The 141,559-nt window shown below is 43.4% G+C and overlaps 9 protein-coding genes and 2 non-coding genes across 17 annotated transcripts in view; 4 read left to right on the top strand and 7 right to left on the bottom strand.

Moving 5' to 3' along the window:
• The window catches only part of LOC106602793 (uncharacterized), a 4,094-nt gene extending 1,760 nt beyond the window's left edge, over positions 1-2,334 (top strand). The window contains exons 7-19 of the mRNA XM_014195649.3: positions 1-46; positions 134-163; positions 354-374; positions 461-487; positions 633-659; positions 763-789; positions 916-945; positions 1,074-1,103; positions 1,229-1,264; positions 1,403-1,438; positions 1,616-1,633; positions 1,729-1,782; positions 1,870-2,334. The exon at positions 1-46 is cut by the window's left edge and continues 62 nt beyond it. Coding sequence (XP_014051124.1) covers positions 1-46; positions 134-163; positions 354-374; positions 461-487; positions 633-659; positions 763-789; positions 916-945; positions 1,074-1,103; positions 1,229-1,264; positions 1,403-1,438; positions 1,616-1,633; positions 1,729-1,767 — 367 coding nt within the window. The 3' untranslated portion in view covers positions 1,768-1,782; positions 1,870-2,334. The remainder of the gene's footprint in view (positions 47-133; positions 164-353; positions 375-460; positions 488-632; positions 660-762; positions 790-915; positions 946-1,073; positions 1,104-1,228; positions 1,265-1,402; positions 1,439-1,615; positions 1,634-1,728; positions 1,783-1,869) is intronic.
• Positions 2,335-2,377: 43 nt separating this feature from the next.
• Positions 2,378-5,389, bottom strand: LOC106602794 (uncharacterized). Of its 2 annotated transcripts, none has more exons than XM_014195650.1 (11): positions 5,298-5,389; positions 5,086-5,151; positions 4,949-4,993; positions 4,732-4,791; positions 4,180-4,413; positions 3,840-3,902; positions 3,383-3,520; positions 3,051-3,080; positions 2,843-2,926; positions 2,622-2,686; positions 2,378-2,486 (listed from the first exon to the last, which is right to left on the bottom strand). In XM_014195650.1, the coding sequence occupies exons 2-10, from the start codon at positions 5,143-5,145 to the stop codon at positions 2,651-2,653; spliced, it is 750 nt and encodes a 249-aa protein (XP_014051125.1). In that variant the 5' UTR covers positions 5,146-5,151; positions 5,298-5,389; the 3' UTR covers positions 2,378-2,486; positions 2,622-2,650. The 2 variants fall into 2 exon arrangements, with proteins under 2 accessions (XP_014051125.1, XP_014051126.1); XM_014195651.1 differs by having other exon boundaries at positions 3,840-3,854.
• Positions 5,390-8,327: 2,938 nt separating this feature from the next.
• Positions 8,328-10,448, bottom strand: scpp9 (secretory calcium-binding phosphoprotein 9). Its single transcript, XM_082973794.1, has 7 exons — positions 10,293-10,448; positions 9,885-10,031; positions 9,566-9,628; positions 9,147-9,236; positions 8,964-9,014; positions 8,771-8,858; positions 8,328-8,672 (listed from the first exon to the last, which is right to left on the bottom strand). The coding sequence occupies exons 1-6, from the start codon at positions 10,446-10,448 to the stop codon at positions 8,814-8,816; spliced, it is 552 nt and encodes a 183-aa protein (XP_082829920.1). The 3' UTR covers positions 8,328-8,672; positions 8,771-8,813.
• Positions 10,449-17,417: 6,969 nt separating this feature from the next.
• On the bottom strand, positions 17,418-25,581 carry LOC106602741 (uncharacterized). 2 transcript variants are annotated; one of them, XM_014195570.3, is made up of 9 exons: positions 25,533-25,581; positions 25,316-25,369; positions 24,998-25,033; positions 24,630-24,737; positions 23,397-23,576; positions 23,207-23,278; positions 22,807-22,881; positions 22,301-22,354; positions 17,418-17,932 (listed from the first exon to the last, which is right to left on the bottom strand). In XM_014195570.3, exons 2-9 carry the CDS (start codon positions 25,358-25,360, stop codon positions 17,873-17,875), a joined length of 630 nt encoding a protein of 209 aa, XP_014051045.3. In that variant the 5' UTR covers positions 25,361-25,369; positions 25,533-25,581; the 3' UTR covers positions 17,418-17,872. The 2 variants fall into 2 exon arrangements, with proteins under 2 accessions (XP_014051045.3, XP_014051046.3); XM_014195571.3 differs by having other exon boundaries at positions 25,316-25,366; positions 25,533-25,579.
• Positions 25,582-26,178: 597 nt separating this feature from the next.
• LOC106602739 (uncharacterized) lies at positions 26,179-45,939 on the bottom strand. 3 transcript variants are annotated; one of them, XM_014195567.3, is made up of 11 exons: positions 45,742-45,939; positions 32,535-32,590; positions 32,360-32,425; positions 30,947-32,137; positions 30,537-30,648; positions 29,869-29,990; positions 29,153-29,273; positions 28,800-28,936; positions 28,287-28,435; positions 27,436-27,584; positions 26,179-27,210 (listed from the first exon to the last, which is right to left on the bottom strand). In XM_014195567.3, exons 2-11 carry the CDS (start codon positions 32,586-32,588, stop codon positions 27,182-27,184), a joined length of 2,130 nt encoding a protein of 709 aa, XP_014051042.1. In that variant the 5' UTR covers positions 32,589-32,590; positions 45,742-45,939; the 3' UTR covers positions 26,179-27,181. The 3 variants fall into 3 exon arrangements, with proteins under 3 accessions (XP_014051042.1, XP_014051041.1, XP_014051043.1); XM_014195566.3 differs by having other exon boundaries at positions 45,678-45,757; XM_014195568.3 differs by lacking the exon at positions 45,742-45,939 and adding an exon at positions 45,595-45,733.
• Positions 45,940-64,615: 18,676 nt separating this feature from the next.
• glha2 (pituitary alpha-2 glycoprotein hormone subunit precursor) lies at positions 64,616-65,854 on the bottom strand. The gene is made up of 4 exons (NM_001123574.1): positions 65,823-65,854; positions 65,579-65,691; positions 65,161-65,336; positions 64,616-64,957 (listed from the first exon to the last, which is right to left on the bottom strand). The coding sequence occupies exons 2-4, from the start codon at positions 65,667-65,669 to the stop codon at positions 64,880-64,882; spliced, it is 345 nt and encodes a 114-aa protein (NP_001117046.1). The 5' UTR covers positions 65,670-65,691; positions 65,823-65,854; the 3' UTR covers positions 64,616-64,879.
• Positions 65,855-70,175: 4,321 nt separating this feature from the next.
• On the top strand, positions 70,176-76,224 carry scpp1 (secretory calcium-binding phosphoprotein 1). The gene is made up of 6 exons (XM_014195569.3): positions 70,176-70,271; positions 70,508-70,537; positions 70,832-70,873; positions 72,115-72,165; positions 72,305-72,370; positions 74,732-76,224. Exons 1-6 carry the CDS (start codon positions 70,176-70,178, stop codon positions 75,350-75,352), a joined length of 906 nt encoding a protein of 301 aa, XP_014051044.2. The 3' UTR covers positions 75,353-76,224.
• On the bottom strand, positions 71,501-71,553 carry LOC123742639 (U7 small nuclear RNA). The gene has a single exon (XR_006769789.1). It is a non-coding gene; the product is annotated as a U7 small nuclear RNA (small nuclear RNA).
• Positions 76,225-78,344: 2,120 nt separating the features above from the next.
• Positions 78,345-78,418, top strand: trnai-aau (transfer RNA isoleucine (anticodon AAU)). The gene has a single exon. It is a non-coding gene; the product is annotated as a tRNA-Ile (tRNA).
• Positions 78,419-78,818: 400 nt separating this feature from the next.
• On the top strand, positions 78,819-87,419 carry LOC100306806 (TNFAIP3-interacting protein 2). 2 transcript variants are annotated; one of them, XM_014195503.3, is made up of 6 exons: positions 78,819-79,649; positions 80,322-80,627; positions 82,318-82,407; positions 82,838-83,179; positions 83,489-83,611; positions 85,311-87,419. In XM_014195503.3, the coding sequence occupies exons 1-6, from the start codon at positions 79,308-79,310 to the stop codon at positions 85,443-85,445; spliced, it is 1,338 nt and encodes a 445-aa protein (XP_014050978.1). In that variant the 5' UTR covers positions 78,819-79,307; the 3' UTR covers positions 85,446-87,419. The 2 variants fall into 2 exon arrangements, with proteins under 2 accessions (XP_014050978.1, NP_001158817.1); NM_001165345.1 differs by having other exon boundaries at positions 79,124-79,649; positions 83,358-83,611.
• A 7,565-nt stretch (positions 87,420-94,984) lies between these two features.
• Positions 94,985-132,404, bottom strand: LOC106602709 (protein FAM193A). 2 transcript variants are annotated; one of them, XM_082974355.1, is made up of 23 exons: positions 131,988-132,404; positions 129,854-129,928; positions 129,211-129,465; positions 127,378-127,562; positions 123,827-123,994; positions 123,022-123,253; positions 120,212-120,336; positions 112,861-113,008; positions 112,555-112,629; positions 112,269-112,343; positions 112,040-112,152; positions 111,383-111,637; positions 110,438-110,591; positions 109,832-109,975; positions 109,278-109,556; positions 105,810-106,026; positions 104,352-104,678; positions 103,222-103,528; positions 98,602-98,788; positions 97,973-98,224; positions 96,750-97,635; positions 96,503-96,584; positions 94,985-96,018 (listed from the first exon to the last, which is right to left on the bottom strand). In XM_082974355.1, exons 1-23 carry the CDS (start codon positions 132,213-132,215, stop codon positions 95,925-95,927), a joined length of 4,863 nt encoding a protein of 1,620 aa, XP_082830481.1. In that variant the 5' UTR covers positions 132,216-132,404; the 3' UTR covers positions 94,985-95,924. The 2 variants fall into 2 exon arrangements, with proteins under 2 accessions (XP_082830481.1, XP_082830482.1); XM_082974356.1 differs by having other exon boundaries at positions 104,397-104,678.
• Between the last annotated feature and the right edge of the window lie 9,155 nt (positions 132,405-141,559).

The following is a 141,559-nucleotide window of genomic DNA, read 5'->3' as shown; positions in this document are numbered from 1 at the left end:
TGATGACACCTTCTTTGGAGGAAGACCGTTGCAACCTGAGATGGTGGTAGGTTGTTAAAAGATCCTGGTTATGTCATAACCCAGCATTTAACCTAGACAAAATGAACTTATGTCTATTTATTTTATGTTTTAGGGCAACAGAGAATTCATCGCCATCTTTCAGGTACAGTACCTTGGTCATTGGTAATTAATGTATGTCGTGAAGAACATCGCTTTGTGAATACAGACATGGATAATGAGATATGTATAATGTATTATTAAATATGACGTTAATGAGTTATTCCTTGTTTATTCATTTAGAAATTCTTGAGAAATTAGAAGAAGAAAAAAATTATGTTATGGTTCTTTTACAGGCTGACAATGTGACTTTACAGGTAAGATTATGTTTTTACTATCAAAAACTGAATGGATTTACATGCTGAAACTCATATTGAAACAAAATGCTTTTTTTCTTTCCCAGAATGCTAGTGGTCTGCCCCTGAAAGAGGTAAATAATGAATTTGCCTGAATGATCTAAGATTAAATCAGGCTATTGAATTGTTATCATATATTATACATGTGTTAATTGTCACAGTGTCATACAGTGTATGTCTTCTAAGCTGTTCATGTGGCAAACATGTTTCCCCTTGTAGGGTGAGAACATTTTCCTGCTGCCAAAGGTAAGGAATTCACACAAACAATGATTTATTTTAGTATTATGATGGCTAGAGTACTGCATGATGGAATTGTGTAAAACAAATACTGTATTTTCTTTACTATCAGGGAGGAAGAAGAACACCCCCACCAAGGGTATGGACTAGCCTCTCATTCCATGTTAGCTTAATTCTATGACTCTGAAGTATTGTAGGCAACATAGCAGGAAGTATGCCATTGTGCTGTATATAACAGATAAGTAAACTGTAATATGTTTTACAGCATGGACATAAAAGACCTCAAGAATTAGGGGTATGAAGAGATATTCCATTTTAAATCATATTCTAGTACATATTGGTGTGAATTTTGGTGTGAAGTGTGAATTTCTTGAAAGAACTTGAAAAGCAGTTGATATTTTTCTGTGTCCCTGGTTTTGATAGTTTGGATACCCATACTCATCTGGTTTTCAGGTAAGTGTCCTAATGAACCTTTAAACTATTTTGTTATATATTTACAATGCTGAATAAATAGAAAACAAGTTGATTTGAAGATTTGAGAAATAGCAAAACATTTTGTTTTTTTGTCTCAATTCCAGCCTTACCTGAAGCTCATCTACAACCCCTCAGCTACAGTATGTATACATTTATGATTTAACATCAACAAAATACCACAATGTTAACTGCAAATATGTTATGTGAGATTTTATCTTTTTTCTTAAGAAATATACTTTACACATGTTTTAAATGTTTATACGTTCTTTTCCCTGCAGAATAAAATCTCATTTGAATATGGGATAACAACACTTGTAAGTATTGACTGTTTACTAAACATGCTTCTTATTGAGATTTTAATATTCCCTTTCAGCTTTAGTGTCATCATGAATGAATATTGTCAAATGTAACAATATTGTTTATTTTTCAATCAAATGTCACTCACAATACCATCTAAAACATTATTTGAACCCTTCAACCTTTACCCCAAGCTCCCATCGTTCATGAAGGTAAGAAATTACTAATGACATTGTTGTATCTGTATTACCAAAAATAAAATAATGTATTTCCTTCTTAAACCATGATATGATTGATCTATCTGCAGGCTGAGGAGACAAAGACTTGGGAAGAGGAAGGAAAATAATATGGTGGATACAAGGTGTGTTAAGCACTTTGCCTAGGCGTTTCTTTGCAATGCATCATCTCTTTCTTTATCTGTTTCTGACTTCTTCTTCCCTGTTTACAGGGAGAAGAAGCCCAAGCCTTGCATCTGGATTGGAATCGTTGATTGGATTGAGATTACGTTTTTGACATATTTTCATATCTATCTGGAGTACATTCAACTTTACAGCTGAACTATGGATTTTTAGTTGCTAAATGTTTTCCTAAATACTAATACATTTCTTAACTCATGAAACCAAACAATCTTTAGTTTTAGCCTAACAATATATGATTTTACTCATGGGTGTGGGGAGGAGGGCCTCTTTCTGTCCAGTAAGGTAATTTCTGGACAATATTTCGGTCCATTTAGGGGACCCCTTTTGGCTCAAAGAGCACCCCCAGTGGCAAGATATGTGTAGCCTCTTTAGAACCTATTTATATACAGTACATGGCAGGTGTTGGTGGAGGTTACTTCTGTGATATAATTTGACACTTTCTCAAACAATTGCTCTATAACATTCATTAAAACTTCCAGCATGCAAACTAAGAACTCTTGTTTTTGTGTGCATACAAAGTACAATTGACAACTGTGATTTTGCTTGATAATGGATTTATTTGACAATAGAAAATGTATCATATTGTAACTGAAAACATATTTTAAATTAATATAGGAGTAGGAATGTGAGATTGATGTACCGATCCCTGAAAATGAAACAAAAAAAAACACTTCAATGGAAGTACAGTATAATACTGATATGAATACATTTCAGGTGTTCAGTTGAGGATATTTTTCCTTCCCATAATAAAAACCTGGAAATGGCCCTAATGTTACCCTACCTCAATTTCCTTTGACCCCACATGCAATTCTATGGCTCAAACAGGAAAGAGAAGTTGGGACGACCCTGTAAAATGTTTTTTTTCAGGATGACATTATCACAAGTACAACATATGTTTCGTATCACATATTAACATCTATATATACAATGTATACATACTATAATATATTATATATTATATTAGTATTGTTATAGTGATAGTATAAGAAGTAGAGGTCATACCTCATCTACGCCAGGGTCAACTGTGTCTCCACGGTGATCTGGTGGAGGGTTGGCAGCCTCTGTCTGGAATCCTTTAGGCCATGTCTGTCAACAACACAAAAATACAGTTAGATATCATACAGCTCAGTCTACATCAGCAGCCCTCACATAGAGGACACATTAATGTTATCCATATATGATTCAGACAGAGTAGTAAGAGCTTACTTACCTTTCCTGGTGACTGAGGTTGGGCAGCCTGCTGCAATTTTGAAAGGGTAAATAATAATTATTAAGACACTCCGTCTGGACTGTTGAATTTTCTAATTCTAAAATGATTGTTAGTTTAAAATGAAACTAAAATCATGAAATTATGACATACTATCGGTTCATTATCTCTAATTTCCTTTCTGTTGACAATATTTCACTGCACTTTAAACTGCCGCATTCAACTTTTTTATTCTCCTGGAGCCGTGTCTCACACTCTGCAAAAGTCACTCGTCTAGTATAACAGGCCTGTATGAGGGGAAGGGAGAGCACACCCATGTAATGACCACTCCTCACCTGTAGTGGGAGCTGTGGTTTCTGAGGGGTCTTCTCCAAGTTCTGCTGGTTCAGCCCGTTGTTCTGGTTAGGCTGGGGGTAGTTCTGGTTAGGCTGGGGGTAGTTGGGGTAACCGTAAGACATGTAGTAGGGGTAGCCCTAGGGAAGATACACTTGTGTAAGTTAAGAGTCTTAAAGGATCAAAAAGTGTGATGATGAGATGTTTTGCATCATGTTACGCAAAACACAAAAAAAATGCATGAAATGAAATGTATGAAATGTATGTATTCACTACTGTAAGTTGCTCTGGATGAGAACGTCTGCTAAATGACTAAAATGTAATTAAGAAAATGCAGCACAAAAATGGGGGGTAAAGTGATCCATTAGTCTGAATATAGAGTGTATATCATCTCTTACAGTGAATACAAGATGCACCTTGAGGAACAAATCACATTGAAAGAGGGAAACTCCACTGTACCTGCATTCTTGGTTGCTGGGGAAATGAAAATGATGGGTAGTATTGAGGAAATTGGGGAACCCCCTTCAGGATAATAGAAAATAAATACAACTTCACCAAATACTGGAAAGACTTTGCCAATTAGTAGTGGATTACCTGACACATGGTATTTCATTGACTTACATTGAATTTGTATAAAAACATAGACAAACTGACTTCAGGAAAAAAATATGTGTATTCATTAGTAGATGCTGGGAAGCCTTTTGTCATTGGTATCCATCGAAAACATTGGTATTTCAATGAATTTGTGTGAAAACATACATAGACCAACTGACTGATCTGAAATGGTACAGTAGCCTACCTGTGCAGGGTTGTGTGGTTGCTGGGGGTTATTTGGGTTGTTGGGGTCCTGGGGGGCCCCAGGCTGCTCCTGTTGGGCATTGGCGTACAGCATGGGGGGCAGCTGGTTCCCCTGTGTAGGGAACATCATCTGGGGGCCGAAAGGGCCTCCCACCTGGGGGTTAAAGTTCACCATCTGGGGGAGACCAAGTTCAGGCTGCTGCTGGATCACGTACTGGGGCATGAATGGAGACGCCTGAACAAACAAGGTTGGGTAAAAGATCTGTCTCTGACCTAAGATCATTTCAAAGCTTTGCTGACCAAAGTTGTTCAAGTTGTGATGAGCAACTGAATGAACAATTCGGTTAATGTGCCAATGCTGAAAATAGGTGTAGTTAAAGGTAAAGTGGGAATGGAAGCTGCTCCTGAAATACATTACTGGAGACCATTTTAACTATTATGCTGTCTGCAAATGTTGCTAATGATATCAATCTTCTTTACTACAGTATGTCTATAGCATTATCATGGCTAATGATTTCTATCTCGATTGAGTCAGATTGGATTGGTTCAGTACCTGCATTTGTGTTTGCCCAAAGCCTACACCTGTCAGGGTCAGTCCATTCAACCGCAAGATCTGTAAAGGATGGGTGCGCTGTCAGAAAATGTTTCTAACAACCGTTACTCCACATTGCATTGTATTTTACTACACATCAATTTGAAAGGAAAAATCACGAACAACAAATGCAATGTCAAGAGTTGCAGACAAAAACATATGGGGTAATTCAATGTACCTCATTGCTGTTACTTGCGAGGATTCCAATTTGCTGTTGGTATATCTTTAAAAAAACAAAAAAAACAGTTTGCTATGATTCATTTTGAAGTGTAGCGCTATAAATGAAGGAATATTCAAGTAACTTGTGAAACTCACAGGAAGTGAAAGGCTAGCACCAAAAAGGCAGACCAAAACAGTTATAGTCTGCAGCTTCATGATATCCTACAATGAAGACAGAACAAATGTAGTTTATATCTGACATCTCAATATCATCTTGTTACCATCTTGAGCATATTGTATGTGATACATACTTATTTTTAACTATTTTTGATTATACAAAAGCAAGTGAAAGCCCATGACAGTATTACCTTATCAGAGAATGTCTGCTTCAGCCTATCTTCTTTTTTTCCTGTGTGTTCTTTATATCTCTGTCCAGCCTACTGTGTCTCTCCTACTTTTAAACTATCTCTATCTTCCCATTTGAGCTGTCATGTCCCAGACACACACAGACTATGGTCAATATGACGCACAGGCTCTTTGAGATGACATCACTCTCAGACTCAGACAGTTACGGCGCAGATATATGCAGCTGTATCATTATGGACTGACCATAAGTCAAAATGAATCTCATGGCTGGACATTATCTATCGTGTCATACACCAATTCTAATGTTATTGTCTAATATGTTGACTCTACAGTATATGACACAAACTAGGTGGATGAAAGGGGGATAACAGTCAACCCCTGTCCCATTATTTCAATGGGTATTCTGCCCCTACAGTATGTTCACAATATATAGAACATCTCCTATTATACATCACTTTCCCTATATTGGCCAAAAGAACCTGGAACTCAATGCCCCTGATGACCATGAGTCTGTGTTATTTTTAAACCTTTCATAGAGACCTGTGATTATAATATGCATCACTACAAGAGAGTTTGCTGCAGGTGGTTAAGAGTTTTCAGACAGATGATCAGTCTATGGACTGGTGTGGGGTTGGCATGTGTAAATGTAAGTCTTTTGATTGACATTATCAGTGTTGATTAGGTCCTATAAATAAGGTATTCTAGGCAGGTAGCTGTAAGGTCACTGGTTCAAATCCCAGTGGTTACTGAACTGGCAACAGGAGGGCTGCTGGTTTAGATCCTAACCGCCATCATTTGGTTAGGATAAAACCATTTGTAAAAAAAAAGTAAGAAACATTTTCATACTCTTATGATATTATATTACATAATTATATTCTGAAAGAGATTGAGGAAGAATGAGAAATCCAATCTACAGTAGATACCTTTCCCCAGTTCTTCATCGGGTCAGGTTCCACGAGGGGCGCAAAAGGTGGCTTTGGGCCCTCAGTTGAAACGTGTGCCCCCTCAGTTTTAGTCCTATCTCCCTATATAAAAATAGCAAAAAAGTTTAAATGACTGAGAGACAGGTTGGTGCAAAATCTGTATCTCCGCTGTGCTGTGTCAGCAGAATGGACAGAGAGCACAGGATGTGTGTAGGGGGGCTACGGAAAGCCCCTGGGGTGGTTAGGTATGACTCCTTTGGGTTTCCATAAAAAGTAGGGGGGAAAACACTTCTCATCTGTGGTAGGCTAATTGAATAATGTGGTACACCTCTACCTGTAATATTTGATTTTGATTTATAAGGATGGGGTCAAGTCTACCGTTGAAGCTGCTTCACTCAACTCTGCCTCACGCCCCACCACTACAGAGTTTAGTTAGCTTCTTAGCTAGCAGTAAAAAGCATTATTGTTATTAGCCTTAGCCTATTTAGCTTGCTCGAACCAGCTAATCTGCCACTGCCACGATGGATATCAGAAATTGGCTTTGCCAAAGTACCCAAAACAAAGATAAAAGGAGTGAGATGAGCAGCAGCTGCAGCATCAAACCACCGAGGTCACCACCAAGCCCAGCAGCGATGATGCTGCGGAGCTCCAGCTAGCTTCGTGTGAAGAGCCTACCCACCATTCCACAAACGCCAGGATATTGACTCCACAGTCCCCTCTACCTCCGACTGTTCCTGATGATCTTGGAACAGAGGAGCCAGCCCAGGTTAATCTAGAATACTACCCTAGCCGCAGGCTTTCTGTCCAAAAAACATTAATTTAATGGCATCTGGTTCATAGGAAGAGTGTCTGGAATACTGGGTTACTGCAGAATTCAATATAATTCCAATGCAAGAACCCAAATGATGCTCCTGGGTATAGTTACATATCGGTATGTTTCATAATATAAAAATACATACATTCTATTATGGTTTTCTTGGTAGCCTATTGGTTTTTGTGCTTGTAAATGGAACTGTGTGTATTGGAAACGTGTTTATGGTAGGCTGGCATTCCTTAATTGATTACGTGGGTTGAATTTAATCCACAGAATTGTATTGTGCAATATCACAACGTGTTGCTGTACTCATGAGCGGCATGATTTTCCATGTCTGAATCAGGCCTATATGCCATTTTGTTTGGCAAGACAGCTCTGCATGGCTGCTTCTCACAGTAGTAGGTTGTAGTCTATATTTTGGTTATTTGGATCTCCATTCACCTTTTGTTTACTGCGTTTGTTTACTGTTAATGTAACTAGCCAAAAAATAGATTTTGTCATGCCTTTATCCATCTGATATTTTGTTTTCTAGGCCTACTTGGTACCACTGTTTTGTTCTATTCGCATTCATTTGTTCGCATTCGCAGCTGTGTTGGTATTCTAAGCCAAACTGCTATTAACTATTTTTGTTAGCATGCATGAATAACTAGACTAGTTCGTTTAGCATTTAGTTTGCATTATTCTGGTAAGACAGATATGTCATTGCTTTAGTGAGTAGGGTGCAGTCCATTGTACTGATACAGTGCAGCGGAGATAGGCTACAGATTTCTCGCCAACCTGTCACTTCAAAAGCACTCAATCAATGGTCTCGGAGTCTTTGCATTTGAACTTTATGTTTATTGTGGTATTGCGTGATATATAAGCAGAATTAAAAGCAGAATTCAATATAATTCCAATGCAAGAATACCCCAAAATGTTGCTTCCGAACCGATTTCAACTGCCCCCTTAGTCACTTTTTCATGGCGTTGGGTCTGTTCATCCTTTAGCCCTGCAGTCACTTGTAGCCTGTCTATGTGCTCGTCACCAACAGTGTCTTTACTTTCTCAGGTCATCACAAATTGTTAACCTTGTCCTGGACTGAAATGCATGCTCAATGGAGATTCTCCATTAAAAGTGCTTCTTATGGACTAAACTTAATCTGAGTCCGGTAAACTGGGCTCATAATATTTTAGATACTCAAATTAATTTAATTCTGCCCCTAGATGGCGAAATCGGGGCAATATGCCATACATTTCCTTGACAAATGTAGAAGGGACAAAAGTCAACCCCCATTTCAAACCAAACAAACAAACAACTTTTATGAAGGCTAATAGTCATGTTTATTGAAATTTCAAGAAGAAACATATAAGAAATGTCAAATAAGATCTGCATGTATACAATGTTAGAAGACATTATATGTGTACATTTTAGTAATTTAGCAAACGCTCTTGTCCAGAGCAATTAACAGGAGCAATTAGGGTTAAATGCCTTGCTCAAGGGCACATCAACCAATTTTTCACGTAGTTGGCTCAGGGATTCAAACCAGCAACCTTTCGGTTAATGGCCCAAAGCTCTTAACCGCTAGCGTATCTGATATGATTAACTTAAAGTGCTGTGGACGACTTGGTGAAATTCCCGTGTCCATGTTCTACAGCAGACACCTGTAAATAAAGGACCCAAGATACATTTTGCTTCTTCTTTTTTTCAATAATGGGATATTGTACAGTACCACAAATAGCATTTGTATTTTGACGTATACCTTGTTCCTCTCAAATTTGTCAACTCTAAACTTGAATAGTGTCTTAACAAGTAGTTGGGTACGGAGTTGTGGTTGTCTCAGTTGAAATCTGAATGAGAAAGGGAAAGAAAAGGGAAAGGGGGATACCTAGTCAGTTGTCCAACTGAATGTATTCAACTGGAATGTATCAGATTAAATGTGCATTATTCTGTACCTGAATGTCCAAATCAGGTTTCACGGTGTGATCCCTCCTCATCAGAAAGCGCTTAAAGATGAAAATTGTATGAACATATGCACATTAACTAGATTCCTTTCCTTACACAGAGTCAATTACAGATTGAAATACACTATTGACCAGGAGGCACATGTACTGTACAGTCAGTGACCATTACTGTACCTTGAATCTTCTCACGAGCTCTGCTTGTGGAGGACCCTGCTGTGGCTGCTGCTGTTGCATCATGGGAATCCCACCTGCACCTTGGACTCCCTATACATTTATTATAAATTGTAAATGATGGAGTGGTCTAAATGTATTCATGATTTGTGCGTGCCTATATTTTCCTGGTATGTAATACACTCTCGCCCTCTGGTGATCATGTCCCGTTCACGTCATGTTGGAAACTCGGGACCTCCAAGTTAAAATTAACATAAGTTATCTGCTTAGAGATTCATATTGGTTCATTCAGATACCTCCCCAATAGGAAACTCGCATTCCGACTCTTCCGCCTAGGTTAGCAAGTTGGAAATGTCAGCGTTTCCGAGTTTCCAACATTAAGTGAATTCAGAATATGTTTGAGTACATAGAGTTGTCTATACCATGACTTGCTGTTGTGGAGGATTCATTCCTGCCATTTGAGGGACGCCCATGTAGTAAGGCAGCTGTTCATGGGAGAACTAACATTTTAATTACTGCAAAGCATTTCCAAATTGTTTCTTCTCTTACAATACTATAATAACACCAAATGAAAAAGCAGAATGTGTAATATAAATGTCCTGTTTTTCAAAGTTGTACCCCAGGACAAAAAATGTGTACAATGTATTTCCTATTTTTAGAACGAATAAAATATTAAAAGAACAGAAAAGGACATATGTAGCAGAATAAGAAGTATGAACGAGTATTTATTTCGAGTCATACCCCATTAGCTGGTGGGGCAGGATACTGGTACTGCCCAGGGAAGTTAGGGAACAGTTGAGGCTGCTGCATCCCGACATTGGTGAAACCATAGGGACCATTGGGAACAGCTTGGGGTTGCATGACATACGTGGGGACACCTGGAACCATCTGTACGAGTGAGGAGAGAAAGTCGTGCCAAATTATTCAGCACTTAGATAAATATATAGTTTTCCCTCCCACATCATCTCTCCCTAATAAACAATTGACTGCCTGTTGCATAAATGGTTATTTATAAAATGATTTATAAAAAGGTGTATAAGTAGTTTAAAAACAGTGTTTTGTTTGTTTATCCACCTGTTGTGAACAGTTACTGTATAATACATTTCTTGAAATAGAATGAAACTGCAAACAGGGATATTGATGACTGACCTGGGCAAACTGAGGCTGCCCAATCAACCCAGTGCCACCAGTGAGGACGCCAGGGTTCAGGCCCCCCACCACCAGTCCAGGGTTAACCCCAGACACAATTCCACCATTTAGACCTGCCAGCAGTCTCAGCTTCTGAGAAATGACAAAGATAGACATGATATGACCTTGAAATCTATCAACAGCTTCTCCTGAAGTGTCCACTCGTTCAATACTTCCCACAAACCTAAAAGCATTGGATTGGTGAAGGATAAATATGTTTTTAGTGTCCAGTATCCTACCTTGCTAGCATTGACCTAAAGAGATCATTGAGAAAAAAAATGGAAACTTGTCATTACTGGCTGAGTCATTTTGAATGCAAACATTTGATTTTGTACATTGTTGTGTGATGATCATGTGATATACTCACATTGAAGATGGTGGCCATGAAGGCTACAAAAAGAGGAAGCTTCATTTTGCAATCTGGAATATTGACAGACAGACCACAAACGGGATTAGTGTTGCTAAACTACTGGGGCTACTGTACTAGATACATTATCTAGATTATTTGCTGCTAACCAAATGATTAAATCATTTATAATGTTTGAATATGAAGGCAAAAATACAGACCTTAAAGTGGTGAAAATTGTTTTGCTTCAGGTGCTGTCCTCCAAGCAGTATTCTCAGTTGCCTTCTGACATTTGAACATAGCCTTTTATTGATGTTAGATCTTCTATAGCAACCAATTAGAACAGAGCCCAGAAGTAAGAAATCTTCATGTTGGTCACCTAATGCCCATAATAACAGGAGTTACCCAATTAAAATAAAGCCGATGGCATTGTGTGGTTTTAATCTTCAATGACTCCAATACCTGGTCCCCAAAATAAGACCATTGACCATTGTTCCAAATATTACTAAGTGACCACTAGTGACCGCAGTAGGACCATGAAAGGTCGCAAACAGATTAAGCAACCAGGTTGTAATCATGGAGGCCCGTGAGCTAAGTAAAGAATTAAATCCATATGGGTAAAGAATCTAAGAACGTAAATCAACATAATATGATTGTAGATTGCTTCTGAATACATGTAACTATTTTTACTATCACAATTGTTGTGGTTTTAACAAATGTACTCCTTAAGCAGGGTAAATGCATACTTATTGCTTCCTAAAGAGATTGTGAACAGACTTGTGCCACTGCTAAACCTTAAACTGCCTATTTTCTTTCACATGCTGTAACAGCCCTACAAGTACGCACACGTTCACAGGACCCATGCTTAGCTATGACACTTCTCCATTGAGGTTGGATGGGAATGGTGTCATGCAGCTCTTAGGTTGTATGGGATTGGTGTACCCGACTACAGTATTACAGGTAAATACCACCTAGGTGAGTCTGCGGCTGTATTGTGATAATATTATGTCATGTTGTTTGTGAAGTCTGAGACTAAATGTCCCCGCTTTGTTTTTTTAATGATATGTTACAACTAATGACTGATCCTTTTTGGTTATACACACACACTGAAAAACAGTTAGACTATTGTCCAAAAATGTAAGGAAATATTGTGTAATAAGTTTGTTTGTGTAAAATATTTCCCACACTATGGTTCAACCCATAGTCAACGTGACCATTGTGGCTTGTGTTTGTCTTGAACCTCTTACTGAAAATGTGACACATCTTAGTGACATATTTGTGGGTTCATGAATGAATGGTCAGGAAAAGTTCATAACGCAGCATGTGAACTTCACTGTCGTAGGAAAGCATGTGCAGCTTGTTCATTCCATAGAGTAATAGTCTGTAGAATCAGTGATATTTTTTTTACATTTTGCCCAAGGAGAGTTTTTATAGATATGCACTATTTAAGTGCCACAAAACTGTTCGAATCAGAGCACTCAAAACATACTGTGTGGAAATGCTTAGGAAGCAAGAGGGTCAAATTGACTGGTCACTTGTGCTGGATAGTGTAAGGGTAGACAGTTCCTGGGAAGCCTTTGAATAAATACTGCTCAAAAAAATAAAGGGAACACTTAAACAACACAATGTAACTCCAAGTCAATCACACTTCTGTGAAATCAAACTGTCCACTTAGGAAGCAACACTGATTGACAATACATTTCACATGCTGTTGTGCAAATGGAATAGACAACAGGTGGAAATTATAGGCAATAAGCAAGACACCCCCAATAAAGGAGTGGTTCTGCAGGTGGTGACCACAGACCACTTCTCAGTTCCTATGCTTCCTGGCTGATGTTTTGGTCACTTTTGAATGCTGGCGGTGCTTTCACTCTAGTGGTAGCACGAGACGGAGTCTACAACCCACACAAGTGGCTCAGGTAGTGCAGCTCATCCAGGATGGCACATCAATGCGAGCTGTGGCATGAAGGTTTGCTGTGTCTGTCAGCGTAGTGTCCAAAGCATGGAGGCGCTACCAGGAGACAGGCCAGTACATCAGGAGACGTGGAGGAGGCCGTAGGAGGGCAACAACCCAGCAGCAGGACCGCTACCTCCGCCTTTGTGCAAGGAGGAGCAGGAGGAGCACTGCCAGAGCCCTGCAAAATGACCTCCAGCAGGCCACAAATGTGCATGTGTGTGCTCAAACGGTCAGAAACAGACTCCATGAGGGTGGTATGAGGGCCCGACGTCCACAGGTGGGGGTTGTGCTTACAGCCCAACACCGTGCAGGACGTTTGGCATTTGCCAGAGAACACCAAGATTGGCAAATTCGCCACTGGCGCCCTGTGCTCTTCACAGATGAAAGCAGGTTCACACTGACCACGTGACAGACGTGACAGAGTCTGGAGACGCCGTGGAGAACATTCTGCTGCCTGCAACATCCTCCAGCATGACCGGTTTGGTGGTGAGTCAGTCATGGTGTGGGTTGGCATTTCTTTGGGGGGCCGCACAGCCCTCCATGTGCTCGCCAGAGGTAGCCTGACTGCCATTAGGTACCGAGATGAGATCCTCAGATCCCTTGTGAGACCATATGCTGGTGCGGTTGGCCCTGGGTTCCTCCTAATGCAAGACAATGCTAGACCTCATGTGGCTGGAGTGTGTCAGCAGTTCCTGCAAGAGGAAGGCATTGATGCTATGGACTGGCCTGCCCGTTCCCCAGACCTGAATCCAATTGATCACATCTGGGACATCATGTCTCGCTCCATCCACCAACGCCACGTTGCACCACAGACTGTCCAGGAGTTGGCGGATGCTTTAGTCCAGGTCTGGGAGGAGATCCCTCAGGAGACCATCCGCCACCTCATCAGGAGCATGCCCAGGCGTTGTAGGGAGGTCATACAGGCACGTGGAGGCCACACACACTACTGAGCCTCATTTTGACTTGTTTTAAGGACATTACATCAAAGTTGGATCAGCCTGTAGTGTGATTTTCCACTTTACTTTTGAGTGTGACTCCAAATCCAGACCTCCATGGGTTGATAAATTGGATTTCCATTGATTATTTTTGTGTGATTTTGTTGTCAGCACATTCAACTATGTAAAGAAAAAAGTATTTAATAAGATTATTTCTTTCATTCAGATCTAGGATGTGTTGTTTAAGTTTTCCCTTTATTTTTTTGAGCAGTGTAGATTCCTTGATGTGGTGAATGTGATGGCTCCCACTAGACAGGTCAGAGTAAAGCAGAGATCGAGCCCTTGGTTTAATCATACGATTCTGGAACCTATTCAAGCAAGGTATAAGGCCTTTAAGAAATGTAAGAACTCTCAAGAGAAATTAGATTTTCTCCTATATAAGCATCTCATACTTTTGTTCACATTTTGTCATGAGGCTGAGAGAAAATGCTACATTTGTAAAGCTAATTTCCTGCAATTCTACACATTTGGCTATCATATGCTATCTGGGGTGCCCCGACCTCCAGGAAGGCCCCCTGGAGGGTAATCTGTCTCTGTGAATTGAACAGACAAATAACCATACTATGTTCATCTTGAAAAGCATTATAACAAGTATGGAAAATAAGTATGAAATCAAAAACCAGCTTGTTAAAATGAAAGAGAGAGGTGTGATGCAGGGCATAGGCATGGGTGGGCCAGGCTCCCCAGTGGATGGGTCTGGGTCGACCCAGGCCCACCCAATCAGATTGTGCAAAAAATGTATAGTGTATGCTCTTCTTGTCAGTGTTCCAAACGAGACATTATTTGTCTTTTTACCTAAGCACAGTGCTTGACTTCGGCAGGAGCTCACCGGAACTGAGTATCGCCACCTCAAATTTTCTTCCACTTGAGTTCCTGCTCCTCCTATAGAATATTATCTAAAAAGTATTAGGAATTTCATTTAATTGGAAATATATTTTTTTGCCCTGTGCTTCTCCACCCATGCACTATAGTTAGGCCCCTATATAGGCTATTGATAATTTAACTGATCTCACAAAATACATTGTAGGCGCACTGGATTTCCCGAGCCCAGCAGAGAATTGCACTCGGCTTGCATTTTATAAAGTGATCTCGACTAAGAAAAGGTTGGTGACCACTATTTTAGTCTATGTAGGCTATGACCTATTATTATGTGTATTAGGCTATAATTTAAGTGTCCTTTGATGGTGCTAAATATGCAGCATGCAACCTAATTCAAACCTGATCTACTTTGATTGGCCTCCGTGCCAGTAATGTAACAAGCGTCGTCAAGAATGGACCAAGGCGCAGCAGGTATGTGGATACTCATGTTTTTTAATTAAAAAAAAGGAGTAAAGTATCCACTGGACAAAAACAATAAAGACGACAGCAACAGTCTTGCAGGCACATACAACGCAGTGCAAGGACAACTACCCACAACCCTAAAGAAAAACACACACTCCTATATAGGACTCCCAATCAAAGGCAACTCAACACACTTGCCTTCAATTGGGAGTCCAATCACCCACACAAGATTTAACAAACACAAACCCCCTGCCACATCCTGACCAAGACTAACACAGTTACGCCCTCTGCTGGTCAGGACGTTACAAGTAATTAACATTTACATTAGAAAAGCCTGGCCTTGTTGGACCCCCCTTCGGGCCAATGACGTGTCTTTTGAAAGTCAACAGTCTAATAAATACATTTCATTTATGCTATCGGAATTGTTTGTTTTTGTTTATGAAGGTCATACGTAACATTAGAATACAAAATCAAATAGATTTGAAAGAAAACAATATCATTTTCATTAGTTTATGTAATTGGAAGGCTATATGTCGAAAGAAATACCACTAAAACACCAGAATTCAAGTGTTAAAATCACCATCACAAAGATAATTTATTATAAATTTGTTAAGGGCAGGTCTTAAAGGAATTAATGTATTAATAAAAAAAATGCATTTCAAAGAACAGAATGGCATATTTTGAGTTGAAATATGTTAATGTGCTTTATGTCCTCATAAAACTGCTTATAACACAAATTCTGCTTGTGATATTAAGATACTAACAGTGATAGTATGTTAGATTAACTTATTTAGGAAAAGTCAAGGGCTTAAATATTGGCAGAGTAATTAAAAAAGTTAATTTGCTTTGAGTCAATATGACGCTCTCGGCTCTCCTAGTGTTGAATGGTTACATTTGTGGCCTCCTAGCCTGGCCTACTATCTCCTGGTCGCTGAGGCTAGCCTAGCCTAGCATACTATCTCCTGGTCGCTGAGGCTAGCCTAACCTAGCCTGGCCTACTATCTCCTGGTCGCTGAGGCTAGCCTAACCTAGCCTGGCCTACTATCTCCTGGTCGCTGAGGCTAGCCTAGCATACTATCTCCTGGTCACTGAGCATAGCCTAACCTATCCTAGCCTACTATCTCCTGGTCGCTGAGGCTAGCCTAGCCTAGCATACTATCTCCTGGTCACTGAGCATAGCCTAACCTATCCTAGCCTACTATCTCCTGTTCGCTGAGGCTAGCCTAGTCTAGCCTACTATCTCCTGGTCACTGAGCATAGCCTAACCTATCCTAGCCTACTATCTCCTGGTCGCTGAGGCTAGCCTAGCCTAGCATACTATCTCCTGGTCACTGAGCATAGCCTAACCTATCCTAGCCTACTATCTCCTGGTCGCTGAGGCTAGCCTAGCCTAGCATACTATCTCCTGGTCACCGAGCATAGCCTAATCTAGCCTGGCCTACTATCTCCTGGTCGCTGAGGCTGGCCTAGCCTAGCATACTATCTCCTGGTCACTGAGCATAGCCTAACCTATCCTAGCCTACTATCTCCTGATCGCTGAGGCTAGCCTAGCATACTATCTCCTGGTCACTGAGCATAGCCTAATCTATCCTAGCCTACTATCTCCTGGTCGCTGAGGCTAGCCTAGTCTAGCATACTATCTCCTGGTCACTGAGCATAGCCTAACCTAGCCTGGCCTACTATCTCCTGGTCGCTGAGCCTAGTCTAGCCAAGCTTAGCCTTATATCTCCTGGTCGCTAAGCCAGTGAGAGGTTGCCAAGCCTATTGTGATTATTACTGTTGTGTCAGGGCATTATGTTCTAGTCTCATAGAGTATTAATTATAAGCCTATGGTTTGTTATGTGTAGGTCTATGTGAGTCGTATGTTAAATACAACCGTCATGGATTTACGTAAGCCTACAAGACTATTTGGTCTGTAATACAAAATCACATGTTGGATGGTTTATTGTGTGTGCTTTTATGATAATTGAACCAACATTTTTGCTGGCCCTGCAATCAACAGATTTCTGCCTACGCCACTGGTGTGATCACATGATATTTCAATAATGACACTCTTGATGTGATATACGTGTTCCAAAAAAGGGATAAATACTTGTATCAGAATTTTTAGAAACTCACATTCAGTTCTTGGTTGCAAGGGTCCACCTGACATTTTAATACCCTTCTCGATATAACTGAGTCATTGTCTGATCTATACAATACATTTCTATCTATCTGAATGTATATTGCCAGGCAGGTGTTGTATGGGCTGTTGTGTTGTGTTGGCATTTAGTGAGAATTTATGGGGCTTAAATAACAGTGGTGTTTCATTCAGTTATCTATGAGTCTTGGGGAATTTCCTATCCAACACCAAATTAACAATACCTATCTAGATCTCTCCCATATTCCCAAGAAAGCAGTTGTTGTTTCTGATCAATGGTCAATTATGTGTGTAATTATCAATCACAATAGTTTAATAAAGAATGAATGGCAATTAGGTTGCAGGACATGGAGAGATAAAACTTGCAAAGATTGCTATCCATTTAATAATTTATTCAAAGACATCAGCTGTGATAACATAATTCCCAGTACATCGGGAACGCCGTTACAAAACATGGAAATGGACACACAGTCGAGATACAGTCAGACCAATGCCTGTTAATCTAGTTTTAGCTTTGGTCAAAGGAGACTGGAATTCCACTTTTCTTTCATAATGTTTATTCAGAGATAGATTTTGAAGTAAGAGTGGGAGACAAACAAGAGGGCAACACAACAAGTTGTAGTGGTGCACCCGGGAATTGAACCCCCGCCACTAGAGATCATTTGTCATCTGGAATTGGCAATTTGACGAGATTCTGGTATTACAGTTTATATAGTTCATTTTCGGTTGCAAAATTCTGGTAACTCCCACACTTTCCAGAAGTCCCAGAAATGTGCAACCCTAGTTAGAATGCTGTCCAGGTTTCAGAGGCTCAGCCTCACTTCAGCATTCACTGGTGTCAGAGCCAGAGGATTCTTCCACCTCCCCAGCAATCACCTTGGTCTGATGGGCAAAATGGAAACATGATCGAAGCATTATTAGCTACTTTGTACATTTGTTATTGGTATCACAAGTGTTATATTAACAAAACATGTATTGTTACAACCTGAGTTTATTAGTGACGTATAGGATTTAAATGCATGTTTCATGAGAATGCATGTTTCATGAAGTACACATTGGGCAAGTAAGCCTTGTCTAAGCCGGAATGGCCCATAGGGGCAAGAGACTACACTATGTCCTGATTCTGTAGCATGAGGCAATTTGATTTATAAGACTCTAGTCTTTTGCATGTACAAACGCTATTTGTTGCAAGGCCTTACCCCCAATACATTTACTTATTGCTGAGTGCCAAGAAGAGAGGCATCAGGTCCAATTTTTAGAGTCTTTGGTCAAATCAAATCAAATCTAATTTTATTGGTTTCTGGTTAGCAGATGTTGATGTGAGTGTAGCGAAATGCTTGTGCTTCTAGTTCCGACAGTGCAGTAATATCTAACAAGTAATCTAACAATTCCCCAACAACTACCTAATACACACAAATCTAAAGGAGTGAATGAGAATATGTACATATAAGTATAAGGATGAGCGATTGCCGAGCAGCATCAGCAAGTTTCAGTAGATGGTATAAAATACAGTATATACATGTGATATGAGTAATGTAAGATATGTAAACATTATTAAAGTGGCATTATTTAAAGTTGCAAAGTTTAAAGCGACTAGTGATCTATTTATTAAAGTGTCCAGTGATTGGGTCTCAATGTAGGCAGCAGCCTCTCTGAGTTAGTGATTGCTGTTTAGCAGTCTGATGGCCTTTAGATAGAAGCTGTTTTTCAATCTCTTGGTCCCAGCTTTGATGCACCTGTACTGACCTCGCCTTCTGAATGATAGCTGTGTGAACCGGCAGTGGCTCGGGGGGTTATAGTCCTTGATGATCTTTTTGGCCTTCCTGTGACATCGGATGCTGTAGGTGTCATGGAGGGCAGGTAGTTTGACCCCGGTGATGCGTTGTGCAGACCGCACCACTCTCTGGACAGCCTTGTGGTTGAGGTTGCAGGTGCAGTTGCCATACCAGGCTGTGATACAGCCCGACAGGATGCTCTCGATTGTGCATTTGTAAAGGTTTGTCAGGGTTTTGGGTGACAAGCCAAATTTCTTCAGCCTCCTGAGGTTGAAGAGGTGCTGTTGCACCTTCTTCACCACGCTGTCTCTGTGGGTGGACTATTTCAGTTTGTCTGTGATGTGTACGCCCAGGAACTTAAAACTTTCCACCTTCTGCACTGCTGTCACTTTGATGTGGATAGGGGGGTGCTCCCTCTAATGTTTCCTGAAGTCCACGATCATCTCCTTTGTTTTGTTGACGTTGAGTGAGAGGTTGTTTTCCTGACACCACACTCCGAGTGCCCTTACCTCCTCCCTCCTCCCTCCCTCGTTGTTGTTGGTGATCAGGCCCACTACTGTTGTGTCGTTTGCAAACTTGATGATTGAGTTGGAGGCGTGCACGGCCACACAGTCATGGGTGAACAGGGAGTACAGGAGAGGGCTGAGCACACACCCTTGTGGTGCCCCAAGCGTTGAGTGTCAGCAAAGCGGAGATGTTGTTTCCTACCTTCACCACCTGGTGGCGGCCTGTCGGAAAGTGCAGGACCCAGTTGCACAGAGTGAGGTTGAGACCCAGTGCCTCCAATTTGATGATGAGCTTGGAGGTATTCTTTTTGTCCAGATGGGATAGGGCAGTGTGCAGTGTGATGGCGATTGCGTAATCTGTGGACCTGTTGACGTGGTATGCAAACTGAAGTGGGTCTAGGGTGGCCGGTAAGGTGGCGGTGATATGATCCTTGACTAGCCTCTCAAAGCACTTCATGATGGCAGAAGTAAGTGCTACTGGGCGATAGTAATTTAGTTCAGTTATCTTTGCCTTCTTGGGTACAGGAACAATGGTAGCCATCTTGAAGCATGTGGGGACAACAGACTGGGATAGGGAGCGATTGAATATGTCCGTAAGCACACCAGCCAGCAGGTCTGTGCATGTTCTGAGGACACAGCTAGGGATGCTGTCTGGGCCAGCAGCCTTTTGAGGGTTAACAAGTTTAAATGTTTTACTCACGTCAGCCACGGAGAAGGAGAGAGGGGCGGACGCAGTCTTTTCTAGTGAGCCGCGACGGTGGCACTGTATTATCCTCAAAGCGGGCAAAGAATGTGTTTAGTTTGTCTGGAACTGTGACGTCAGTGACCGTGATGTGATTGTTTTTGTTTTTGTAGTCCATAATTTCCTGTAGACCCTGCCACATACGCCTCATGTCTGAGCCATTGAATTGTGACTCCACCTTGTCCCTGTACCGGTTTTTCGCTTGTTTGATTGCCTTACGGAGGGAAAACTACACTATTTAAATTCAGCCAAATTTCCAGACCTCTTTCCATGGTTAAATGCGGTGGATCGCGCTTTCAGTTTTGCGCGAATGCCGCCATCCACAGTTTCTGGTTAGGGTAGGTTTTAATAGTCACAGTGGGTACAACATCTCCAATGCACTTCTTAATAAACGCACTCACTAAGTCAGCGTATAGGTCAATGTTGTTCTCTGAGGCTGACCGGAACATATTCCAGTCCGCGTGATTAAAACTACCTTGAAGCGTGGCTTCCGAATGGTCAGACCAGCGTTGAATGGTTCTCGTCACTGGCACATCCTGTTTGAGTTTCTGCCTATAAGAGAGAATGAGCAAGATGGCGTCATGGTCGGATTTGCTGAAGGGAGGGCGGGGGAGGGCTTTGTATGTATCGCGGAAGTTAGAGTAGCAGTGAACGAGAGTATTAGCCCTGCAAGTCATACAATCAATATGCTGATAGAATTTAGGTAGCCTTGTTCTCAAATCTGATTTATCCCCAAGTACAATAAATGCAGATATATGATTTCCAGCTTACATAGAGTCCAGTGAAGTTCCTTGCGGGCCGTCTTGTTGTTTGCTTGAGGGGCAATGTACACAGCTGTGACTATAGGTAAAATGGCCGGCATTTGATTGTAAGGAATTCTAGGTCGGGTGAGCAGAAGGACTTGAGTTCCTGTATGTTGTTATGATTACACCATGAGTCGTTAATCATAAATCATACACCCCCGCCCTTCCTCTTCCCAGAGAGGTGTTTATCTCTGTCGGCGCAATGCATGGAGAAGCCCGGTGGCTGAACCGATTCAGACAATATATCCCGAGAGAGCCATGTTTTTGTGACACAGAGAATGTTACAATCCCTGATGTCTCTCTGGAAGGCAACCCTTGCTCGAATTTCGTATACCTTGTTGTCAAGAGAGGCTGGACATTGGCGAGTGGTATACTTGTGAATGGTGAGAGATGTGCACGTCTACGGAGCCTGACCAGAAGGCCGCTCCATCTGCCCCTTCTGCGGCGCCGTTGTTTTGGGTCGACTACTTGGATCAGATCCATTGTCCTGGGCGGTGGTCCAAACAGAGGATCCGCTTCGGGAAAGTCGTATTCCTGGTCGTAGTGTTGGTAAATTGACGTTATATCCAATATTTCTTCCCGGCTGTATGTAATAAGACCCAGATTTCCTGGGGTAACAATGTAAGAAATAATACATAAAAAAAAAAAAAAATACTGCATAGTTTCCTAAGAATGCGAAGCAAGGTGACCATCTCAATTGGCGCTATTTTATGTATGGTATGACTTGACCGGGGGTTGAACCCCCACCCTTCCAATCTCAGATTAGACACTAACCAAAGACAGTACAGTATAAAGACAGACAGATACTGCTTCTCCAATAGAAATGTCCGATCACACTTGTAGGCAATGTCATGGCGACATTGGCTAGCTAAACTCATGCTCAGAGACACGTAATCGGGTCTAACAGCCTTCTCGTGTCGAACTATGCATGTGCATGCTGTCAAATCAAAGTCACTCCTTCGATATAAAGTTGTTTTTGACGAAAATGAAAATGTGTCTATTTGTCACTTCCGCAAGGTTGGAGTAATAACATGTTCAATTACTTAAGAAATTGGCTCGAATCTATGTTGTCATTTACATTTCGAGAACTTTTTAAATAAATTGACTTCTCTCTCATTGACTTCTCAAACCCCGGCCTGGTCTGCTTGGTCTGTTTCGCAAGCGTTCCCGGATGTCTCTCGATGTTGCGCCTCTGGGTTTAGAAACTCTGTGCTCTAACTACAAGGCCACTGAGTTGTCTCATGTTTCATGAGAATGTGATTAAAATGTGAATAATGGATAAAGGTTCATTTGAGAGCTGCCTTGATAATATGGAAATGAGTCATCTTTATTTGAGGGCAATTCTTTCAAATACATGATGAGGGTTATAAGGGCAATCACACTGTCAGAAATGAAGTGAAGAGGAGGAATAACTGAGAATATACCAGTGGAGTATCTGTTCTTGTTGATGTGGGCATTCCATGAAAAGGGACTGAATGCTGTGAAGGGGATTTAAAATGAGAGAGAAGGTGAAACTCTTACAAAGGTATATCAAGATGCATAATACGTTGCTTTGTGACTCTGATGTAATCTGTGCAATCTACAGTTGCGAGCACTAAAATGGTGCCAAAGTACATGTTTTTGTGACAAACTACTACTATACTTATGCCAAACTATACTATTGGGTACTAGAGTAGTGGTTCGTGCCAAAACCAGAACCTGGATCTAAGCGTGCTCCTGTGCACAGGGTTTTATATTTCATTTTTGCTAGAAAATTTTAGTGTCGTGTTGCACACGCTTGCATTGTGGCAATTGTTCTACTAATACCACAGAACGACCTAATTTCATTCACCGGATACTTCCGCCATCTGCGCTTTGCACAGTCAGCCTGGGGAACTTTTTAGTGCCCGCAACTTTATGTCTAATGAGTAGAGATGGCCCATCATGTTACCTTGACTCTAGCTTTTCTTGCCTTCCCTCCAGCCGCTGGCTGCTGAAGGTTGTTTCCTCCACCCACAGGAATAAGCTGACAGGAGAGGATGAAAAAGCCAGAATCACCATCATGGGTCATTGACATCAAAGTGTGAGCACCGTTAAATGGGATGTATTTGGTGCATTGAGATATCTACAAAACGTAAACATACAAGACATACTACTGATACAAAAGTAATTACATTTTTCCATTTTAGTCATTTAGCAGACGCCCTTATCCAGAGCAACTTACAGTAGTGAATGCATACATTTCATTTCATACATTATTTTTCTATGCTGGCCCCCCATGGGAATCAAACCCACAACCCTGGTGTTGCAAACACCATGCTCTACCAACTGAGCTACAGGGAAGGATATACCTGCATCAGCATTGGGGCCTGGGGGCCTCCGATGCCATTTGCCTGTGGCAGAACTGCAAATAATGGTACAACCTGTAAAGATATGTTTAAACAGTCACACTGTACCACTGATTATTTTCAATAGATTCTCCTGATATCTCTAGGCTTCTGATAAGTGTTAGAGAAGCAAAGTTGGACAAAAGAGACAAACCCTATTGGCTAGTTGAGGAAGCTGTCCTTGTTGTAGTGGCACTCCATTGGCTGCTCCCGCCTGTCCTACAGGAAGTGCCCCACCCTGCTGAAGTGCACCAATGGGGACCAGCTGGGGCATGGCGGCCTGACCAAGTGCACCCGGTTGTTGAATAAGTAATGATCCACCAACTGGTATCACCTGTTTTGCCAATAAGAATAGTTTGGACCAGGAGAAACTGTTTACATTAGAAATATGACATGTTAGAAAAGTAGCCCATAGTACAAATGTTCTGGTTCAAAAGTTACTTTTTAAAATGCCTGTACTGCAGCACCGGTGCATCGTCTATATGACTCTCAAATAAAAATCAAATATTTATTAGTTACATGCGCCAAATACAACAGATGTAGACCTTACAGTGAAATGTTTACTTACAAGCCCCTAACCAACAATGCAATTTCAAATATATAAGAATAAGAAATAAAAGTAACAAATAATTAAAGAGCAGCGGTAAAATAACAATAGCGAGACTATATACAGGGGGGGTACTGGTACAGAGTCAGTGATGGGGCACTGGTTAGTTGAGGTAATATGTACATGAAGGTAGAGTTTTTAAAGTGACTATGCATAGATGATAACAACAGAGAGTAGCAGCGGTGTAAAAGAGGGGGGGTAATGCAAAATGCAAATAGTCTGGGTAGCCATTTGATTAGGTGTTCAGGAGACTTATGGCTTGGGGGTAGAAGCTGTTTAAAAGCCTCTTGGACCTAGACTTGGCGCTCCAGTACCGCTTGCCCTGCGGTAGCAGAGAGAAAAGTCTATGACTAGGGTGGCTGGAGTCTGTGACAATTTTTAGGGCCTTCCTCTGACACCGCCTGGTATAGATGTCCTGGATGGCAGGAAGCTTGGCCCCAGTGATGTACTGGGCCATTAGCACTACCCACTACCCGCCTTGCGGTCGGAGGCCAAGCAGTTGTCATACCAGGCAGTGATGTAACCAGTCAGGATGCTCTCAATGGTGCAGCTGTAGAACCTTTTGAGGATCTGAGGACCCATGCCAAATATTTCCTGAGGGGGAATAGCTTTGGTCATGCCCTCTTCATGACTGTCTTGGTGTGCTTGGACCATGTTAGTTTACTCTCTAGTAAGTTTGCTTGCAGTCTTCTAACAAAAACCTATGTAATGAAATTTATAGCTGATATTTCTGTGTTGCAGCGCAGGGACACTTTTGAACCACCCACACTGTATACGTACCTGTGCCAGAAAGGGTTGCCCATTTAAGACAAGCCCATTCATAACCCCTGGTTTTACAGCGTTACCGACCATGCCTCCATTCACAACTCCTCCATTGCCACCACCAGTCTGGGAAGAGTAATGCACATTATCCTATTACTTTGCCCATAATGCCTTAACTTCTCTCACTGAGTCATACTGTCCACACTTTTTCTTTATGCTGTATATGTATTGAGACATTGCTATGTATTATATTGTATGTATGTGTGTATAACATTATGGTAAAAGTGACTCTCAGCGATTGTAAAGAAGCTCAGAAAGTAAATGTATGTTAAGACGATTTTATCAACAATATCTTATTGTTAAGATGTTTAAGAAACACACAATACCTCACCACTACCTGAAGACTGTCCTCCAGCTTCCACCTACAAATGAAACCAGGAAAGCACAGTGGACGCTATTAGACCTGGGTTTCAAATTCTTGAAAAAATTATTTAAAATACTTTGTGCCTGTTTGAGCTTGCCTAGCTAAATTAAATTAGAAAAGTCCCAAAACTGGAAACCCTGAATCTGAAAGGGCTAAGTCTGGCACTACTAGCAAACTCAAGCAAACGCTCAAAGTATTTGAAAGGATTTCCAAGTATTTGAACCCAGGTCTGGACGCTGTAGTAGCTACAGTGTTGAATAAATATTTAAATATGTCTTACCAGGAGAACCATTGTCTGAAAGATGATCCACAGCATACAAAACATGTTGCTCTGCTTTACCATACAAAAAAGAAAGTCAGAAAAGCATCTCATATAACCGATAGGAGCAATAACCCAGTGTCATGAAGGTTCAATAAATACAAAATAAGTGCATGAAATTGGATTAAATTGCATGAAGGCTGTTCCATGAAAATGGTTAAGTTGTCATCTGTCATACCTCTGTGAAGGACGGCAGTTTTTCAGCTCACAAAGACACTTCTGAAGATGACACGTTGTTTCTAGTTTCACTCTTATAAAGAGCCCCTTCCTCCATGTCTACTGGTAACAGTCCAATCAGAATACAGCTCTAAATGTTGATCTCAACATGCACAGTCATCCTCATCATCTTGACAGACCACACAATTGTGGCTTGTTGACCCAAAGAGGGCTTTATTCAAAATCACCTGCATTGCAAACCCAAACCATGAATCTGAACCATATTATCATATTACGATTATGTCCTTATTATAAGCCTTTGTTGGATGAGTCAACTGTTTGCCTGTGGTGGCTGTGTAAAATAGATGCCTGTCATTATTTTCATGCAAACTAGAAAAGACAAAACGTCAACACTGACGTGAAAGTGACATCACCAACCACAACTTATTACAGTTAATTCCCAATTATGTCATTGCACAGTACAAATGATCATATAAGAATATAAAGAAGGATTGAGTGTATTTCAGTGTAACCTAAATAATAAATACTGGAGTGGTTTCTCTTCGTTATACCAATTTTGTTATCGTGCATGAAATATTTCCCCCTGGGGATCAATAAATGTACCTTCAATCTAATTGTGCATAAAGTAAAACAATCAAACGGGAATGTGCTGAGATCCGATGAGGTCAAAATTACTTTTATTAGAAAGGTTAGTGAAGTAGCTATATCAGGCAAGACATAAAAAACTGTTGCAGCATTCAACTCTTAGTAATTCTGTCAACATCACATGTTCTACTCCATTACTGCCATTTCAATTTCTCCTTTTAACAGCTCAATTTATTTTGACAGTCAATTACAAATGGTTTTCATACAAAAAAAGTATTGTTATGCTCCCACTTAAATGTTTAAAATTAATACTGTAATATTTTGGTCAAAAAGTAAATTGATCGATCTCACCTGCATAGAAGTCCATTTCTTTTTTCTTGTCTGTCATCTACAAAAAAGCACTCGTAAACCTTCCCCCTCTTGGAATGTGTTCATAACACTGATATCATTGTTAATTGCTAAAAAAAATAATCTCATCACTTACTCTACTAATACCACTATCAGCTATACAGTATCTGCATACAGTATCACAGAACATCCACATATTTATAAATCCAAATTTGTTTTATATTAGTCTGATGTAAAGACAACATGAACTATCCTCCTCTTTCATCTATGACATAAGACATGGAAGGACAGTGGTCCATTCTCACTTTGACTTTTTAGTCAATTGTACTTTGCAGTAGAAATGAACTGGTCAAATCAGGGTCCTCTCAGAAAACCCACCCCCAAAATCCTGTGCTTTGAATTAGGTCATCCTCTGATTGGTTTAAGGTGATCCCATCACTGACAACTTAGTTTTGAATAATGCTTCTCATTACAGACATACAGACACAGTTTCAATAAGGATAAATGCCAGACTGATACTTGAAGTTGAATATAATGGTGAACACAGCAATTAGGCTGGTTCCACCAGGCTAACTTTACAGAGCATCCCAAAAACATAGAGTTTAAATCAAGACAAGTCTCTCTTCTGCCAATTAAGGTATGTGGTTCTGCCATTATTGAAGGTGATCTTGTTAAATTATTATTAAAGCTGGTTGCTTGATGAGGTACTGATTGGACTCAGAAGAGCAGGTTGACATCCATGTCCTCTGCAGAGGGGTAAAATGGAAAATCACAGAGTTTACAATGCAGGGTCATACTATCAAACATGTGTGAAAGCACATGACCATGGTCCTTCTGTAAGCTACAGTAACGCAGCATTCATTCATTCACATCTAACTACTACAACTATCACAACATTGGCAATATCATGTCAAGCCTCATTCTTTGGTCATTGAATTGCTTTCACTTTGTATAAGACTGCACACTCTTACCATCCTTGATGCCGAAGCAGTGGGCCCACTCCCTGAAGGACACCTGTTTGTCTTTGTCTGCATCACACTCCTGGAAGAAGCGGGAGGTACAATGCTCCATGGGGACCAATGGGACCCTCAGGGGGGCCAGCTCAGAGTGGGACAGGAACCTGGATAGGAACACCAGTGTCATTTTCATAAGCCTATGCAATGGAAAACGTTTTGAAACATTTTGGAACAGAAAACTAAAATAAGCGTCTCCCGTTCTTCAAGTAGAGCTTCCCTGTTTCACTCCGTTTTATTCCATTGGGGGTTGAGTATGGGGAGTCTGACCCAAAACTAGAAACGGTTCACACACAGTCTGAACTAGATTTACCCAAATGGACTAATTCCAGTAATATCCCAGCTGTGCTTCCACTTTTGTTTCCCACTCTATGGGCCTTTAAGGTAAACTCAAATGTGAAAGGTTCAGTGAAACTGATTCTTAATCACATATTAGATTCAGACCCACCATGTATCTGATTCACAAGTAATCTGAATCAGATTCACCAACATTACAATGAGAGCCATAATCAGAATGTCTTGTGAAGATGAACAAGTGAAGCTATTCACTCTTGAATCATATCAAAGACATATAACAACACTTCTTCAATATTATTTATGACTGTATCACTACTTGCTGATTTGACTGCAGGTATGACATCATCCATGATGTCTTACTGGCCTACTGCACTAGGCGTGTAACTTTTTACAGAAGCTCATTAGCATTTCAATGAAAGCTTGACGTAACCAAGAGCAGGTTCTTTTTTATGATTATGACAACAACAACAACAACAACAACAAAAAAGAATCTTTCTCCTAGAGTACTGTACCTGTCAGAAGGGTGCTGGTCCATCTGAGCGAACTGCCAGTGCACGGGATAGATGTACATGTTGTAGTTCTTCTCGAAGTCCTGGGCCAGCAACTCAATGGGGTGGTCGCCGGCATGGAGGCGCCTCTCACTCTCGTGGATCTTTCTCACCTGGGAGATTATTTATGGTCACACATGAATAATACAATTGTATTGCATTGAATATGAATATGTGCTAACAAGATCCCAATTTGAAAATCAATTGTAAGGCACTGGTGGTTTTGGGGCTTTGAGATGTATACTATTAATCACTAAGAATGCATTTGGTTAAACTTCATAAAGCGCCTTTATATGAATATGAATTATTTTGAAAATACAAATAATGGAACTATCAATGAACTACTTCTAACCCCTTTATTGATGGTATGTCTAATGTAAAGCGTTACCCGCGTATTTTAAGCTTAAAGTTAAGGGTGTCCATATAAGGTTGTTTTTTTCTCAAATTTATTTAAAAAGAGAGAAGATATTTACTCACTCTGATGCGTTGCTTGGGGGTGAGGAAGCCAGGGTACATGGAGTCATGTTCATAGAGCTGCAGCAAGACGTTCTTCAGCCAGTCGCGCATACGCAGAGGAAACTGGACCAGTTCGCCATTCATACACGGTGCTATGACTAACAGAGAGAGCAAGGTAGTGGAAGAAAGAGAGGAGGGGGAGAGGCAAGGTAAGATGAGATAATTAAATAGAGAGTGAGAAACAGACGAGAATGAGAAATAAAACGAAAGGGAGAGGAAGAAATTGAAAAAAAATGTGTTATACTGTAGTTATTTCAGATTGGATACTGTATTGGTCAGAAACTGTAGAGGTGGTCTGGTTATAGCTGTCTTACATTTGCAGGGTCCAGTGTAGTCCAGGTGAAGTCTATGGCCTCTCTTGCTGCCTTCCAGGTTGCACTTAGTGGCAAAGAGCTCACAGGATGTGTCGTAGGTGACATTGTTAGTTCCACATACCTGCATGAAAGATACATTACTTCATGTGTTATGGATTTAACAAATGAAATGCTTCAGCTAAAGATATTGTAGTAATCCTGCTCTTGGTAAGAAACTAAGCATCAAAGAGTTCCGATCGAGTTAACTCTATTGGGACTGAGGCTAGTGCACCTGTCTTACGAACAGAGGCCTGCAGATACAATTCTAGCCAAAACCAACAGCTTCCCAACGTTGTTAGAATATCATGTCAGGGTTGTACCTACCATTGCCAGATTCTTGGCAAATTTCCTTCAAGTTTCCTCGAACTACAGATGTAGGATCAGAAAACCTACCCAGATCCTAACTTTTATAGCGGCATAGTTCTGTGGTACCGATCTTATCAATTTCTATTGCCCACAGTTCCTGTCCCTAATAGCAACTTTTCCCAAATGTGTTTAAAGGAATTCCTTTCATATTGTTTATGTTTATTGGACAGGATAGAAAGAAAGGAAGGAGTAGAGAGAGAAAGTGCTAGAGCAGTGGGTCGGATTCAACCCATGCTCGCAGCATCCAGAGGCAACGATTTAAAACTCTGAACCTCCCCCAGGCCACCCCAATGACCACTGTTCCTACTCACATGGTCATAGTCAGTGACACTCTGTGGGCAGGCAGAAGGCTCCCGACACACGCACATAGGCTTCTTCTCCTCGTTGAGTTTGCAGGTCTTTCCACGTTTACAACGGAAGTTCTCACAAGGGTCTAAAAGAGAAGAAAAAAATTGCCTAAACACACTCATGCCCTAGAATTTTATATCAGTGGAGCATTGATGTGAAAACACTGTTGTTTCTTTTCTGCTACGTTCACTAAGTTATTGCATTTATACTTTGTTCATGTGTTATTAATGTTTTAATCAAGCCTTAATCATGATTAACAAGTATGTACTTTCCAGTGGTTATAGATGTCAATGGAAACACCAGCACTACCCCCACAGCCATTACCCCCTGCATTCCATTGCCATTTGAGTTTGTACAGTGCTCGAATTCAACATGAGCTCTCTCATTGAACCCTTAATCCAGCGGAGGTGAGGGGGGGTTGTTTTGGTAGCGTCGGTGAATTGGAGTGGCACTATTCTTCTGGGAGTGTTAGTGAAAGGGCCCAGTCAGCAGATTCCTAGTGTGTGTGTGTGTGTGTGTGTGTGTGTGTGTGTGTGTGTGTGTGTGTGTGTGTGTGTGTGTGTGTGTGTGTGTGTGTGTGTGTGGCGTGTGCGTGTGCGTGCGTGCTTGCCTTACTGAGATTGACACTTACCGGCAGCGGAGGCTTGGGGTTTGTATAGGCTTGCCGCCAAAGAGGGCCTGGCGCTGGGGTAGAGGTCCACTGTCGCCCTGATCTGGACCGGGTTCATTCCCACCAGAGGAGCCTGGGTAGGAAACAGAAGGTGAAATCACAATAGAGGTCAACAAACCACCCACAGATGTTAATAGATAAGATGTGGGCAGCATTTTAATTGACACCCTATTTCCTATACTGTATAGTACATTCATTTTGGGAAGCTCTGAGAATAGAGTAGATCCATCCATGGACCATCGGTTTAATTTCAAATAGGTCACTCACAGAAAAGGGCCTAGCTTTATATAGGGGTTACATGGTTCAATGTAGGTTGAAGTTTTATGATGACATTGCATTATAGCTAATGGGCGATATGTGATAAGTGTTACCCATTTCCCTGCTCTTCTCCGCTTGGGCTTGTAGACAGCATTGTCAGTGGTGCGGTAGTGCTCCTTCTCCCCCTCATCCCCCTGGTGGTCTGGGACTCCCTCTCCTGGCGGTGCCTCATCCCTCTGTGGGGGGTGCTTCCTCACCCTCTGGTTCTTCCTCTGCTTCCTAGCTTTGCCTAGGGTGTGACTGGCTCTCTCGTTTATGTTCTTCTCCTCCTTCTCTTCTCCCCCTTCTACAGCAAGACGTGTCCCATCAAGATCCACACTGTTCTTTGTCTCTTGGAGTTCAGCGTCCGTGTCTCCGTCTTTTTTATTGTTCCCCTTTTCTTGGGAATCGTCCTTGGAACCTTTCTCCTGGTCCTTGCTTCCCTCAGGGAGTTTGTACTGGCCGAGCACTTCCTGGCTCTCAGAGGCCTCGGTGTCTTGTATGTCCTGCTGGGACTCATAGTCATCAGTGGCAGTGGGGATTTCGTCTTCCTTGCTAACTTGTTCTTCTTTCTCCTCCACCTTTGCCTCCTCTTCCTTATTTAAGAGGAGCTGGGCATCTTCGGCAAGGGGTTTCCCTTCCTCAAGCTCGGTTTCCAGGGGCTGTGTGTTGTCACTATCGCCTGCGTAGTCCAGATCCTCTGGAATCTCCGGCTCGGTGTTGCTGTACGTCTCTTCGACTTCAGCCTCTTGCTTTACTCCTCGGTCCCCGACCACAGGTTCCTCCTCTTCCTCTCCCTTCTCCTCATCCTCAACTGACTCCTCCTCATCCGCCATCGCCTCCACCTTTTCTGCCTCTTTCTCTGCCTCCACATCCACCTCCTCCTCCACCTCTACCACCTCCTGATCCTCCTCCTCCTTTTCCAAGTCTCCCTCCGCTTCTTCTCCCTCCTCCTCTTCAGACTGTGTCTCCTCAGACTCGATCTTTCCCTCCTCCTCTTCTTCCTCCTCCTCCTCTTCCACCTCTTCTTCCTCTGACTCCCCCTGGAGGAGGTCCACCAGTGCCTTATCGCTCAGCAGGACAGGTGTGCTCCTCTCACCACTGTCAGACACCTCGAACACCCCTTCCTCATTGGAGGGACCCAGATTAACATTAGCATTGTCCTCGTAGCTCATGTCCTCGTCTTCCTGCTCCTGACTGCTAGACTCAAAGGTCATGAAAGTCGGCAAGACCTCCCCCTCATTGGCCTCATCTGGAACAATGTCCTTTAACAGGAAGGGAAGTGTAAAAAGTCAATACAATTAAAAATGAAAGGTTTCTGGAAAAACGTTTTCTAAATATAACAAAAGATATAGCCTCTGGACAAACTTTTGCCATAAATGAAATAATAATACAACAATGAAAGGTAAAGTTTCTGGAGAATCCTTGTCAATGTGTTCTGTTTTTAAAGAGATTTATTTAAAATACAGGAGTTGGATGCACTTTACCTTCTCTTTAGCTGTGTGTGAGGACTTGGATAAAGCTTGATGTTTGTCGTGAGGTTTGCCTTTGACCTTGGGAATAGCAAGGAATTATTGATAAAATATCATTAGACTTGTGGTTATTCATTTATTTTATTAAAAAGCTGTTTCGAAAAGCAAGAGTGGATTTATCAGTACTTACAGACACAGCAAATGCTGAGGCCAATAGGCAAAGGAATAGTAAACGATTCTTCATACCTATAATGACAACAAATTAAATGGCATATATTATTTATTAGTATTTATAATTGAGTATAAAGTTTAAAGGACCAGAGCAGGCAAATTATTTTTTTCCTTCGTTTTGTATCATATTGAATACCACGAGTGGGACTTTTTATTGCTCAATCAAATTTGAGATGATTTAATATTTTTCCATAGGCCTAACGGACACATGCTCAAACTTGTGCACTTTTAATAGACTGAAATTATCGAGATATCAAAGTGTCACCAACAAAAACTTAAACAGCAGGCTGGGCAATCATTTTTCACATGCAAATAGCCATTTTTCGGGAAGTGCTCAAGGCATGTCATTCCATGACAGCAGTATTTATTTTTCAACAATGTTTTGAAGCAAAAATATAAACAACAGAGTAGGCAAATAAGTCCTTAGATTTTGGCTTATGTTCAGGTAAAACTATTTATCTAATCAATATTTCCAAGTCATATGCTTGAAGATAAAGGGTATTTAATCAACTGAAACTATTAGAAATCTGACAGATTTTGTTTTTTAATATAAAGATAGAGCCTAATCGTATTATTATCTGTATTGAAGTAGAAAGCAATGGGTTAGAAACATACCTAGCCCATAAAGTCAATTGCAACATACATTTATGGCCAGCTAAACTCTAACATTGACTGACCCTGCAATAGGTGTCGTTCAATTGGTAATATTCCTTTGTGTCTTCTACTAATGCCTCTTAATAGGAAAGTAATCAGATTATGTTACTGAGTTTTGGTAATCCAAAAGTTACGTTACTGATACACTTTTGGACAGGTAATTAGTAACTTTAATGGATTGCATTTAGAAAGTAACCTACCAAACCATGTCAGTTCAACACAACTATGGAAAATTGAAATCCCGCCCCAAGCCGGCCCCAATGGATACCAACTGAAATGGCCCATGGCAGACCACCCAGACCTCCACCCGCAAGATAGTCTTGGTATTGTGCACACCTTCTCCTGTCCCAGCTGTAAGCACACTGTGGGATACACTGGGAGCAGTGACATCCAAGCTATAAAAAAATGTGTGGTGATGCCCAACTTGCCGCAGCGCAAATATCCCCTACAGTCAATCATTTAAATAATGCCCAAGACGCTGCCAGGCCCATGGTCGAGTGGGCACATACACCGCTAAGTAACCCTTATCACTTGCTGCTGTATGCCAGGGAGAAAACCTCCACAAGTCAGTAGGAGAGACGCTGCTTAGAGAGCGCCCTGCTACGAGCTGGATTAGCTAAACAGACAAAAAGCTGGTCACATAACCAGATATCTCGGGTCCACTCAAAGGGCATGCATAAAGCTAGTACTGGACACAGAGCATGAAACCTCTGTTGCTCTTCAGAAGCAAAAGGAGGAGGTGAAAAGGGAAAATAGCTCAAAGGCTAAAGACGTGTAGGTCATAACCATGAAGGCCGCATTAGGACACAACGTCACCTTAGAGTCGCCAGGGGTGAACTGAGTACAGGAACCATGTACAGATAAGGTGTGGAGGCCCGCAACACATTTAGCCGAGGCCAAAGCCATAAGCAGAGAGCTCTTGTAGGAGAGGATCTTCAGATCCACCAACTCCAGAGGCTCAAAGCGGGCACAATGCCTCCAAAACCAGAGCTAAATCCCATGTGGGCGCAATAGGTACAGCAGGGTCCAAGACCACTGGAGCGCAATAGTTCCCAAAGGGGCACTCAGGTCCCTCAGCGAGAAGAACCGACAACACTGCGAGTTTTCTTGCGATGCGTAAAGATCTAGGTCGGCCCTGCCTAACCTTTGCCATATCTGGGCAACCAACCAGGGGTGTAGCCTCCACTAAACAGCCCAACAAATGTGGGAGGAGGCGCCTGAACCCTCAGAAGCTCCAGGTAATTGATATGTCGGGCACTCTGTCCCACCGTCCATACCCCCAAATCGAGTAACCGTCGCACAGCGCACCCCACACTTGGGGGAACACGTCTGTCATGACCAACAGAATAACACCTGTCCCATGAGCACCCCTTGCGACAGTACCGGAGGGTCTCCCCACTGGGCCAGTGCCAGCAGACCTGTCGGGGACCTTGATGCATCCAAGAGAGTGGCTACCACCCAGCGCTGGAAAGGCAGCATCAATAATAATCCCAGGGCCCTGCATTAAAGACCAAAATTTGTTAAAGAAAATTGTGATAACTAAAAAAATATACCAGTTTCATTTAAGGACAAAAAAATTGCCAGCTGTGCCATACATATTGCAAAATAAACTCAGCAAAAAAGAAACGTCCTCTGACTGTATACTGCGTTTATTTTCAGCAAACTTAACATGTGTAAATACTTGTATGAACATAACAAGATTCAACAACTGAGACATAAACTAAACAAGTTCCACAGACATGAGACTAACAGAAATTTAATAATGTGTCCCTGAACAAAGGGGGGGGGGGGGGGCAAAATAAAAAGTAACAATCAGTATCTGGTGTGGCCACCAGCTGTATTAAGTACTGCAGTGCATCTCTTCCTCATGGACTACACCAGATGTGCAAGTTCTTGCTGTGAGATGTTACCCCACTCTTCCACCAAGGCACCTGCAAGTTCCCGGACATTTCTGGGGGGAATGGCCCTAGCCCTCACCCTCCAATCCAACAGGTCCCAGACGTGCTCAATTGAATTGAGATCTGGGCTCTTCGCTGGCCGTGGCAGAACACTGACATTCCTGTCTTTCACGAAATCACGCACAGAAAGAGCAGTATGGCTGTTGGCATTGTCATGCTGGAGGGTCATGTCAGGATGAGCCTGCAGGAAGGCTACCACATGAGGGAGGAGGTCTTCCCTGTAATGGCACAGCATTGAGATTGCGGGCAGAGACAACAAGCTCAGTCCGATGATGCTGTGACACACCGCCCCAGACCATGACGGACCCTCCACCTCCAAATCGATCCTGCTCCAGAGTACAGGCCTCGGTGTAATGCTCATTCCTTTGACGATAAACGCGAATCCGACCATCACCCCTGATGAGACAAAACTGTGACTCGTCAGTGAAGAGCACTTTTTGCCAGTCCTGTCTGGTCCAGCGACGATGGGTTTGTGCCCATAGGAAACGTTGTTGTCGATGATGTCTGGTGAGGACCTGCTTTACAACAGGCCTACAAGCCCTCAGTCCAGCCTCTCTCAGCCTATTGTGGACAGTCTGAGCACTAATGGAGGGATTGTGCATTCCTGGTGTAACTTGGGCAGTTGTTGTTGCCATCATGTACCTGTCCCGCAGGTGTGATGTTCGGATGTACCGATCCTGTGCAGGTGTTGTTACACGTGGTCTGCCACTGCGAGGACGATCAGTTGTCCGTCCTGACTCCCTGTAGCTCTGTCTTAGACTTCTCACAGTACGGACATTGCAATTTATTGCCCTGGCCACATCTGCAGTCATCATGCCTCCTTGCAGCATGCCTAAGGCACGTTCACGCAGATGAGCAGGGACCCTGGGTTGCTGAGTTTAGTTGGAAAGAGATTTTCGATGTACCGATTCCATGGCACGTGGTTTATGAACTGACATGCAAAAATGACGCCGGATTCAAAACGTTTCATTTTTTAATTTAAATTATTATACAAAATTCTTGCAACCAAAATAATGTTATATACAGTATATGGGGGATACAACCTTTCCAGCTCTGCAGATTTTGCTGCAAACAGACAGAGTCATTAGATCATTTTGGTACTGTCCATATGTAGCTTGTTTTTGGTCACAGGTCCAGCAATGGCTGAAGAATTGCAACATTTACCTGGAACTAACGCTGTAGATAGCAATACTGGGTGATTTGAAAAGTCATAGCCAATTGATCAATAATATAATAATACTTTTAGCAAAAAGGTTTATATTTCATTTACAATCTGTAGAAACTATAAGCATAGAAAGGTTCAGAACGTTTGAAAAGCATCACAGCACAGCTGAAAAATATTTGGCAAAAATAAATCCAATATGAATGCTGTTAAGAGATAGATGGGAGGAATGGAGGTGAAGGTTGGGACTAATAACAACAATATAACATTTTAAAATATACTGTGTCTGTAAAATGTATATCAGTTCAGAACTTTTTTGAAACAGCACAGTTAAAAAATATATGACAAATATAAATCAAACTGGATGGACATCAGAAAAAGATGGGAGAAGTTGAGGGTACAGGAAGGACAAGACTAAAAACAAACAAACTATAACTATTGTAAAACAGATTGTGTCCGTAGAATGTATATAGTGTGTGTAAGTTGCAAGTAGAAGCCTACATGTTGTTGTTCATTAGTTTACTCCAATTAGGGGAGGGGTGGTAGGGTTAGCTGAAAATAATAAAGGAAAATGTATTTTTAAAAGATATGTATATATATATATATATATATATATATATGTGTGTGTGTGTGTGTGTGTGTGTGTGTGTGTGTGTGTGTGTGTGTGTGTGTGTGTGTGTGTGTGTGTGTGTGTGTGTGTGTGTGTATTTATATTTATGTATGTAAAGTACCGGTGAAAAGTTTGGACACACCTACTTATTCAAGGATTTTTCTTTATTTTGACTATGTTCTACATTGTAGAGTAATAGTGAAGACATCAAAACTATGAAATAACACATGGAATCATGCAGTAACCAAAAACGTGTTAAACAAATATTTTATATTTGAGATTCTTCAAAGTAGCTACCCTTTGCCTTGATGACAGCTTTACACACTCATGGCATTACGGTCAGTGCAGTTGCCATACAGCTCGACAGGATGCTCTCAGTTATGCATCTGTATAAGTTTGTCAGGGTTTTAGGTGCCAAGCCATATTTCTTCAGCCTCCTGAGGTTGGAGAGGCGCTGTTGCGCCTTCTTCACCACACTGTGTGTGTGGATGGACCATTTCAGATCGTCAGTGATGTGTACACCAAGGAACTTGAAGCTTTCCATCTGCTCCACTGTGGTCCCGTCAATGTGGCTAGGGGCGTGCACCCTATCAGCTCCTTTGTTTTGTCGACATTGAGTGAGAGGTTATTTTCCTGACACCACACTCCCAAGGCCTTCACCTCCTCTCTGTAGGCTGTTTTGTCATTGTTGGTAATCAGGCCTATTACTGTTATGTTGTCTGCAAACTTGATGATTGAGTTGGAGGCGTGTGGCCACGCAGTCATGGGTGAACAGGGAGTACAGGAGGGGGCTGAGCACACACCCTTGTGGGGTGTTTAGGATCAGCGAAGTGGAGGTGTTGTTTCCTACCTTCACCACCTGGGGGCAGCCCGTCAGGAAGTCCAGGACCTAGTTGTACAGGGCGGGGTTCAGACCCAGAGCCCTGAGCTTAATGATGAGCTTGGAGGGTACTATGGTGTTGAATAGTGAGCTATAGTCAATGAACAGCATTCGTACATAAGTATTCCTCTTGTCCAGATGGGATAGGGGAGTGTGCAGTGCGATGGCGATTGCATCGTCTGTGGATTACATTTACATTACATTTTAGTCATTTAGCAGACGCTCTTATCCAGAGCGACTTACAGTAGTGAATTCATACATTTCATTTCATGCATTTAAAAAAAAATAAAAAAAATTGTACTGGGCCCCCGTGGGAAATCGAACCCACAACCCTGGCGTTGCACACACCATGCTGGCGTTGCAAACACCATGCTCTACCAACTGAGCCACAGGGAACTACTGAGCCACAGGGAAGGCCTGTGGAACATGGCAAATATTGGTTCATTTTGTCATTCTCTCCTTTTCACAGGTAACCTGATACATTAAACAGATGTGTGGGATGTCATACAGGCTGTAGGCTGTCTCCAATTTATTAAATGTGCAATTTGGCTAGATGGGGAATTTGGAAACTATTGACCCACTACATTTATATGACACAGCAGGTGTTTGTTGTCGTTTGGTGTGACGTCATTACGTCCAACTGTTTGTTGCTATCGACTCACCCTAGCAGGCAACTGTCGCATCTATATTCTACGCGAATTTAACCTTTTATTTAACTAGGCAAGTCAATTAAGAACAAATTCTTTATTTACAATGACGGCCAAACCCGGACGACGCTGGGCCAATTGTGCGTCGCCCTATGGGACTCCAAATCACGGCCGGTTGTGTTACAGCCTGGATTCGAACCAGGGTGACTGTAGTGACGCTTCTAGCACAGGAGATGCAGTGCCTTAGACCGCTGCGCCACTCGGGATACCAACGTCGACAAGAATTCACTGGATAAATGAATGGAAACATAGCTAATTACTATATCCATCAACGAGTGATAAGTCATGGTTTAACGTTATTGATAATGGTTGAAAATGATTGTGATCAATAAAAATGTGTAATCTGTGGAGTCTGGACTAATGAACATGCTTGATAGATCAACTCTCCGTAGAAAATCGGTTTATGATCATTGTACAAGCTGGAGGGGGTGTGGGTCTGACCATAGGAGTTGACAAGCCCACACAAACAGATCTGAGAACAGGCTATTCTGGCATCCAGGAGGTTCTGACAGACCTGGCAGAGACAGGAGGAAGGGCGATGATTCGTGGCCTGGCTGTAAGGACCAGCTCTCCCAGGAAGGCCTCCACAATCAGGTTCTGTAAGGTGTTGAGGAGAACCTCCTCTGTCACGTCACAGAACTCTGGCAACCTGCGGATGGTCTCCTGAATGCTGAACTGATGCTCTCGCTTCACTGTTGGCTTCGGGGTCTGTGGCTGTTGCTTTGTTACCTCTGTTACCCCAGCACTGTACAGACTGCCCCCCATGAGGAGCTGAGGAGTAGGGGGGTAAGGTGGATGGGCCTCCCTGGTCCCAGGATAGGGCATGGAGGTACCAGGATAGGGCGAAGCAGCCCCAGGGAGAGGTGTGGTAGGGGAGTAAGCAGTCTGTCTCAGCTGGGTGAAGTAAGGCACGGGTTCAGCCACACCGTTCACCAGAGAGTGGTGGAAGCGAGGGTCGTCCAGGAGGCTCCTGAATATAGAGGTGAGCGTGTGGGTAATGATGTCTCTCTCTGGTCCGTGGCTGAGAGGGGGCATGTCTACAGATGGAGGTCTGCTCTGACGGGATTCACAACGGGTCACATTGGGCCGGGCCGACCTGTTGATGTGGTGTGTGCTGAGCAGGGAGGGGAAGAAGGTCTGGAACTCTAGGAGGGAGTGTGAGCGGGCGGTGACCCCCAGGTGTAGCAGGGTGGGGCAGTGCGGTTCAAGTCTCCTCCATACCTGGCTAGCCTCTCTCTGGGCCCTCCGCTCAGCACGACTGGGCCTGGTACACATACCCCCCACCACGGCACTGCTGCTGCTGCTATGGATAGGAGGCAGAGTCTTGTACTTCCTGACTACAGGTCCAGGCTTCTGTGGGGAAGGTACAACCTCCTTAGTGTTGCTCTCCTTTGTTTGATTCTGTGTATGACCCTGGGGGTAGCTGGTCTGACTCGGTGTATGACCCTGGGGGTAGCTGGTCTGACTCGGTGTATGACCCTGGGGGTAGCTGGTCTGATTCTGTGTATGACCCTGGGGGTAGCTGGTCTGATTCTGTGTATGACCCTGGGGGTAGCTGGTCTGACTCGGTGTATGACCCTGGGGGTAGCTGGTCTGACTCGGCTGCAGGTCTTTCTCAGTCAGGGTAAACTCGTTCATCTGTCTGTCTCTCTCCAGCTCCCACTGCTGTAGATCCTGATCGTACTGAGATAGAGCTTCCTCCAGGGTCACCTCACAGATGATGTCTAGCTGGTAGAAGCTGGGGCTGCCAGAGGCCTGGAGAGTCAGGATACAGAGAGAACTCTCCCCTGGAGACAGAGTACCATTCTCTGGGTAGATCTGGACTGACTGGTCAGTCAGGTTCCAGGTGTAGAGGACTCTGTCACTGTGGGAGACATTCGTCAGGAACAGGACCCGTGTGGAGCGACAGCAGACTGGGATGTCCCCAAGAGACAATCTCTCCTCTGACAGGAACAGCACCTGGTTGGGCAGGGCCATCCTCTGTGTGCTGGGGACAGACATGTAGGCATCATGAAGCTGTACTGGTGCCGACTCTCCCAGCACACTGTTATCAAACCCACAGCCTTCAAACGTCAACAGCATAGTGTCTCCCTCCAGCACATGGATAGAGATGTCCACACTGTAAGTCTTTGCCTCCAGGGGGGAGAGGACCCACTCCAGCAGGGCTGTCCTGCCAGGCTTCACCTCTCCCTGGGGGTTGAGACACTGCAGCACGGGGTGACCAAAGTTATCAGCCGTCAGCTGCTCAAGGGGCTCTGTGTCCACACGGTACCTCAGAGGGATAGCCCCTCCGTTGTACAGCTCATACACCTGTTTAGGTGGACTGAACCCCCCGATTGCCACTGGGGCGAAGACGTGCTTGGTGGAGGTGAAGTGGAGGTAGTGCCTGTCTCTCTCCACCGTCACTCCCATGAAGTTCAACAGAATCTCTCTGCCGTGAGATAGCTTGAACAGGACTGGGAGACGGTCAGTACCAGCAAAGTCATGTCTGTAGCTAAATGTCACTGCCTTCTGCTGTCCTGGATGTAGTTTACCAGAGCGGGGTGTTATATTAAACAGCCTGTTATCCTGCACCTTCATATGGTGGAGCTCTGTAGTGCTGAACTCCCCAGTCTCAGCCCAGTACTCAAGCTCTATCTGCTGGTCTTCTGGGAACAGGAACGACCACTCGACAGGGATGCTCCCAGTGTTCTCAAACATCAGCAGCACATTTATTTATTATTTATTGGGGCGGTAAGCAAATTGGAGTGGGTCTAGGGTGTCAGGTAAAGTACAGGTGATATGATCCTTAACTAGCCTCTCAAAACACATCATGATGACAGAAGTGATTGTGACAGGGCGATAGTCATAAAGTTCAGTTACCTTTGCTTTCTTGGGTACAGGAACAATGGTGGACATCTTGAAGCGAGTGGGGACAGCAGACTGGGATAGGGAGAGATTGAATATGTCCGTAAATGCTCTGAGGACGTGGCTAGGGATGCCGCCTGGGACGGCAGCCTTGCGAGGGTTAACACGCTTAAATGTCTTACTCACGTCGACCACAGAGAAGGAGAGCCCACAGTCCTTGGTAGCGGAACGCATCCGTGGCACTGTGTTATTCTCAAAGCAGGCGAGGAAGGTGTTTAGCTTGTCTGGAAGCAAGACGTCGATCTCCCCAACATGGCTGGTTTTCCCTTTGTAGTCCGTGATTGTCTGTAGGCCCTGCCACATGCGTCTCGTTTCTGAGCCGTTGAATTGCGACTCCACTTTGTCTCTATACTGACACTTTGCTTGTTTGATTGCTTACGGAGGGAATAACTCCACTGTTTGTGTTCGTCCATATTCCCAGTCACCTTGCCATGGTTAAATGCAATGGTTCGCGCTTTCCGTTTTGCGCAAATGCTGCTGTCTATCCAATGTTTTTGGTTAGGGTAGGTTTTAATAGTCACAGTGGGTACAACATCTCCTATACACTTCCTGATAAACTCAGTCATCGTATCTGTGTATTCGTCAATGTTATTCTCAGAGGCTACCCGGAACATATCCCAGTCTGTGCGATCAAAACAATCTTGAAGCATGGAATCTGATTGGTCAGAACAGCATTGAATAGTCCTTAGCACGTGTACTTCTTTTTTGAGTTTCTGCCTGTAGGAAGGGAAGAGCAAAATGGAGTCGTGATTTGCCGAAGGGAGGGCAGGGGAGGGTCTTGTAGGCATTTCAAAGCTGAGTATAGCAGTGGTCTAATGTTTTCTCAGAGCGAGGGCTATAGTCAATGTGTTGGTTGAACTTCGGTAGCGTTTTCCACAAATTTGCTTTGTCAAAATCCCCAGCTACAATAAATGTGGCCTCATGATGTGTGGTTTCCAGTTTGCATAAAGTCCAGTAAAGTTCTTTGAGTGCCGTCGTGGTATCGGCTTGAGGGGGAATATACATGGCTGTGATTATAACCAAAGAGAATACTCTTGGGAGATAATACGGTCGGCATTTTATTGTGAGGTATTCCAGGTCAGGAGAACAAAAGGCCTGTATGTTATCACAATCACACCATGAGTGGTTAATCGTGAAACATACACCCCCTCCTTTCTTCTTCCAGGAGAGTTCTTTATTCCTGTCTGCGCGATATACTGAGAACCCAGCTGGCTGTATGGACAAAGACAGTATATGAAACAAAGTATGTTACAATCCCTGATGTCTCTCTGGAAGGAGATTCTCGCCCTGAGCTCATCTACTTTATTATCCAGAGACTGAACATTAGCGAGAAATATACTCGAAAGTGGTGGATGGTGTGCACGCATCCTGAGTCGGACTAGAAGTCCACTCCGAATATCTCTTCTCCGCTAGCTGTGTTTTGGATCAGCCTCTGGGATCAGTTCAATTGCCCTGAGGGGTACAAACAAAGGATCCAATTCGGGAAAGTTGTATTCCTGTCACGCCTAGGCCATAGAGAGGGTTTTATTCTCTATTTTGGTTAGGCCAGGGTGTGACTAGGGTGGGCATTCTATGTTCCTTTTTCTATGTTCTTTATTTTCTATGTTTTGGCAGGGTATGGTTCTCAATCAGGGACAGCTGTCTATCGTTGTCTCTGATTGGACCAGGTTGTCGTCACTCCTTGCCGAAATCCGTAAAAAGAGGCAGGTGGTGCTTGACTGCAGCAATCACAGGGGGCAGGTACAGATTTTTTCTGTGGTGGAGGAAGGTCACTTCTGCGGGGGAGGACAATCACTAGCGTGAGGAGGTGGCTGCCCCTGAATTAAGTCCTCCTCATCAACCAAGAACCCTGCTGAGCCCGCCAGAGTCAACATGTCGTCATCCGAACCTGGGCCCAGTGAGTCACTATGGGAGCTGGCTCACTATCGCCCTGCTGGGAGGCTAGTTCTGCTCTGACCACAGCCCCAAATCCCTCCCCACATCCTGCAACTTGGCAGGTACCGGCATCCATCACAGGAAGGTCGCCAATGTTAACCCCAAGCTTTCTCAAGAATGCTACATGTCTATCCAAGGAGTTTGCATGCAGCCGCTGGCAATGCGCACACAAACTAATTTGAGTGAAGTCCTCCTGAGTGTGTTCCAAGCCGAACAACAGAAATTGTGAGTATTTTTGGGAGAAATAGTATAACCGCAATACTGGAGGCATGGTCGCGAACCCGAGCCCGGCTTAGCCTTCATCGTCTCTGTGAAATTTTTTGCCATCTTACTCATTGCTAAAGCAAATCGAAGAATAACACATTTTTTTGTGACAATAAAACTCTGAGAACAAATACAAACCCCAGCACACAACGTCCATCGGGTGAACATGCTCAACCATGAAGGGACAGTTTAGATGGCACAAAGTCAGATAGTCTCATGTTCCAATGTTATTTTTTTTGTAGAAGCGTGAATTGTTCTTGCTCACATTGAGGTGAAGAGTGAAATAATTTAAGGAATGAATTCGAGCCACAGGGTTATCACCTGTGGAAGGTGGGGCTTTCAGAAAGGCACAGATTTCATTAGCCTTGTCAGGTGTGATTTTAGTTCTTCAATCGAAGTCGCAAAAGTGAGTTGTGATGTGCCGAGAGTACCGACTGAAAGGGAACCCTTCCACTCAGACCACTCCCAAACATTGCTAGCAAAATTCTTGCTTGAGATATCGTTTTTTGCTTCTTTGTTTTGATATTGAGATAAAAACAGCTGTTTTGGGCCTTTAAAGCGGCAAAGTGTGATTAGTACATACATTTTTGTACTTTTATATTATTGTTATATACCCATTGATTCTTGAAGAATATAAGTTATTAATGCCTTGTTTAATTGTCGTACTCCATCAGAACCTAAAATATTATATTTGATATATCTCATGGATGGTCAGTCCTTGCAGTCCTTGCATCCATAGCTCTGTCTATCTACCAGCCCCATCCCTCAGCTGTTTAAAAAATTAGTGGCAGGGTAAACGCTTTGTTATTGTTTGAACTGCAGACTGCCCCTTTAATTATGGGTATAAATGGGCCATTCAAATTATTTTATCATACTCTATATCAAAGACAGACATGAGGTTTGTCCACCTTGGTCTCTGATAAGGGCAATGACAATCCCTTATTATGCAATTCAAAACCAACGGACAAACCATTTCCCCCAACTTTAGAACATTTAAATCTTGAGTCCCTTTAGGGCTCCTGAGTGGTGCAGCGGTCTAAGTCACTACATCTCAGTGCTAGAGGTGTCACTACAGCCCCTGGTTCAATTCCAGGCTGTTTCACAACCGGCAGTGATTGGGAGTCCCATATGGTGGTGTGCAATTGGCCCAGCGTTGTCTGGATTTGGCTGGTGTAGGCCGTCATTGTAAATAAGAATATGTTCTTAAATGACTTGCCAAGTTAAATAAAGCTAAAATACAAAATTAAACACCCTCCCTCTCAGTTACCATAGTGTGAAACTCTCCCTTTAGAGATGCACCGCTCTCTCAAAAAGTCACATTGAGAGTTCAGTGGACACTAAAGCAAACATCAGAAGCTACTAGACAGGAAAGGGAGTCGACTAAGTCCACAAACTTTTTGTCCCTGGGTTTGGAGACAATGTGGGGGGGGGGGGGGGGGGGGATATTGCATGCCAAAAATGATAAATCACTTACCTAATACCTAATGGTATAAATATCAAGTGAATGTTGTCTTTGTCGGTTTTACTAGCTACATAAATTTATGGGATTACTCTTTGGTCAAACTTTGTAGAGTTTTTAAAGTATGAACAAAATGGGTTTTTTTACCCAGTAATTTTATGAAATGCTCTCTAAAGCATGCATGCTAATGTCAAATCTGAGTCATAGACGTCTAAAACATCCATAACATCTAAAACAATCCTGCAGTAGCCCCCTATGCAACACAATGGGGCCAAAAAATATATATCTGAGCAGATTGATTTAGCAGTAAACAAAACACAAAATCACTCTTCTCATATATATCCACCACATCCCCAGTATCAATTTCCTCAATAAGACAATAAATACATTTAAAGGGATTTGTTTTTGTGACAACAAAATGAGTCTTCAAGGAATTTAAAATTATAATTTCAAGTGGATGAGAGAAGAAGAAAAAGTTGTTACCTGATGTTGGCAGCTGCAAAGAGAGGTTTGAGCCTGGGTCACACAGACGCAAACACACAAACACACACAATGTACTATCTCACCCAAGAAAGTGCCCACACTGTCTCTCGCACACTGACGCTTCATCCAGCAACACACACACCATACCTCTCAGGGTCTTTTGTGCCTTCTGTGTCAAGGGAAACAGCGGACAGTGGACTACAGCAGAGGAGACAGTCAACTGAGTATAGCCAAGCAGGGAAGCGAGAGAGAGAGCTTATTCAATCAAACCCGTATTGCGGATGTTTACGCACTAGCTCTTATTTCCTATGGTCAACTAAAATCACCCAAAACGGTTTACAATCACAAGGATGGATGATACACTGATGCGTGAACCACCGGAGGCCGGTGGCCCCTTAAAAGGGGAGGATGGGCTCATAGTAATGTCTGGAATGGAATCAATGGAATGGTATTGGACACATAAAACAGATGGTTGCCATGTGTTTGATACACTACATGACCAAATGTATGTGGACACCTGCTCGTCAAACATCTCATTCCAAAATAATGGGAAATAATATGGAGTTGGTCCCCCGTTTGCTGCTATAACAGCCTCCACTCTTCTGGGAAGGCTTTCCACTAGATGTTGGAACATTGCTGCGGGGACTGGCTTCCATTCAGCCACAAGATCATTAGTGAGATCGGAAACTGATGTTGGGCTATTAGGCCTGGCTCGCAGTCGGCATTCTAATTAATCACAAAGGTGTTCGATGGAATCGTCTAGAATGTCCCTGAATACTGTAGCGTTAAGATTTCCCTTCAATGGAACCAACGGACCTAGGCCAAACCATGAAAAACAGCCCCAGACCATTATTCCTCCTTCACTAAACTTTACAGTTGGCACTATGTATTTGGGCAGGTAGCATACTCCTGGCATCCGCCAAACCCAGATTCTTCGGTCGGACTGCCAGATGGTGAAGTGAGATTCATCACTCCAGAGAATGGTTTCCACTGCTCCAGAGTCCAATGGCATTGTGCATGGTGATCTTAGGCTTGTGTGCGGCTGCTCAGACATGGAAACCCATTTCATGAAGCTCCCGACGAACAGTTATTTTGCTGATGTTGCTTCCAGAGGTGTTTGGAACTCAATAACGAGTGTTGAAACCTAGGACAGACGATTTTTACGTGCTACGTGCTTCAGCACCCTGCGGTCCGGCTCTGTGAGCTTGTGTGGCCTACCACTTTGCGGCTGAGATGTTGTTGCTCCTAGACATTTCCACTTCGCTAACAGCACTTACATTTGACCGGGGCAGCTCTAGCAGGGCAGAAATTTGACGAACAGACTTGTTGGAAAGGTGGCATCCTGACGGTGCCACGTTGAAATTCACTGAGCTCTTCATTAAGGCAATACTACTGCCAATGTTTGTCTATGGAGATTGCATGGCTGTGTGCCCGACTTTATAACCTGTCAGCAATGGGTGTGGCTGAAATAGCCGAATCCACTAATTTGAAAGGGGGGCCACATACTTTGCTATATATAGTGTACCATTCCATTCACTCCGTTCCAGTTATTATTAGGAGTCATCCTTCCCTCAGCAGCTTCCTGTGGGGTGAACATACATAAGCATTGTGTTATGTAGTAGGTGGGTAAGAGGGGTAGGCCACAGTCAGGGCCAGATTAATGCAGAGGCTTACCGGGACTGAAGCCCCTCTGCCCAGGAGACAGCAAAAATATATATATATACAGTATACAGTTGAAGTTGGAAGTTTACATACACTTAGGTTGGAGTCATTAAAACTCGTTTTTCAACCACTCCACAAATTTCTTGTTAACAAACTATAGTTTGGCAAGTCGGTTAGGACATCTACTTTGTGCATGACACAAGTAATTCTTCCAACAATTGGTTACAGACAGATTATTTCACTTACAATTCACTTTATCACAATTCCAGTGGGTCAGAAGTTTACATACAGGAAGTTGACTGTGCCTTTAAACAGCTTGGAGAATTCCAGAAAATGATGCCATGGCTTTAGAAGCTTCTGATAGGCTAATTGACATAATTTGAGTCAATTGGAGGTATACCTGTGGATGTATTTTAAGGCTTATCTTCAAACTCAGTGCCTCTTTGCTTGACATAATGGGAAAATCTAAAGAAATCAGCCAAGACCTCAGAAAAAAAATTGTAGACCTCCACAAGTCTGGTTCATCCTTGGGAGCATTTTCCAAACGCTTGAAGGTACCACGTTCATCTGTACAAACAATAGTATGCAAGTATAAACACCATGGGACCACGCAGCCATCATACCGCTCAGGAAGGAGACGCGTTCATCTCCTAGAGATGAACGTACTTTGGTGCAAAAAGTGCAAATCAATCCCAGAACAACAGCAAAGGACCTTGTGAAGATGCTGGGGGAAACAGGTACAAAATTATATATATCCACAGTAAAACGAGTCCTATATCAACGTAACCTGAAAGGCCGCTCAGCAAAGAAGAAGCCACTGCTCCAAAACCTCCTCCTTTTCAACTGCACATGGGGACAAGGATCATACTTTTTGGAGAAATGTCCTCTGGTCTGATGAAACAAAAATAGAACTGTTTGGCCATAATTACCATCGTTATGTTTGGAGGAAAAAGGGGGAGGCTTGCAAGCCGAAGAACACCATCCCAACCGCGAAGCACGGGGGTGGCATCATCATGTTGTGGGGGTGCTTTGCAACATGAAGCAACATCTCAAGACATCAGTCAGAAAGTTAAAGCTTGGTCGCAAATGGATGTTCCAAATGGACAATGACCCAAGCACACTTCCAAAGTTGTGGCAAAATGGCTTAAGGACAACAAAGTCAAGGTATTGGAGTGGCCATCACAAAGCCCTGACCTCAATCCTATAGAAAAGTTGTGGGCAGAACTGAAAAAGCGTGTGTGAGCAAGGGGGCCTACAAACCTGACTCAGTTACACCAACTCTGTCAGGAGGAATGGGCCAAAATTCACCCAACTTGTTGTGAAAAGCTTGTGGAAGGCTTCCCACTGGGAATGTGATGAAAGAAATAAAAGCTGAAATAAATCATTCTCTCTACTATTATTCTGACATTTCACTTTCTTAAAAAATAAAGGTGTGATCCTAACTGACGGAAGACAGGGAATTTTTACTTGGATTAAATGTCAGGAATTGTGAAAAACTGAGTTTAAATGTATTTGCCTAAGGTGTATGTAAACTTCCGACTTCAACTGTATATAATATATTTTTTTTTATTGCAACTGCCAACCACAGCTGGACTCAAGAGTCCACTCTCAATAAGTGTAGACAGCCTGTTGCTGCCTGCTGCTGCTCTGCTAATCATTAGATGGGGGAGGAGAGGAGTTGGGGGGCCCACGTGGGTAACTGGGGGTTCCGCCTTGATTGGGTAACTTATTAATAAAAAGTTTTAAAAAATAAACTGCAAAATAAGTACAAGTGACTGGTCAATTGTGTGAGTCAAGCGTCATTCATAATCCAATCAGAAAGCTCTTACCAAATATGGCATATTACATCTTGCTAGCTAGCCTGCCTACTGAAAATGTGGGGAAAAGTGATAGTGGCCTGAGTGTGGCCCAGAAAATAAAATTACAGAAAATAAATCAACAGCATGAGCAACAACTTAAACAAACAATACCCAAACTGACAGGTTATTTTTCTGCACAACATAAAGACACAACAACCAAAATGCCTGCAATCAAGCATATGAGAGATCAACCCATTGGCAGAGTAGGTGCCTTGCACTTATCATACTCTAAATTTGATTGGGGTAAATACTGTAAACTGCTGCCTTGACACAGATGTGTTTTTCACGCTTGTGCAGTCAATATTTAACTTTTGCCCCAAATCCACTTGGCGATGGCAGATTGTTACATCAGGTTTACAACCAAATGAAAACAGTTGAATTGAAACCCACAAAACTCTTTCTGGTATGATGTGGTCTGCCCATGCACAAGCCACAAAAGCATTGTGGCTCAATTATGCCAATGTTAGTCAGTCTCTTCTGGAAGAATCTAAGGATGGAAATCACACTCTGGCCATGTGTAACAAGGCTCTACCGCACTATACCCAATGGATAAACTTGAGATTGCTTTACAGTGTAACTTGTGGAACACAATACTCCAACGTTTTAAGAATATAAGCAGTGCACTTCCGGCAGTCTGACTGAACCTCTCTAACGCTTTTCATTTTGTGGCCTCAAGATATATTGTTGCTGGGCTCCGGGATCAGTTTGAGAGCTTTGAGGCAAAAGGAATACTCCCAGCAAAGAATTGAGAGGACCCAGCAACCCAGTTAGCAGACACCTGGTTTGCTCTGCTAGGGGAGGTGCGGGACCCCCTTCAATTCAAGCGGAAGGTTTTTGTTGAGGAGCAACGGAAGGACCCTACCATGGCCCCTCTGATCGATACCGCATCATCGCTCAAGGAGAGTCAGGAGATAGAAGAGGGGGTTACCTTCAGGAGGAGGTCTTGATGCAGAAATGGAGGGCTCCAGACTGACCAGCATCAGAAGAGTGGAATGTAGTACATCAGATAGTAATTTCCAGAGTGTTTGTGTGAGGAAGGGATGCGAATCCTATGGTCGGACATCTTGGTGTGCAAAATACATGGACCAAAGTATACATGAACCAGATTTCAGGGGGATGTAGCAGCGTTTTGTCAAACATGTCATGCCTGCCAGATGGTGGGGAAACCAAACCAGACCAGACAATTCCGGTGGCACCCCTGTAAACAGTTCCTGTGGTAGAGGAACCTTTTTCTCGGGTGATGATAGACTACGTATGACCATTAACAAATACTAAGAAGAGAAATATGCTCTTGATGATAATTTTGGACTTGACTACACATTTCCCAGAGGCCATCCCTCTTTGGAATATTAAGGCTAGGACTGTAGTGGAAGATTTGCTCCAATTCTTTACCTACCTCGAGCGGTCCAATCGGGTCAGGGGTCGAATTTCATGTCCAAAGTTTTTCGGGAAGTACAGAGTGAGTTGGGACTCTAACAGATAACATCTTCTGTGTATCCCCCACAGTCACAGGGGGCGATAGAGCGGTGGCATCAGACCCTGAAAACCATGATGAAGGCATACTGTGTGGGGTACCCAGGTACCCTTTCTGCTGTTTACAGATTGTGTATGTGCACGAGGTGAGAGGTCCACTTAAGATGGCAAAGGAGAGGCTGTTGTTACCAGAGACAGGAGTTGATGTTCTGCAGTATGTCTCCTCCTTCAAGGATTGGTTCTGGGCGACATATTTGTATTTATTAAGGATCCCATTAGCTGCTGACAAGGCCAGCAACATTAAGGCAGTTACAGTTATATACAATAAAAAAGATTACATGACATTACATTTTTCACAACACATTAAGTGTGTGCCCTCAGGCCACTACTCTACTACCACATATCAAAATACAAAATCCATGTGTACATGTGTGTAGAGTGCGTGTGTTAGCATGTGTATGTGTGTGTCTGTGCCTGTGTGTGTGTGCCTCTTCACAGTTCCCGCCTTTCCATAAAGTATATTTTTATCTGTTTTTTTTAAATCTGATTCTACTGCTTGCATCAGTTACCTGATGTGGAATAGAGTTCCATGTAGCCATGGCTCTATGTAGTAATGTGTGCCTCCCATAGTCTGTTCTGGACATGGGGATTGTGAAGAGACATCTGGTGGCAGGTCTTGTGCGGTATGCAATGGTGTCCGAGCTGTGTGTTAGTAGTTTAAACAGACAGCTCGGTGCATTCAGCATGTCAATACTTCTTACAAAAACAAACGATTTGTATCCTATTCCCCGGCTGGAGGATTACATCGATCGGATTGGGAAAGCTCAGGGTGTCTCAAAGTTTTATTTGCTGAAGGGATACTGGCAGGTGTCCCAGTCAAAACATGCTAAAGAGGTATCTGCCTTTGTGACACCAGAGGACTTGTATCGGTGTCAGGTTCTTCCGTTTGGGATGAAAAATGCCCTAGCCACATTCCAACGTTTGATGAATAATGTGACGGCAGGGTTGAGCAATGTGGTCACTTACATTGACGATGTGGTAGTGTACAACGACTCATGAGCAGAGCATGTGGACCATATATGTGGATTGTTCCAGTGTTTGGAGGGGGCAGGGTTGGTGGTAAACTTACCCAAGTGTGAAATTGCACAAGTCCAAGGTGACCTTTTTGGGTCATGTGGTAGGGTTGGGGAAGGTGAAGCCAAGGGCAGCCAAGATCCAGGCCATACTTGACTTGCCGGTGACACAGACATGGAAGCAGGTGTTGAGAGTTCTGACAATGAGTGGGTTCTATCAGAGATTTTTACCCAACTTCGCAGCAGTGACTGAACCCCTGACAAATCTGTTGAAAAAAGGGGCTAGGGTTTGCTGGATGGAGCAGTGTGAGCAAGCACTGGAACAGGCCAAGGCCATCTTATCATGTGAGCCAGTGTATGGGGCACCACATTTCACAGTACCATTCAAGCTGGCGGCTGATGCATGTGATGCGGGGGTAGGGGCTGTGTTGCTGAAGAAGAACTCGTCTGGGGTCGAAAAGCTTATTAACAGTGGTTACCAACCAGTCTAGCGCGATCGACTGGCCGGCTTTCCTAGGCTTTCCTATTCAATCACCAAACATTTCTGTAAAAATCCCAACAATAAAGCCTTACATTCCTATTTTTGTATTTGTTTCACACTGTTTGCTGTAGGAGCACTTGATTCAGCAGCCCTGCACGTCAGGTAGTCAAAGTGTCCCACTTTTAACCATTTTGACTAGTACAAACGCCGCATACTCAGTGGGCTCGGAGAGCAAATCAAGTACACCTATAGGCCTACCGCTGGCCAATGAGAGAGCTCAGATCACCGTGTCGGATGCTTCCATGAGCTCACAGCGAAGTTGACTCTACTGTGTGAGATTTCAAGAGAGACTATAGAGAGACTGTCAACGAATACAGCAAAGTGCTGTGGTCATAATGAGTCTGTTAATGTTTAAGATTTTACTCAGCACTGTCAACACTTTATTCAACATTTTTATAAGCCATGAAACGCCGTCTCCCAATCCACTTGTGCTACAAAGTGTATCGATAGACTTGCATTGTTATTAACGGCTTGTGTCTGTCACAGGTGTCAAAGGAAGTCGACCAAGGCGCAGTGTGTAAAGTGCTCATATTTCCTTTATTTATGATAACACTTAAACAAAATAACAAAAACGACAGCCAACACTTCCGTCAGGTACATAGACAAAACGGAAAACAACTACCCAGAAAACCCAAAGGAAAAACAGGCTGCCTAAGTATGGCTTCCAATCAGAGACAATGATAGACACCTGCCTCTGATTAGAAACCATACCCGGCCAAAACATAGAAAACAAAACAGAAATAGAAATCTAGAAAAAGCCCCACATATAAACAGAAAACCAAAAACCACCCAAAACAACCACCTGTCATGCCCTGACCACTCTACTATGGAAAATGACCTCTTACAAGGGTCAGGACGTGACAGTGTCTTTCTAATATCAAGGAGTATTTAATTTTCTCTAGTCATGCAAGTAAAGGTAAAAACATAAATTAATGCCAGAGTGAGAAATAATCAAGTGCGACTTGAGTTTCGCCATCAGCTGGAAGACAGTTTCCCCTTTTTGGTCAGTCAGCGGAGAGAGGAGCGGAGAGAGGAAGAGCTGAGGGACGGTGGGAGGCAGCGTCTCTCTCTCCCTCCATCTGATGTGACTGACCATCAGAAGAAGGCACCATCAGTCCAGTAAAGAAATGTGAAACGCAAATGATTTCAATGTATGCTTCACAAGGAATACAACAAGTTATCTATTACCAGTGTGATCATATGCTTCATGTTTGTAAATATATTTTTTTAAATAGTCTGAGAATAACAACATTGGCAGGGCAATTTAAGAATAGCCAATATGCAGTGATAGTGTTGAGCCTATAGCCTATTGCGTAAACCTCATTGTTGCAGCACTGTTTTTAATAAGTTAATGTTGCGTAGGCTTACGTTTTTTAAGTCATGTTTTATTTTTTATCTGACGGGCAGATCTGGGCCTGCATTTTGACTCAGAAAGGGATCTTGGCTCAGAAAAGGTTGGTGACCACTGGCCTATAGCATACTTTTCAAAGAAACTGAATAAGCATCAACAGCCTCACACAACGATAAAAAAAATAGGCTTTGGTTCTGGTACTGGCTGCTAAGCACTTTAAAGTGTATGTGTCCTGGGTGGGCGCGGATTTGGTTGTTTATACAGATCATAATCCGCTCGCGTTCTTGGAGAAAAGTTCAAGATTAACAATCAGAGGTTGTTCCGCTGGAGTTTGTCTTTGAAGCCGAATAATCAGGTTATTTGTCATGTAGGAGGCAAGGATAACGTGATAGCCGATGCCTTGTCCCGAGTTGGGAGTGACCGATAGGAAAAAGGGGAGGCCTACTGTATACGCCAGTCAGGTCTAGTTAAGGTCTACATGTCATGGGAACATACTGTAGTTGTAAAAACGGCCAGCTTATCTCCTTTCCAAGAACCCAACTTTCTTTTGGTTTTCTTAATGAAATAAGGTCATGCCAATCATCAAAATGTTATTAACCAATCAGCAGCCTTTTTTCCTGAGACTTAGTGTAAAATCCGACCAGGCAGGGCTTCAGGCAGTCTGTAGTTTCCATTCTGATGACCAACCGGTTTTACTCTCCTGCTTTTTCTACCTCCTTAGAAATAATTGCTTTTCATTCTGATGTTTTATTGTATGTGCAGCTAAATGTAAATTCCAAAATCCTGAGGTCTTGTTGTTTGGAGCTAAATAATGTCTGTTGTAAATATGTACCATTTGTGTTAAACTTGCTAGCTATCATTAGCATTGTCATCCGGAATGCATTACTATTTAGCATGCTTATTAGCGATTAGCATTTGCATGTGGTGCTAGACTACTTTCGGTTGCAGATCGCTCATGCTTATGTTTTATAATGTGTAGATGTTTCTACATTGCTCTATTGTTTCTCTGTGCATCAAGCATGTGTTTGGCTCCACATAGTTTGTTGACATGCAAATAGGCATATTTTTCCAGTACTGTGCTAGAGCCTAAGTTCTCTTTTCTTTACAGAACCACAATTAATATCAGAGAGAGTGGTGTTGTATGTGTGTGTGTGTGTGTGTGTGGATCTTCATGAAACCATGAACTGGAACTACTGCTTCCTCATGTTCTGAACAGACACGGTGTGGTGGTTGCTGTAAGTGGAATTAATTACTCTCACAACAAGACCAGCAGCAGCTACCCTTCAGTATAAGATGAGAGAGAAACCGGTTCTTCTTTCAACACAGTCATAACTGAGAAGTTGACACTGGAGCCATTGGAAGAGCTAAATTCAACCGCTTCAATGGATCCCCAACAGTCACTTCCCAGGCTGACCCACAACAGTGAGGATGGAGCCTCACCTTCATCGGTTGCCAACTCACCGGCCCCCCCATAGCACGTGCACCTTCGACTAGAGATCGTCATCAAAGTCAGCTTGAGCGGGAACAGCTGGTGACAACCAGAGATGATAAACTGCAGTCACAAAGGCAGCGTGATAAGAGAGCAGCTCATTTAAACCTTGGGATCAGCCTACACCTGATCAAAAACAACAGCCTTCAACTAACCGCTGCGGTCAGCCAACACTGATCGCCATCGTCAGCCCACACCTGACAGTTGAGACTACTCACCTGACCGTTACGGTCAGCCTACATCTGATCACCATCATCAGCTCATACCTGACTGTTGCCGCCGCAACTACTCACCTGACCGCTGTGGTCAGCCCGCACCTGACTGTTACCGCCATGACTACTCACCTGACTGACACAACTACTCACCTGACCGCTAGTCAGCCTACACCTGATTACCGTCGTAAGCCCTCAGCTGATTGCCATTGTCAGCCCACGCCTGACTGTCACCGCCACAACTTCTCACCTGACCGTTGTCGTCAGGCCTTACCTGACCATCGCCGATGCGACTACTTGCCTGACCATCGCCGCCGGGCCTAACATAGACCAACTCGTACCATCCCCAACTTCATAAATTAAGACCCACAACAGTTTGCAAGGCTGAAGGTGACTCTTGACAATGTGCTGCCTGTAGATGCAACAGAGTGCTTCAACTTTCAGATATTGGTGGACCACCTGAAGTTGGAAGAGGCGTTGCTAATTGCAGACTCCTACAGCAACAGCAGGTACCCATGCAGTGACACAATGGAGTCCCTCTGAGGGTGTGTGCCTTAGTTGGCATGTTGAATCAGCTTGGGAGTAATGGACAGACAGAACTGAGGTGTGGCTCACACGTCTTCCGCCTCTTAGCTAAGTTATCACATGACCTAAGAGCTAGCTTCAAGAGATGTGTGAACCCCATCAAGACACCCATTCCAACCCTCCTTCACCTGGCAGAGTGACTCAAGTATGACATGAGAGTGCAACTAGATGGCACGCTGTTCAGTAGCAACCAAAGCAGGGACCACCCCAGCTCACGCAGAGACAAGCGTAAAGACAAATCCTTCCCAAAGACCACCACCATCATCCACGGAGGTGAGCAGAGAAAGGACAAAGCCAAAGTCTCAGCACAGAATCAGTCTCTGGAGGAAAGATCACAGGAGAAGCCAAATAAGCATTTTTCATTCTGCAACACCACGCAGCATTACATGAATGAATGCACCAGATTTCAGCTCCTTTCCAAAGAACAGAAAGAATCCAGGATCAAGACAAATTAAAGATGTTGGAAGTGTGGACGTGAACACCAAGCAGCTCAGTGTACTCTCAAGGCTAAGACCAAGAAGAAGTATCTTGAGATTCTCCACAAGTTCAACACTAGCCCGACTGCTACAAAGAACGCTAGCACGAACGTTATGAAGACCGCCAGAACTAAGGCGCCAACAGAGAGCATTTGCTTGGTGAGCTCCACTGCAGAGACCCTCTATGTTGATTCCACCTTCTGGCAGCAGAAAGGTGTTGCTGAATATGAGTCGAGTTGTCTTGCGGAGCGGCAACAAGTCACGTGACACTTACGCCCTGTTAGACGACGGGTCGGAGCGCACTATACTTCTACATGAAGCATCAGAGGAGCTTGGCCTCCAAGGCAATCCTGAGGACTTGACACACTGTACGAAGTGACAAGTCATCGATGGAGCTTCTGTGTCATTCTCTGTGGCCCCTGTTACTCAACCAAACAGGTCCTTTGACATCCACAGAGCCTTCACAGCTGAAGAGTTGGGCCTTGCACCGCATACCTACCCTATCGAAGCCCTTCAGAAAAGGTATCGGCACCTCAAAGGCCTTCCCCTTCAACTGCTAGATCAGGCGCAGCCGCTACTGCTCATCGGTTCAGACTATCCCCCATCTAATCACCCCAACAGAGCAAGTGCAGTTGGGTCCCCCTGGCGGACCTGCTGCCATCAAGACTCAGTTGGATGGACCCTTCAAAGGTCCTTGTCTCTCCATCTGCAGAGCTCTTCAGCCATGTAGAGAAGCTACCGTACAGGAGTGAGAAGCTCGTCATACAGTCCAGACAAGATGTAGAAGCCATGCATCTACTGGGGGAGAAGACAGTCAGAGTTGAAGTGGATGGGGTTCAAAAGGTACGCCACTCCCCTTTTGTGGAAGAAGAACCTTCCTCCCTTAGAAGCTCAGAGGAGACAATACTAGCTCATCTGTGAGGGACAGAGAAGCATCTGTCCAAGGATCCAGAGAAAGCAGCAGTGTACAACGCAGAGATTCACAAGTTGGTGGAGTCCGGCCACGTCAAGAAGTTATCCCCAGTAGCAGTCAAAGAATACCAAAGTTGGTACATTCCCCATTATATGGTCCATCACAATGGGAAAATAGAGTCGCTTTCAACTGTCCCTCCAACTACAGGACAAGAGCTTGAACGAACAACTCTTTCGGGCCTACCTTGGAAGCTACTCTGCTTGGAGTCCTCCATTTCCGGGAACACACTGTGTTCATCAGCAGTGACATAAAGGGGATGTTCCATCAAGTCTGCCTGTTACCCAAAGACCAGCCTCTTCTCCGGTTTCTGTGGTAAGACCTAAACCGACATGTAGCCCCTGCTGTGCAACATTTGCCCTTCAGAATCAAGTGCTCAACCACAGTGAGCCCGAAGAAGATGTGTGCTTCTCTGTAGAACGGTGTTTCTATGTAGACAACTGTCTACAAAGACCTCTCCCCACTAGAGGAAGGCAAGCCAGACCCTGTGAGCAGCCGAATGGCGACACTGTCCCCAGAGTATGACAATGACACCGGACTGATTCGTGTTGGAGGTTACATTTGGAGGTGTGACCATCTGGGCCCTGACGTTCTTCACCCTCTGGTTCTGGACCCAGGTCATCCACTCACTGTTGAGGCACCCAGGCCCAGAGAGACTGTTTGCTGAGTTACGTCGAAGGTTCTGGATTCTGAGAGGGAGGGTAGCTTTTCACATTTTTCAGCTTGGTTACACAGAATGCAGGAAGTGGTGAGGCCAGCCAGATGTGCCAAGGATGGCTGACCTGCCTCTAGCCCGACTGTAGCTCCACAGGCCCATATTCTATTCTACAGGAAAGGACTGCCCTGGACAGTATATTATCAAGATTAGCCGAAGAAATGAAAAGAGATGGGGCATCTTCTTTAAGTGCATGACCACCCGGGCTGTACAAGTCGATCTACTGATGAACATGGACTCTGATTCATTCCTACTGGCATTGAGTCGCTTCATCGCTCGAAGAGGAAAGCCCTTTGAGTTCCGGTCCGATCAAGGAACAAATGTCAAGGGAGGGGAATGAGAGCTACAGGAGGCCTTCATGACTCTCCACCCACAGCTCCAGGAACAGTTAGCCAGTCAGAAGATTCGCTTCGCCTTCAACCCACCAAGTGCAACACACTTTGCAGGATGCTGGAAGACTGCCCTGCAAACCACCCTTGGCACACAGACCATCTCCAAAGAGGTGCTGGGGACTGTCCTAATTGAAATAGAAGGGAACTTGAACTCTAAGCCCTTGGGATATGTGTAGTCGGACATCGCGTAACCGGATCCAATCACTCCTAACTCTTCTCATAGGATGGCCAGACTCGTCACTACCACAGGTGATCTACCCAGTCTGACACAGCCAGGTTCTAGCCAACCATTTCTGGCACTGCTTCACATGGAACTACTTACCTGCACTTCAAGGATGCCATAAGTGGCACAAGGAAGATCGTGTAGTTGGGACCGTTATGATGATTGTGGATGATCAGTCTCCTAGGGCACTCTGGCAAGTTGGAACTGTCAAGTCCGTTATCCCTGGAGCAGACGGGAAAGTGAGGACAGCAGAGATCAAAGTCAAGGACAGAACCTACTTCAGGCCTGTTGCTCGATCCTGCTGCTCGCTTTTCCTCAAGAAGCTAGTGACTCTTGCTGGCTTGTCAGCTGAAGCAAATATGTACAACATATTTGGGGGCGGCTGTAAAAACAGCCAGCTCATCTCCTTTCCAAGACCCCAGCTTTCTTTTTTTTCTAATAAGGTCACGGCAATAATCATAACTTTATTAGGCAGGGATTCCATCGATGTTCAGAAGAGGCAGAGGGGTGTCGTGGGGGACGGCATCAGCCAGGGGACCAGGAACCACCGGCCTGAGAAGGGAAACATGAAAAGAGGGTGAGATCTGGTAGTTAGTGGGGAGCTGTAATCTATACGTCACCTCGTTGACCCTACGAAGTACCTTGAAGGGCCCCACAAACTGGCGGCTCAGGTTCCGGCAGGGCAGGCAGAGTGGGAGGTTCCTGGTAGAGAGCCAGACACGATCACCAGAATGGAACATGAGAGCCTCACTGTGGTGGCGGTCCGCCTGATCCTTCTGACAGCGGACGGTGCGCTGGAGCCTCACGTTGGCGGCGTTCCACACCTCTGCATGCTGGAACCACTCCTCCACTGCAGGGGCCTCAGTTTGGCTCGGAGTCCACGGAGCCAGGGCCAGCTGAAATCCCAGGACACACTGGAAGGGAGTCAACCCGGTGGAGGAGTGATGAAGTGAGTTCTGGCGTATTCCGCCCAAGGAAGGAACCGGGCCCCCTCCCCCTACCAGTCCTGACAGTGACTCCTTAGGAGCCTCCCAAGGTCCTGGTTTGTCTTCTCCACCTGCCCGTTTGACTGAGGCCGGTACCCGGATGTGAGGCTGACTGTGTCCCCCAACTTCTCCATGAAGGCTCTCTATACCCGGGACGTGAATTAAAGGCCACGGTCAGATATGATGTCCTCTGGAAGGTCATAGTGCCGGAGACCTGCTGGAACAGTGCCTCAGCGACCTGGAGAGTGGTAGAGAGACCAGAAAGAGGTAAAAAAACAGCAGGATTTAGAAGATCTGTCCACAACAACCATAATAGTGGAGAAACCATCAGACGGAGGGAGATCAGTAATGAAATCTATGGAAAGATGGGACCAAGGCCGCTAAGGCACAGGAAGGGGGAAGAGTTTACTGCTGGAACGTGCCGGGTAGATTTTATTTGGACACATACTGAGCATGAATTGACATAGCGGGCAACGTCCTGTGCCAAGGTGGGCCACCAGTACTTTGCGGAGATAGTGCGGGTGATACCTGGGTGTCCAGCGGCGAGGGATGTGTGCGCCCAGGTCAACAGCCGATCCCTCACCTCTGCGAGGACGTAGATGCGCTCAAGAGGGCAGGTAGCAGGCCCTCTCCAGAACCTGGCTGACGTCCACACGGGGCCAACAATATGGGAGGACAGAATGACTCAACCAATGTGGAACCACAAGGTATGAGAAAACAGGTCTTCCGACATCTGGGTGCCCTGTCGGTGACTTTCATCCTCGACCAGGAGATTGTGGGGTCATGACGTTGGAGCCACGGTAGGCCTAGGATGACTTTGCGTACAGGAGCAGTGATGATGGAAGTCTTTCTTGGTGCATGGGTCCCACGGTGTGGGTGCTGTAATGTGCGGGATAGTGCCGGATCCCAATGGTTGTTTATCCAGGGCTTGGACCCAAAAAAGGAGAGGAGAGAGGGAATGCATTGATGTTCAGGGAGGAGACGAGGGCCTGGTCGATAAAATTCCTCACGGCTCCAGAGTCCACTAGAGCTGTAGAGACAACACCTGAGGGACAGCAAGCCAGTGAAATGGAAACCAGGAAGGGTTTGGCAGAAAACGATGATGAAGGAATACTCACGCCTGCCCTGGGAGACGGATGATCACGGGGCCATCTCTCTGCCCCAATGGACTTTGGGTTGGGACGCACCGGACACCGCTGGAGCCGGTGCCCCTCTTGGCCGCAATAGGGACACAGCCCCATCTGTCTCCGGTGATGTCACTCTGCCGCGGGGAGGTGTGTGACCCCTATCTCCATGGGTTCAGGACAACCAAAGGAGGAGGGCAAGGAGAGCGCCGGCGCTCCCGAAGAAGGTTTTCCAGACGGATGGCGTCTCTGCATGTCAACTCCGTTGGAATAGGGTGTGTAGCGCCGGCTCATTCCATCCGCTGGAGGCTGCCACGGTCTGGAAGGTGAGGGTGTAATCCGCAGCGGTCTGGGCACTCTGCTCAAGTTGGAGTAGTTTTTCACCTCCCTCTCTGCCCTCCGGTGGATGGTTGAAGACCACCCTGAACAGAGCCATGAACCCCTCGTAGGAACCCAGCTCTTCCTCTCCTCTCTCCCAGATAGCCGTAGCCCACTCCAACGCCCGCCCGGTCAGAAGGGAAATGACCGTGGCAACCTTGGACCTCTCAGTGGTGGGGGCTTCTGTCTGATAAGCGAAATAGAGGGAGCACTGGAGTAGGAAGCCATGGCATTTGGAAGGAGTCCCGTCATACTTGTCCGAGAGGGACAGTTGGGCATCCCCAACCTGGGCAGACAGCTGGGTAGGCTGGGGGACTGGCTCGCTGGGACGACTCATGGTAGAAGGTCCTCCGCTAGTTGGAGGTGAATCTTCTCGCATGGTGTTGAGACGGTGGAGGATGCGGAGGACCTCACCCATAGCCACACCCAGTTACGCAAGCTGATCGTGGTGTTGGCAGATTAGATGTCCTTGTTCATCGACCGTCTGGGAGATGTCCTTATCTTCTGCTGCTTCCATTCTTTTGAAGAGACAGTATTCTGTAACGTATGCGCAGGGAGTCAGGAAACAGGTGCAGAAGCTGAGTTGAGTTGAATAATCATCACGAAGAAGAAGAAGAAGAAAATACAAAACAGGAGCCGCGTACTGAACGTAACCAAAACCAATACTGCCTGATTACTGAGGCTTGCTGAGGGCTATATGAAGGGAGAGTAATCAGGGTGGTGATGAAGTCCAGGTGTGCTTAATGATGGGGAGCAGGTGTGCGCAATGTGTGTTGCCAGGACCGGTGGTTAGTAGACCGGTGACGACGAGCACCGGAGCTGGGAGCAGGAGAAGACGTGACATCAACCACGGAGTAACACTGGAGCTGTCCACCTGAAATCATACAGATGATTAAAATGTGAATGAAAAAATGTGTACAAATTTATACAAATACCTTGTCCATAATGTAGAGGCCTCTGGGATTTTTATTGAAGAGGTAAGGGAGCCCTATAAGGTTTTAGAGAAACCAAAATTAAATGTAGATGATACATGTGATCTGCACAACATACCAACACCAATCGTACGTACCTTTGTGTGCCTTCTGGTCAGTATACCTGCAGACTCAGATCAACACAAAAGTGAGCAGTTCAGTCATCTGCACCCAATGCAGCCATAGCCTTTAACATTTTCTTACCTCTTTGTTGATTGATATCTATTGAATTGTGTCCATTTTCTGTTTTAGAAATAATTTGAAAAGGGAGGAAGTGTCAAACAACAATGCCATTTGTACAAATATGAAAATATAGATGGTATCATCATAAAAAAATATCAATTTAGATCATACAAAGGAGAAACCTCACCTTACATTGAGGAGATCTTTCAATTTTTCAGTTAAGTGCCTGCACCTGCTGTCATCGCAAATTCAAATCCACATGTTTCAGTTGGGCAGTTAGGTTCCTGCAAGAATCTCCACCAACCAAGGAGGTTCCTCGATGAACCCCACCTCCTTTGAGCCAAGAACCCTAAGGTTCTTCGAGGAACTTTTAGGATCTTGGAAGAACCCTTGTTGGACCCCTAATTTTTAGAGCATAGACTTTGCGAGTATGGTGTAATAGTAGGTTTGTCTAGTTGATTCCGTATAACAATTGTATTACGTCATTCTATTGGAGATTAACAATAGAAAAGCTGGTCTTCTGCTCTATGCTGATTGTTGTTCTCTTGTTTCAGCTCATATTGTATTAAACTCATGTATTACACCTACTGTAACCAACAGCAGAGCAGGGAAGTGAACACAGGTGGCTGGTGTGAAAGGCAAACACCCTATACATCACGCCAACAGGGTTAACTCACTTTGTGAGAATTCTAACGTGGCTAATATAGCAAAGATTGCTACACTGCCCCCTCCGAACAGGGAAGGCGCATCCCACTCTGACGCCAAAGTAGCAAACAGCTGGACAGGAAAGCAAGCCAGGTCGCTAAAGTGAAACACCCTATGCATCCCACCAGGGAATTATAACATGGCTCATATAGTGAGGATGAAGTGTTGATGTTGCCACTTTGCACCACTAGATGTCCATCTGTATCAAGTTCCTCAGTCACCCTGAAAGTAAGCAGTCAGCTAAGAAAGTTTCCTTACATCCCATTTAATATAATTCAGCAATTAGTTTTGTGCAATCTTCATTTGGTGATAGCGACAACTATTAATATGTGATAGTTTTGGTGCCTGTAAAATGGATAAAATTGATTTCTCTCAAAATGGGGTTGGTCAATACAGGTAATTTACATGGGTAAAAACGGATTCTTACAATAAGATAACTGTTTCCAAAAGGGTATGTGCCGACATGTTTAGCTAAAATGTTTAATTAGGTTGTTTACCAAAGAGACCAACATTTTTTTGATTTTGTGAGCTGTGGGTTTTTTGTCTTCAGCCACATGTTACACCCCCCCCCCCCCCCAACCTAAACTAAACCACATTGCCTACACAAGCCACAGCCAGACACACACATGCATGCATGCGCGTGCACACCCACACACACACAAACATATGCTTGCACACCCACAAACACACACCCATGGTGTGGTGAGAGACAAAAGGCTCTCTCCCAGAATAGTGCACTGTTCTGAGAATCAGTCCCCTCCCCACACACATGGAATTCCATAGGCCGATTTAGGATGAGCCAAATATGGATATCCAGGAAACAATTTATTACATGAGCTTCTAGAGGAAAGCGACTGTAGCCAGCATTTAGACAGACTGTGCTATGTTTATAGCATAAGAATTCCACTCATATCCATCATATTACTGTGTATGACTCATATTATAAGCATTGAATAATGTACTATCGACATTCAGAAAGAAAACAATACACTTAAAGTAAAATTGTCTGTCCAAAACTTTTGAGATGTGTATAATACTTTTGGTATCCTCATCTTAACAACAAGTATGAATGTATAATCCACCCTATCATCTAAACCGACTCAAAGGTACATTTTCACTCACTTACAACCAGTGCAGGCCAGTGATGGGAGAAATGAGGAGGACAGGCTCATGGCTGGAATGATGATCTATGTATGTTCAGTGTGTATTTACTGTATTTCTTTGAGGAAATGGAATAGTTTCACAGAAAGGAGACATGTTCTTATTTGACCTTCCGTCTTCCGTTCCAGGAGTGGGCACGCTTGTTTTTACAAGAAGCTGCCCACCCTATAGTTTAGCATCCTAAATTATATTGACTTAAGTCAGTGAGGGGGAGGAGGTAGAAGAAGAAAGACCGAATGGAGTAACTCTTGGAAGCACGCATGTGTTTGTGTGTGTGTGCCTACGTGTACGTGTGTGTGTGTGTGTGTGTATGTGCGTGTGTGTGCGTGTGTGTGTGTGTGTGTGTGTGTGTGTGTGTGTGTGTGTGTGTGTGTGTGTGTGTGTGTGTGTGTGTGTGTGTGTGTGTGTGTGTGTGTGTGTGTGTGTGTGCATTCAGCATCCGACACCAATACAGTGTGATGAAGCTGAGTTGGCTGGGAGGAAGTGATGCAATCATGTTAATTGGGATTTTAATCAGTATTCAATTCATACAGTAAAGTCTACATTGATTAACACAGTACAGGAATACAACTTTATATCTTTGCTACCATAAGAGCACTATAAATATTATCCGTAGAATATTACCTCACAATGATTTCCTAATATGTGATTTCTCTTAAAACACAAGGAACTTCAGGAATAAGTTGTGCAAAATATATGATCTGTTGCCAAGCTTTTACTTCTACGACAAGGAGATTTCCAGCCCGTACAGACAGTTTATGATTTATGGTAATAACAGGTGCTGCAGTGACACTCTGTGTGGTTCGTCACCGGGAAGCCATCCTTGGTGGTGACCTGAGAGAGGAGAAGGAGAGAAAGAATCAAGTGAAAGAGAGACGGTTTAATATAAAAACATTCAGGTTAATTGGAGTTGTTGTTAAATGATACGTTTAGATGTTATGTGCGTTACACTAGGAATGTCGTCAGGTCAGATGATCAAACTTTAGGTTGTAGAGAATATTAATCCCAACTACTTTATTAGTTAAATATTGTCTTACCCTTTCCCCTTCTTTTGCAACACAGCATGTGGCTTCAGAGGTGATGTTCTTGGGGACCAGCATGGTTTGCTTGGACCGTAGTGGGGTTGGATAAGCTCTGGAGAAGCAGCAGCCTGTACACTGCATGATGTTGGGGAAGATTGTGTTTGGCTTCAGTGTGCATTCCTCACAGCCCACTGGGAAGATAATGACATAAATTCATTGAGAATTTATTGAATAGTCTGATCTTAAGCTTGGTGTACTATGCATCACCAATGTGTGGCTCTCTTCCTTGTAAACACACAGTTTGGGAATAAGGCGGTAATATACCAATTTATATTCTCTCTCTCTATAATGACAACAGAACAACTCACTGCTCATTTTGTTCCCAGAACACATAAACCATCAACAAAATCAGTTATTGAAATGTAAAACTTACTGTTTGTCTTGTCACTGTTTGGATAAGAGTCTGCGATGACTAGAAGTGCGGACAGGATGAGGGATAGTCCAGTTGATTTCAACAAGCACATTTTAGTGACGGCTGGCAATATCCTGACAGCAAACATGAATAAAACCATTCAAAACCATCATATTCATCTCAGAAGTTGAAAACTCATAAACACAAAACACAGCAGTGAAACAATACATTGGAAACACAACATAGTGAATGGGAAAAGCATTACCTGCGTATGTTTATCTTAGTGGAAGCCTGGTCAGTGTTCAGTGTGTAGACCCTATTGCTCCCTCCATTAACTTTTATACCGCTGCCCATGTGCTCGACCAGGATTAGGTAAACCCCTCCAACCTTATCAGTGATATCTGTAAGGCATTGGCCACTTGGCTACCTGCTCTAATCCTTTAAATGAAAAAAGGAACTGCACACGCGGTCGAAAGTCAAAACACGCTTCCATCCTTCCATCCTGACTATGGATGGAAGCTTCTAATCCCTTAAACAGGTGGGATGTTGCTAGGTAACTGCTGTTATGTCATGCAGAAGGCAAGGCAAGGTCATTGGTTCATTAGTTTAATTTATGTTCATGGTCTTTTGCTTTGTAAATCAATACATCTAAAGACATTTTTAATACTTTGAATATCTGATTCATCTTTCCATGCTGAATTATATCCCCCCAAAATAAGTAAATATGTAAGCTACACAAAAAAGTGAAATATTTCTCATTAAATAAATGGGGTTTCTTATATAAACCATGAGGACTTGTCCCTGGCCATGCTTTATTATCATCTGGGACAGTGCTAACATGACTGCAAGCAATGAATACGGTATATGAAATAATGCTATCCTTTCAGAGAGCCAAACAGATACACTACATGGCCAATGGTATGTGGACACCTCTTCAAATGAGTGGATTTCGCTATTTCAGCCACACCTGTTGCTGACAGGTGTATAAAATTGAGCACACTTCAATGCAATCTCCATAGACAAACATTGGCAGTAGAACGGCCTTACTGAAAAGCTCAGTGACTTTCAACATGGCATCATCATAGGATGCCACCTTTCCAACAAGTCAGTTCGTCAAATTTCTGCCCTGCTAGTGCTGCCCCGGTCAAATGTAAGTTCTGTTATTGTGAAGCGGAATTGTCTAGGAGCTCACAGAACGGGACCGCCAAGTGCTGAAGTGAGTAGCGCGTAAAAATCATCTGTCATCAGTTGCAACACTCACTACCGAGTTCCAAACTGCCTCTGGACGCAACGTTAGCACAAAAACTGTTTTTTGGGAGCTTCATAAAATGGGTTTTCATGGCCGAGTGGTGTATAGCTCGCCATCATTGGACTCTGGAGCAGTGGAAATGCGTTTTCTGGAGTGATTAATCACGCTTCACCATCTGGCAATCCGACAGACGAATATGGGTTTGGCGAATGCCAGGAGAACGCTACCTGCCCCAATGCATAGCGCCAACTGTAAAGATTGATGGAGGAGGAATAATGGTTTGGGGCTGTTTTTCATGATTCCAGAGAAGGGAAATCTTAAAGCTACAGCATACAATGACATTCTAGACTATTCTGTGCTTCCAACTTTGTGGGAATAGTTTGGGGAAGGCCCTTTCCTGTTTCATCATGACAGTGCCTCCTTGTTTGTTGAAATCGATGTGGAAGAACTTGACTGGTCTGCACAGAGCCCTGACCTCAACACCTTTGGGGATGAATTGGAACACCGACTGAGAGCCAGGCCTAATTGCCCAACATCAGTGCCTGACCTCACTAATGCTCTTGTGGCTGAATGGAAACAAGTCCCCGCAGCAATGTTCCAACATCTAGTGGAAAGCTTTCCCAGAAGAGTAGAGCTTGTTATAACAACAAGGAGGACCAACTCCATATTAATGCCCATGATTTTGGAAAGAGATGTGGTGGCCATGTAGTGTATTTCCCTCAGAGATGCAGTTCAATGATATGTTTATATTCATGTAATAACATTAATGAGTCAGTGTATCCTCAATTAAATGAGAGGTATGCTAATGAATGTGTACTCTAAATTAAAGGTACACTATGCAGAAACCTGTCAGGTGGATGGATTATTTTGGCAAAGGAGAAATGCTCACTAACAGTGATGTAAACAAATGTGTGCACCAAATCTTTTATAAATACCTTTTTTGTGCGTATGGACATTTTCAGGGATTGTTTATTTTAGCTCATGAAACATGGGACCAACACTTTATACATGATAAGACACACACTCTACACACATGAGATGTTGTATTGTAAATATGTAATATGTGATAGTGGAGGAGTGGCCTGAGGGAACACACTAAATGTATTGGGTAAAGTGTTATGAAATGTAATGTCATGTAATATTTTAAACTGTATATAACTGTCTTAATGTTGCTGGACGCCAGAAAGAGTAGCTGCAGCCTTGGCAGCAGCTAATGGGGATCCTTAATAAATATAAAAACAAAATACGCATGTTGCGTTTATATTTTTGATCAGTGTAAGAACAGCTACACCACAGTATCTTTTCATCTTTCCGTTTACCTATGTTTTAAAATTTCCCGACCTTGGTTGCATTGGAGACTAGACCCAGGCAGGTGTAACTCAATATGCATGGAGGACGGCACATGAAATCTCAGAGATTTAAAGGCTTATGGTGCAACCATGTCATGAGCCATAACTGTTCTTCCATCCTGCACTCTTACTGTAATTGTATTTCTCCATTCAAAATAGTAATTGTATAGCCTACTGTAAAACCTTAAGACTAATTGCAAAGGTGTTTTATTATTGATGTTTTCATTAACAAGACGAAAGATGAAAACCATATTGTCAACTAAATGCATTCTCAACTAAAAATATGTGGTTAAACACTGATCGCCAGTCACTTTACTTTCAATGCATTTTTCTGCAAAAGGTAGGTAAACGCATGTGCAAAATAAAACATTTGCACGAACAGCGTTTGTGTGCATTTACCCTCCACTACACCACTGGTAACATTCTGTAAATTATCTATATACTCTTCTCTAATACCACTCTGGATAAAGGCAATCTACAATTTTCTAAGTACAAATGAAAACCGCTTTTATTCCCCCCAAATTGTAACATTTTCTATGGTATAGCATAGCATCTTTAATACATTGTTTACTTGCCGATTAACAATCAGTCTAGACATAGCCATCGAAAGCAGTCCTAGTGAAGCATTTGTGTGACACGGTAGCTACTGAGGTAATTGTGGTTGCTGGCTCTGTTTGTGGTACAAGGTCCAGGATGAAGATCCTGTAGTAGAAAATGAAGATGAGGCCATGGGGATGTAGAAGGCCTTGAAGGTGGAGGAGATGGTGTGGCCGATGTGGTCATGCTCTTGGAATCACGTGTGGTGTGTGTGCGTTCGGTATCCGGCACCCATACACTTTCACAAAAAGTGTGGTGAAGCTGAGTTGGCTGGGAGGAAGTGAGGCGATCATGTTAATTGAGGGTTCTGGTTAGTATATAGCCCTGTCTGTCTCCTCAACTCACCACATCCACTTAATCCCGCTCTTATTGTCTCAACATCCAGTGGGATAGTAGTGCCTGGCGTTCCAAACTACTACTGTACACAGTACACGGACCATTGGCAGAGTTGGGTTTACAGCTAAAAACATCTGATTCTGGTGGAACTGGTGAAAAGGTAAAGGACCGTGGTTGATTTCAACACATACACAATACACAGGTTTAGCACAGAATTTATACACTAAAGTGTATATAGTTGTAGTATATAGAGTGGATATAGCTATAGTATATAAAATGTATATGAGAATTCTGCGTGTGGAAAATGAATTGCACTGCCTAAGTGACTGTCTAACTTGTTTGGGTTGGCAACATTTTTATGCTTTTCTTTTAACAGCACACCTAGGACAACTATTGATGGTTTTATTCAGACGCTTGATACATGTTATTAGAAATACAAAAAATAATTTCAGTAGGCCTAATGCATCAATCCACAGTTACTAAAATCAACAATGTTAATATTCTGTGTTCATTGTAGAATGAAGATTACAATAGTGATTTTTTGCTTGGTTGGGGCGGTTTATGCCAACCCAGTAAGTACCCTTGTTTTTTTATTGAACAATCTTAATATAGTCACAATAAAATGTAAATGATGAGTTGATATAGATGTAACACATCAGACTTTTGTATTATTTTGTGTTCTCCTACTGTATTTGTTTCTTTTGACAGATTCTGTACAAAGTTATTTTGAAGCAGAGCGAACTGGAATCATCAAACATGGTAAGTGCTATCAAAACAAGCAATCAAAAGTATCTGCAGTTTGATTATTGTGTTGGGTTGTGAGTCTGAAAAATGCACAGAAACGCAAGCCTGTTGACTGCAATCACGTTGGCAACCTCCACCGCAGTCCAAGTCAGAAAAGCTGACAGTTACGGTAGTTCATCATTCTTGTGCCAAACCTCAAGTTTAGATTGTATTCGAGGTAGAGGTCATTGCACTGTATACACCCATATTTATCCCTACAATGGGTTGTTTGGGCAATGGTGGACTTGTTAAGATTTTAAATAAGAATGATGATTGTTGATGCTGACACACAGATTGTCATTAAATGCATGGCACTGGCATTGTGTTTCAGACTCAAACGCAAAGGTTAAGTTCATCCGCCTCACAATCTCCGGATCAAAGTGACACTTCAGAGCTCGAGGTGGGTTGAATGGAATAATATTAAAATGTCACCAGGTGTAGAATGTAAAACATACAACTGTAAGTGCATTGGCGAAAATCAGAATAGGTCTTTATCTAACACATATCCGTTACACTTTATAATTACTTGCATGAACAAGACATTATTTATACTTTTTAAATATTCATAAATGTACATTGCTTATTAATTGTAATACATATAAATGTTTATAATAACCCACATCTCTTTACTTATAGAGCTCTGAAGAAAGTACCTCAGAGGACCAAGTAAGTTTAAAAAAAAAGGCTCATTATTTTCTGCTCAAAAGTATTGACATTACAAGCAATGCCTAAATATATCTGGGGGCGTATTCACACAGCGCTTCAGAGCAGTAGTGCTGATCTAGGATCAGGTCCCCATTGTCCATGTAACCTTATTCATTAGGATCTACAAGACAAAACTGATCATAGATCAGCATACTCTGAGACGCTTGATACATACGCTTGATACAGATGCCCCTGTTCTCCATTATCAAGTGGCTCTAATCTGTACTATTCAATCTGTGTTAAATTGCGTTTCAGAGTTCAGAGTCTGAGTCCGAATCATTGGAATCCAATTCAGAGGTGAGTGACAACAACAGTATTCCTACTCCAGTATTATCCATCCCACATGAAAAAATACTATATTATAAACTGGGTGGTTCGAGCCCTGAGTGCTGATTGGCTGACAGCCGTGGTATAGCAGACCGTATATCACGAGTATGACAAAACATATATTTTTACTGCTCTAAATACATTGGTAACAAGTTTATAATAGGAATAAGACACCTCGGGGTTTATGCTATATGGCCATTATACCACGGCTAAGGGCTGTATCTAGCCAGTCCGAGTCGCATCCCGCATAAGAACAGCCCTTAGCCGTGTTATATTGGTCATATACCACACCCCCTCGGGCCTTATTGCTTAAGTATACTATGGTATAAATACTATAGTATTCACTGTAGTGTTTACTGTAGTATACTGTAGTATTCACAGTAAACTATAGTATAAACACTGTAGTAAAAGAAAACTGTAGTATATACTATAGTAATTAATGTAGTGTTTTTGCAGATTGTAGTATACAGTACTGTAGTATATACTGAAGTGTTTTTGCAGACTGTAGTATACTGTAGTATTTACTGTCGTGTTTTTGCGGACATTAATATAGTATTTACTGTAGTGTTTTAGTTTTATTATCTTTGACATAGAAGTGGAGGCTTTCTCCTTCAGGAAACCTACTGGAGAAATACTAAAAGAGCACATTTTCCATAACCTGTACGTAGGTAGGACTGGGGTCTGAACGGATAGTTCAGAGCTTCTGCTCTTTTCTATAACCTGTAGAGAACACAATATATGGTCTATACTTGGCATGTAGGTTTCTCACTTATGCGTGGCATAAATTGCTATATGGGGAGGGGAATGAGCAGAGTAAATGCAAATGAAATACTGTAGTATAAAAAGTGCAGTATTCTGCACACTGTGGTGTTTTTGCAGACATTACTGTAGTATTTACTACAGAGCTTTTTTTGCAGATAATACTGTAGTATTTACTATCGTATTCTCCAGTATACTACAATGTTGTATAGTAAGTACTAGATATGATTGAGGGATACTACAGTGTGTAGTATAGTATTCTGCAGTATCCTACAGTTTACGATTGAATTCTATAGTAAGTATTGTAGTATTCTATAGTAAACTGTAGTATTGTATTTAATGTGGGTTGTTCTGGTTGTGCAAATACTAGGGCTGTTCGTCGATACAAAAATAAATACATTGAAAAATACCTCCTTGGTCCATTTTGTTGTAATCTGTTCCCCTTCACACAGTCTTCCGAGAGCCATTCTTTGGAGAGTGAGAGCCAATCACTGGAGGACAGGGTAAAGAGCCTCAGATGTACATAATTTCACAGAGTGCATATCAAAACAATAAAATTAGAAAGATGCAATCAATTTACAATATGTCAGGAAAATGACGATGGTTGCATTTACTGTATCTTGTGTTGGTTTGTTTCAACAGACTGACTCCAATGCTATTGGGGATACAAGAGACAACAGCCAAGGCAGTGAAGAAAACGTTCGAAAGGTTAGTCTTGCACTTGTCATAATATCCTGTGTCCTGTTATGTCATATACTTATAATAAGAACACATTTTTACACAATACTAAGCCTGTCAAAATCTTAGTTTGACATTTATATTTTGTCTGCACAAAGCACTTACTACATACAGTATGTGCTTACGAGTCATTTACAATCTAATAGCTAATCAGAGGAATGCTCCAAAAATTGCCAAAGACTCCAGCCACTCAAGCCAGACTCTTCACTCTGCTACCGTCTGGCAAATGGTACCGGAGCATCGGTTCTCGAACCATCAGGCTTCGAGAAAGCTTCTACCCCCAAGCCATAAGACTGCTAAAAAAACAGGAGGCTGCTTAGGGGAGTACAGCTCATAATAATGTCTGGAACGAAGGGAATGGAATGACATCAAACACCTGGAATCCATGTGTTTGATGTATTTGATACCATTCCACTAATTCCACTCCAGCCATTGCCATGAGCCCGTGCTAACCAATTAAGGAGCCACCAACCTCCTGTGTGTTAAATAGCCAGACTGCTAAAATAGCCAATGAATGGTACCCAAACAATCTGCACTGACTCTATCGTGCACTGACCCTACGCACACTCACTACACTAAACATTGACACCATATACACACATGTAATCACACACACACACACACACACACACACACACACACACACACACACACACACACACACACACACACACACACACACACACACACACACACACACACACACGCATACCGACACAACACAAACATACATACACGCACGCACACACATTCACACACACACTTTTACACTAATAATTTGCTGCTGCTACTCTGTTCTTTATTTTACTCTTATTATCATCTATCTGGATGCCTAGTCACTTTACCCTGCCTTCATGTACATACAGTATCTACCTCAAGTACCTCGTAGCTGTGCACATTGATCTGGTACTAGTACTCCCAGTATATACCGTGCATTCGGAAAGTATTCAGAACCCTTGACTTTTTCCACATTTTGTTACGTTACAGCCTTATTCTAAAATGGATTAAATAAAACATTTTCCTCATCAATCTATACAAAATATCACAAGATGACAGAAATACCTTATTTACATAAGTATTCAGACCCTTTGCTATGAGACTCGAAATTGAGCTCAGGTGCATCCTGTTTCCATTGGATCATCCTTGAGATGTTTCCACCTGCGGTAAATTCAATTAACTGGGCATGATTTGGAAAGTCCCACACCTGTCTATTTAAGGTTCCACTGTTGACAGTGCATGTCAGAGCAAAAACCAAGCCATGAGGTTTGCAGCATCATGCTGTGGAGATGTTTTTCAGCGGCAGGGACTGGGAGACTAGTCAGGATCGAGGGAAACATGAACAGAGCACATTTCAGAGAAATCCTTGATGAAAACCTGCTTCAGAGCGCTCAGGACCTCAGACTGGGGCGAAGGTTCACCTTCCAATAGGACAACAACCCTAAGCACACAGCCAAGACAACACAGGAGTGGCTTTGGGACAAGTCTCTGAATGTCCTTGAGTGGCCCAGCCAGAGCCCAGACTTTAATCAGATCTAACATCTCTGGAGAGACATGAAAATAGCTGTGCAGCAACACTCCCATCCAACCTGACAGAGCTTGAGAGGATCTGCAGAGAAGAATGTGAGAAACTCCCCAAATACAGGTGTGCCAAGTTTGTAGCATCATACCCAAGAAGACTCAAGGCTGTAATTGCTGCCAAAGGTGCTTCAACAAAGTACATTTACATTACATTTAAGTCATTTAGCAGACGCTCTTATCCAGAGCGACTTACAGTAGTGAATACATACATTTCGTGCATTTATTATTTTATTTTTTTTTGTACTGGCCCCCCGTGGGAATCAAACCCACAACCCTGGCATTGCCCACACCATGCTCTACCAACTGAGCCACAGGGAAGGCTGAGTAAAGGGTCTGAGTAAAGGGACTGAAGACTTATGTAAATGTGATATATCTTTTTTTTTTTTTTTTTTATACATTTGCAAAAAAATCTAAAAACCTGTTTTTGCTTTGTCATTATGGGGTATTGTGTGTACATTTTATAATAACACTAACATAACAAAATGTGGAAAAACTCAAGGGGTCTGAATACTTTCCGAATGCACTGTAGCTCCATTCTTGTGTATTTGATTTTATTCCGTTTGTGTTAGTTACTATTTTTGAAACTCTGCATCGTTGGGAAAGGTTCAGAAGCAAGAGTTTCACTGTACAGTCATATTCGGCGCATGTGATCAACAAAGTTTGATTTGATTTAAAATGAAGGATTACCATTCTGTATGAACTGACGACAACCAACCATTATTTCACCCATCTGTGTCTTGTCCACTTCTCTAGAATTGGATCCGAGTGTTTGCCGTCCGAGTCTTGAGTGCAGAGAACAACAGCAGCTCTGAGGTCAAAGGGCAGCTGGACCTACCCACTAATCAGGGGGCAGTGAAACACAGCATACTCTCTCCCACCGCCTTGACAACCAACTACAGCCAGCCTGGCAATACAGTTCAGAGCAATGCAGCCTTGGCATTGGTAGAGAGCTTCCTCAAAGCCTCTGGTTCTCTTAGTGAGACCAGTGTCAGCATTGATACCAGTGACGTCAGTGCTGTTACTGGTAACGTCAGTACTGTTACCAGAGACGTCAGTACTGTTAACTTTGACATAAGAGACACAAGTAACAGCAAGGATACCAGCGATAGTAGCGAAAGCAGTGAAAGTAGCGAGAGCAGTGACACTAGTGAGACCAGTGATAGCAGCAATACCAGTGACAGTAAAGAGAGTGATACCAGTGAGAGTGAGGAGAGACACCAGAGCCAAGCTACAGACTGCCAGCAGGGTGTCCACAGCACTGCCTGTGACAGTGAGGAGTATTTCTTCCAAGATATAGGTGACGATGGTCATTATCCAATGGATGATTTGCTCATGCCTGAAGAGGAGCATAGGGAGTTGAGTTTACGGAGATAATGCTAACATCCCCCATTTGACTGTATCAGGTTGGATGCATTTCAAATGAAGCAAGGGGAGGGAGTACAGTGTAGATCAAGCAATATAGTATGACATTGACTTCTATGTTTTGTTTTGATGTTGGCATGAAATAAAACTGAAAATAAACTGTTCGGCCTACTGCTTAGAAATATAGGTTTAAGTGTTGTAGTAGATGGTTTGAAGTCATGGTTGCAAATATTTTTCCTATTCATTTGCTTTTTTCACTCATTTTCATGAAGAGTTGAATTCCAAAACGCTATATATCCATTTTCAGAAATGTTGGTAAATGATCTTTTATTGTTTATAGAAATTATGATAGAGATGGATGTGTTTTTTCACTATCTAATTATGGCATGGGGTTGTTCAATGACAGACATGTATTTGTTTAGAATCTATCACTTGATGGTTTCATTTCAGAGACAAATAATCATGTTTTTTGGCAAAATGCTGTCACACCCTGATCTGTTTCACCTGTCTTTGTGCTTGTCTCCAACCCGCCCCAAGTGTCGCCCATCTTCCACATTATCCCCAGTGTATTTATACCAGTATTCTCTGTTTGTCTGTTGCCAGTTCGTTTTATCCGTCAAGCCTACCAGCGGTTTTCCCCTTGCTCATGTCTTTTTCTATAGTTCCTGTTTTCTAGTTTTCCCGGTTTCGACCATTCTGCCTGCACTGAGCCTGAGCCTGCCTGCCGTACTATACCTTGTCACAACGCACTGGATTATTGACCTCTGCCTGCCTTGACCCTGAGACTGTCTGCAGTTCTGTCCCTTTTGACTCTGATCTGGATTACTGACCTCTGCCTGCCCTTGACCTGTTGTTTTGCCTGCCCTTGTTCTAGTAATAAACTTTTGTTACTTCGACACTGTCTGCATCTGGGTCTTCCCTAAAACGTGATAAATGTTATATATTTGCCTCAATCTCAGATAAATAGATAGTAGTGCTAGGTTTTACACTGTCAAATATAACAAATATCTACTTTTTATATAAAGAACAGTACAAATTATACATTTGTGACATCAATATACATACAGTACCAGTCAAAAGTTTGAACACCTACATATTCAAGGGTTTTTCTTTATTTGTACTATTTTCTACATTGTAGAATAATAGTGAAGACATCAAAACTATGAAATAACACATAGAATCATGTAGTAACCAAAAAAGTGTTTAACAAATAAAAATATATTTTAGATTCTTCAAAGTACCCAACCTTGCCTTGATGACAGCTTTGCACACTCTTGGCATTCTCTCAACCAGCTGTGGGAACTCCTTCAAGAATGTTGCTTCTCCAACAGTCTTGAAGGAGTTCCCACATATGCTGAGCACTTGTTGGTTTTCCTTCACTCCACTGTCCAACTCTTCCCTAACCCTCTCAATTGGGTTGAGGTCGGGTGATTGTGGAGGCCAGGTCATCTGATGCAGCACTCCCTCACTCTCCTTCTTGGTCAAATAGCCCTTACACAGCCTGGAGGTGTGTTGGTCATTGTCCTGTTGAAAAACAAATGATAGTCCCACTAAGTGAAAACCAGATGGGATGGTGTATCGCTGCAGAATGCTGTGGTAGCCTTGCTGGTTAAGTGTGCCTTGAATTCTAAATAAATCACAGTGTCACCACCAAAGCACCCCCACACCCTCCTCCATGTTTCACGGTGGGAACCACACATGCAGAGACCATCCATTCACCTACTCTGCATCTCACAAAGACACAGCGGTTGGAACCAAATATCTCAAATTTGGACTCATCGGACCAAAGGACAGATTTCGACAGATCTAATGTCCATTGCTCGTGTTTCTTGGACCAAGCAAGTCTCTTCTTCTTATTGGTGTCCTTTAGTAGTGGTTTCTTTGCAGCAATTCGACCATGAAGGCCAGATTCACGCAGTGAATCTTACTTGAACTCTGTGAAGCATTTATTTCGGCTGCAATTTCTGAGGCTGGTAACTCTAATGAATTTATCCTCTGCAGCAGAGGTAACTCTGGGTCTTCCTTTCCTGTGGGGGTCCTCATGAGAGCCAGCTTCATCATAGTGCTTGATGGTTTTTGCGACTGCACTTGAAGAAACTTTCAAAGTTCTTGAAATGTTCTGTATTGACTGACCTTCATGTCTTAAAGTAATGACGGACTGTCGTTTCTCTTTTCTTATTTGAACTGTTCTTGCCATAATATGGACTTGGTCTTTTACCAATTAGGGCTATGGTCTGTATACCACCCCTCACAACATAACTGATTGGCACAAACGCATTAAGAAGGAAAGAAATTCCACAAATTAACTTTTAAAAAGGCACACCTGCTAATTTAAATGCATTCCAGGTGACTACCTCATGAAGCTGGTTGAGAGAATGCCAAGAGTGTGCAAAGTTGTCATCAAAGCAAAGGGTGGCCACATTGAAGAATCTCAAATCTAAAATATATTTTGATATGTTTAACCCTTTTTTTAGCACATGATTCTATATCTGTTATTTCATAGTTTTAATGTCTTCACTATTATTATACAATGTAGAAAATATAAAAAGAAAGAAAGAAAAACCCTTGAATGAGTAGGTTTTCATGTCAAAATGTAAAGAGTACTTTTGGGTGTCAGGGAAAATGTATGGAGTAAAAAGTACATTATTTTCTTTAGGAATGTAGTGAAGTACAAGCAAATATAGAAATGGTAAAGTAAAGTACAGATACCCCAACAAACTACTTAAGTAGTTTTACTTTACTACTTTACACCACTGGCCTTGGGCAATTATTCTACCCAGGGCCCCCAGTGCCTAGAAAATTGTGATGAGCTGTTACCCACTCAGATCTTACTTTCTTTAGGGCAGTGGCCTACATCGACACAGAAAATAACTTTGACATTGGTAACCGATTTTGTTACAATTGTATCATGATTTGTTACGCGTCAGTGCGACCTGGCCGTTGTTACTTGTCTTGTAGAGTGAACGCATGTTATTTTATATTTTATCAAATGTCGAACTCATCTGGCCGGTTAGCTCAGTTGGTCAGAGCGTCGTGCTAATAACGCGAAGGTCGCGGGTTCGATACCCGTACTGGCCATAGGCTTTTGAGGTTGAAAATTAATTGCCTACGGGTAAACTCATTTATCAGTCCAGGATAGGCTAGCCTACGTCCCACTGCTGGCACATTTAAAATGGACGCTTTTGTATAATGTTGAATACAACATCTGTTTTGTAAACAATTGAATTAAACACACTAGATTAGGGCTACATAATTTCCTTTCATGAAATTTATCGGAATTGTCATTCATTCTGGAAAATAGAGCTACCGGCAACTAATTTACATTCCATCCGATAAAACAGAGTTGCTTCACGAATTTTCACCAAGGCGGATCACTCAAGCAAAGGCCGTATGTTTAGAAACCGTCAAACCAGAATTGCATGATCTGTGGATTTGCGCATGTCACAAGAGGGAGGTAACGTTAGCCCACTATGTTACCGGAAAAGTTGTACGCATGTGCATATTGTTCAAGCAGCTGCGTTTTTTTATTTTGCTCCCGTCAAACTGTGTCAATTTAGTCCAGTGTCCTTTATTGTTAGAACATTTATTAAGGAACGAAAGCATATTATTTAGATTGTTACTGGAATGGATGATTGATCAACTCGGAAAGGAGTTGGCAATTTACCCGACGTTGTTAAAAAGTAAAGTACAAGAAAAATCCACCTATTGTGTTGGGGAAGTCCCTCTTGGAAATCCCCTGTAATTGTCGGAATTATTTATTTCCAAATTCAGATGAGACACATCCTTCAGGCTACGCAGTTGACATCCTCCTCAGACTAATCTTGAAGACATGTTGTATAACCTACGAACACAAACTCTATCGAACAAATAAACAGAATCATTTCAGAAGCTGATGGAATATTGAAGATTTTTCGCCATCCCCATCTGTCAGAAGCAACAGTGATAAATTACCTCTGGAATAAGGAACATGACTGGAATAAGGAACACGATGGATGTCGATTTGGATAATGATACGCTGAAATCAAAAATACGGAGCTGCCATACATTGACTACTTTCTACCACGAAACTCGGGTGGAGATTGACACATTAAGTAAGAAAATCAAGAAAAGGGACAATTTAATCGCAGATTTAAAGGCTAGGTTAGGCAAATACGAAAATACCTGTATCAATGTGGAAGGGTATGACCCTGTTGTCATAGCACCTGCCGAATCTTTGCTGGAAAGTTTATGCAAAGAAATCTGCAAACTGAAGCAAAAATTGAAAGACACAGAAATGAATGCGGTTCAGCAAGCAGAGTTGAGCCAACAAGTGAGTAGAATTGACTTTATGTTATGTGTTCTTAATATGTATCATGTGCATTTAATGTTTAGGCTAACCCTGTGAAACATAGTTGTGCTTTTTAACATTAGGTTATAGCCCTACTTAATTTCAACGTCTGCAAGTATTAAAACGATCCTTTATGACATATATATGTCTTTTCTTTCTTTCATTTTCAATTTGTACATTATGAAAGCAGGGTAGTTTAGGCCTACTGTAAATGGTTTTCTCTGAAAATAGCCACTAGCCTACACCATGCCTATATGCACTTGGTTTGAGATAACCCTAACCCTACACTAGTTCACAACTGAGGTCTATTGGGAAGACTATTAGTGTAGGCCTAACCTACCACCAAACTTGCCAATCAGGCTTGATAAAAATGTCCCTGCTTCAAAACCACCTTGCCGTACAGAGAGGATGTTGCTATAGCAAAAATCTTTTTTTTTCCATTTCAATGTGTACAACTGCAGCGGTCAGTGTTGTTTCGCCTTCACAAAACAAACACATCTGTGTCAGATAAAAGTCATAATTCAATACAATAAAACATTCCAAAAAGCTATATTGTCCATCAATAATAATAATATATATATTTTTAAGTATCTTCTGCATTTGACTCACATTTGACACTGAAGCCTATTCTATTATTTTATCCCACCCCTGAAGGAGATACAGAGGTTGCAACAGCTGCTGAGGGAGATGGAGCGAGAGCTGGAGAGTGTGACCCGTCAACCAGACCACGAGAAGGACCAGGATATCCAGAGGCTCCGCTCTGCCCTGGCAGAGAGGGACCGTGCCCAGGCCACCCGTGCCGTCCTGTGCACCTCGCTGGCTGGAGAGGCCGACCAGCTCCGGAGCCAACTGGGAGCCACAGTCAGGGTGTGTCAGGAGTTACTGGGCCGACTAGAGAGAGAGAAGAAGGGAGGAGAGAGAGTGACGGAGGAGGTGAAAATGCAGCAGAAGGCAAAAGAGGTGTGTATGAAGGTTGTATAATTAAGCAATAAGACCCGAGGAGATATGGTATATGGCCAATATACCACGGCTAAGGGCAGTTCTGGACACAGCCATATACCACAAACCCCTGAGGTGCCTTATTGCTATTGTTATCAGCATTCAGGGCTCGACTCACACAGTTTATAATAAGTGTGTAATAGCATAGTTATCAAGCACTTTTATCCAAGGCAAATTATAGTTAACCCCTTACACTCGTGGGAATTGGCCTATATAGATAGGGCTAAATTGAAATGTTTCTTACAGAAGAAATATGGAAAGCACATGCATAACCATGGTAGCAATCATAAGGGAACAGTTTGGAGATTATGGGAAAAATAAATATTAGACTAAAGGTGAGGACAAAACAGTTAATCTGACACAAAACTGAATCCAAACATTACACTGTTGATTTTATGTGCGTTTTACATTTACTGTACTTTTTGCCGCAGTTGTTGAATACGAAATCTGAAAATGCTCTGGATACATTCAGTAACATGATAAGAACATTCATGGTAAATTTGGGGTAGGTGCAACATAAGACAAAGAAATGACAAGTGAGAGGTCTAACTGGTGTCTCTATGTGGCAACACACCTCTCCAAAGTGTGCACAGTTCCTACGTAATTTCCTACGTAATTGTTTACGCATTCAAAAATTGTCCATTATAAATCGCAATCTGGTCAGGTGGGCATAATTTGAAAGCGTGTTCTATTGCTATCTAAGTTACGAAATACGTTCTTACAGTGTTAGGCTTTCACAAGGCAATTCAAAGAAGCAAATAGTAATTTTGGTGCGACTATAAAAGAATCACGAGTGCGTTCAGATGCGTGTTCCCTGCCAAATTTCGGCACAATATGCCATGTCATCTTTGCCATGCCATGTCATCTTTGAATTGCCTTGTGTAAGCCTAACACTGTAAGAACGCATTGTGATCATAATCGTTGGCACTGTATATTACATGAGTTTTATGATATGGAATGGGGAAGTGCACATTTGAACTAAGGGGTGTTTGGCTTGCTTGTGTGACATCAAAGTGGTATTATAATCCTCAATGTCTCATCTTTCAAAATACATAGAGTCCTCTTTATTTACAGCATTTCCCTCACTCAGACAACATTTGCGGGAGAGATGGGGGTAACTTATTGTCAAGTTCAGTCAAAACCAGTACTGCGCTAGGAAGCAGAGACCTTGCGTTTTGACTTCACGTATAGCATGTTACTGTACAGCCACTGGGTTCCAATTTAGGCATTTATCATCACCCAAATCTGCTATTTTGAACCTGTAGATGGGTACAAGTGTAAAGAGCTAATTCATATCCACAAACTGTGTATATACTGAATGTTATATTCAGTATATGTGGCCTATGCGGGAATCGAACCCAAAAGTCCACAATCCTGGGGTTGCAAGCACTAAACTTCAACTGAGAGAGGAGAACAGCAGTAGCTACATCCGAGCTACAACCCTATCGGCAAATTACGTATTTTCAATATCTTGTGCTCACTGGGAAGAGCGTATTCACTGTAACTGTCTTTCAAAACTAAAAATGAAAACAATGAATCTCTCTGTCTCTGCCATTATGTGCTTTTCAACCAAGTTATTTGTGTTTGTTTCTGTTGGATTTCTAAATGGATGGTATCATTTTGAGCTCTTGTTTCCCCTTTTCATGGTCAGATATTGGATTATACGGAAGCTGGTCGCATTGACATTCTAGTCAGCAAACTCCAAGAAGAGAACCAAAAGCTAACGCAAAGAGTGGCATATGTAAGCAGGAACACACTGTAGAAACCCCATTCTACCCACATGAAAAAATACTATAGTATACTATGGTATTCACTGTAGTGTTTTTGTAGACTACTGAAGTATGGACAGCAGTGTTTTTGCATACTTTAGTCTTTAAAAACACTACAGTGAATACTGTAGTATTGAATATACATGACTGTAGTATAGTATTATTTACAGTTTATTAAAGTATAAATACTATAGTAAAGAAACTGTAGTACACATATACTGTAGTAATTACTGTAGTGTTTTTGCAGACTGTAGTTATCCAACATTGTCATAGCATATGGGCTATCAGAACCAAAGTTGAACAGCCTTGTGTTTGTGTGAAGCTGTGTGTGCACAAGTGTGTGTGTACATGTTTGTGACTAATGTCTCCCTCTTCCCCTCCCTCCCTCCTTCATTTTCCCAGGTGGAAGGTCTAAACTCCAAATGGCAAAAGTATGACTCGAGCAGGGAAGCATATGTGAGGTACTTGTGTCAGAAGCTGAATGAGTCTAGTGCCCTGGCTGTTACCTCCAGTCCTGTTCCAGGTGTGGGGCATAGGGTAGGGCCCGGGCCTACACAAGAGCCTGGGGCTGGCCTGGGCTTGTTCCCAGAGTTGGCCTCAGCCAAAGCTGGGTTGCTCCAGCAGGAGATAGCCAGGCTCAACGGCCTACTGGAGGAGAAGTTGGGGGACTGTGGGAGGTTGGGGAGAGAGCTGGATGAGAGCAGGAGACGATACAAGGACCGCATCCAGATGCTAGAGCAACAGGTTAGTGTGGTGTAGGATTGTCTGACTCCTCTCTCTTTCTTTCTCTTTGTCTCGCTCACATTCTCTTTATCTTTATTTTCTATTTCTCTGTCTGTCCCTCTGTCTCCCCACTCTTGCTCTCCCTCTTCCTTCTCTTTCTCTCTGACACGTACACATGAATCCATGCATCACACAACAGTCATTAAAGAAAACCCCATTGAATCAGAAACCTCTCTCTCACATACAGATCCACCCTATTCAGTTGAATCAGAAACATATCCCTCTCTCTTTCTCACACACACCCTCACCCTTTCCCTCTCTCCTTCACAGGTTCTCATCTACACAGATGACTTTAAGTCGGAGCGGGCAGACAGGGAGAGAGCGCAGGGCAGGATCCAGGACCTGCAAGAGGAAGTATCTCGACTACAGGAGCAGCTACACACACAGGCACAGGTAAGGCCACACACGCATAGTCATTACTAACATACATTACATACAAACTTGTAACAGGAGTAAAATAAATAGCCATGAAAGGAAGCTTTTATGTCCGTCCCCTATTTGCCATTTATTGAGAATTGATGATACAATGACGTTTCGACAGACATGTTCTTCATACAGTTCGCTAACGGCTAATAAGATACAGTATTTGTATTTATTAGGGATCCCCATTAGCTGTTGCCAATGCAGCAGCTACTCTTCCTGGGGTCCAAACACATAAAGGCACTTACATTACATATAAAGCAAAGATAAAATAGTACATCATAAAACATTACACCACAACATATCTACAGTACAAAATGTATAATACCACCATACAACAATATTACAATGTACGTGTGTGTAAAGTGGGTGTGCTAGCGCTTGTGTGCGTATGCGTGTGTCTGTACCTTTGTGTATCTCTTCACACTCCCCGCTGTTCCATAAGGTGTATTTATACACACAAGCTGTGTGCTACTAGTTTAAACAGATAGCTCGGTACATTCAGCTTGTCAACACTTCTTACAAAAACAAGTAGCGATGAAGTCAATCTCTCCTCCACTTTGAGCCATGAGAGATTGACATGCATATCATTAATGTTAGCTCCCTGTGTACATTTAAGGGCCAGCCATGCTGCCCTGTTCTGAGCCAATTGTAATTTTTCTAAGTCCCTCTTTGTGGCACCTGACCACACAGAACAGTAGCCCAATTGAGACAAAACTAAGGCCTATAAGACCTGCCTTGTTGATAGTGTTGTTGAGAAGGCAGAGCAGCGCTTTAGACTTCTCCCCATCTTAGCTACTGTTGTATCAATATGTTTTGACGATAACAGTTAACCTCAACTTACTCAATTTCCACATTATTCATTACAAGATTTCGTTGAGGTTCAGGGATTAGTGAATGATTTATCCCAAATACAAAGCTTTTAGTTTTAGAAATATTTAGGACTAACTTATTCCTTGCCACCCATTCTGAAACTCACTGCAGCTTTTTGTTAAGTGTTGCAGTAATTTCAGTTGCTGTAGTAGCTAACGTGTATAGTGTTGAGTCATCCGCATACATATACACACTGGTTTTACATGTCATTAGTGAAGATTGTGAAAAGTAAGGGGCCTAGACAGCTGCCCTGGGAAATTCCTGATTCTACCTGGATTATGTTGGAGAGCTTTCCATTAAAGAACAACATCTGTGTTCTGTTAGACAGGTACCTCTTTATCCACAATATAGCTCTTGTTTATCCACAATATAGCTGTTATGTTTTTCCAGCAGCAGACTATGATCAATAATGTCAAAAGCAGCACTGAAGTCTAACAAAACAGCCCTCACATTATTTTATCATCAATTTCTCTTAGACAATCATCAGTCATTTGTGTAAGTGCTGTGCTTGTTGAATGTCCTTCCCAATAAACGTGCTGAAAGTCTGTTGTCAATTTGTTTACTGTAAAATAGCATTGTATTGGGTCAAAAAAGTTTACTAAGGTTTGGTAACAGGCTGATTGGTCAGCTATCACATTAGGGTACAACAAAGGGCACTTCCCTAAAATAATAATAATGCTATAGTGATCATTTTATTTGTGTGGAGTGTTTCATACATTATCCTCAAAGTGCTACTATGCCTAGTTAGGCTATGGGAAGGTACACTTTTACTCATGATCATCATTCATTTATCTTCCAGAGCCCTACTAGAGATGCCAACTCCACGTGCCGAGTCCATAAAGGACACCGGATCTCCCCACGCATGAGCACGAACTCGGCCGAATCACTGCTGAGGAACAGCGCCAATCCACCTGTGACAAAAATCAAAAATTAAAAGCGGGCCTTTACCTGGGGCGGCGTCAGCGGTACTTAGCACCCAGTCCCACCTGGACAAAGTGCTAGGGTTCGTCGGAACTCCAATGCCCAAGATGCCTCACCACATATGATGACACACATGCGGTGGAGTACCTCAAACACTGCATGGAGTGTGTCAGGCTATGAGCTCCGGCGTGAACTTTCCCCTAGGTACAGCTATAGGATCATTTTCCGTTCCCCAATCCAAACCATAAAGTGGGGAAAATGCAAAACTGATCCAACATCTAGGGGCAACTTTGCCCTACTCCCAAGCTATGAGAGTTACTGCCCCTCCCACCCCACGGGGGTGTTAAGACAAATATTGCTAACTGACGATAATTGAGCACTGAAGAAAAAGCACTACATGCACCCTAAGAAGGGTTGGGACCGGGGAGCTTAGAAAACTGACTAGTTCAACTGGGTTGTGTTCATTAGGCACTAAATGGAAGAAAATGGACCGAAACAGGGAGGTACTACCTGGACTTCAGACGCTACCATGCTTTTTGGTTGTTAAAAGACAGAATCTAATAGATTATTGATGCAGAGTTGCAGTGTCAGTACTAGCTTGGTGGTCATAGTGGGAGAAATAGCGGTAGCACTTTATTTTACAGTACAGAAAAGACCAGGTATTTACCAGGAAACTACATGGTAAAATGATAACACAGTATTGACTTTGAATTACCTGTTTCTTTCTTTCGGATTCGTTACAACAAACACCACTGGCCACCATTTGAATGGGTTGAGTTCCTTGAAGGAAATACCAGAAAGTTCCCATTGTTACCATATAATTTCCGAGTAAATACCTGATAAATACCAGTGGAAAAAGTAAGTAAGTGTAAAACATTTTTGGGTGAAATACCTTTGGTTTGGCAAGATGAAGCGATTTCCAGTGCAAACCCACACATGTTTGACTACATGATCCATATGAATTATCACATGATACTGCATGGGTGTGTTTCTGTGTGGAGATGGTTGATTGTGTGGTCTGTAGAAAATCTAGATGGAAAATTGGATGTTAATTGCGATATTTGAATGTCACATACCTCAATTCAATATTCCGGCATCAAATTGTTAACCTGTTGCACTTTCCTAACCTGTTTACCAAAGTAGTCATTAATGCACATATTTATTTTTTTGATTTATTGGATTTGAAATACATAAGCTTCTTTCTGGTTGAAGATACTGTGGTATTTTTAAATCACTGATGAATGATCTCGAGACTGATTCCCTGACCTGTCAATGTTTTTAATTTGCTGTTTTTGATTTTGTTATACTCTTGTGAATTCTATGGTTTTTACTAGATTATTTGTAGTTTTTCATGTTGTTTGTCTGTAATTTTTGTAATGACTTGGTGCTGCCTATCTTGGCCAGGACGCTCTTGAAAAAGAGATTTTAAATCTCAATGAGCCCTTCCTGGTTAAATAAAGGTTTAATAATTATTAAAAAAATAACATTGTCTGACGTTAGCATGGTGCTATTTGTTGTACTGTATATTTTGATGTTGTTCACGTTTTGAGTAAGTCATCTATTTTCAATTTAACCTATAGATGTTGACCTATGATCTTTGTGCCTGGAAATATGTATTCACAGTATTATATATGATTGAATATTTATTTGCAATTAGTGGGGCTTTTTCAAATTGGAAAATCTTTATAATGCTGTGTCAAAATTAACATCGCCATCATGTTTTGAGGTGTCGTCTGAATCCTGGTACACCTAAGCAGGATTTTTCACAAGACAGTGTGGGAGACAAATTCTCCACAACATGGCAACCTTAAAAAAAGTGCCATTTCAGATCTGACATTTGAAACTACATTTGGAGAAATTACCTCCGAACTGACACAAGTTTTATTTTTCTAGAAGCCATTGATTTATAAACATCAAAATGTGATTATCTGTTTTAACCTGTTTAATTGAAAGGATATTTGTAATAAAAAAAACTTGTTTGACCAGTCATGTGGAGTGTTTCTGATACAAACCAGACAACATCTCAGCTTGAGTAACTTTTGTTAGATTTTAGTTTGCTTGGTGGATAACTGCCAGTCAAGTTATAGTTTGGGGTGCAGAGTCAGGAGGAGTGACAGTGTAAGACAGTGAGGGGCTCTGACCATAGATAAACCATTGAAACTCAGGTCCCACAGGATTTGTGTCTGTGTGTGCGCATATGTGTGTGTGTGTGTGTGCATTTGTGTGACTGTGTACGTTCCTTGTCTGACTGTGTGTGTTTGTACACACTTTGGAAAACCCCTTCCCAGAGTAGCCTGAATGGGCACGCTGTCCTGTGTGTCTGTTCCACATTCCCAGCTGTCCTGTGTGGCTGAAGTGAACACAGCAAGGGGACTAGAGACCAGTGAGAAAGAGGCTCTGGTTACATCCTGCTCCTAACTACTGATTTGGGATCAGTTGTCTTCAGACTAGTTCTCAATTAAATAATTTTGAGTTAAACAACACAACAAGTCCAGGACCAGTTGTTACGGGTATAATATGGCCGCAGGGAGCTGGACATTCCCTGTTAGAAAGTAGTTATTTAAAGGGGAGGCAGATGAAGCACCAAACAAGGTGTGTGTGTGTGTGTGTGTGTGCATGCGTGCGTGCGTGTTAGAGACACTAAAGTAGCAGATCACTGGATCATTAAGCTCCATTGTTTTTAGTTTTTTATTTAGTGGGTAGATCAGCTTTAATATTGCGGAGCTCCATTGTTATTGGAGTCCCAGTTTATAGCAATCTTGACAGAGAGACAGATCCATGTCATACTGTTCTGTGTTCTGGTATTATTTGAACACAATTAAATTATTTAGCAATTCAAAGAGGTATAGATGTTACATTGTTTATTGTACCTTTGTTTTTTCTATATTTGTATTGACGATTTAGCCTAATGTATTATGGCTGATATTGATATAGTGTATTATGACTGCCTACGGAGTATTATAGTTTCACATACAGTATATACAATATGGTTTTAAGTCTGTAATAGGTATTATGTGGTGTAGTATTGTACAATAACACAATAGAATTCTAAACTCTAATCTTCTAAACTCTAAAAAGTGTCCTGAACAGCCTTTAATGATTATATCCTATATCCTGCCTCCAGTATTTATGCTGCAGTAGTTTATGTCGGGGGGCTAGGGTCAGTCTGTTATATCTGGAGTATTTCTCCTGTCTGTCCGGTGTCCTGTGTGAATTTAAGTATGCTCTCTCTAATTCTCTCTCTTTTTCTCTTTCTTTCTCTCTTTCTTTTTTTCTCTCAGAGGACCTGAGCCCTAGGACCATGCCTCAGGACTACCTGGCCTGATGACTCCTTGCTGTCCCCTGTCCACCTGGTCGAGCAGCTGCTCCAGTTTCAACTGTTCTGCCTGCGGCTATGGAACCCTGACCTGTTCACCGGACGTGCTACCTGTCCCAGACCTGCTGTTTTCAACTCTCTAGAGACAGCAGGAGCAGTAGAGATACTCTGAATGATCGGCTATGAAAAGCCAACTGACATTTACTCCTGAGGTGCTGACCTGTTGTACCCTCTACAACCACTGTGATTCTTATTATTTGACCCTGCTGGTCATCAATGAACATTTGAACATCTTGGCCATGTTACAATCTCCACCCGGCACAGCCAGAAGAGGACTGGCTACCCCTCATAGCCTGGTTCTTCTCTAGGTTTCTTCCTAGGTTCTGGCCTTTCTAGGGAGTTTTTCCTAGCCACCGTGCTTCTACACCTGCATTGCTTGCTGTTTGGGGTTTTAGGCTGGGTTTCTGTACAGCACTTTGTGTCATCAGCTGATGTAAGAATGGCTTTATAAATACATTTGATTGATTAATGATATATAGAAGTAGAGTACAGGCACTAGGTCACTCTTGCCATACAGATGCAGATAGGACATCGTTTATAGGAATTGTGACCTCAGACAAAAAAGGCCTCGCTAATTGTGTCAAGGGACTATAGCAGCCGAAAGAGTTAGAAACTCCATCAGAGGTTTCAAAGTCCTCCGAAGAGCCAAGTCAAAGACTGTGTTCCAAATGGCACTCTATTCCCTATATAGTGCTCTATTCCCTCAAAAATAATACAGTAAATAGGGAATAGGGTGTCATTTGAGACTTAGCCACAGTCTCGAGATGACACAGATGACATAGCACGCCGCATGCTCACCTACTCATATGCAGTCTGGGGAAGATGGATGCGGTTGGGCCAGTTCTTATCATTCTCACACATCTACATCTATTCAGTGAAAAGAGGGTGATTCTATGAGAAGTTTAATTCAAGAATTCAATTAGTTGTGTTTCAGATTGTAGCTTTGAAAAGCAATTCTTATTTGACTGTTGCATAGAACACACACACACATAGTGTCACACACACAGCCCCCAGATAAGCCATGGTTGGGGTTGACAGGAATTTCCTCCCCCCAAACACCTACACAGCTGCACGGTTGGTCTATATGTGAACACACACACACAAAGCCCACCTTTATGGAGTGGAAAAATGTGGTGTCACAAATCCCCTTTGCTGTACTCAGTGACCTTTTGATAGAAACAATGTCTGACTACATACATTTACAAATCCATTCATTTCAAGTCAGATGACGTGGCAAAACAGTTCCTGGCGCCACTAGGTTTCCATTAACCGGGTGTCTACGAGATCAGTCCCTGTCTAGCACTTTATCAGCAATAGGAAAACTTACCCTGACACTTATCTAGACAGACTACAGAATGGATAGATGTGGCCTTTAATCTCATGTGTATCCAAAAATAATGGGAAATTCCCATAAAGGGAATTCCCAACACGCACTGTATGCGATGCTCTCTTGTTCACTTGAAAGTGGAGCGTGGCAGCTCTATACTTGGTAGCTGTAGATCATTGTTAGTTATAGGGGGGTGGAGGTAGTTGGTATTATTGTCAATTTCCTTTGTTTTGTTTATTTTATAAGAAAGGCCAGTTCATTCGCTTAGAGTGGTTTTCCACTTGCTGGTACAAAACACCATTGTGAAGTATAATATGTGGGAAAGACTGGGGTTCCCCCCCAATGTAAGTGGATGGTGGATGTGTTTCTTCAATTCAGACACTCCACATTGAAAAAATCTCCCCCCCCCCCCCCCCTTCTACTGATTACAAGCTACAGGCCACCATCTGAAAGTTCTGATCCCCTCTTATAACCCTATTGCCTCTCTCCCCGTCATAGTTAGAGCCCTGCCATGTGTACTGAAGACTCAATGGCACCATGATATTTTTTAACCCCAGCCATCACTGGCTAGGGATAGAGGCCAAAGCGGAGGCCAAAGCCAAGGACTGTCAGATTTCTTCAAAGTAATAGTGATGCAGATAGGGTTTTTAAAAAATATATATATTTTTTTTATATAGTAAATGTAGAATCAGAGTAATGTCATACATGCACACATACTTGTGGTCCAGTATGGCTCAGTTGTTAGAGCATGGCAATTGTACCGCCAGGGTTATGGCTTCGATTCCTGGGGCCACCCATATGTAATGTATGCATGCATGACTGTAAGTTGCTTTGGATAAAAGCGTCTGCTATATATATGATGATTCAAACATGGTCATTTTCATGAGCTGAGGGATTCCTGAAAAAAGAAAATAAATAATACTTTCATCAATGTATTAATGCATAATTTACAGTCATTTAAATTATGTTTCACAAATACCAGAGCAAATGTTTATGTCCTTGTCTGGTTCAGGTAGTATTTTCTTGCACGTCCTCGCTTACTCAAAAGCAGATGTCCGTTTTTACATTATTGGTGACTGATAGCGAACACACTGTACAGGCATTTATTTTATTTAACCGTTATTTAACTAGGCAAGTCAGTTAAGAACAAATTGTTATTGATAATGACGGCCTACCAAAATGCAAAAGGCAAAAGGCCTCCTGCGGTGACAGGGGCTGGGATTAAAAATCGAATTAAAATAAAATATAGGACAAAACACACATCACGACAAGAGAGACAACACAACACTACATAAAGAGAGACCTAAGACAACAACATAGCATGGCAGCAACACATGAGAACACAGCATGGTAGCAGCACAACATGACAACAACATGGTAGAATCACAACATGGTAGCAGCACAAAACATAGTACAAACATTATTGGGCACAGACAACAGCACAAAGGGCAAGAAGGTAGAGACAACAATACATCACGCAAAGCAGCCACAACTGTCAGTAAGGCAGACAGTCTGTCAGTAAAATAGACAGTCAATTGGTCGGCTATTCATTACAGAAATCAACAATGACTAATTTCAGCTGGGCTGTCTCTTCAATCCATGCTGTTTTTACTTCTCTGCGTGATAAAAATTTCCCGCATTTCTTTCATCCGATAAATGTGTATGAATAGTTACTATTCATTGTGAAACCCATCTGTGATAAGAACAGTTGATTCTTGAAAAATATGAGGAAGCAAGCAATAAGGGAGAATGTCCAACTGTTAATGTCATTGTTACTCAATTCCTCTTCAGCGTGAAATGTTTGATTAAGTCACTCCGACTTGTTTTACATTTTAGTCATTTAGCAGATGCTCTTATCCAGAGCGACTTACATTAGTGCATTAATCTTAAGATAGCTAGGTGAGACAACAACATATGACAATCGTAGCAAGTACATTTTCCCTCAACAAAGTAGTTATCATCAAAGTAGGAAAAGACAAGTGCTGTGGGATTTATTTAAAATACTCTTTAAAGATGTAGGTTTTAAGAGTTAAGTTTATGGGCTAAAATAACTGTATTTGATATGTAATGTCATGAGAACACTTTACTTACAATGCATTATAATGCGGTCATAATGCATTGTAAGACTTGTCATAAACATGTATGGTCCATTAGTCATTTGAGGCAGTTGAGAATTTGCCACAAAAACTGACATAACACATTTTTTATCCTTATAATACAACATCAAAAAGGCTCATGCATGCTTATAACAAGTTATAAAGCCTTATACCTGTCAGTTTTAAGTAGGTGTTACCGAACTGAACTGTAGCAGACACAAGTCTGCCTCACAGGAAGTACATTCTGGTTATTGTGTCACTGTGACCTCATTCCTGTGTGAACCCTTAGTGTACATGTGCAGTCACTCATACAGTTAAACACAGAGCTAATCTACCTAATAACTAGTTTGTCTATCTATTCATATGGAAATGAGCTCAGATGATCAAGCACTGTTGAATTAATCTCGCTTGGTGTCATGTGACATTGAAGGTGCTTGCTCAACCACGCACTGTGGCGCTTGGCAGGATGCTAAGCAAAAGACAAAGGAAGTTCAGAAGATGACAGATAGCCTCAAAAAGTTCCCTTTTTGTAGGTGTCATTTGAAAGAGAAAAGAAAATGAATGGGGGTTGCCATTGAGGGTTTAAAATCATGTAGTTTGTCATTTAAAGAGCACATCCACCTGAGCCCCCTATGAATGTGTACTGCTTTCATTTTAGGTATGTTAACTGGACATATAGTGCCTTCAGAAAGTATTCATACCCATTGACTTATTCCCCATTTTGTTGTGTGACAGTTTTAATTGAAAATTGATTAAATAGTTTTTTCTTACCCATCTACACACAATACCCCATAATGACAAGGTGAAAACATGTTTTTATACATTTTTGCAAATTAGCACACCCCTGAGTCAATACATGTTAGAATCCCCTTTGGCAGCAATTACAGCTGTGAGTCTTTCTGGATACATCTCGAAGAGCTTTGCACACCTGGATTGTACATTATTTTCCCATAATTTTTTTCAAAATTATTCAAGCTCTGTCAAATTGGTTGTTGATCATTGCTAGACAACCATTTTCAAGGCTTGTCATACATTTTCACGCAGATTTAACTCAGGAACATTCATTGTCTTCTTGGTAAGCAACTCCAGTGTAGATGTGGCTTTGTGTTTTAGGTTATTGTGCTCCTGAAAAGTGAATTCATCTCCCAGTGTCTGGTGGAAAGCAGACTGAACCAGGTTTTCCTCTAGGATTTAGCCTGTGCTTAGCACCATTCTGTTTCTTTTTTATCCTGAAAAACTCCCCAGTCCTTAACAATTACAAGCATGCCCATAACATGATGCAGCCACCACTATGCTTGAAAATATGGAGAGTGGTACTCAGTAATGTGTTTTTGGAATCACCCCAAACACTATTAACAAAAAGTGAATTGCTTTGCCACATTTTTGCAGTATTACTTTAGTGCCTTGTTGAAAACAGGATGCATGTTTTGTAATATGTCCGATTCTGTACAGGCTTCCTTTTTTTTCACTCTGTCAATTAGGTTAGTATTGTAGAGTAAAATACAATGTTGTTGATCCATCCTCAGTCTTCTATCACAGCAATTAAACTCTGTTTAAGAACACTTAGGCTTTCTATAAAAAAGGGGTTGAATACTAAACTCAAGACATTTCAGCTTTTAATTTTTAATTAATTTGTAATACAATTCTAAAAACTATTCCACTTTGTCATTAAGGGATATTGTGTGGAGGCCAGTGACAAAAACACATCTAAATGTAATCAATTTTAAATTCAGGTCGAAACAACTAAATGTGGAAAGTCAGGGGTGTGAATACTTAAGGCATGTTCCCACAGAAAACAGCATTTAGAGTAAATATAGTAAGAGGCTCAGACAATGCCAACAGTCTCATACATTAGTTTGGTATGTAGGCATCTAGGACCTTCATTTCTACCAGACTACCACATTATTCCACAAACACACATCTACCCTCCAAAGGAAAACCTCCAACCACGTTTTCCCCAGGGTTCTGTGAGCATCAAGGAGTCAGAGCAACTTATGTTCTTCTGGAGGACTGAGGGCAAACAGCCCACACTCACATTTCACCATATGACAGTCAAGTCAGTCCCTTAACTTACCTTTTCAGTCACTGCTACGAGAACGTGGGGTCCCACAGGACTGTCATAGCTCCACTGACTGACTGACTACAATCAGTGGTGGATAACCTGGAAAGCACCCGGTCCTCCAGGTGACTCACTGTCCCATCATCTACATTTACATTTTAGTCATTTAGCAGACGCTCTTATCCAGAGCGACTTACATTGCATAAGTCCCCCGTGGGAATCATCCCCCGTGGGAATCGAACCCACAACCCTGGCGTTGCAAACACCATGCTCTACCAACTGAGCCACACGGGACCCCACATCTAGTGTGGCTGCACACCCCAAATGGAGAAGCATCAGTGATGTCTTTATAGGCCAAACGTTCACTGAAAGCACAACCAGTAAATATTACTCACCTTGGGGTAGAAGGTAATGGTGAACAGTTAAAGTCACTTAGTATCGAGGGGATGATAGCGCTACAGCATATTCTTACTTAACCAATAAGCCTACACCTCTCTAGAATCTATTTCGGTGTATAATGTGCGGCTGGATATGCTTTACAATCCAGGTACGAAGGGGAGAATGGACCTCCCCTATAGATTTGGGGAACATTTTAAATTACAAAAATACTCCTAAATTAAACTAAACTACCCCCCCATCCACTGCATTAAAGATGCACCACCAATGAAATAAGCACAGACACAAGACACACACATCCTGCCATACTACTGTATTCCATCTTTCAAAAAAGAAAGATAAGATTTTAATATTACTTAACAATATGTTAAAAGGTAGCCAGTTTGGCTTCAGTGTTAATACAATATACACTCTATAACAGATTGATAGTGTGCATTGTTCTTTTCTTCAATTTCATTCTGAAAGTATTGTGATACAAGCTGGATACAAGTCAAAAATAGGAAAGAAAACAAAATAAAAACTGTAACTGGTACACTTACTTATCGGTTTTGTTAAATGAAATTGAAAAAATAAAAAAAGAACGTCGTCAAGTACTAAGCCAAGTTCCTCTCAGTCAAGTGAGAGTTATTGGGGCAGGGGAGAGTATGGCAGACCATGCCCATTCATTCCCTTGTCAGTTATCTGAATGAGATGCCGTGCTAGGAATCGTGGGTAACAAGGGGATAGTAAGCCACAGTAACTGAATGAAAGGCTTTAATTCATCAGATATCTTTTTTTCCTCAGAATTTTTTCCATGTGTGTCTGTTTTCACAAGGCCTACATAGTAAGGATCTTTTGACTACGAGTCAGGCAAAAAAAAGAGAAAATGAATTTCAGAACATGGCTTTTTAAGTCAAGAGAAATGCCCCTCAGACCAAAAACACACAAACGAGCAATAAAAACAAAACCAGGTAGAAAGTAGCATTTTGTGATTATTCTTTTGTGTGTGTCATTTAATGTAATCTTTTTTCTCTCTCTCAGAGTTCTGCTTGAGGATCAGACTGGAGGATGGGTTCATGGTAGAACCGCACAGCAACAAAGAACAAGGCGAAGGCAGCGTGGGTGTGCGCCATTTGGGCACAGCAGGGCTACGGGATGACGGGGTCTGTGGTAGCAGTTTGAATAGGGGGTGGGGGGGTGGGGGGGGGGTGATTGCTTCCTGCCACAGTCTCTTTTTCTTTGTCCTACGCGAGGTCCCATCAGTGGGCGGCGAACGTTGCTTTCTTCAAGCTAAAGTTGGACCAGTTGATGGACAGCCGTTGTCGGGTCTGCCTGGCGGAATCCAAGCAGAACCTGGGGAGGGAGAGATGGGGAGTTAAAGATCCACTCCATGCAACGCTTTTCACTAGGGGCATCTGGAGGAGGGAAGTACGCTCAAGCTAAGTACCAATTAGCTTTCCTTCCTCCCAAAGTGTGCATTTGTTCTCTTCCCTTCACGGATTTGAAAGGACTCCACCAATCCAATGCTTTTGGATTTGTGGGAAGTAGTGAACAAGTGCACACTTCAGGGGAAAATAGATATTATTGGGGTACACCCCTAGTCCTCTCCACAACCATAAGCTTAGGAATACAAGTAATTTGTTTTAATAGTTTTGGGGGATTTAATGACAAATTGATTCACATAATAGATTCTGCATATAAAGCATCCAACTTCACTTCAAGCTAGATTCAATTTAAACACTCTGCTAATTAAGCTTCCGGACAGAACGTTTAAGCAATTTTTTCTTTAAACAAAAGCTTTATGGAGTCAATGCAAAGCAAGAGTCAAGTGCCGTACCTTTTGAAATACTCCACCTCCCTCTCAGTCTCGTCCATGTCAGTACTGTCCAGATCAATGTCTTTGGGCAAGAAAACGTCATCTGCAATAAGAGAACACAAAATGGCAACTTAACAAATGTAAATGTCCCCATCTCAATATTATCTCTGGATGTTGTACGTGCCTGAAACACTTCTGCGGCCCTGAAACTAACCATCCTACAGGGATAAATAAAACTGTACAGCATAACCTAGCATAGCATGCTGACCTATTGAGTTGTTTGTCTTGTCGGCCTTCTTCTTCTTGTTCTTCTTGGCCTTGGCCTTGGGCTGGGGAGATTCTGCGCTGAGGGGTTTGCCGTTCTGCTGGGGCTGCTCCGTCTGCGAGGCAGGCGGTGGGGAGGGCTCCAACAAGGGTCGGCTCCTCTCATCTTTCACCTGGCTCGCCGACTGCTGATGGTGCTGCCTTTTCCCGTTGTTCCTCTCCTCCTTCCTGGGTCCAGGTGCCAGAGGGACGACCGGGTCTTCTGCGGGAAGCCTGGGCCGGGTCACTTTGACATCTGGTGGTAGTTGTGGTGTATTGTTAGTGGTGGTCGCCTCTGGGGCTTTCTTGACCATCGTTGTCTCGCTGGCGGTTTGCCTGATTGGCTGCTGCTGTTTTGGCTTGGCTTTGCCATTGGCCTCCGTCGGTTGGGGTGCGACGGAGGTGCCGTTGAGAAGGAAGGGGGCTGGGGAGTTGGAGGCATTTGGGGTGAAGGGGGCCAGAGTAGGGGCTTTCTCCCTGCTGTTCTTTGGACTGTGCTGTGAGGGGGGAGGCCGGGGCTGGGCTTGGTGCTCCACTCTGGGATCCTTGTGGCCAGGGAGGCGCATGAGGCTATGCAGGAGCTGGCTCTTGCCGTTGCGGAGGTTCTCTAGGACGTTCTGGGCCGTCTGTTTGAGGGGCTGGGGGTTGTTCTGAGGTACGGGGGCGGCGAGCTCCTTGGCTTTCTCCTTTTTCTTCTTGGCGGAGCGGAGGTGTTGCAGCTCTTGCAGGCGGAGGAGTTCCCGTTGGAGGGCCTCCTCCTCCCGCCGTCGTTGCTCCTCCTCCAGGAGCTGCTGCACCTGCTCCTCCTCCCGCTCGCGGGCCTCTGCCTCCAGACGCACCTTCTCCTCCATCTGAGACACACACAGTTCACACACACAGTTCATATCCAGTTGGTCCTTTGCTTCATTTAGTAACAAAAGAATAGAACTCTGGTTTGACCCAACTCCCTATTTGAACTAAGTCCTTAGCACCAATGTTAAAATTACACCTTGAAGGGTTAGAGTTCAGCCCAAAATCAAATACTAAAACATATCATGTCTGGATTATCAGTGCAACTGTAGACCACTTTTGAGATCAGCTGGGGTGAACTATTACTTTCAAAGTGACATTTTAAATCACAACACTGTCGTCAAAACAAAAAGGGGTAACACGTCAAACAAAATGTTGTAAAACACTTTAAACCACTGCCTTCTTCTGTTTGTGGCGGGCCCGCTTTGCAGCCTTGGAGCTGGAGGCGGGCTTGTTGTCACTGGCGCTGTTGATGAACTGCAGCAGGTCCTCCACCCGCCGGTGGTCCTCCATGCAGTCGGCGCCGCTGTCGCGCTCCACCACGGCCGGCTGCTCCTCCCTCTTGGGCTGCTCCTCCTTCCGCTTGGTCAGCCTTAGGCGCAACTTCTCGCGCATTTCTGCGTAGTTCCGGCTGGTGGGCGCCGCCGGAGGCTAGGGGAGGAAACACGGTTTAGATTATTCTGGTAGTTTGTGTTGAATTGTGTGTTGAATATCATCAGAGCACCCAATACTATCTGGGGTGAGTTTCCGCTACTTTCCGCTATACAATGTAAAATGTGTTGGGGACCTTATCAGAAGTGCTATTTAAAGTGCCATCTCTCCAGACTAGGCCCGTTCAGCTGCTGGCTAGACAGTGTCCAACAGGCCATTCTAGTAAAGATTTAGATTCTGTATTCCACAAAATGTCAGACTACATCATAAACCCCTATTACAGACTTCTGTTTCTCACTTTTCTGCAAGTTGATACATAGTAATATACTCATATTAGTACGAGTATATGTGTGTGCGCGCATGTGTGCATGTCTTACCCCGCCGTGGCCAAAGAACTCGCAGTAGCAGCAGTCGCAGTACTTCCCTTCCTTCTGGTTGGTGGAGGTGGAGGTGGAAGAGCTGTGCTCCGAGCAGCTGTCCTCGTCCTGGCTCTCCTCGCCGTCGTAGCCCTGGTGGTCGTACGCCCCGTTTCCCTCGCAACGGTGGCCCTCACACTCGGGGTCACTAGAAGGGGTCAAAAGCCAAGGTCAAAATGTCAATGTCATGCCAATATGTAGTAGTTGAAATACCGGTAGGTGAATTTCATCCAATAAATATCTGGAACTTTCTGTACTGTCAAATAAACTGGTTCCAAATGTGGCAAGTCGGATAAGATAAAGATGTATAGTAAACATAAAAACAACGTTCACACATGACTGATACAAATTCTTACAAGGTATATGCAAGATAAATGTAAGGCACAAAAATCTATTTCATTAAAGAGCAGTGCCATACAAGATAAGCATACTGTAAGTCACACAAATACATTTTTCACTGAAAAGCAGTACTGATACAAAACTGTTAGTAGTGCTCTTGGTTTTAAGAGGTAAAGAGTTTGTTCCCTGATGGCAGTGCTGCATATTTGCTCTCCAGTGGATGTGTAAGATCCAAAATGATTTCTTTACCCCGCTTACGTGTGCGCTCTTTGTAAATGCTGGAGAGCCTTTTACCTTCTTCCTACAATCTTACCACTGACCTGCACAACCCTGTCTAAGGTATTCTGACTTGCCCATGTGAGGGAGCCAAACCAGGCAACAACACTAAATGTTAAGACGGGCTCAATAAAACAATCTGTAAAAGGACTAAAACAGATTTACATTAGGCCTTCTAAGTTTACAAAGGAAATACAGTCCGGATTGATACTTAGATAACACTTGCCCACAGTTAGCTCCAAAGTTCAGCTTGTTATTAACTACTGTACCGATGGTGATTGACTTGGAGCAATCAGCTTGATGGTTGTTTCCCAAAGTCTATGATTAGGTCTTTGGTCATTCAGATTTCCTCACCAGATGTCAAACTTGTCCACTGTGGACTGAATCAGGTCATCAGAATCAGATGTGCCAAGATTAGCACTGTCATCTGAGTATTTTATGTACCGTATGTTCTCAGGGCAGGTGCTCCTACAGTCATCTGTATAGTGTAAACAGGACAGGAGAGATGATTGAGCCCTGTCCTGCACTCACCAATGAATCCCACCCATGGTGGTCTATTTGATAAAATCCACAGAATGAGTTTTGGACTTAGGTTCATATTCAAATGTTTGACCCATTAGATATGGCTGTATAGCGCTAAAAGCACTGGAAAAGGCCACAAACACCATTTAGGCATAGGACTTGGCAATGTGTAGTACAGTAGGGACAAGAACATTTGCCTACAGCAACGGAGTGGACAATTGTAGGGGGTCTACAATGCCTCAAATTTTGTATGTGCGAGAGAACCAAACACTCAAACTTTTCATTATGACAGGCGTTAATGCAACAAGGGCTCCCGAGTGGCGCAGCCGTCTAAGGCACTGGGTCACTGCAGTCCCTGGTTCGAATCCAGGCTGCATCACATCCGGCCGTGATTGGGAGTCCCAAAGGGCGGCCCGCAATTGGCCCAGCGTCGTCCGGGTTTGGCTGGGGTAGGCCGTCATTTTAAATAAGAATGTTCTTAACCGACTTGCCCAGTTCAATAACAAAAAAACGTGAAAATAAAAACAAAGGTGGTAATCGCTGAGGACAGCAGAGCGGATCTTCTTGGGTACTGGGCATACGATGGATGATTTCTACAGAGCTGGTACTGTACGCTCTCTCAGTGAGCGTTTGAACAGCTCACAGAACACACCTGACAATTCCTTGTGACAGGATTTCAGTTGCAGATGTTATCTTGGGGTAGTAGCTTTGTTTTCTGATATTAGATGTAATACCCTATCAACATCTACTTCCTCTATAACCCAATCAGCTTCCCTTTGTGCTAAAGATAACATTTCACAACAGCTCATCCTCCTCAGTACTAAAGTCCAGACTACCAAAACTAGAATAAAAAGAGCTCAAACTCTCAGCAAACTCAATAGAATGTTCTTTTGAATGGACATTGAGCTCATCGTGGTTAGTTGGTAGTCTAGAGGGGTTTTAGACCCTTCCAAGTATCCCTCATCTTTCCATCCTGGAATAGTCCTTCACCATTCTCTTTGTAACCCTTTTTGCATATTTTGAAGGGACCACTGTATCCTCACAAAAATGTATGTAATCAGACAAAGCCTCTAAAGTTTCATCCAGTGTGGCATTTTCTGAGAACACAGTCCAATCGCTACTGTCAAAGCAGTCTTGCAGCACTGCACTGGATGTGTCATTCCACTGTTTGACTGATTTATAGACTACTCCCTCTGTAGTTTACTTTGGTAGCCTGGAATGAGGTGGACTGCATTAAGATCCTATGTGCTTAGAGGAGCCTTCTGAATAGACTGGTGTTTTACTACCCCTTGTTGCACATGTAACATATTGCTGATAAGAAGGAAGAGTCTTTTTGAGAGCACAGCTGTTGAAAATCACCCAGTATAAAATAAAATCGCGGAGTCAGGTGAGTTTGACTATGCGCTGCACGCATGACGTGATTACATCTGCTGTGCAAGTAATATTGGTTGTGGGTAGTACATTAACAAGAATGATAAAGAACTGAACGAATTCACGGGGCCGGACTTTGGTGTGAAGGAGAGGGATAGTAGCGCCACATCTGATGAGCAGTGCGATTCCAGAGTGGTACAATATACGACAATGGAAGCTAGATCTACTGAGGCTTTTATAAAGCTAGCCAACTTCAGTTAGCTTCACATTCCAGCTGAGACTTCATTCATACTACGATTGTGGATATTGTGCTCGTCTGCCTGCCGCTAACTCTAGTAGGCTTGTAACAGAGTTCATTCTTGATTAAAACAAAGCTGAAAAATCAAAATCGATGGGCGAGTCAAGTTATCTTGCAAATTCAGCAGGCTATAGTGTGAAATTTGCCGTTAGAAGTGCTGTCGGTCTTTTATTACGTATTGTAACGACGATTTAATGTCGTCTTTGGTGTGCTTATCAATGCAACTGCAGCTTTTATCTAAAATAATTGTATTATCTAAGTCATACAAAAGGTGTGAAGTTTCAAACACATTCTGTCATTAATAAATGTGTAATGTGCTAGGTATTTTAACATTACTATATTTAAAAAAAATAATAAAATACACTTTGATTAATACAATATTTACTCAGTCATCTTCAAATTATTATTTTATTTAACTAGGCAAGTCAGTTAAGAACAAATTCTTATTTGCAATGATGGCCTACATAAACCCCGACGACGCTGGGCCAATTGTGCGCTGCCCTATGGGCCTCCCAACCACTGCCGAATGAGATACAGCCTGGATTCGAACCAGGGACTGTAGTGACACCTCTTGCAATTAGATGCAGTGCCTTAGACCAGGAGCCAAGGGGATGATGACGCAATCTTTCAGAGCGGGAGGGAATATATGATTTTATTGGTCCTCCAACCACACTTCATTCAGAGTAAATGGAGTTAGCCTGATCCGGAACAAGTTAGTTCTGAAGGACTCGTTGCCATAGAAATGTACATGGCTAAAAGCTGTGCCACATTCATATTACCGGTTATTTATAGTTGAACTCAGTTGACCAAAGTTGCCTCACTAACTCCTCAAACCTCATTCGAAGTATAGGGCTCAGGATATTGGCAGATCTGCTGTACGCTTTGTTGACATAAATGCAAACCCTGCCTCCATGCTTTTCCCCCATGTCAATGGCATGCCTGTATGGTTTTCCGAATCCGACAAAGCTCAGTTCTGAGTCAATGACATGTCATCTAACCATGTTTCAGTAAGACTGATCAGTTTGGCCTCTCGGTATGCCATTTGGAAAGTAACGTTGACATCCATTTTATGGAGTATAGAAGGGCGCTATGGGCTTCCAATGTTCTGGTTATGAGTAAGACCTAGTTGTTTAGAAGTCCACTCAAAGCATCAGTGGGTGGTTACAATTCAATGCTCTCCAATAGCCATGGAGAGGTAGTAGGCTGATGTTTTGCCTAATCAACTGATACAGGATCAGATTTTAATTAGTGCGCAATATTAAAAATAAAAGGTTGCAGCACGCTCAGTGCTCCATTGACATTTCACAGAGATATGCTTGTTTAACACTGTCAATATGAACAGCGTATACTAAAATATGAAAATACTACATATCATGTCTCAAATTCAATATCCATCTTACCTCTACTGTTTAACGTCCTCCGGATTTGAGAAGAAAGATGAATGTCATATGCCTGTCAGGTAGCCTTAATTCTCGCACAGCATCCAGCCTAGCTGACGCAAAGCTATTTTCCAAATTCCTGACTACCTTCTTTCATCTGACCTCCGTTGATTTAGTCGCCCAAATGTCTTACCTTTCTTCACACAGATTATGATAGAGACATAAGGTTTAGCCCATTGTTTTGCTTAAGGGATTATCTACACAATGTGTTTTTGATTGGACACACTATACAGACCTTGATATTTTCTCATCGCTCTACTGGTCAATGTTAGTATCAGGAGTAGGTTAATCTGATTTTAGATTTGTGATAAAAGGAAACTTAAACAAGGGACTGACCTGCACACGCTGGGCGGGGCGCTGATGGCCCCGTCGGCTGGGGCGGCGGTAGGCGGCTCGGCTGGGGACAAGCACATGCCCTGGTGGTGGGCCTCCATGAAGCCTGGGGCCGGGGTGGGAGTCGTTGGGAAGGGCTGCGAGCTCATGCTGGGGTAGTGGTGCTGGGCGGTGGGGCCAGGGGCAGGAGGCAGAGCTGGGCCAGATGAGAGCTGAGGGAGGGAGGCCAGGCCTGTGGGGCTATTCCTAGGGGCAATGGGGCCAGGTTGTTGCCTATGGTCCTCTTTACCTATATTGTGAAATACATCACCTGGCAGAGACAGAAGAAAAAAACTAATGCATATGATGCATTTGCACATTCAGCAGCTGGTCAGTGAAGATCGGAGACAATTCACAAGAAGTAATCTTAAATGCCTCAATGAAGGATATACATTTACAATCTATTTGCACTAAGTCAGACCCATGTTTTTGGGTAATCAGGTATATTCTGACCTCTGCTTGTCTATTCTGTATTTGGAACATGTTAAAATTACAATCATTGCTGCAAACACAACACTTTCCCTTTCTCAGGCAGCTTTCCTGTCACATCAGTACAGATCAAGAAGAAGCTAATTCAGGCCATTGAGACACAGCCTTGGGGCTAGTGACTGCTAGCCGTAAGCACCCCCCCACCCCATTTTATCACATAATTACAAAACAAAGTCGGTAGCCGAAGTCTACGCCCCTTTGTTTACGATTGGTCAACAGTAGGGATTCTTCAAAAGTCTTTGCTGTCCTTCACGACAGACCTTTTCATTGAGTAATATTGCACCAAACATCTTAGTTAAATGTAAAATTGTGCGACTAAGACCTTCTCTGCAAAAACGTCAAAATTAATGACGGATTTCTTGAGTTAATTCTGACTACAGCGCCTCAAAAAGGACAAACAGTACTACTGCTGCTTTTTTTTAAATGTTCAAGCGAAGGTCTTTTAAAGGAGCACACAGGCACACTAGTTTGGTTATGAAGCATGCTGACACCTTTAGAATGAACCAAATGTATCGGGCATGTGGTGGTGTGCTAGTATGGATATTGGAACGTAGCAGTGTGCCATCGGGCTAGCCCTAAGCTGCGCTCCTCCTCCTCAGTTTTACCTAAGGAGTTGGGTCTTTTAGATGAAACTTGGATGTGATTATTACTTGACTGGACAGTGGTTGCCGTGCAGGAGACTGAGGCGGTGGAGGCAGAGGTGGCCATCACCACTTTGTTGGCCTCCAGGAAGGCATCTTGGAAATTGTAGAGACACTTCTTCTTGGCGCCGTTCTTCCTCTCCCTGGGCAGGGGCTGTTGCTGCTCCGACGGCGAGGGTGGGAGGAGGTGAAGGGGGGTGGGTTCGGCCGAGGCGGTGTGGTCACCATAGCTGGAGGAGGAGGGCAGGGGGAGGGGCACATCAGGGTGATGGGGTGATCCCAGCATGTCCCCTGGAGATGAAGACAAACATTTTATTTGTATTTATTTAGCCTTTATTTAACCAGGCAAGTCAATTAAGAACAAATTCTTATTTACAAGGGCGGCCTGGTGAAAAACAAGAGTTAGGTGCATGTGTAAGATCCTGTGTAAGTCCAAAGATTTAGATGGGTGAGAAGGAACATCGGACACAAACAATAAGGATGGCTCTCACAGTATACAGAGTTCAAGTGTACATTGAATTCTATGGCACGAGGGAGGAACAATTCTATTTCATAGAGCCAAAACACACAACACTGAACCTTGTCGGGACCCATCCTTGTATAAACTACAGAGACCACACCCCTCGGACAAAGACACTGATCCGACAGGAGGAGGAGGAGCTGGGAGAAGGAGGCTGAAATGGGGCCTCTTACTACAAGAGCAGACATGTACATATTACCATAGCTACGTACATGTACATATTACCTCAACTAACCGGTGCACCAGCACATTGACTCTGTACCGGTAACCCCTGTATATAGCCTCGCTTGTTATTTTACTGCTGTTTAATTATTAATTACTTTCATTTTCTATTTCTCAAATTTTTACTTAACACTTGTTTATTTTATTTTTCTTCACTTCTTAAAGCATTGTTGGTTAAGGGCTTGTAAGTAAGCATTTCACTGTAAGGTTTACACCTGTTGTATTTGGCGCATTTGACAAATACAATTTAATTTGATGCAGATGCAGGCAATGGAGCTGAAATAAAATGAGCAGCTCCTCCTTTAGCCTACATTAGGGATGGACGAATCATCTTCCTCTTGGAGAACTACTTGGTATGCAGGCTTTTGCTCCAACCCCGTTGTACCACACCTGATTTAACTAATTAAGATGAATTATTCTTAGTGAGCAGCTGATTAGTAGAATCAGGTGGGCTGTATTAGGTTTTGTAGTGAAATTCTGCAGTATGATAGCTAGCTCCGTGGTGAAGTTCCCTCACAGATCTAAGATCAGCTTCCCTTCCCCCAATCTTAACTGTAACCTTTTGTGTGGAAAATGCAAAACGGACTCAGTACCAGCGTCAAGGGGCAATTTCACCCTACACCAGCTCTCCAGGAGGAAGGTTGGTCGCCCATGGGCTAGATGAAGAGGTATGTTCTCACCTGGCAGGGGCTCCTGCAGCAGCACTGATGGGTTCCAATTCTTCATCATGGCAGCATCGCAGATGTTCTCGAACTTGAGCGAGAGGCACTGCAGCGAGCTGTTCCAGTCGCCAGCACCGCCACCAAAGCAGTTCTGGTAGACGTGGTCCGGTAGGGAGGGGCTGAAGGCCTGCTGCTTGGGCCCCGTGTGGCTCGAGGTAGGGGCAAGGGGGATAGGCTAGGAAGAGAATAGAAGAGTTCTATGTTTGATCTGACAATCTTGATGGTTGTACAGTCGTCTCAAATACAACTGAAGGACCTCAGCGTTACTCTGGATCCTGACTTCTCTTTTGAAGAACATGTCAAGAATATTTCAAGGGCAGCTTTTTTCCCATCTTCCTAACATAGCAAAAATCTGAAACTTTGTCAAAAAATTATACAGAAACGCTAATCCATGCTTTTGTCACTTCTAGATTGGACTACTGCAATGCTCAACTCTCAGGCTAACCGGATAAAGCACTAAATAAACTTCCGTTTGACACTAACACGGCTGCTAGAATCTTGGCTAGAACAAAAACATTTGATCATATTACTCCAGTGCTAGCCTCTCTACACTGGCTTCCTGTTAAGGCTAGGGCTGATTTCAAGGTTTTACTGCTAACCTACAAAGCACTACATGGGCTCCTAACGTACGCTACAGTCACAAGACGCAAGCCTCCTTATTGTACTTAGAATTTCTAAGCAAACAACTGGAGGCAGGGCTTCCTCCTATAGAGTCTTTACTGAAGACTCATCTCTTCAGAAGGTCCTATGAATAAGTGTAGCATGGCTCAGGGATGCGAAGGTGAATGGCAAGACACCGGAGTGACGAACCACCCTTGCTGTCTCGGGACAAAAAGAACACCTATGTGAAAATGCTGTTCATTGACTACAGCTCAGAGTTCAACACCATAGTGCCCACGAAGCTCATCACTAAGCTAAGGACCCTGGGACTAAACACCTCCCTCTGCAACTGGTTCCTGGACTTCCTGATGGGGCGTACGCAGGTGGTAAAGGTAGGCAATAACACATCTGCCACGCTGACCCTCAACACTGGGGCCCCTCAGGGGTGTGTACTTAGTCCCCTCCTGTACTCCCTGTTCACCCACAACAGCGTGGCCTAACACGACTCCAACACCATCATTAAGTTTGCTGACGACATAACAGTGGTAGGCCTGATCACAGACAACAATGAGACAGCCTACAGGAAGGAGGTTAGAGAATTGGCAGTGTGGCAGGACAACAACCTCTCCCTCAATGTGAGCAAGACAAAAGGAGCTGATTGTGGACTACGGGAAAAGCCGGACCGAACAGGCCCACATTAACATCGACGGGGCTGTAGTGGAGCGGGTCGAGAGTTTCAAGTTCCTTGGTGTACACATCACCAACGAACTATCATGGTCCAAACACATCAAGACTGAAGAGGGCACGACAAAACCTTTTCCCCCTCAGAAGACTGAAAAGATTTGGCATGGGTCCCCAAATCCTCAAAAAGTTCTACAACAGCACCATCGAGAGCATCCTGACCTGTTGCATCACCGCCTGGTATGGCAACTGCTCGGCATCTGACCGTAAGGCGCTACAGAAGGTAGTGCGTATGGCCCAGTACATCACTAAGGCCAAACTTCCTGCAATCCAGGACATATATAATAGGCGGTGTCAAAGGAAAGCCCATAAAATTGTCAGATACTCCAGTCACCCAAGTCATTGTTCTCTCTGCTACCACACGGCAAGAGGTACTGGAGCACCAAGTCTATGTCCAAAATACTTTTTAACAGCTTCTACATCTAAGCCATAAGACTGCTGAACAATTAATCAAAATGGCCACCGGACTAATTACATTGACACCCCGCCCATTTGTTTTGTACACTGCTGCTACTCACTTTTTTTATTATCTATGCATAGTCACGTCACCCCTACCTACATGTACAAATTACCTCAACTAACCTGTACCCACGCACACTGACTCAGTACCAGTACCCCCTGTATATAGCGTCATTAGTTATTTTATTGTGTTACTTTTTACTTTAGTTTATTTGGTAAATATTTTCTTAACTCTTCTTGAACTGCACTGTTGGTTAAGGGCTTGTAAGTAAGCATTTCACGGTAAGGTCTACACTTGCTGTATTCGGTGCATGTGACAAAGTTTGATGTGATTGTGTCTGACCAGCTCCCTTCACTGGGATTCTCTGCCTCTGACCCTATTGGACTCCTAGTCTCTCAACAAATTTTCAATAGTGACAGCTTTTTACAACACCCGTGCTTCTACACCTGCATTGCTTGCTGTTTGGGGTTTTAGGCTGGGTTTCTGTACAGCACTGTGACATCAGCTGATGTAAGGGATTTATAAATACATTTGATTGATTGGCATAACCAAGCTGCAATCCCTCATAGTAGATATGAGCTCATTTGATACCGTGCGACCTCTTGTGGTATATCCATGCAATTACAGCGAAATAATCAACCAAAAAGGTATAACAGAGTTGAATCACTTCCTTGTGATGTTGGTGTAAATCCCCTGAAGGGAATGTATCAATGGGCAAATTCGATTTGCATGGCCCGGTGCCACGGTTGGGTGGAGATTTCACTTAAGGACCAATGGAATGGTGTAAAATGCAAAAACTCTACCTACCCAGGGTACCGGGCCATGCAAAATGAACTCCATCAATTAAAAATTACCAGTTAAGAGGGATGAGAGGTTACAACTCAAATCATATCCTGAAACTTAAATCATGTAAATCCCCATCAATTTTCTAGACAAAGTATAGCCAATACAGTGTCTGTAACTAGGGCTGTGACAATTATAGCATTTTTGTTAATTGTCATGCAGATGACCACAGTTACTCATAATTGTAATTTTGTTTTAAAATACTTTGAGCTATTAATGCATCTTTGAAAATTGTATACAACATACCTAATGAATATAACACAGCCGTCTAAAAAACTAATGGTTTTGACTGCTTGGAACATTTGTAAATGCAGCTTCTCCTCAAGACTGCTTGTGAAATGATGACCAACTTTACCCACTTCATGTAAAAATTAAAAACTGCTATTGGGTAAACTATACATAGTTAAATCCCCCATTCTCCTGAAATAAATGTACTAATACGATTATAATTTTTGTTGGTCATTGTCCATAACTCAGTTGCATGATTATACGATAACCGTGCCAGCCCTATCTGTATCCCAATACCCCATAAATGACTTCCATTCGTTGTCTCCTCTCCCTCAAGACCGTTGAAATGACTTTCACCTATCAACATCCTTACAGAGCAGTGGTAAGATCAGTAAGGGACACAAGGAAGCCTTTCAAGACTATTGGGGCACAGCCTGTATCTGTCAAGCATTCAGGAGGAGTAAATAGAAGCTGCCCTTAACCACGGACACAGGGTCAGATTTCATCTACCTCAAGCAAGTACAGTTGTTAGTGGTATGTGTGTGTTCACTCACCTTGCTGTGTGAAAGGGGGGGGCTGGGGTAGAGTGTGGGGTGCAGCAGGGGCCGAGGCAGGTGGGAGAGGTTATGCAGGGGCAGGTGGCCGTGGATGTGGGGGTAGAGGTGGAGGGCCGGGTGACTGGGGGTCTGGTTGTCGCCCCCAGTGAAGAACTGGTGGTGGTGGCCGGAGGGGGGTGCGAGGATCCGGCTGGGGGAGAGGGGGGGGCCCAGGGGGGCAAGGGAGGAGGACAGGTCCTGGTTGCACACGTGGCACTCGCAGGCGTGCTGTTCCACCTGGAATGAGAGAGGAACAAGATGGCTACCGTGAGTTGTCCTTCATGTGCACCAGTGTTGCTTGTCATTTTTTCTCCTCCTTTCAGCATTAAGACTACTGTGCAAGCATTTTGAGCAAGATGGCGACATACACAACAGGGTGTGTGGAGGCTGTGTACCCCATGCATTGGAATCCATTCAAACTGAACAGAATCTTTCTCTAGGTATTCTATATCTCAGTAGGTTAACCTGATTCAAATTCTACCTCAAGCCCTAGTTGTGTAGTGTGGTTGTACCTGTTGCTGTGGGTAGAAGGGCGGAGGGCTGTTGCTCTTCCCTGGCGAAAGCTCCCCCTGCTGGCCCGGAGGCTCCCCGCCGCTCTCCTCGTCAGCCTCCTCGTCACCCTCCGACGAACTACTGCTGCTGCTCCCTCCAGGAGACTGGACAGAGAGAGAGGGGAGGAAGAGAGCGAAAAATCAGAGGAAGAGGGGAGAGTGGGGGGAATGGAAAGACAGAGAGAGGGGAGGGGGGGGGGGGAGGAGGGGGGCAGAGGATGAGAGGGAGAGAAATTAGAGAGAAAACAGAGGGAGAGAGGAGAGTGAGGAGGATAGAGATGGGAGAGAGAAAGAGAGAAATGCAGCAGGAATGAGTCAGAGTCAAAGTACATTTCCTCAATGAAATCTGTCCCAGTCCAGGAACGTCGCACAGAGAAATTCAGCAGAGAAATGTGCCAAACTTGCATCAAGGGCACCGTCACACACGGTGTAGGGTGAAGTTACCCCAGATGCTGATCTTGGGCCAGTTTAGCATTTTCCCCACTAATAGTTAGGATTGGGGAAGCTGATCCTAGATCTGTAACTAGGGTAAACGTCACCCCGCAGCCGTCAACCACCCACCCACACCTCATCTTTGAGCGCCATGTTCTCCCCGCCACCGTTGAGCTCGCTGTGCAGGCCATTCATCCTGGCCACCACCCCTGGGTCCTCGTAGCCCCCCATGGGGTAGATGTCTGCAAACTTGCCCAACAGCGGAGGCACTTCGTCCTCATCGCTACCACTATGAGGAGAGGAGGAAGAGAGAGAGGGAAAAAGAAAATAATGAAGGTGAATACCAAAACAGGAGTGAACATGTTTTCATGATAAAAATCATTATAGGAAATGACATTACATGATTGGAGAGCACATACCTGATAAAAGAGTTATAACTACATATACCACAAGAGTAATCATAACCACAACAAATACAACCATACCCACATCAACTAGATATTGGGATAAATCCTACTGGTAGCATGAACTAGTCCCGGGCGATCTGGACAAAAAAAATCCACATCACGATAAATTGGATGAATAACAAGAATGATAAATTGAACAATACATTTACAACATTAATGTGTAACAGTTATTTTTTGTAATATTACCCATAAAACTACTACTTTGAATGTTGTAGCTATCAATTGTCCCATTAACAATTACACGTATTAGCAAACTTATTTCATACTTCACATTTCTCTAGTAGGGACCTATAGGTTATTTATAGTAATGATCGATATCAGCAAAAAGTGGTCGGTGTTGATCATTTCAGATGATCGTCCCAGCTCTAGCATGAACTCATAAAGCCATTATTTGTGCATTTTAGTCATGTATATCTTTGATATATTATATATATATATATATATATATAAAAATAACATTACATTATCGTAATGTATTGCTTTTTTTGTATGATATTTTATTGCTTTACATTATATACTCAGGTCTTGTTTGGAAAAAACATTTGCTATGATCTCCTGAATAAATAAATACATATTTTTACAACAAAGAACACGCCACCCCTGGTGGACTTACAAGGTGGTGGCGACCCCTTCTGGCAGGATGAGGCGCGAGTGCTGCTGTATGGTGATGGGCGAGCTGGAGGCCGAAGCAGAGGCTGAGCTGCCCCCGGAGGACAGACTGGGGGGGTGCACCTCGGCCAGGTAGTCCCGGTGCTGTGGGGGCTCCGTGGCCTGAAGCGGCAGCTTGATGTGGAGGTCCTCGGCAATGGGCGGGTCCATAATGCCGCACGTCAGGATGTGGGAGAGGCTGCAGTCGTCGCAGGTGCATCTGGGGGAGGGATGGTTGTTAATTAAAAAAGGTGGTTTCGCAAGTGGCCAGTGGTGGTGTTCTAGGTCATCTTTTTTATGGTCGAGCTGAAAATCTCAGAAGATTGATATATTATAGTGATGTGGTTCATGAGATGCTAAACACTTGTATACCCCATTTCCTTTCGGGTCACTGAATAACACTGGGTACTGGCTAGAAACATAGGTTTGTTCTACTTTGGGTTGATAAATAAGGATTAAAAACATACCAGCACACGAAGTTTGAATGTCTCATTGGACTGTGTCATATAATACCCACATAGGTAAAAAAAAAAAAAAAAAGGTAGTATTTTATTTACACACACTACAAATAAACAAACACACCATCTGTAAATTGTAAGCAAAATGAATCCTCCAAACTCACCGTCTTCGATAATTGCAATTTGGACAGTCTGGAATGCTGAGACGAGAGGAGAGCATTCTCATCGTGTCTGTAAAGTTACTGTCACCAGCTAAAGATTTCTTACTGTTGGTTAACTGCAAAGACAAAATCAAATTCATGAACAGGAGATTTAAAGGGTACACCATCAAAATCTGTCTGACCAGTTCCACAAATAAATCAACTATTTCTATAGACTATTTGTCCATCATACCTGTTCTTCTATAAACCTCCTCTGTTTAAAGAATTCCCAGTCTTCCTTCAGCATCCGTTGTTTTGTTTTCAAAGTCTGTAAATAGGTAGACTTCAATTATGAGCTTTGACAGATTGAGGTCGAAACATGTCAGCTTTTTAATAAATAACAGTACGTAAAATCACCTTTTCTCTGTTGGACTACAGAAATAATATGACATAAATAATAGGGGTAAGTGTTAGACAATCCTGTTAACTACAGTAAAAAAAAAAAAAAAAAATATTTAGTTGTGTGATAAACCACTTACATTTTTGCTAATTAAAGACTTATGTGGTTCTGTCCGTTGATTTGTGAGATTCTGGTTCTCCACCTTAAAAAGCAGCTGCCAAAAAGAGAAAAACAAATAGTTAAGCATCAGAGAGACCAAAAGAAAACCATTCAAAGGAGATGCATTTGTTAAAAACCTTCAGGACATCACAATATGTTATTGACATTTATTTAAGTTCCATTGTCACACACAAGGAACAGCCCGTGGAATGTAGCAAAGACATGGAAATTGTGTGTATATGATGTGTTTCTCTCGGTCTGTGTGTGTGTGTGGGTGTGTGTGTACCTGTTCGTCGACGTAGTCGTCAATCCTCTTCTCACACTCCTGCCACTCGGCCGCCACGGTGGCCATCTCCTGCTCCAGCTGCTGGTAGCTCTCCAGCAGGGTCCTGTACATGTCCTCGCTATACGAGTCGTGGGAGGCCGTGCCGTGCCTAATCAGAAATTGTATTATTTTTTTAAAGAAAACATTGGAAACACACAGCTAGGCCAGTTTATCATACCAATGGCCTATTTAGGTTTGAGAATAGACCAGGTTTAATGATGTTGCTATACTAAGACAAACAAAAAGAGATTATATAGGGAGACATCAAAAACAATGATATAATAATCCTCACAGAAGCATACACCTCAATAACTGATTTCCAAGATGGCATAGCAGTCAGATGTCTTTGTCCTGTCGGGTCCCATGTATTTATCTTTTTCTTTGCATCTTTTTTAAATATTTTCCTAAACCTCAACTTCTAAATACTCTCCTGCAATCCGCCTCACCCAATGTGGCGTGGATTTTATTTATTTTTTCTAAAGTATTTCTATTTACTTCGGATCTGGAATCCCTCAACTGAAGCTAGCCAGCTAACTACCTACCAGCTAACAGTCAGCAAACCATTGCTAGCGGTCATCAGCTAACCTTTAGCTCTGAAAGCTGTCGCCAGTTCGAATAACGTGACTCAAACCAGAGCATAACGGACCTATTATTATTTTATATATTTTTTCCCCCATATCCCCGGATTCCTACCGCAAACTCTGACCATTTTCATCTGGATCTTCGCAAATAGCTAACTGCAATCCCGGGTGACTACTCCTGGCTAGCGTTTCCATCCCGGAGCAAGCACCAATTAGCCTGAAGCTAGCTCGGCCAGGGCTCCTGTGCTACCACCGAAGCCCACTCCTGGGCTACAATATCCGGACCCCTTCTACTGCCGGTACGGGGCACGGAACCCCGCCGATCCTCTACGACTGGAATACCGACATAATCTGCCCGAGGATTCCAACAGGCCCCTCAGGCGCGACGCCCGCTGAAGGCCCATTCTGCTAACCGGCCTGCTAGCTATCTAGAGCTACTTGGAACCCTACTAATTCCACGACTGGTCTATGGACGTCACTGCACGAAGAGGCAAAAACAGACTTACCCCCATCGCGACGTCCCCCAAAGGCTAACTTGCTAGCCCCGGTCTGATAACTGCTAGCTTGCCTGCCCCGGTCTGCTAACTGCTAGCCCCGGTCTGCCAACTGCTTGCTTGCTAACCCGGTCTGCTAACTGCTAGCTTGCCAGCCCCGTTCTGCTAATTGCTAGCTTGTGTAGCCCCGGCCTACTAACTGTTAGCTTGTTAGCATCGACCTGCTAACTGTCTGAATCGCCGTGTCCCCAGTCAGCCCAACCAATCACTGGACCCATATGTTCACTTAGCTACGCATGCCTCTCTCTAATATCAATATGCCTCGTCCACCACTGTACTGGTTAGTGATTGTCTTATTTCACTGAAGAGCATCTAGCCCTGCTCAATATGCCTTAATAACCAACCATGTTGTTCCACCTCCTACATATGCGATGACATCACCTGGTTTAATTAAACGTCTCTAGAGACTATATCTCTCTCATCATTACTCAATGCCTAGGTTTACCTCCAATGTACTCACATCCTACCTTTGTCTGTACACTATGCCTTGAATCTATGCTATCGTGCCCAGAAACCTGCTCCTTTTACTCTTCCTCCCAAACGTGCTAGACGGCCAGTTCGTATAGCCTTTAGCCGTACCCTTATCCTACTTCTCCTCTGGTGATGTAGAGGTTAATCCAGGACCTGTAGTGCCTAGCTCCACTATCACTCCCCAGGTGCTCTCATTTGTTGACTTCTGTAACTGTAAAAGCCTTGGTTTCATGCATGTTAACATTAGAAGCCTACTCCCTAAGTTTGTTTTACTCAGTAATCTGTAAATAAAAATCATAAATACTTTGGAAAACTCCGTGTCTGAATCCTGGCTTAGGAAAACCACCAAAAACCCTGAAATCTCAATCGCTAACTATAGCATTTTCTGCGAAGATAGAACTCCCAAAGGGGGCGGTGTTGCAATCTACTGCAAAGATAGCCTGCAGAGTTCTGTATTACTATCCAAGTCTGTACCCAAACAATTCAAGCTTCTACTTCTAAAAATTCACCTTTCCAGAAACAAGTCTCTCACTGTTGCCGCTTGCGAAAGACCTCCCTCTGCCCCCAGCTGTGCCCTCGATACCATATTAGAGGTCGACCGATTAATCAGGGCCGATTTCAAGTTTTCATAACAAATCGGTAATCAGTATTTTTTTGCCACCAATTTGCAGATTTTTTTTGTTTGTTTGTTTTTTACACCTTTATTTAACTAGGCAAGTCAGATTAAGAACACATTCTTATTTTCAATGACGGCCTAGGAACGGGGGTTAACTGCCTTGTTCAGGGGGGATTCGTTTTTGCAACCTTCCTTACTAGTCCAATGCTCTAACCACCTGCCTTACATTGCACTCCACGAGGAGCCTGCATGGCATGGTGTTATTTCTTTGTAAAATATTCTGTAACAAGTGTTGTTTTTGTGCTCAATGGTGGATCTATTCATAATTATTTAAGAGATGATTGTACCTGTTATGCGAGGGCAGCAAGAAGCCAAGGTAAGTTGCTAACTAGCATTAAACTTATCTTATAAAAAAATATCAATCTTAACATAATCACTAGTTAACTACACATGGTTGATGATATTACTAGTTTATCTAACGTCTCCTGCGTTGCATATAATCGATGCGGTGCCTGTTAATTTCTCATTGAATCACAACCTACTTCGACAAACGGGTGTTGATTTAACAAGCGTATTTGCGAAAAAAGCACTGTCCTTGCACCAATGTACCTAACCATAAACACCAATGCCATTCTTTAAAACCAATACACAAGTATATATTTTTAAACCTGCATATTTAGTTAATATTGCCTGCTAACATGAAATTGTGTCACTTATCTTGCGTTCATTGCACGCAGTCAGGGTATACGCAACAGTTTGGGCCGCCTGGCTGGTCGCGAACTAATTTGCCAGAATTTTACGTAATTATGACATAACATTGAAGGTTGTGCAATGTAACAGGAATATTTAGACTAAGGGATGCCACCCGTTAGATAAAAAACGGAACGGTTCCGTATTTCACTGAAAGAAAAAACATTTTGTTTTCGAGATGATAGTTTCCGGATTCGACCATATTAATGACCTAAGGCTCGTATTTCTGTGTGTTTATTATATTATAATTAAGTCTATGATTTGATAGAGCAGTCTGACTGAGCGGTGGTAGGCACCAGCACGCTCGTAAGCATTCATTCAAACAGCACTTTCGTGCGTTTTGCCAGCAGCCCTTCGCTGTGCTTCAAGCATTGCGCTGTTTATGACTTCAAGCCGCGTGGGTATAATTCGTGGAACGTTCCAACAGGAATCTATTCCAAAAACTTCGTAAATAACAAGTTTGCCAAAAAAACAACGCTTACAAAGTTGTATAGCAGAAGAATAAGATACCGGGTAGGGAGTGGTCTATTTCATTGCGTTTTTTTAACTCATCACGTTTATTCCGAAAAATGTCTGTCCTCACTCTAGTTGCCTATGGACAAACATTAAGAATAAGCTACGTGGTGAGTTGATGCCTATTCGGCAGCTAGTTAGCTAGGTTTGTATGCGTTGCTACTTTGTATGCGTTGTTGGTTGGCAACCTTTTACTTTACATTTTTTGGAACAGATTCCTGTTGGAACGTTCCACAAATTATACCCACCCCTTCAAGCCTATCAACTCCCAAGATTAGGCTGGTGTAACCGATGTGAAATGACTAGCTAGTTAGCGGGGTGCGCGCTAATAGCGTTTCAAACGTCACTCGCTCTGAGACTTGGAGTAGTTGTTCCCCTTGCTCTGCATGGGTAACGCTGCTTCGAGGGTGGCTGTTGTCGATGTGTTCCTGGTTTGAGCCCAGGTAGGAGCAAGGAGAGGGACGGAAGCTATACTGTTACACTGGCAATACTAAAGTGCCTATAAGAACATCCAATAGTCAAAGGTATATGAAATACAAATCGTAGAGAGAAATAGTCCTATAATTCCTATAATAACTACAACCTAAAACTTCTTACCTGGGAATATTGAAGACTCATGTTAAAAAGAACCACCTGCTTTCATATGTTCCCATGTGAGAGCAAGGCACTTAAACGTTAGCTCTACAACACTTTGTTTTTGCATTATTTAAACCAAATTGAACATGTTTCATTATTTATTTGAGGCTAAATTGATTTTATTGATGTATTATATTAAGTGAAAAGTGTTCATTCAGTATTGTTGTACTTGTCATTATTACAAATAAATAAATACAAATCGGCCAATTAATCGGTAACGGCTTTTTGGTCCTCCAATAAATCGGTATCGGTGGTGAAAAATCATAATCGGTCGACCTCTATACAATATGTGAGTTGATTGCCCCCCATCTATCTTCTGAGCTCGTGCTACTAGGTGACCTAAACTGGGACATGCTTAACACCCCGGCCATCCTACAATCTAAGCTTGATGCCCTCAATCTCACACAAATTATCAATGAACCTACCAGGCACAACCCCAAATCCGTAAACACGGGCACCCTCAGATGTCATCCTAACTAACTCGCCATCCAAATACACCTCTGCTGTTTTCAATCAAGATCTCAGCGATCACTGCCTCATTGCCTGCATCCGTAATGGGTCTGCGACCAAACGACCACCCCTGATCACTGTCAAACGCTCCCTAAAACACTTCTGCGAGCAGGCCTTTCTAATCGACCTGGCCGGGGTATCCTGGAATGACATGGACCTCATCCCGTCAGTAGATGATGCCTGGCTATTCTTTAAAAGTGCCTTCCTCACCATCTTAAATAAGCATGCCCGACTCAAAAAATGTAGAACTAGGAATAGATATAGTCCTTGGTTCACTCCAGACCTGTCTGCCCTTGACCAGCACAAAAACATCCTGTGGCGTACTACATTAGCATCGAATAGCCCCCGTGATTTGCAACTTTTCAGGGAAGTTAGGAACAAATATACACAGGCAGTTAGAAAAGCTAAGGCTAGCTTTTTCAAACAGAAATTTGCATCCTGTAGTACTAACTCAAAAAAGTTCTGGGACACTGTAAAGTCCATGGAGAATAAGAGCACCTCCTCCCAGCTGACCACTGCTCTGAGGCTAGGAAACACTGTTACCAATAAATCCACTATAATTGAGAATTTCAATAAGCATTTCTCTACGGCTGGCCATGCTTTCCACCTGGCTACCCCTACCCCAGTCAACTGCCCGGCACCCTCCACAGCAACCCGCCAAAGCCCCCACCATTTCTCCTTCACCCAAATGCAGATAGCTGATGTTCTGAAAGAGCTGCAAAATCTGGGCCCATACAAATCAGCTGGGCTAGACAATCTGGACCCTCTCTTTCTAAAATTATCTGCCGAAATTGTTGCAACCCCTATTACTAGCCTGTTCAACCTCTCTTTCGTATCATCTGAGATTCCCAAAGGTTGGAAAGCTGCCACAGTCATCCCCCTCTTCAAAAGGGGGTGACACTCTAGACCCCAACTGCTACAGACCTATATCTATCCTACCCTGTCTTTCTAAGGTCTTCGAAAGCCAAGTTAACAAACAGATTACCGACCATTTCGAATCCCACCGTACCTTCTCCGCTACGCAATCTGGTTTCAGAGCTGGTCATGGGTGCACCTCAGCCACGATCAAGGTCCTAAACGACATCATAACCGCCATAGATAAGAGACTTTACTGTGCAGCCGTATTCATCGACCTGGCCAAGGCTTTCGACTCTGTCAATCACCACATTCTTATTTGCACACTCGACAGCCTTGGTTTCTCAAATGATTGCCTCGCCCGGTTTACCAACTACTTCTCTGATAGAGTTCAGTGTGTCAAATCGGAGGGCCTGTTGTCCAGACCTCTGGCAGTCTCTATGGGTGTGCCACAGGGTTCAATTCTGGGGCCGACTCTCTTCTCTGTATACATCAATGATGTTTCTCTTGCTGCTGGTGATTCTCTGATCCACCTCTACGCAGACGACACCATTCTGTATACTGCTGGCCCCTCTTTGGACACTGTGTTAACTAACCTCCAGACGAGCTTCAACGCTATACAACTCTCCTTCCGTGGCCTCCAACTTTTCTTAAACACAGGTAAAACTAAATGCATGCTATTCAATCGATCACTGCCCGAACCTGCTCGCCCGCCCAGCATCACTACTCTGGACGGCTCTGACTTAGAATACGTGGACAACTACAAATACCTGGGTGTCTGGTTAGACTGTAAACTCTCCTTCCAGACTCACATTAAGCATCTCCAATCCAAAATTAAATCTAGAATCGGCTTCCTATATCGCAACAAAGCATCCTTCACTCATCCTGCCAAACACACCCTCGTAAAACTGACCATCCTACCGATCCTCGACTTTGGTGATGTCATCTATAAAATAGCCTCTGACACTCTACTCAACAAACTGGATGCAGTCTATCACAGTGCCATCCGTTTTGTCACCAAAGCTCCATACACTACCCACCATTGCGACCTGTACGCTCTCGTTGGTTGGCCCTCGCTTCATACTCGTCGCCAAACCCACTGGCTACAGGTTATCTACAAGTCTCTGCTAGGTAAAGCCCTGCCTTATCTCAGCTCACTGGTCACCATCGCAGCACCCACTCGTAGCATGCGCTCCAGCAGGTATATCTCACTGGTCACCCCCAAAGCCAATTCCTGCCTTGGCCGCCTTTCCTTCCAGTTCTCTGCTGCCATTGACTGGAACAAACTGCAAAAGTCTCTGAAGCTGGAGACTCATATCTCCCTCACTAGCTTTAAGCACCAGCTGTCAGAGCAGCTCACAGATCACTGCACCTGTACATAGCCCATCTGTAAACAGCCCATCTATCTACCTACCTCAACCCCATACTGTATTTATTTATCTTGCTCCTTTGCACCCCAGTATCTCTACTTGCACATTCATCTTCTGCACATCTACCATTCCAGTGTTTACTTGCTATATTGTAATTACTTCGCCACCATGGCCTATTTATTGCCTTAACTTACATTTGCACTCACTGTATACAGACTTGTTTTCTTTTGTTCTACTGTATTATTGACTGTTTTGTTTATTCCATGTGTTGTTGTATGTGTCGAATTGCTACGCTTTATCTTGGCCAGGCCGCAGTTGCAAATGAGAACTTGTTCTCAACTAGCCTACCTGGTTAAATAAAGGTGAAATAAAAAAAATATTTAAAAAAATAACGTCAATAGCATTATGGAGAAATCCTCTTCTTAATGGCTGTTTTGTCATTCGACTCAGTCTTACCTCAGCTGTGCAACCAGTGCAGGTAAACTGCTGTGCAGGATGGGCTCGGAGAACACCAGGTTCTCAAAAAGGTGCTTGTTGTGCAGCTCCCACGTCACCTGGAACTTCTGCAGGTGTTCGTTCTCCTGTGGAACCGAGACAAGAAGAGAGTTAGAAACCAAGTTTATGCGGCCTGGCCGGTCTAGCGGTAATGCCGCAGCCTCCAGCACACGTCTACTGTGTTTGCATAGGGTCGAATCCGGCCGTTTGACACAACCTCTCTGTCTTTCCCCACTATCATCATCTATCACTATCTGTTAACTAAATAAATACAAAACTGAAAATCCTTTGACTGTGCGGTCCAAAATGATTGACACCCTTGATAAAGGTAAGAAAAAATAACTATAAAATATTTCAAATACTGTGCTATATTGTTCTTTTCTCTCCAAAACTCTTGAGCGTGCCGTCGTTGGCCAGCTCTCTTGCTATCTCTCTCAGAATGACCTTCTCGATCCAAATCAGTCAGGTTTCAAGACTGGTCATTCAACTGAGACTGCTCTTCTCTGTGTCACGGAGGCTCTCCGCACTGCTAAAGCTAACTCTCTCTCCTCTGCTCTCATCCTTCTAAACCTATCTGGTGCCTTTGATACTGTGAACCATCAGATCATCCTCTCCACCCTCTCCGAGTTGGGCATCTCCGGCGCGGCTCACTCTTGGATTGCGTCCTACCTGACAGGTCGCTCCTACCAGGTGGCGTGGTGAGAATCCGTCTCCGCACCACGTGCTCTCACCACTGGTGTCCCAGGGCTCAGTTCTAGGCCCTCTCCTATTCTCGCTATACACCAAGTCACTTGGCTCTGTCATATCCTCACATGGTCTCTCCTACCATTGCTACGCAGACGACACACAATTAATCTTCTCCTTTCCCCCTTCTGATAACCAGGTGGTGAATCGCATCTCTGCATGTCTGGCAGACATATCAGTGTGGATGACGGATCACCACCTCAAGCTGAACCTCGGCAAGACGGAGCTGCTCTTCCTCCCCTGGAAGGACTGCCCATTCCATGATCTCGCCATCACGGTTGACAACTCCATTGTGTCCTCCTCCCAGAGTGCTAAGAGCCTTGGCGTGACCCTGGACAACACCCTGTCGTTCTCCACTAACATCAAGGCGGTGACCCGATCCTGTAGGTTCATGCTCTACAACATTCGCAGAGTACGACCCTGCCTTACACAGGAAGCGGCGCAGGTCCTAATCCAGGCACTTGTCATCTCCGGTCTGGATTACTGCAACTCGCTGCTGGCGGGGCTCCCTGCCTGTGCCATTAAACCCTTACAACTCATCCAGAACGCCGCAGCCCGTCTGGTGTTCAACCTTCCCAAGTTCTCTCACGTCACCCCGCTCCTCCGCACACTCCACTGGCTTCCAGTTGAAGCTCGCATCTGCTACAAGACCATGGTGTTTGCCTACGGAGCTGTGAGGGGAACGGCACCTCCGTACCTTCAGGCTCTGATCAGTCCCTACACCAAAAGAAGGGCACTGCGTTCATCCACCTCTGGCCTGCTCGCCTCCCTACCTCTGCGGAAGCACAGTTCCCGCTCAGCCCAGTCAAAACTGTTCGCTGCTCTGGCACCCCAATGGTGGAACAAGGTCCCTCACGACGCCAGGACAGCGGAGTCAATCACCACCTTCTGGAGACCCCACCTCTTTAAGGAATACCTGGGATAGGATTAAGTAATCCTGTTAACCCTCCCCCTACCCTCCCCTCCAAAAAATATATAGATGTACTATTGTAAAATGGTTGTTCCACTGGATATCATAAGGTGAATGCACCAATTTGTAAGTCGCTCTGGATAAGACCGTCTGCTAAATGACGTAAATGTACCCCTGCACACTGACTCTGTACCGGTGCCCCCCGTATATAGCCTCGTTATTGTTAATCTTATTGTGTTACTTTTTATTATACATTTTTATTTTAGCCTACTTGGTAAATATTTTCTTCTTCTATAACTGCACTGTTGATTAAGGGCTTGTAAGTAAGCATTTCACGGTAAAGTCTACACTTGTTGTATTCGGTGCATGTGGCAAATAAAGTTTGATTTGTATTAGTATAAAATAATATAATTGAACTAATTTCTTTAAGCATAAAATGTAGCTCAGTATGTAAATTATTTATTTTTATACAGTCATTTCTGCACATCTTTTTCAAGGGTGTCAATAATCTGGACCCCACTGTGTGTGTGTGTGTGTGTGTGTGTGTGTGTGTGTGTGTGTGTGTGTGTGTGTGTGTAGCCACAGCAGTGGCAGCTGTCTGGGCTGATGACGATTGTCCCTAAGCTAAGGTGACAACTTTAAGACAAACCTCTGTACTGCTTCCAAAAAGTATGAGTCATTCTGTGACACCGTCTGTGGCTTGTCCCAGAGTTCTAGGGAAATTCTAAAGCCTATGTTAATCCTGTGCGAGTTACTGAAGCAACGCTACTTTTTAGCCTTCATGTATTGGGGGCAAGTCTGGTTTAACTCACGTAGTCGCCAAAACTCAGGCTAAGCCTCTAAAAGAGACACTGAACAGCACAAAGCATTGTCCCTCTGTGCTAGTCTGATGCTAACAAAATGGCTAACACAAAGGCAACCGTAAAGGTAACCACAAAGGCTAACGCAAAAGGCTAATGCAAAGCATAATTGAAAGGCCAACAGTAAGACTAACAGTAAGGCTAGCGGAAACGCCAAACCTGAAATGTATTTCGCAAGACTGTTTGTTAGCCACTGGTCTAAGACTATGCTAACATGAGGCTATCTTCAATGCTATCGCTAACAGAGGAAGACTCACCAGGGTGAGGAGGAAGCTGCTGATGGTGCGCGCAGCCTGGCAGAGGGCACTGTACTCCTCCAGGAGCAGCGAGATGAACTGGTGGGCCTGCGGGGGGCCCTGGGCGGCGGCCGTCGCAGCCTTGGAGCCGGTCGACAGGTGCTTGAGCAGGCGCACCTTCATTTCTAGGACATACTCGCGGGCCTGCTGCTCCAGCCTCTGGTAGAGCTGGTACGGGTCCTTCTCGCACAGCCTGAACAGGAGGTGGGCAAGATGTACGTCATAAGACCCAGTGTACAATAGGCTAATACAATAGCAAAATATGCTAATACTTGTAGGGATTATCTATGGTGGTCAGTCCTGGGTCAAATGCATCTCAAACACTTTCAAATAACTTGAGTTTGATTTAGTTTTCCTGGTACAAAGTAACAAATGGCCTAGCCCCAAGTAGTAGCACAGAGGAAGGTTTAGCCTCTGAAATGGCTAACCATTTTCTGAAGGTAATCTCTTATCTGGAAAAATTGGATAAGGGAATGTGAGGTAACCACTCAATGATTACTCTGGTACTCTTGTCAGATAACTGATCATCTTGAAGATGGAAGTGAAAAGAGGATGGTAGGGATGGGAGAGAGCATGGAGGGCAAATGGAAAGAAAGGAATGAGGCAGGAAGCAGCGAGAGATGGAGGGTAGGAAGGAGAGGGTGTAAAGGAATGTAGGAGGGAAGGAAAAATGGAAGGAATAGGAAGGGGGGAAAGGAGAAATGCAGAGGCAGACTGAGGGAAAGAGGGTGGAAGACAAGCTGCCTTTTCTCTAGTTGGGTCATACCTGTCCACCAGCTCCTTCATGCCCTCCTTGTCGCGGTCAAGGGGCTGGTCGTGGTCGTCGGCCAGCGGCGTGCCTGTCTGGCGGTAGATGCACCGCACTAGGTAGCGTACCTCCGACCAGTGGTTCTGCAGCAGCTGGGACTCACGCTCTGACTCGGCCGAAACCTCCCTGGAGGGGGTAAAGGCCAAAAGAGGTAATTGTGATGCATCAGTGAGAGGACACTGGGTGCGCTTATACAAGGGACCCAGGGTCATGTTCATTAGGGCAAGCAACAGAAAACACTAAAACATTGAGACAGAAAACCAAAATGAGCATTTCCTACTTCATTTACTATATGAATACAACCCATTTGGTAGAAGTATTAGTGCGTCTGTGCATCCATGTTCCTCTTTTAAAGGGCTGATATTCAGTCCCTCCGGGATTCAAAAATTCTGCGATCTCATAATTCAAAACAAAATCAACAAATCCACAAATTTATGCAAGAGCTCGCAATTTTGACCAATCACTGCACAAGTGTCCAATCAAAAGAGGGTTAGCAATTTTGATCACTGTTACCATGGAAAACAGCCCAATAAAACATCAACAAACTCCCCCTCTGTCAGCGTGTGAAGCCTATGGTTGATTACTGACAGATTAAGACTGACAGGCAGAACAATGAACAGGAATCCATCTCATGTAAATGACAAACAAACAAAAATCATAGTTAAAGACAGTGCAAAATGATTTCCAAATGTTTTACATGAAAATGGGGGCAAATTGTTTTGCACTCAGTGCGATGCTGTGCTGGAACACAAGAGCCAGCAAAGCATGTGAAAAGAAGGTACAAATCAGAGCATGTGAGAGGAGCTGAGCGGTTTCCTACCGCTCAGCTAAAAACCTCTCCACAAAAAATGGGGGGAAAAAAAGAAACTGCCGCTCAAATTTCGCTCTATTAATTAAAATCACAATTTAACCAACATCATCTATTTTTGTGACTACCTGGACCTACCAATTGGTTTTTAAGCATTAAAACCAAACCATATGGATTTGAATGAAAAGTATTTTATTAAACATGAAAAGATGAATGTAATAAGCCTAAATAATTTCATGTTATATTAAAACAGCAAATAGGTCAAGAGCCAGACAGGGAGCCTAAAATGAATTATTCAGGCTATATTATTCCAATTATTTCAAGGCTATAGCCTACAAAGAAATACATTGTGAAGCATTTGCGAGTGCAACACAATAGGGTGGTAGGGACATTAAGCGCTCAGCATTTAAACATTTAGTTGTATTAAATCATTAGTATATAAATTTCACATATAGGATGTGACATACTTAGAATGAAATACAAATGAAACAAGGATGGTCTATTGTATAGCTAGAAGAAGAAGTTTAAGAGATCAGATTTTTTGTTTATAAATACTTTGTTAATGACGCACTTAGTTATCTACCCAACTCGTTCCTTTCTTTTAGCATGTACACACAGAGGTGTAAAATACTTAAGTAAAAATACTTTAAAGTACTACTTCAGTAGTTTTTTGGGATATCTGTACTTTACAATTTATATTTTTGACAACTTTTACTTCACTACATTCCTAAAGAAAATGTACTTTTTACTCCATACATTTTCCCTGACACCAAAAAGTACTCATTACATTCTGAATGCTTAGCAGGACAGGAAATTGGTTAAATTCACACACTTATTAAGAGAACATCCCGGATCATCCCTACATAATTTACAAACGAAACACACATGCTTCGTTTGTAAATTTTGTCTGAGTGTTGGGAGTATGCCCCTGGTTAAAAAAAACAAGAAAATGGTGCAGTCTGGTGTGCTTCATGTAAGGAATTTGAAATGATTTCTAATTTTACATTTGATGCTTAAGTATATTTTAGCATTTACATTTACTTTTGATACTTAAGAATATTTAAAACCAAATACTTTGACTTTTACTCAAGTAGTATTTTACTGGGTGACTTTCACTTGAGTCGTTTTCTATTAAGGTATCATTACTTTTACTCAAGTATGACAATTGGGTACTTTTTCCACCACTGTGTACAGGTAGTAAGTACACCATGTTTTTGTGATTCCACAAAGATTCTTTAGTTGTGGACACTACATCACTGCACTCCCTCTCTTGCTCTTGGTCCGCATCTTTGTAAGTCACCTTGATGTATCAGTTAATTTATGAAAATATTTAGTGAACTCCATCACAGTAGCTAAAGCAGAACACAAGTAGACTACAAATTCATCCTGGGCCGGCATGCCCCGAGCTGGTGAAGTGAGCGCTACTGGAGCAAAATTGGAGCTGGTGAGAAGGCCAGCCTTTGGGAATCTCGCACCAGTCAAATTGGGCACGCTCCGCTCCAGCTCCGCTCACATACTCTGGTCCGAACAGCCACCACAGCAGACGCAGATCACCGTGACCGAAGCAAAAGCAGGGAAATCTGTGGTAGTGATGTGCAGATCGCAAATGAGTCGTTCTTTTTAAATGACTTGACTGATTTGAGAATCATTATTATTTTGATTGAACTGCTGGCTGGAGTAAAATAAATGAATTGCAGTGAAGGATTGATACATGCTCCTCCGTCTCATAGACGTGTTCAGACCAACAACTGTTTATCATATGTGCGCACAAGAAAATAGATCATGCTGCAGGCTGAGCACATATTACTTCTTAAAGCTTCATATTAAATGAACATGACAAACAACAAAACTCTTCGCCAAATTTCATAGAAAGCCGCTGCAAAAATCAAGAATTGTTGGCCACAGATAACAAAAATACTTCGCAGATCTTGGAGGGACTGGATATCAGTCATGGGTTAAAGTGGAAATATGTAACTTTTTGGGCAACCCAACCAAATTCACATAGAAATCTGAGTTATAGATCTACCATTCTTTGACTTTCGGTTTTGTACACCAGCTTCAAACAGCTAAAACAGCATTTTTTGATTACGGAAGATATATTTCACAGTGGTTTAGATGGTACAATGATTCTCTACACTATACTAGCTTATTTTGTCGCATAAACAAAAATTTGGTGAACTATTCGAGTTTTAGCAAACAGGAAATGGCGGAGCGTTTTCTGCATTGTGCAACTTTAAAATAGTATTTGCATTCATTGAAATGTTGAGCATTTCATTGAGCCTGCCTGGAGTGCTAGATGGGCGGTGTTTGCACTTTTGAGACTATCCCATTGGTTCCATATCACCAGGCAAGCTCAATCTCAGTTAAAGTATTTGAAAGAAAAAGAAAACAAGATGCTGATGGACTGAGAGATCAGCCAATAAAACCAGCAGTTGTTTAGTCCATCGATTTACAGTCAAGTCCCGTTCTGAGGCGCTGTGAAACCAGACTGTTAGAGAGAAAGATAGAGCCGGCTGGTGGACGAGATTAGTTATTATCTGACAATGCTAAAAAAAATGGTAGCACAGGTGGCGGCTTCTAGAAACTTCCTGAACACATAGCTGATATACTAGGCTAGCTCAACATGTCAAACGATAGACACTTTCGTCCTTTCTAGCGTGGTCATTTAGTGACCACCACAAATGCTAAAAAGGATGCTCACCGTCTCTCGTTGCAGGCCTCACAACTGCACACGGTGTCAGCGGTCATAGGGGTGGTGAGGTCTGGGACAGGGAGAGTGGGGAGGGTTGGGGGTGTGCCACCATTGGTCAGTCTGCCCCCTGCGGCGGGCAGCTCCTGGCCCAAGCCTCCGTTACCCACAGGCATGTGCAACAGGAAGTCTTGGCTCTGGGGGAATGAGAAATTACAGGGCATCAGAGCGTGCAAAAAAGCTGTGATAATGAAACCAAGAGCGACCATAAAGGTGACTTAACGTTACCAACTGTCGCCTTAGGTCTGTACTCTGAAGTATTTCACTGCAGCAAAGTGCACAGAGATCGATGCTCATTATAATAGACTAGAGACAAAATTTCAGAACAGGAGAGAAATTAGAGAACGTCATCAAGCAAAATAGCAGAAAAAGAAAGGGAAATAAAAACAAGCGCATTCCAGGCCAGAGGGGCACTCCAGGAATTGTCGGGCTCTTCCCAACTTTCGAATTCATTTAGCCTAGCAATTAGCTGCTACACGTCGCCAACACAGAGTGGCTCTTATGAGTGAGGCAAGGCAGTGTATGCGGAACAGCCACTAACATGTCATCAGCAAGAGAGACGTCTAAACACTGGTGTGGCTTTCTGTCTGAGGTTATTATCTCCTGCTGATAGTAAAGGAGGAGCCAAAGCCTCTATAATGCTGAGTCATCGAACAGAGGGAAACTAATGTTTTACAATGTGTGTGTTTGGTCAGGACTCAGGTGTTTCTGCTCCTTGTTACACTCCACCTGTAGCTTGCCTGTTTCCTCCGCTTTCTCTGTGTGTGGTACGCGTCTGTGTGGTACGGGTCATTTGTAGATCAGTCCGCTGACTGATCTACAAATGACCTTGTATCATAAATAACTACTCATTATTTGTAGATTAGTCAGTCACCATTTACCACAATGCATCACCGATTTGATGCTCTCGAACACAGCGAAAGAGAGACAGACCGACCCGTTCCACACAGATGCGTAATTGCAGTCACCTACAAGCCCTCTGAACCTCTTTATTCCTTGTTGTAATCTACCTTTAGTATACCTGTCGCCATCTCTCTCTCTCGCGCCGACTCTATGGATGTGTTCGAGCAGTAACGCTAACAAAGCCGACTGTAGACGAAAGTTGACAAGGCTCAGATCAACATGGAAGTGTCAACATAGCTGCTACTGCTTATAAAAATGTTCTTTATAAATATGTCTATACCCTCATATCACACTCACAAACTGAAAACATAACTTGTGTAAAATGGATTGATTACAGAGGTCTCAAATATCACTTTCGTTTGGATCCCTTGTTTCTTTAGAATCGCAGTAAAATTGGTTCCCGTTTCAGTCACGTCTTTGGTCACTTTCGCGTGGTTCAACCAAAAACACCCTAATGATTGGTTGACAAATAGTGCCTCCCACAACGCAGGTGATGGCTGCATGGTGCAGTTGGTGAGAAGCAACTGCAGCGACTTGAAGGCGACTTCATAAAAAAACTGAATGACCTTTGATCACATGGTTTTTGTGAAGTTCATGCAGTCGACCTGGAGGTGCAAGACAGAAAATGTTCACCCTCATAATGCAACACACGTTGAAAGGCCTAGACAAAATGTTTCTGTTACTTGATATAATCCACCAATGCCTGCCTGCATCTATCTAGGGCTTGGCTAGCCACTAACTGTACACAAACATCCACTTAAACAGCCTTTGTCATTCAGTTTATTGGTCCAGCATCACCTTTTCACCACCCTACTTCTCCCTCCCTCCCTCCACCCACCCACCCACCCACCCACACCCCTCCACCAGCCTGTGGTGACTCACCACCAGCGACTGCTCCAGGGAGGCGTGGCGGTCCTCCTTCTCCACCGTGCGCCGGCAGTCGGGGCACACCCACAGGGGCAGCTGCAGAGCGCTGGGGGACTTGGGGGGCTGTGCCATACCGTTCGGCCCCGCCCCGGGGAGCATCGCGTCAGGATGGAGGGTGCCGTCTGGCTTGCGCTCACTCCGGCACAGGAGGCAGCGGTCGCCGGTGGTGGAATATGGGGCCCTCTGGCTCAGGCCAAATGTGAACGGGGTCTGGTGGTTGGAGACGGAGTGGATGTCAGTTAGACGAGTGTGTGTAGCACTACTGTAGTGGCAGTAACCAGTAGCTACTAACTAGTGCTCCAATATGTAGCCTACCTAGGCAGGTTCTAAAGTTAGTTAAGACAGGGTCATGAGCAGTAAGCACAAACAGGTGGAAAATGTTTTAAAATTAGAAACTGATTGGTAAAGTTATTATTGGTCATAACGTTTAGGATGGGCCTTTCCCATTTCAAAACTTTTTCATACATTTTGTGCCTACTGAATGCCACCCGGGGCTTTTCAGTCCACCCAGTGATACTCATAACAGATAAGCTGATGCTGATCTATGTTACCGTAGGCCTAACAGGAGTAGCTGCAGAGACAGTGAGTGATGCATTACCTGAAGGACTCCAGAGAAGTCGGAATTCACTGGCCCCTCCGAAAACTGTGGTGTAACGTTACCGTTCATAGAGACCTGGAGGACACAAAGGGCCCGACATGAACCAACACCTCCGGAGTCACCCCTCTCATTAGCACCGATGCCAAGCGTCTATTACAAGGATATCTGAAGTATGTTAGCGCTTGACCTGGCTGGGGGCTACTTGGCCACACACAATTAAGGTTTGTCTCCGAATTATGTTATTTGAACAACAAATAAAACACAAAGCAGTTGATGATATGTCCTGGCGATATTGCAAGGAACATACGCAGATATTACTTTTCATATTAATGCTCGGTGCAGCAGTATATTGACGCGGCCAGCAAGTTCACCTGCTGTTTCTGTCTTCAACAGCCAATCTTTACATAAGCAGAGTGTAGTCTCGATTTGTATGCACTATGCAAAGATTTTGTAAACATCTGAAGAATGAATCAAAACACACTTATTAGTAAACAAAAGGTTATGAGAATATTATATTACTTCTTAGATGGAAATAATAGCCCTGACTAGTGTAAATGCTGAGCAGATCTAGGCAAATTCCTTCCCCATAAGTAGCCTGGCCTAGGCAATAAGTTAATCTCATCTTGAGCTTTCAAAGAAAGAAACATTAAGACCACTATCATAACTCTGATGTTGCTAGGCCTATATTCTGGGGCTTACATCCGTTCTATAGATGGATCATAGCAATTTGTAAGAATCGGGATCAAGGGTTCACAAAGTAAAAATTTGCCACAATCAGTATTCACAATATGCGTTCTTCTCCTGATTTATTATATGGAACCTTTGTCTACATCCCAAATGATGGGGAAACTGTCTGGCATATAAGCTAGCTAGGCTAATGAAACTGAGTGACTGCAATACAATGCATTGCATTTTACACAAATCAGACTTTCCTTGGATTTGCTTAGACAGTGACTAGGTATGCAAGTTATTAATAAGTCTGCATTATGGACTTGTTTGGGACTATTGGCTCATCATATGAGGAAGTCCTAGTCGCAGCCAATGTGACATACACATGATAGGCCTAGTCTTTGGTGATTAGTGGATGTTGTTTCCCTGGCTATTGTTGTGATATAGAGAAGACTGACAAAGCATAGCTATGGAGACGAGACAAGAAACCATGAGTAAAGCAAGACACTCAATATACAATTTGACAGCCAAGTATGTAATGTTGCAATGTTTGCTATACCATTGGTATAACGCAGGATCGTGGAAGTAATTTGGCTCACTTGGCTGTGTGACAGTAGTCTTGCAGTTGTCTTACACATTATTCTTGTCTGTAAACACCGTGGACGACCTAACTAGTAATGACCTTCCTATTAAATAATTGGTATGAGTAAACGAACTATAGGCCTACTGTTACTTAGCAGGCTAATCCGATGACACTGACCGACTCGACTGAGACTTCATGTTTGTAAACAGTACAGTAACGTTAGTCTGGAGACCTACTACTCCTGCTAAAATTGTGAATATGAAAACGTCAGACAAGAAATGACAGCCAACTGGCTGTCCAAATTGTTGCGCATTGTTAACAAGCTACATACTGTACCTAGCTGCTAGTCAGGTACAAGAGACACTTCAGTTTAAGGACACAGTGCAGTGGCGATGGTCAGTTTGGTCATAGCTAACGTTAGTTTACACGCTAACGTTAGTATCCATCTAACAAGTAACAAACATCCACTCCCACAACGTCGCGAACAGTTAGATAATAAGATAACGACTGTCGAGTAAGCAAAATCGGCTATTTTCGGGCTGTCAACATTGTGGTTGTAGAGTAGCTAGAACAAGATAGCTAGAAACGTCAGCCGGTCTAGTTTATTTTAAAATTGAGCAAGTAGCTAAAGTTATAACTAACGCATTACCGTATATAGAAAGCTTACTAACGTAGTTAGTCTGCTAAACTAACTTGTTGGCTGTTGTCGACGTCAGGTTCCCATTTCCCGAGTTAGCTAACGTTAGCTAACTAACATTAACTAGCTATCTTCCTCGGTAGCTGGGCTAGCTTCTGAAGAATGTCAGGCCTCAAATGTCTGTCGATTATGTGTAATCAAAATCTCTTACGTTAGTGTTCAACACGTCAACTGTATATTCTCACCTCTCCGTTCAGGCCTGTTATAGAGCCCATGTTCCCATTTCCAGAGCTCCCTGATGTCAGAAAGCCCATGGTAGACACGGGTGTTGCCGTGGCTTGAAGACTCAGGTCCGTGGCTGAAACCCCGGCCTTGCCACTGGTACTGCAGACAGTACTACTGCAGCTACTGCTGCCACCGCCCCGCTTGTTCTTCCTGCGTTTAGCACCTCGTTTAGCATCGGTTGGACTCATTTTCCCACAAAAGTCAGAGACAACTTGCCGTCCAGTACAGGCAGGGTCTCAGGTGGAATGTCTGGCTCAAATCCCTCTGGTATAAATGGACGATATTTTAAAGACTTCCAGTTAGACAACCACCCAGTACCTTCAGAGTCCTAATAGACTTGAGATTTCAATATGGCCACTGGACAGGAATTGGCTGCTCGAGCTTGCGCTGCAACAGTACGTCCCCCTTCTCTCTTTGAGGATTCATGGGATATGATGTTTTTCTCATTAGTGCCGGTGAGGTCATGGGTGAGCTGGATGATGACAAACTGGTTTTCAGACTCTATCCCCAAAATTAGGAAAAACACCAGAAGTGACCATTCACGATCTCATTCATAACCATTCCTGTTCATTAATGCAAGTGGCCATTTGTAGGCTATTGGTATGTGCAATCACGTGTCCTCAAGGGGGAGTGGGCAAGTATTTATCAAATCAAATCAAATGCTATTTGTCACATGTGCCGAATACAACAGGTGTAGTAGACCTTACAGTGAAATGCTTACTTACAAGCCCCTAACCAACAATGACATTTTAATAAAAATACCTAAAAAAAATAAGAAATAAAAGTAACAAATAATTCAAGAGCAGCAGTAAAATAACAGTAGTGAGGCAAAATACAGGGGGTACCGGTACAGAGTCAATGTGCTGGGGCACAGGTTAGTGGATGTAATTGAGGTAATATCTATATGTAGGTAGTGACTATGCATAGATAATAAACAGAGTAGCAGCAGCGTAAAAGAAGGGGATGGGGGCAAAGCAAATACTCTGGGTAGCCATTTGATTAGCTGTTCAGGAGACTTATGGCTTAGGGGTAGAAGCTGTTAAGAAGCCTTTTGGACCTAGACTTGAAGCTCCGGTACCGCTTGCCGTGCGTTAGCAGAGAATAGTCTATGATTACGGTGGCTGGAGTCTTTGACAATTTTTAGGGCCTTCCTCTGACACCGCCTGGTATAGAGGTCCTGGATGGCAGGAAGCTTGGCCCAAGTGATGTACAGGGCCATACGCACTACCCTCTGTAGGGACTTGCGGTCGGAGGCCGAGCAGTTGCCATACCAGGCAGTGATGCAACCAGTTAGGATGCTCTCGATGGTGCAGCTGTAGAACTTTTTGAGGATCTGAGGACCCATGCAAATAGCATTCTCACGTGAAAGCGGCAGCTCTACTCACGTGAAAGCGGCAGCTCCTTGAAAGCGGCCGCTCTACCCTTTAGCTCAACGCGGATGTTGCCTGTAATCAATGGCTTCTGGCTGGGGTTGTCTGTACGGTCACTGTGGGGATGATGTCATGACTAAGGCCAGCATCACAGAGTCGCCTCTTCACTGTTGATATTGAGACTGGTGTTTTGCGGGTACTATTTAATGAAGCTGCCAGTTGAGGACTTGTGAGGCGCCTGCTTCTCAAACTAGACACTCTAATGTACTTGTCCTCTTGCTCAGTTGTGCATCAGGGCCTCCCACTCCTCTTTCTATTCTGGTTAGAGCCAGTTTGCGCTGTTCTGTGAAGGGAGTAGTACACAGCGTTGTACGAGATCTTCAGTTTCTTGGCAATTTGTTGTATGGAATAGCCTTCATTTCTCAGAACAAGAATAGACTGATGAGTTTCAGAAGAAAGTCCTTTGTTTCTGGTCATTTTGAGCCTGTAATCGAACCCACAAACGCTGATGCTCCAGATACTCGACTAGTCTAAAGAAGGTTTTATTGCTTCTTTAATTAGCACAACAGTTTTCATCTGTGGTAACATAATTGCAAAAGGGTTTTCTAATGATCAACTTGGATTAGCTAACACAACGTGCTATTGTGTCACACCCTGACCTTAGAGAGCCTTTTTTATTCTCTATTTTGTTAGGTCAGGGTGTGACTTGGGTGGGCATATCTAGGTTTCTATTTCTTTGTTGGCCTTGTATGGTTCCCAATCAGAGGCAGCTGTTTATCGTTGCCTCTGATTGGGGATCATACTTAGGCAGCCCTTTTTCCCACCTGTGATTGTGGGATCTTGTTTTTGTATAGCTGCTGTGAAGCCTGCAGAACGTTATGTTCGGTTTTTGTATTTTGTTGTTGTTCATCTAATAAAAGAAAGATGTACGCTTACCATGCTGCACCTTGGTCTCCTTCTTCAGACGAGCGTAACAGAAGATCCCACCACCAAGTGACCAAGCAGCGTGGCCAGGAGGAGCCAACATCCTGGACATGGGAGGATATCCTGGACGGTAAGGGATCCTGGACGTGGGAAGAGATCCAGGTTGGAATGGATCGCCTTCCATAGGAGCAGACGGAGGCAGCGAGAGAGGAACGGTGACGAAAACAGGGGTCAAGGAGACGACGGAAGCCCGAGAGGCAGCCTCAAAAAATGTTTGGAGGGGGGCACACGGGGTGGCGAGCGGAGCAAAGGTGGGAACAAGAACCAACTCCCTGTAATTACGATGAGGAGTTCAGATACCATGTTTTCCGGTTCTGCTCACCGTGCTTCCAGTGCGCACCGTGCTTCCAGTGCGCACCCTTAGCCCGGTGAGTTCTGTGCCTGCTTTCAGGAGTTGCCGTGCTAAGGTGAGCATCTGTCCAGGACGGATTGTTCCGGCTCAGCGGTCCTGGTCTCCAGTGCGTCTCCTCAGCCAAGGATATCCTGCGCCAGCTCTACGCACGGTGTCCCCAGTTCACCAGCACAATCCAGTGCGGCCTGTGCCAGCTCCCTGCACTTGCCGTGCTACAGGGGGTATTCAGCCAGGACGCGTTGTGCCAGCTCTACGCTCCAGACCTCCAGTCCGCCTCCACGGCCCAGTGTATCCTGCGCCGGCTCTACGCACTATGCCTCCAGTGCGCCTTCACAGCCCAGTGCGTCCTGTGCCAGCTCTCCACACTTCCCGAAGTGGGTATCCAGCCAGGACGTGTTGTGCCAGCTCCACGCACCCAGCCTCCAGTGCATCTCTCCAGCCTGGTACGCCCTGTGCCTGCTCCACGCACCCAACCTCCAGTGCGTCTCCCCAGCCTGGTACGCCCTGTGCCTGCTCCACGCACCCAGCCTCCAGTGCGTCTCCCCAGTCTGGTACGCCCTGTGCCAGCTCCACGCACGAAGCCTGCAGTGATGATCCATGGCCCGAAGCCTCCAGTGATGATCCATGGCTCGGAGCCTCCAGTGGTGATCCATGGCCCGGAGCCTCCAGTGGTGATCCATGGCCCGGAGACTCCAGTGATGATCCATGGCCCGGAGCCTCCAGTGATGATCCATGGCCCGGAGCCTCCAGTGATGATCCATGGCCCGGAGCCTCCAGTGATGAGACAAGGCCCGGAGTCTTCAGCGACGGTCGGCAGTCCAGAACCTCCAGCGACGGTCGGCAGTCCAGAGCCTCCAGTGATGGTCGGCAGTCCAGAGCCTCCAGCGATGGTCGGCAGTTCAGAGCCTCCGGCGACGATCCACGGTCCGGTTCCACGAAAGTGGGGGGAGCCTCAAGCGGAGCGGGGTCTGCGTCCCGCACCGGAGCCTCCACCGAGAGGAGATGCCCACCCAGACCCTCCCCTATAGGTTCAGGTTTGCGGCCGGAGTCCGCACCTTTGGGGGGGGTACTGTCACGCCCTGACCTTTAGAGAGCCTTTTTTATTCTCTATTTTGTTAGGTCAGGGTGTGACTTGGGTGGGCATATCTAGGTTTCTATTTCTTTGTTGGCCTTGTATGGTTCCCAATCAGAGGCAGCTGTTTATCGTTGTCTCTGATTGGGGATCATACTTAAGCAGCCCTTTTTCCCACCTGTGATTGTGGGATCTTGTTTTTGTATAGCTGCTGTGAAGCCTGCAGAACGTTACGTTCGGTTTTTGTATTTTGATGGTGTTCATCTAATAAAAGGAAGATGTACGCTTACCACGCTGCACCTTGGTTCTCCTTCTTCAGATGAGCGTAACACATTGGAACACGTGAGTGATTGTTGCTGACAATGGGCCTCTTTACGCCTATGTAGCTATTCCATTCAAAATCAGCCGTTTCCAGCTACAATAGTCATTTACAACATTAACAATGTCTACACTGTATTTCTGGTCAATTTGATGTTATTTTGATGGTCAAAAATGTGCTTTTCTTTCAAAAACATTTCTAAGTGACCCAAAACTTTTGAACGGTAGTGTAGGTCATTTCTGATATGTAGCCTAGAGGTCAAATGTCAACAGGGTAGTTGACACTAATATAAACTTTCCAATGATATATGATGAATAAATGTGTAATAGCTTGTCCTCTACTGCCATCATTTGTCCTAGGGTAAAATCCTATGTGAAAAATTTATGGGATGGATGAATGAAAGAAACAGAGAGCTACCACTGCTGAAATAGTAGGACACATTTTTCAACTCTATGGACATAGACCTTGAAAAGAATCACTACGAGATACCGTCCCAGATGGTCCTGACGGCCAAAATTTGGTGGTATGGTGAGAATTTGGGCTACTTGTGGGAGGATTAGGCCTATAATGCAAGGCTAATGTTTAATGAGTTTGATAATTTAGGGCAGAGGACCCGCCTTTCCCCCTAGCTCTGCATCACAATCACATTTTTTATATAACCTTTATTATACAGAGACTCCCAAATGAGACCAGGGTCGCTTTTTCAATGGTGCGCTGTGTTACAGGAAACAATTCAAACAGCTTAAAGAGATACAATTACTGTTAGGTGACCTAAACTGGGACATGTTTAACACCCCGGCCATCCTACAATCTAAGCTCGATGTCCTCAATCTCACACAAATTATCAATGAACCCACCAGGTATTACCCAAAATCCGTAAACAAGGGCACTCTCATAGAAATCATCCTAACCAACCTGCCCTCCAAATACACCTCTGTCTTCAACCAGGATCTCAGCAATCACTGCCTCAATGCCTGCGTTCATAATGGGTCTGCGGTCAAACGACCGCCTCTCATCACTGTCAAACGCTCCCTAAAACACTTCAGCAAGCGGCCTTTCTAATCGACCTGGCCGGGTATCCTGGAAGGATATTGACCTCATTCCGTCAGTAGAGGATGCCTGGTTATTCTTTAAAAGTGCATACCTCACCATCTTAAATAAGCATGCCCCATTCAAAAAATGTAAAACCAGGAACAGATATAGCCCTTGGTTCACTCCAGACCTGACTGCCCTTGACCAGTACAAAACATCCTGTGGCGTACTGCATTAGCATCGAATAGCCCCCGCGATATGCAACTTTTCAGGGAAGTTAGGAACCAATATACACAGGCAGTTAGGAAAGCAAAGGCTAGCTTTTTCAAACAGAAATGTGCATCCTGTAGCACAAACTCCAAAAGGTTCTGGGACACTGTAAAGTCCATGGAGAATAAGACCACCTAGTCCCAGCTGCCCACTGCACAGAGGCTAGGAAAAACTGTCACCACTGATAAATCCACGATAATTGAGAATTTCAATAAGCATTTTTCTACGACTGGCCATGCTTTCCACCTGGCTACTCCTACCCCGGTCAACAGCCCTGCACCCCCCACAGCAACTTGCCCAAACCTCCCCCATTTTTCCTTCACCCAAATCCAGATAGCTGATGTTCTGAAAGAGCTGCAAAATCTGGACCCCTACAAATCAGCTGGGCTAGACAATCTGGACCCTCTCTTTCTAAAATTATCCGCCAAAATTGTTGCAACCCCTATTACTAGCCTGTTCAACCTCTCTTTCATATCGTCTGAGTTCCCCAAAGATTGGAAAGCTGCTGCGGTCATCCCCCTCTTCAAAGGGGGAGACACTCTAGACCCAAACTGCTACAGACCTATATCTATCATACCCTGCCTTTCTAAGGTCTTCGCAAGCCAAGTTAACAAACAGATCACTGACCATTTCGAATCCCACCGTACCTTCTCCGCTATGCAATCTGGTTTCAGAGCTGGTCATGGGTGCACCTCAGCCACGCTCAAGATCCTAAACAATATCATAACCGCCATCGATAAGAGACAATACTGTGCAGCTTTATTCATCGACCAGGCCAAGGCTTTCGACTCTGTCAATCACCACATTCTTATCGGCAGACTCAACAGCCTTGGTTTCTCAAATGACTACCTTGCCTGGTTCACCAACTACTTCTCAGACAGAGTTCATTGTGTCAAATCGGAGGGCCTGTTGTCCAGACCTCTGGCAGTCTCTATGGGGGTGCCACAGGGTTCAATTCTCGGGCCGACTCTTTTCTCTGTATACATCAATAATGTCGCTCTTGCTGCTGGTGATTCTCTGATCCACCTCTATGCAGATGACACCATTCTGTATACTTCTGGCCCTTCTTTGGACACTGTGTTAACTAACCTCCAGACGAGCTTCAATGCCATACAACTCTCCTTCCGTGGCCTCCAACTGCTCTTAAATGCAAGTAAAACTAAATGCATGCTCTTCAACCGATCGCTGCCCGCACCTGCCCGCCCATCCAGCATCACTACTCTGGACGGTTCTGACTTAGAATATGTGGACAACTACAAATACCTAGGTGTCTGGTTAGACTGTAAACTCTCCTTCCAGACTCACATTAAGCATCTCCAATCCAAAATTAAATCTACAATCGGCTTCCTATTTTGCAACAAAGCATCGTTCACTCGTGCTGCCAAACACACCCTCGTAAAACTGACTATCCTACCGATCCTTGACTTTGGCGAAGTCATTTACAAAATAGCCTCCAGCACTCTACTCAGCAAATTGGATGCAGTCTATCACAGTACCATCTGTTTTGTCACCAAAGCCCCATATACTACCCACCACTGTGAGCTGTATGCTCTCGTTGGCTGGCACTCGCTTCATATTCGTCGCCAAACCCACTGGCTCCAGGTCATCTATAAGTCTTTGCTAGGTAAAGCCTCACCTTATCTCAGCTCACTGGTCACCATAGCAGCACCCACCCATAACACACGCTCCAGCAGGTATATTTCACTGGTCACACCCAAGCCAATTCCTAATGGGGCCGCCTTTCCTTCCAGTTCTCTGCTGCCAATGACTGGAACGAATTGCAAAAATCACTGAAGCTGGAGACTCATATATCCCTCACTAACTTTAAGAACCAGCTGTCACAGCAGCTCACAGATCACTGCACCTGTACATAGCCCATCTGTAAATAGCCCATCCAACTACCTCATCCCCATACTGTTATTGTATTTTATTTTTGCTCCTTTGCACCCCAGTATCTCTACTTGCACATTAATCTTATGCACATCTATCACTCCAGTGTTTAATTGATAAATTGTAATTATGTCGCCACTATGGCCTATTTATTGCCTTACCTCTCTTATCTTACCTAATTTGCACATACTGTATATAGACTTTTTCTATTGTGTTATTGACTGAATGTTTGTTTATTCCATGTGTAACTCTATGTTGTTGTTTGTGTCGCTCTGCTTTGCTTTATCTTGGCCAGGTCACAGTTGTAAATGAGAACTTGTTCTCAACTAGCCTACCTGGTTAAATAAAGGTGAAATAAAAAAATGAAAAAAACAAACAGAGCAAAAATTCTATACAGTTTAAAGTTTTATTTGTCATATGTCCAGTGAAATGCTGAAAATAAATAAGGGATTTTTTTTGTTGTTGAATTTTATAAATTAGCAAACATTTCTAAAAACCTGTTTTTGCTTTGTCTTTATGTAATCCATTTTATGTAATCCATTTTAGAATAAGGTTGTAACATAACAAAATGTGGAAAAAGTCAAGGGGTCTGAATACTTTCCAAATGTGTAGGCAGGGATTAGGAGAAAGTGACTGGTAGCAGGATAAATAATAATAATATTAATAATAATAGTCAACAGTATGGCAGCAGCATAAGTGGTGGGTGCATGGTGGGTGCATAAGTGCGTGGTGGTGAGTGTGTGTATGTAAGTTTGTGTATGTGCAAGAGTGTCAGTGTAGGCGTGATAGACAGATACACATGTAAACAGGAGTAATAGTTACCAGTAGCTAGATAAATAGATAAATACTAATGGTAATGGTAATGACAATCAGTAATCAATGAACAGCAGCATAAGTGGTAGTAATAAATCAAATAAATAATCATTTTAGCACGAGTGTAGGTGTGGGGGAGTGTGCGATTGTGGGTGTGTGAGTATCTAGGTGTGCGTGTAAGAATGACAGTAAATGTGTGTGTGTCTGAGTGGGTAGAGACCTATGGATGGGCATAGAGTCAGTGTGGATAGTTTGTGGGAGAGGGAGAGCAGTAGTTGTTAGCCATTTAAGGGGGGATAGAAGCTGTTTAGGAGTCTGTTGGTCTGAGCCTTGATGTACTGGTACCGCCTGCCGCACAGGAGCTTGGAGAACGGTTCGTGGCTCAGGTGGCTAGAGTCTTTAGCAATTATTCGCGCCTTTCTCAGACACCGCCTGACATGTACGTCCTGGATGTCTGGGAGCTTACCCCCAGTGATGCACTGGGCCATCCGCACCACCCTCTGTTGGGCCCTCTGGTCAAGGGCCCTAGATAATCAATTTATGTGCCCTTGAGTAAGGCACTTAACCCTAGTTACTCTGGATAAGAGCCAAATCTCACTTAGGGCCCCTGAACCTATCTATATGGTCTTTGGAAAATGTAATCAATTAGCTAAGAAACTTGTATATTGGCAACAAAATAATTTTACTGTATCAGCAGGGTGTGTTCTGCAATCCAACAGTAGGAGGAGCCTTGCACAAGTGTAGAGCATGCATGCTCAATAGTATCCAGATGCAGCCTGTGAATAAAACTAGCCTGTCACTAAAACCAATACTATCGCCATCTACTGGCTGTGGTTAATCCCTACCACATACGTGTGAACTCTTCCTTTATTTCCTATATTCCTTTCCTCACTCTCTTTCCTTTCCTCCTACCCTAGCTTCATTTTCTTTGCTCCTTTCCTAACTTCCTTTTCTTTTTCCTTTCCTTTCCTCTCTACTGGCTGTGGTTAATCCCTACCACATACATTTTCTCTCCTACATTATTTTTCTCCTTTCCTCTCTCCATTTCCTTTCCACCTTTCCTAGATCCCTTTCTTTTCCTCCCTTTCTAGCTTATTTTCCTACTTTTAAAGCTTCCTTAACTCCTTTCCTAGCTTCCATTCCTTCCCTACCTCAATTCATCCTCTTTCACTATCTACCTTTCCTCATCTCCTTAACTTTCCTAGCTCCCTTTTTCCAACTTCCTTCCCTTCTTCCTTTCATTTCCTACTTTTCTTTCCATCCCTATCACCCTTTCCCTAACCCCTTTTCTTTCCTAGCTTTCACCTCCCTTTCCTTGCTTCCTTTCCTTTCTACCTTTCCTAGCTCCCTTTCCTTTATTGTCTTCCTTTCCTCACATCCTTCCCTAGCTCCTTTCCTTTCTCCCTTTTCCTAGGGAAGGGATCTAAGAG

Source organism: Salmo salar, chromosome 04 (assembly GCF_965601325.2).
Source record: "Salmo salar chromosome 04, fSalSal1, whole genome shotgun sequence".
Lineage (NCBI taxonomy): Eukaryota > Metazoa > Chordata > Actinopteri > Salmoniformes > Salmonidae > Salmo > Salmo salar.
The sequence above is the reverse complement of the archived record's forward strand: the minus strand, read 5'-3'. Positions and strand labels throughout refer to the sequence as shown.

Bases quoted from the DNA above. Each gene is read 5' to 3' on its own strand.
- glha2 (NM_001123574.1), bottom strand. From the start codon at position 65,669: ATGTGCTTGTTGAAATCAACTGGACTATCCCTCATCCTGTCCGCACTT. The intron at 65,337-65,578 runs GTAAGTTTTACA...TTATCTTCCCAG, and splicing joins AAACAGTGACAAGACAAACA to TGGGCTGTGAGGAATGCACA. The intron at 64,958-65,160 runs GTAAGACAATAT...CTCCTCTCTCAG, and splicing joins TTGCAAAAGAAGGGGAAAGG to GTCACCACCAAGGATGGCTT.
- scpp1 (XM_014195569.3), top strand. From the start codon at position 70,176: ATGCATGGCACTGGCATTGTGTTTCAGACTCAAACGCAAAGGTTAAGT. The intron at 70,272-70,507 runs GTGGGTTGAATG...CTTTACTTATAG, and splicing joins GTGACACTTCAGAGCTCGAG to AGCTCTGAAGAAAGTACCTC. The intron at 72,371-74,731 runs GTTAGTCTTGCA...CCACTTCTCTAG, and splicing joins GTGAAGAAAACGTTCGAAAG to AATTGGATCCGAGTGTTTGC.
- LOC106602709 (XM_082974355.1), bottom strand. From the start codon at position 132,215: ATGAGTCCAACCGATGCTAAACGAGGTGCTAAACGCAGGAAGAACAAG. The intron at 98,225-98,601 runs GTAAGACATGCA...TTCCTCCCCTAG, and splicing joins AGTTCTTTGGCCACGGCGGG to CCTCCGGCGGCGCCCACCAG. The intron at 96,585-96,749 runs GTCAGCATGCTA...CTCTTATTGCAG, and splicing joins CAAGACAAACAACTCAATAG to ATGACGTTTTCTTGCCCAAA.
- LOC100306806 (NM_001165345.1), top strand. From the start codon at position 79,308: ATGACTGGAATAAGGAACACGATGGATGTCGATTTGGATAATGATACG. The intron at 79,650-80,321 runs GTGAGTAGAATT...CCACCCCTGAAG, and splicing joins AAGCAGAGTTGAGCCAACAA to GAGATACAGAGGTTGCAACA. The intron at 83,612-85,310 runs GTAAGGCCACAC...TTTATCTTCCAG, and splicing joins AGCTACACACACAGGCACAG to AGCCCTACTAGAGATGCCAA.
- LOC106602794 (XM_014195650.1), bottom strand. From the start codon at position 5,145: ATGAAGCTGCAGACTATAACTGTTTTGGTCTGCCTTTTTGGTGCTAGC. The intron at 2,927-3,050 runs GTAAGTAAGCTC...TGTTGTTGACAG, and splicing joins AACCTCAGTCACCAGGAAAG to ACATGGCCTAAAGGATTCCA. The intron at 2,687-2,842 runs GTATGACCTCTA...AACATTTTACAG, and splicing joins TTGACCCTGGCGTAGATGAG to GGTCGTCCCAACTTCTCTTT.
- LOC106602741 (XM_014195570.3), bottom strand. From the start codon at position 25,360: ATGTTTTGTATGCTGTGGATCATCTTTCAGACAATGGTTCTCCTG. The intron at 24,738-24,997 runs GTATTGTGTGTT...TACTCTTCCCAG, and splicing joins AGTCTTCAGGTAGTGGTGAG to ACTGGTGGTGGCAATGGAGG. The intron at 22,355-22,806 runs GTAACATGATGG...TCCCCTTCACAG, and splicing joins CAAGAAAAGCTAGAGTCAAG to CATTCAGTCCCTTTTCATGG.
- scpp9 (XM_082973794.1), bottom strand. From the start codon at position 10,448: ATGTCTATCTTTGTCATTTCTCAGAAGCTGAGACTGCTGGCAGGTCTA. The intron at 9,237-9,565 runs GTATAGACAACT...ATAAATGTATAG, and splicing joins CTCCACAACAGCAAGTCATG to GGAGTCCAAGGTGCAGGTGG. The intron at 9,015-9,146 runs GTACAGTAATGG...TTCATCTTTAAG, and splicing joins AGCTCGTGAGAAGATTCAAG to CGCTTTCTGATGAGGAGGGA.
- LOC106602739 (XM_014195566.3), bottom strand. From the start codon at position 45,720: ATGAAGCGTCAGTGTGCGAGAGACAGTGTGGGCACTTTCTTGG. The intron at 32,591-45,677 runs GTGAGATAGTAC...TTGTCATTATAG, and splicing joins CAGTGTGGGCACTTTCTTGG to GTATGAAGAATCGTTTACTA. The intron at 28,436-28,799 runs GTGAGTAAATAT...ATAATCTCCCAG, and splicing joins CCCCCAAGCAACGCATCAGA to GTGAGAAAGATCCACGAGAG.